We start from the raw sequence: 121,896 nt of genomic DNA on the forward strand, positions 1-121,896 counted from the left end.
AAATTCCCCATTGAGAAATAACATGTCAAAACTAAAAAAAAGGCATCAGTTTTTTTTAAGCTGTTTTTGGTGTAGATTTTTTAAGCTTTTAAAAAATCCACATAAAAAAATCTAGGGAACATAAACTTAGCTTTAGCTCACATATTGTGTAGGTGGAGCAGGTTTTTACGGCGATGGAGTAGTTGGCCTTCTTTTTGAAAATGAATATAATAATAAAATAATAATTATTTAATTATTAATTTAATTAATAATTAAAAATAGCGTGAAGGGTTTTTTTGCATCAAAAAGCTGTGTAAAAAAGAAAGAAATAGAAGAATGATGTTATTACAAATTCAAATTAATTAATAAAATAAAAAAATTGCACCAAAAAGGATTTTTTTTCTATATTCATGCCACAAAAAAAAATGGCTAAAAGTGGAAATGTAAAAATTTAGGCCCCCTCAGGCTTGGTCTTTGAAGTGTTAAAGGTCATATGGAGGGTGATACATCAACTACTCAGCAACATATATCAACATCTGAACACACACACACACACACACACACACACACACACACACACACACACACACAGTCATGCACATACTACCAGTCACAGCACACATAAAATATAGGTCAGACACACCTGCTCATGTGATGAGTTTCCTTGTTATTTTTGGTCTGTGCACATTATAGATTCAGGCTGAAGGCAGCAAAACTACAGACCGGTACTACACAAGTGGTGCCCTCTGCCTGGCCGCCACAGATATTCTTGATACTGTGCCACCCCTGAGGTTTCTGATGTCACGGTGGTGGCTCCAAGTGGCGATGTGGACGTACGGGGTGCGAGTGACAGGCTTCTTGTAATGGGGAGTAAAAATCATATTTAAAAAGGGGAGAAAGAAAATAAAATAAATAAAGAGTTTGTGATGCCAGTTGGGATGTTAGGCTTTGGTGTGGCCGGGCACTGCTGGAGGTCCCCAGGAGTTAGGTGGTGATGCGCAGTTCCAGAGGGTTATCCTCTTGCCCCCCAACTAGGGCTTGGTCCTAGGGGAGGGGTTGAGGAAGGGATGGTGCAGCAGGGAATAAATCAGCCAGACACAGAAAAGGCAGGTTTTACCTATCACTGAAGCTCTGCAGGGTGTTATCACAGCATCCAATGATGGAGGTACTTGTACTTCCTGCCCTGATGAGAGTTGGTTCCTCTGCTGTATGGTGAAGGTGTACTTTTCCTCTGCTACTATTTCCCTACCTGGGAGTAGGTATCTTGGTAAACTGGGATTCCCAAAACAAGAACAATCTGGACTTTTGTTCCCTTCTGGCGAGCAGGTGACTGGAATCCTAAAGAAAGACTTTCTACTTCTTCTAGAAGCTTCCAGACTCACACGTGCCACTGTGCTCCCAGGAATTTCACTGCTCCTTGTAGAAAGGCTGCAGTCTCTCAGTTTTGCCACCGACTTTGAAGGCACTGATGACCCAGGGACTGATACCCTGACAAGTGTAGCTGGCCCCTACAGAGGTTTCCGAAATCACCTCAGGACAGGACCTCTCCTTAGTATACTCCTCACTTCACTTCACACGTTGACTTAAGCCTGCTTTACACCATACGATCCAGCATACGATATCGTATGCAATCGTACCCGACCCCATCGTATGTGCGGCACGTTCAATTTGTTGAACGTGTCGCACAAACGAATAACCCCCCGTCACACGTACTTACCCGTCCATACGACCCCGATGTGGGCGGCAAACATCCACTTCCTGGAGTGGGAGGGACGTTCGGCGTCACACAACATCACGCGGCAGCCGGCCAATAGAAGCGGAGGGGCGGAGATGAGCGGGATGTAAACATCCCGCCCACCTCCTTTCTCCGCATTGCTGGCGGGAGCCGCGGGACGCAGGTAAGATCTGTTCATCGTTCCCGGGGTGTCACACACTGCGATGTGTGCTACCCCGGGTACGATGAACAGCTTGACGTTCAATTTTTAGGAATTGAATGATGTGCATGCGATGAACGTCTTACCGTTCAATCGCAATCGCACGTAGCTGTTACATGCTACAATGTAACTTACGATGCCGGATGTGCGTCACTTACGACGTGACCCTGCCGACACATCGTAAGATATATTGTAGCGTGTAAAGCACCCTTTAGGCTCTGTGCCCACGTAGCGTATTTTCATGCAGTTACGCTGCGTTATGCACCGCAGCGTAACTGCATGTGTGTCGCCCAGGGATAGGGGGTACTCAGATCCGGGCCACGGGGTCACTTCTGTGGGTATCACGGTGGCGTGACTCGGTCTATGATCCCAGGCTCCACAGTAAGAAGGGGATTAGGTAAGGGAGATTGTCCGTGACGCCACCCGTGGTGTGCGGTGAGGTAACGGAGCACCGCCGCTGCCGGTTAATGGATCCCGGGGATGGTGGTGGGCAGCAAGGTGGTGATTTCCCTCCACGGGTAGGGTGTTGGTGTCCCAGAACCCCGGTGAGGTGGTGCAGGGAGGAGATGGAGACCGTCTGAGAGCTGTGCGTTCGGTTGGACCGGGGGATGTTGTTACTCACAGTTCACTTTGCAAGTAAATTCACACAGAGTCAGGAATTAACCAGAAATTGCCGGTGTCTGCAGCCTTCAGTGCGGAGGGTGTTTGGGGTCCCACACACAGTACAGCAGGATCCTGGTCTTGTTTTGCAGCCAGACGCTTCTTTCTCCTTCCTCAGTCAGGAACGGGGAGCCCACTCTCCCTGCAGTGATCCGGGTCACCCCTGGATGCCGGCGGGCCACTACCCTGCCCCGGCCACCTCGGGCCCCTTCCTCACACTTCCCTTCCTTACAGCAGCCAGGAGCTATCCTCCCCTGGTCTGCTCTCTTCACTCTCCTCACTCACTCTCCTCCAGCCCCTCCCCTGCTGCTCAGTTTAGCTCTTACACTGGGGGGGGGTGTCTGTCCTGCTGCACTGGTGTGGGATCAGGTTATCAAGGAGGAGAATGACCTGCTCTTTGCTGGATTTCTGCAGGTCTGTGACACCCTGGTTTTGCCAGGGCGTCACACATGCGTCCTGCGTCCCCAGCACAATCTATGAAGATTATGCCTAATCCATGCTCACGTGGCGTATTAGAATGCAGCGCTTTGGCTACTTCCGGAGCGCTGCGTTCTAAAAAGCAACATGTCATTTCTTTCGTGCACTTTGGATGCAGATCCCGCTCTGTGTATGGGAGAGGCTGCATCCAGAGCGCATGAAATCGGCTTTTCATTGCAGACTGTTTCTGCAGCGATTTGAAGCGCACGTGTGCTGTTCAAATCGCTGCAGAAATTTCTGCAGGGACAGTACACAATGTGGGCACATAGCCTAACTGAAATTTACCTCAGAGCTAAACTCCTCCCCTTTCTCCTTCTAGGGCTCTCCCTCAAGCGCTGGTTTTAGCTCAAGAGAAGAACCCCAGTAAGGGAGTGTATGTAAATATGTGTTTTGTAGTGAGCAGCAAAGATAACCAAATTCTCATTAAGGCTAACAATACATGCCATACAGATGGAAATATACATGTAATTACTATCTGTGGTGACCAGGCACAGGGAGCCACAAACACACTCACATATACACACTGATACAGACATAGTGATGCATAAATACACACACACTTATGTATATGCATATCAATCACAAAAAGACATACACATATTCATTCATTCATTCATTCATACAGACTCTCATACATACTCATGCATATACACATAAAACAGAAACATACACACACATTTATGTACAGTTAGGTCCAGAAATATTTGGACAGTGACACAAGTTTTGTTATTTTAGCTGTTTACAAAAACATGTTCAGAAATACAATTATATATATAATATGGGCTGAAAGTGCACACTCCCAGCTGCAATATGAGAGTTTTCACATCCAAATCGGAGAAAGGGTTTAGGAATCATAGCTCTGTAATGCATAGCCTCCTCTTTTTCAAGGGACCAAAAGTAATTGGACAAGGAACTCTAAGGGCTGCAATTAACTCTGAAGGCGTCTCCCTCGTTAACCTGTAATCAATGAAGTAGTTAAAAGGTCTGGGGTTGATTACAGGTGTGTGGTTTTGCATTTGGAAGTTGTTGCTGTGACCAGACAACATGCGGTCTAAGGAACTCTCAATTGAGGTGAAGCAGAACATCCTGAGGCTGAAGAAAAAGAAAAAATCCATCAGAGAGATAGCAGACATGCTTGTAGTAGCAAAATCAACAGTCGGGTACATTCTGAGAAAAAAGGAATTGACTGGTGAGCTTGGGAACTCAAAAAGGCCTGGGCGTCCACGGATGACAACAGTGGTGGATGATCGCCGCATACTTTCTTTGGTGAAGAAGAACCCGTTCACAACATCAACTGAAGTCCAGAACACTCTCAGTGAAGTAGGTGTATCTGTCTCTAAGTCAACAGTAAAGAGAAGACTCCATGAAAGTAAATACAAAGGGTTCACATCTAGATGCAAACCATTCATCAATTCCAAAAATAGACAGGCCAGAGTTAAATTTGCTGAAAAACACCTCATGAAGCCAGCTCCGTTCTGGAAAAGTATTCTATGGACAGATGAGACAAAGATCAACCTGTACCAGAATGATGGGAAGAAAAAAGTTTGGAGAAGAAAGGGAACGGCACATGATCCAAGGCACACCACATCCTCTGTAAAACATGGTGGAGGCAACGTGATGGCATGGGCATGCATAGCTTTCAATGGCACTGGGTCAGTTGTGTTTATTGATGACATAACAGCAGACAAGAGTAGCCGGATGAATTCTGAAGTGTACCGGGATATACTTTCAGCCCAGATTCAGCCAAATGCCGCAAAGTTGATCGGACGGCGCTTCATAGTACAGATGGACAATGACCCCAAGCATACAGCCAAAGCTACCCAGGAGTTTATGAGTGCAAAAAAAGTGGAACATTCTGCAATGGCCAAGTCAATCACCAGATCTTAACCCAATTGAGCATGCATTTCACTTGCTCAAATCCAGACTTAAGACGGAAAGACCCACAAACAAGCAAGACCTGAAGGCTGCGGCTGTAAAGGCCTGGCAAAGCATTAAGAAGGAGGAAACCCAGCGTTTGGTGATGTCCATGGGTTCCAGACTTAAGGCAGTGATTGCCTCCAAAGGATTCGCAACAAAATATTGAAAATAAAAATATTTTGTTTGGGTTTGGTTTATTTGTCCAATTACTTTTGACCTCCTAAAATGTGGAGTGTTTGTAAAGAAATGTGACAATTCCTACAATTTCTATCAGATATTTTGTTCAAACCTTCAAATTAAACGTTACAATCTGCACTTGAATTCTGTTGTAGAGATTTAATTTCAAATCCAATGTGGTGGCATGCAGAGCCCAACTCGCGAAAACTGTGTCACTGTCCAAATATTTCTGGACCTAACTGTATATGCATGTCAATCACAAATATACATACACATATTCATTCATACATGCAGACTCTCATACATACTCATGCATATACACATAAAACCAGAAACATACACACACATACTCATGCATACATACACGTGCACTTATGTATATGCATATCAATGACTTATTATTATTATTTATTATTATTATAGCGCCATCAATTCCATGGCGCTTTACATGTGAAAGGGGTATACATAATAGGGACAAGTACAATAATCATAAACAATACAAGGCACAGACAGGTACAGGAGGATAGAGGTCCCTGCCCGCGAGGGCTCACAGTCTACAAGGGATAGGTGATGATACAGTAGGTGAGGGTAGAGCTGATACAGCTCCATATATACATACAACCATTCATACAAACATACAAACTCTCATACATACTCATGCATATACACATACAATCACAAATACAAACATATACTGTCTCGCATACGTATGCACACATACATACCCACTCATACATACAAGTATATACACACATACTAATTCATACACACATACACTTGCATATGCACATACAAATACAAACATACTCTCAAACTCATGCATACATACACACACATACACATATACAATTTGCACGTAGACACATACACACTCACACACATCCACAAATACACAAACAGTCATACACCTTCACACACACACAGCCACATACACTGTAAGATGGCCGCCAGACAGGTCCTTGAGAAGAGATATGTATCACTGAGGTTAGTAGCCTTGGTGATCTAAGTCCGAAGTCGGCTCCAACACGTATAGGGTGTAACAGGGTCAGGTTTACTTGCAGTCACAGAGATGGGTGGGACTGGCTGCACAGATATCGCCACACTGGTGCATGGCGCAGCAGGTAAGAAAAAAACACCTGTCTGATTCAGTGTCTGTGTGTGGAGGTGTGCAGACCTCCAGTGCTGTTTGTCCTTGCTAAGGTATGAGAGTTGGACAATAACCTGAGCAAGCGAACCCGCACTATTGTGTGAAATATTTATTTTGTCTTTTTCCTTTGTGCCGGAAAAGGCCTTTATTCATTTGCTATTCTGAGCGGGTGTATGGAGTGTAAATAAACCAGTCCAATCATTTTACTGATACCATTCTCTGTGCCTATCTCAAAAGCAGCAGAGTGAGTAGAAACACTGCAAAACACACACACACACACACACACACACACAACACCACTCATACAAACACATATAAACACATACTAGATCATACACTCATGCATATACACATAAACACAAACATACACACAGTACACATATACAGTCGCACATAGACACATACACACTCTCATATTTACACACACGTTTACATACAAAGTCACATATACACATTCACATACTTATGAACACAAACACATTAACACACACTTACATACCCACTCATGTATAGACATATACACACATACTAATTCATACACATGCACATATACACACAAAACACACACAGACTCATACGTACGCACACAGACAGGCGGCTAGGTCTCTGGAAACATCTTACCAGACATAAAGCTGAATTGTGACGGCAACCTGACACTAGTAACCACATACAATATCTGCCAAGGCCTGAACTTTGAGGTTTTGGATTAGTTTCCGCTCGTCAGCAGAATTCCCTCTTATTTTTGCTCTCCTTTGTTTCTTGGGTATATTAACCCCTACCCGACATTAGACATACACATATGTGCTATTTTGTAGTGCATTCCTGCAAATGGATGTACTGCTATGTCCTGGTGAGAAGCTCCGGTTGTCACAGAAGGGGAGTCTCTGGCTGTTTAACTCCCTAAATGCCACAATCAATAGCGATCACAGCATTTAGGAAGCTGAGAGAGGGCGTGCACTCCCTATCTCCCCCAATTGGGACTTCTGCGACATGATCAAGGGGTCCCAATCATTAAAATTGCAACTCAAGGTCAAATGACTACCTCCTTACCTCGCTATGGTGGTCTGTTAGATCAGGCCAAGAGCATGGTCTAAGAGGCGTCAGTCTGTGTCATACTGACAGGTGTAATGCATTGCCATTACATACTTTATATATATATATACATATATATATATATATATATATATATATATATATATATATATATATATATATATGTATATATATATATATATATATATATATATATATATATATACAGTACAGACCAAAAGTTTGGGCACACCTTCTCATTCAAAGAGTTTTCTTTATTTTCATGACTCTAAAAATTGTAGATTCACATTGAAGGCATCAAAACTATAAATTAAAACATGTAGAATGAAATACTTAACAAATAAGTGTGAAACAACTGAAAATATGTCTTATAGTCTAGGTTCTTCAAAGTAGCCACCTTTTGCTTTGATTACTGCTTTGAACACTCTTGGCATTCTCTTGATGAGCTTCAAGAAGTAGTCACCGGAAATGGTCTTCCAACAGTCTTGAAGGAGTTCCTAGAGATGCTTAGCACTTGTTGGCCCTTTTGCCTTCACTCTGTGGTCCAGCTCACCCCAATCCATCTCGATTGGGTTCAGGTCTGGTGGCTGTGGAGACCAGGTCATCTGGCGTAGCACCCCATCACTCTCCTTCTTAGTCAAATAGCCCTTACACAGCCTGGAGGTGTGTTTGGGGTCATTGTCCTGTTGAAAAATAAATGATGGTCCAACTAAACGCAAACCGGATGGAATAGCATGCTGCTGCCAGATGCTGTAGTAGGCATGCTGGTTTAGTATGCCTTCAATATTGAACAAATCCCCAACAGTGTCACCAGCAAAGCACCCCCAAACCATCACACCTCCTCCTCCATGCTTCACGGTGGGAACCAGCCATGTAGAGTCCATCCGTTCACCTTTTCTACAAAGACACGGTGGTTGGATGCAAAGATCTCAAATTTGGACTCATCAGACCAAAGAACAGATTTCCACTGGTCTAATATCCATTCCTTGTGTTCTTTAGCCCAAACAAGTCTCTTCTGCTTGTTGCCTGTCCTCAGCAGTGGTTTCCTAGCAGCTATTTTACCATGAAGGCTGCTGCACAAAGTCTCCTCTTAATAATTATTCTAGAGATGAGAAGGTGTGTCCAAACTTTTGGTCTGTACTGTATATATGCTAGCTGTAGTACCCGGGTGTTGCCCGGGATAGTAACTGTCTCTCTCTGTCTCTGTCTCTTTCCCCGTCTGTCTCTTTCCCGGTCTGTCTCTTTCCCAGTCTGTCTCTTTGCCCGTCTGTCTCTTTACCCGGCTGTCTCTTTCCTCATCTGTCTCTTTCCTTGTCTGTCTCTTTCCAGGTCTGTCTCTTTCCTGGTCTGTCTCTTTCCAGGTCTGTTTCTTTCCCGGTCTGTCTCTTTCCAGGTCTGTCTCTTTACAGGCCCGTCTCTTTCCAGGCCTGTCTCTTTGCCCTTCTGTCTCTATGCCCGTCTGTCTCTTTGCCCGTCTGTCTCTTTGCCCGTCTGTATCTTTGCCTGTCTGTCTCTTTGCCCGTCTGTCTCTTTCCAGGGTTGTGTCTTTCTAGATCTGTCTCTTTGCCCGTCTGTCTCTTTCCAGGTTTGTTTCTTTCCAGGACTGTCTCTTTCCAGGTCTGTCTCTTTGCCCGTCTGTCTCTTTCCAGGTCTGTCTCTTTCCAGGTCTGTCGCTTTGCCCGTCTGTCTCTTTCCAGGTCTGTCTCTTTCCAGGTCTGTCTCTTTCCAAGTCTGTCTCTTTGTCCGTCTGTCTCTTTGCCTGTCTGTCTCTTTCCAGGACTGTCTCTTTTCAGGGCTGTCTTTTTCCAGGGCTGTCTCTTTCCAGGGCTGTCTCTTTCCAGGGCTGTCTCTTTCCACGTCTGTCTCTTTGCCCCTCTGTCTCTGTCTGTCTCTTTCCACGTCTGTCTGTCTGTCTCTCTCTTCTATAAATGAGAATAAAATGCAATAAGAAAATGTTATGTGCCTGAAAATGGCACCAATAAAAACATCAACTTATCCTGCAAAAAACAAGCCATCACATGACTCTGTTGGTAGAAAAATCAAAAAATTAGAGCTCTCAAAATATGGTGATGCAAAAACTTTTTAAAAGCATTTTTCTAGTGTGTAATAGTAGCCAAATATAAAAAGCCGATATAATCCTGGTGTTGCTCTATTCACACCAACTTAAAGAATAAAACTGTCTTATGAATTATACCGAGTGGTGAATGGCATTAAATTACTAAAATAAATTCTTGACCTCCTGTTGATTTGATTATTCTCTCTTCCAAAGATTGAACTAAGGCTCGGCTCACATTTATTTTGCAGTCTATGCTGAGTGCTTACACCAGGGAATTACGTGTAAATCTCTGAGATACGTGATTCAGATAGAACCCCCAATGGAATATTCACTATATTGAGGCAGATAGAAACACTGCGGCCTGTCTCTGGTCTATAATTCAGAGGTGTCCAGCATTTTAAGCGTTCATGAAAGTGCGGTCAGCCACAGTTTTGTGCACTTCTGAAAAGACGGACACCGTTGAATAGTGTCCAGAGTAGCTCTGTTGCTTCATGCATGTATCCCTCAGGGGTGTCATCTGAATCCCATCATTGAGAGATTTAGTTATAAACCCCAGAGTGCACAGCGAAGAGCACAGGATAAATGGGAACCTATATGTCATGTAAAATGTTCCCAAAAAAGCTTCAACTCCACAAAAAAAAAACATGCCTCCACTCAGGTTGTCATTTGTCAATGGAAAGATATGGGGCTTCCAAGTTATGGGTAACACAAATGTTCTGTAAAAGCACTATGGTTATCTTAAAAAGAAAGCCAGCAAAATATGTGTTCCCAAATCCCTTCTGAGCTCCATAATGTGCCCAAACCTCATCTAGAGTCCACATGTTTCCCATTTTTGTAGTGAAAAGAGTCCCCTTAAAGAGGACCACCCACCAGGATTTTCCCATATAAACTAAATCCAATTCTATACTGGTGCTATCATGCTGATTCTATACATACCTTTAGTTGTGAGATCAGATGTATAGTTCCTGAAATACAGGCAAGTGAAGTTTGTGAAATGCACTGTTATTTGATAGGTGCTACAGGATATGTAATATGTGAGTCGGGTTTTGCTAATTATTCCTGCCCCTGTCTGCTGCCTCGCCTTCCTCCCTCCTTCCTCCCCCTGTAATAACAGAGACAGATACACTGTGAATTTCTGCAAAGATTAGCCTCATTTTCTCCATAAAATAATAGATACACGCTACTTGTTTCTGTTAAAGATTATTTTTGATCACGCACCTTAAAATTCTTGTCAATAAGGAAACCCTATTAGCATGCACAGGAAGCAGATGCTTTCACCTGAGCATTGTGCAGACCACCCTATTGAATAGTTAGGATGGAGCTTCATCAGGGATCCTGCCAACCATTTACAGCTACGTGGGCCAGTTTATCCCTTTTAGGTAATGTGGACATTTTTACACAGGTCCTTTGGTCTAAGGAAGGTGGGTGGAGCTTTAGAATAGATTCTCCTCTTGATAATCCTCCAATCCCGTGGATTGATCCTCCCATCATAAGCTGTGATAGGTCCTTAGGCAACCCGCCTAATTTGAGGTGGTTGGGGGTTGGAACAAAGTGTTGGTATGGGAAGGTTTCTTTGAGTAGTTGCGATAAAAATGTGGCCTTGATGTCAGCCGTCTGAGACTACCGGGACTTGGTACTATACTATATGCTAAGCAAAGTCTTTAATCTACTATAAGGGGGCGGGTCGTGCGGCGTCATAGCGACGTCACACGCCAGGCGGCCAATAGCGGCGGAGGGGCGGAGATGAGCAGGATGTAAACATCTCGCCCACCTCCGTCCTTCCGCATAGCCGCCGGCGGCAGGTAAGGAGATGTTCCTCGCTCCTGCGGCTTCATACACAGCGATGTGTGCTGCCACAGGAACGAGGAACAACATCGTACCTGTCGCGGCACCGGCATTATGGAAATGTCGGTGAATGCAACGATGATATGATAACGACGTTTTTGCGCTCGTTCATCGTATCATCTAGCATTTACAGAGTACGATGTCGAAAGTGACGCCGGATGTGCGTCACTTTCGATTTGACCCCACCGACATCGCACGTGCGATGTTGCAACGTGCAAAGTCGCCCTTACTTTCTTAACAGATTCCAGCCCCCTTAGAATTTTATCATAGATGTTCGGATCGCCCAGAGCCATCTCCCAGGTTTTAAGAATTTTCTCTTTCCAGGGGCCCTGTACTTGATCTCTCAATCGTTGGTATATGATCGAAAGGGATTCATATTCCGCTCCTTGACCAATCAATACATCAAAACTCCCCTTCTTCTCAGCCTTCCGACCTCTTTTACCACTGATGTGTAATGTGTTGTTATTTGTAAATATTGTAGGTAATGGTGATTTTCCATGTTAAATTTTTCCGATACCTCCGCCCAGCTCAGAACTCTCCCCTCCTCTGTTTTCAGTAAATCACCCAACCTCCGTATCCCCCTCTGCTTCCATCCCTGAAATAATTTGTTTTGAGACCCTTGAATAAAATTTGGATCCTCCCACAACGGGGTAAATTTTGAAAGACAATAAGGGAGTCTATACAGTTTTCTCAGTGCTCTCCAGGCCCCCACCGTGTCCTTTATTAAACAGCTCTGTTTCACGTACGTTGGTATTTTATCTAGCTTCATATGTAATACCGCTACCAGGTTAGAAGGGCTTGTTAGCTCCCTCTCCAGCTGAACGTTAGAAAAGAAGGTTGTCCCATTGATCCAGTCTTTTATATGTCTGGCAAGCGCCGCTAAGTTGTACAATCTAATCATGGGCATTTGTACCCCTCCGTCTTTTTTCTGTAGACACAGCTTTGAGTAGGATACTCTTGGTCTCTTTCCCTGCCATAAAAATTTTACAAACGCTTTTTGCAACTTGTTGATATCGGTGTGTTTCAGCAGTAAGGGAATAGTCTGTAGAGGATAGAGCAAGCGGGAGAAGCCGATAATCTTTATCAGATGTGCTCTGCCAAACAGGGACAGGGAAAGATTTTTCCACCTGTCTAGCTCTTTAGTTATTTTTTCAATTAGGTGTGGATAGTTAAGTCTATATAATGACATTGAGTCTCTGCCTATTTTAATTCCTAAATAAGTGATGTACTGCGGGGCTATGGCTACTTCTATTCCCTCACCTTGCCTATTTCCCAGGGGTGTCAAATATAGAATCTGACTTTTACTGATATTTATCCTGTAGCCTGAAAAGGAGCCAAAGTACGTCAGTTTGTCTATTACCTTCTTCAGATGGTTGTCTGGGTCTGACATAAATAAAAGCATATCGTCTGCAAAGCAGGTTAGTTTTATCTCTGTATTCCCAACCTTGATTCCTGAGAAATCTTCTGATTTTATTAAGTATTGGGCTAGTGGTTCAAGGGCCAAGTCAAACAGAAGAGGGGACAGGGGGCACCCCTGCCTAGTCCCCTTCTGTAGCTGAAAAGATTTTGACAGAAAGCCCATTGTGGAAATTCTAGCTTCAGGCGTAGCGTAAAGTGCCTCCATATAGTTCCGAAAAGTAGCCCTAACCAATGCCAATTTACATTGTCAAAGGCCTTTTCCGCGTCTAAGGCCAACAACGCAGGGTTCCTCTTTATCAGGCCCGGTCTTTTTGTTCCATCTAGTACCGCCAACACTGTGCGAATGTTGAATACTGCTGACCTATTTCTAACGAACCCCACTTGATGTGGTCCTACTATCGATGGGAGGATTAATGCTAGCCGGTCTGCCAGGATTTTAGAGATTATTTTAATGTCTTGATTTATCAGCGATATGGGCCTGTATGATGAAGGGTTCGAGGGGTCTTTTCCTTGTTTGTGTATTACCTTTATATACGCCATATGGCCAGACTGTAGTAGAATTTTATTTTGGAGAGTGTAGTTGAAAACTTTTACTAAAGTGGGCATAACATCTTCCTGTAGTATTTATAAAATTCCCCCGTCATTCCATCGGGGCCTGGGGCCTTGTTATTTTTAAGGTTTTTCACAACTGTTCTCACTTCCTCCTCGTTTATTGGGGCATTTAACATTTCCCTGTCCGATTCCGTAATTGTGGGTAATGACAGATTGTTTAGGAAGATGCCTCCTTCTGTGTCATTTGCTGGCCCTTGTTCATATAGTTTTTTGTAGAATTCTCCAAATATGTCATTGACTTTCTTTGGGTCATTGTGGCTAGCCCCAGATGGGTCCCTCAAATGAGTTATCGATGTTAAAGGAGTTATTCCCATTGCCATTCGTGCCAGAAGCGAACCTGCCTTGTTCCCGAATCTAAAATAATGTGATGCAATTCTCTGGCCCCTCATCCTCTCTGCCCTGTCCACCCACAAGTCAACTTCTGCTTTCTCCTTTATCCACTTGTTCCTATTACCAATAGATGGATTATTAATGTAATTTGTGTATGCTTCTCTGGTCCTTCTGCTGGCTTCAGTGTATGCTTTAGTTGTTTTATTTCGCAATGCTTTCACATATCCCATTATTCTTCCCCTTAGTACTGCCTTAGCTGCGTCCCAGTATCAGCCCTCCTCTTTAGGATGTTACTCCATATCTTCCACCACTTGGGGTGGATTTCAATTGATTTATGGTCCAAACTGGAATATAAATTCAAATTGGGAGAGGTGAATGAATATCCTCTAGAGGACAAAATTCCCAACCATCTTCCTAAGGGCACTACTCCATATACAACCCACCAACAGGGGTGGAATTCAATTGCTCTATGGCCCGTATCCATACATATGGTAAATATACTCGAGTAGGGTGAGGCTCTCGAATGTCCTTTTGATGCCACTTATTCCAACTGTCCTTTTTAGGACATTAACCACAGTCTATGTGCCATGTAGTACACAAATTGGAGTGTTACCAAACAAATCCATAGTCTAAATTGGGACATAGAGTAGATAATATGCTAATAGTGTGAGGTGATGAGAAACCTTTGAAGGACTCTTAACTGAACTATTTGCCTTAGGAGCTGTTACGTCTCTGCCCACACACTCAAACGAGTTACATACAAAACAGGAGAAACATAACACCTGTGCTCAACAGGTCCCAGTTCAGACTAGGATAGTCCCTAAGCCGACTCTGATATGTCCCTACCTGATTGTGAGGGTTGGCTCTCTAAGAATATGCAATGGAGCCCCCATTCAACATCGACTGACCCCAAGTGTCCTTAACTGCACCCTAACACTAGTCAATGTGCATCACAAAAACAGGGATAACAGAAAAACTAAAAACATATAACTAGAGGATGAGGGACAGGACTATGAACGTGTTCACATAGTGACCCAGGACAGACAGAAAAAAATAAGAACAACCAAGAAACAAACGGAATCACTCTCAGATTCACTGCAGGGAAAACAACTGAGATATAACATGCAGGGAAAACCTCTAGCTGAAGAGCTGGAACTCCAACCAGTAATCCACCTGAAAATATAGCCGGCAAAGAAGGAAGGTGCAAGGTGAGTATAAGTAGCCCCACCCAAGATGTGATAGGACAGAGCCAAATACAGAATTGAAGACACCTGAAGTAGAAGCATACTCAAGAAAGGAAAGGAAAGACAAAAAAACCCTCAGCTATTGGCTTACCCTTTAGTGGGAACTACTTAACTAAGCATCTACCGCAAGGCGGACACCAGATACCACTCCCAAGGCAGTGACCGGGACTGTGGCAGCTGACCCCCTGGACAAGAGATGGACTCAGGTAAGGACATAAGCATACAAGTAAAGGCGGGATGGCTGAGGCAGAAAAGCAGGCGGATACGGACAGATATGGTGGGCAAGGCAGAGACAAATAGGTATGGGAAGGCAGGTACAGGTGACGGATACAGGGATAACAGGACCTGACAACTAGCTAGCAGACTGGAAGACTAATTAACTAGGAGCGTTGTACAGGCATCCTCCCTAAAGGGAGGGTGCTTTAAATACATAGTGCCTTTTAGCCATAGGCTGAGAGGCATTTCTGAAAAATAGGGCGCCAACCCTTTAAGAGGTGGATCGGTGTGAGAAGAGGGAGACTGATGAGCACATGGGCGGCCACGGAGATGTGGGGGAGGAAGAAACCCATTCAGGGCAGTAAGTTGTCAAGGAACCCGGCGCTACAATAGTGTAAATCAGACAACTTATTCAAGTCTATGGGTGCAAGGAAAAAAAGCAGATTCCACATGGACCATCATTGTGGCAGCTGTTTTTTTGTTGATTCATTACCTTTCTGTAGCATAGGACACTGTAAATGGTCCTGTAAATAATCGTAAGTGAATAATAGCTGCTGAGAAAAAAATTGTTTGCACACAGATGACAAGTGAGAAAAAAATGGTACTACTTTTCTGGATGAAAAGGACTTTTTTTTTATACGCTAGTGTGAATTGACCCTAAAGAATCCTTGCCTGTGATTATGATGAAACATTCTTCCCTCTGGACATAGAGGATGATCTCTGGTCCCCGTTGCAGGCCTAGTTGTAAGAAGATCATTAGAGAGAGCTCTGTACTGTCCCCTCATATACTGTATTTGTACACAGTAATAAAATTGCTCCTAAGCTTTGGGTTTTCCAATCTGCATAACCCCAAGTTTAATAACCGGTCTTAGTATTGCATTCCACCTATTCCTTCAATTACCTTGGTGTTACGAATCGGCGCCGCCGTAGCCGCAAGTAGACTGCTGCAGTTCCAGTTGCGGCCAGGCGCCGGCCGCCGTTTTTGGCCGTGCCCCGGGTTGTCCAGCTGGCTGCTTTCTCCTCCACGTCTAAGGCCCCTTTCACACGTCAGTGATTCTGGTACGTTTGTGCTTTTTTTTAAACGTACAAGAATCACTGACATACGCAGACCCATTATAATGAATGGGTCTGCTCATGTGACGCCCTGGGCAAGCCAGGGGTCACAGGTCACAACACCACACGCACCCCACATTCCCTGCAGGTACACCAGCTAACCTACAAATCCTTGTTGCCTTCCTCCAGGGGCTGGTGTCCACACCAGGGGGTGGAGCCAGGCGGTTGGTGTCCGCCCACCAAGGAGTTCACAGCTCTGGAGGCAGGAAGTACCAGGCAGATTAGCCCAGGCAGGGCTAGAGTGCAGTTCAGTTTAGGAGGAGGAAGTGAAAGGAGTAACAACAGAGTGTAGCTCAGGAGGGAGCTAGAGTGAAGTGAAACATCAGTGGAAGTGACAGAAAGCCTGAAGTTGGTCTGTGGCTGTGTGCCCAGACGGAGTCAGCAAGGTCAGCAGACGGCGGTGAAGGTCTGCAGTGGGACTGTCTGGAGGTTGCTGAAAGGACCACGGAGGCTGTGTGCCCGGGGGTCTGGAGCAGTATACAATGGGCAGTCAGCACCAGGGCAGGGGCCTTTTGGATCCCGGCAAGGCTTGGAGTCGCCGTAAATTGCCAAATCCGTTAGTGAAGGGGACGTAGATCTCCCAACAAGCAAGTCCTGATTGACGGCAAAGGTCCAACCACAACGGGGAAACACCGCCACCGCCAAGGCACCAGTTTCCCAGGGCCGGCGCCTGCGGGCAAAGTGTGGAGCTCCTCCGGCCCAGATTGTAGTCGGGGAGCGGGTAACCGGTGGGAATCCATCGCTACCAAACAGACATTTCAAAGGTGCAGGGAAGAGACCGTCACCGCTAACTGCAGGGAACCGCAGCACCGTGAACCGTCCGAGGGACCCGTCCAACCAGCCGTTTGTTTACCGAGAACTGTGTCGTGTTTACTGGCTGAGTGAGTACCTCAGTGCCGCAAGGCACAGCGCTGCCCCTGCGCCCCTGCACCTCACTGGGCCCCGGGATCACCAACCCCTACCCACGGGGAGACAACACAACAACTGGCTGCTCCGCCTCACCATCCCCGGGATCCCCATATAGAGCAGCGGTGGTGTACACTTAATCACCACAACCGTGGGTGGCGTCACGGACAATAAATCCCCAAAACACCCAAACCACCCCCCTTTTCACTCACGGGCGAGGAGTGCCGCTCGAGAACCCCCGGGATCCGGCCCACCACTCGAGCCACCACTGAGCAGCAGCAGCCGGACCCGAGCAGTGGGGGTGAGCGTAGTGTGCTGACACCCTCCTCCCCGCCCGCGACAACTTGGCGTCACGAACAGGATCTTACCGCTCTGCCGTCTGGTAGAGGTGCGCCTTGTTACCGCCGGAGGTATCCGGCAGGAAAATTTCAGAAGCCGCCATCTTTGGCGCGAAAAGTTCCCGCTCGAGCGTCTTCTCGAGCAGCAGAGGCGCGAAGGCCAGAACTCCGCCCCGATAGGGGAGTGGCCGGAAAGAAGCTAAGGGGGACGCGATGGCGGCTAGCTGCATGTAGCCGCGGCTATAAAAGCAGGGACGCCAGGACCCTGCAGTCACTCCGTTCCTGGAAGAAAAAGTCACCATGTGGATGCCGTCCCGAAACACCGTGGCCCCCGCGCCGGGAACCGCAGCGTGGGTGGAAATCCGGACCGCACAGCTCCATTTAAGGCTGCAGGTCAAAATGCAGCTCCTCTTGGAGGAGTGGGAGACCGACATGGCGGACGTTATAGCCACCGTGCGGAGACGCGAGGAGGAAGCGGAGGAAGGGAGGGTGAGTGACCCACGCCCCTATGTCCCCGAGGGACCGGTCGCTGCGGCTGAGGGACCCGATCCAAGCCCTCTCCCCCCGTTGCCTCCCTCGCCACCCGTCTCGGAGGCCGTGACCCCGCCACTAGGCCCGCTACCACCGCAACCCGTAGCGAAACCCAGCCCGTCCGCCCCAGCGGACCGACCTGTAGCCGGAGCCCGTAGCAAACCGGAGGTGTTGCCATGGAAGGCTCCGAAAGTTGTACCAGAGACAGTCCCCGAGAAGTTTCCCGAGTCGGAGCCGATGACCCGCTCCGAGCCGAAGGCCAAGCCGCGGAAAGCCCCTATGCCCATCCCCCACACCTCGGCTGAGGTAGCGCCGGGTTGTTGCTGCAAGGCAGCGCCCAAGGCCAAGACACCGTGGGACACGCCGCCCAGATTCCTAACAGTGGGCAACGTCCAGGATGTCCCGCGGGGCCCGACCCGTGCGCCGGAGCTCGCTGCAGCGCTGTATTGGGATAGGGAGCCGGTACCGCTGGGCCTGGAGATCGCTGAAAGGGAACGGAAGAAGGCCGAGCTGGTGGCCCGAGCTATCCGAGAGAAGGAGAATCTCCGCCAGGCCACGTTCCGTGTCCGGGGTCCGCTGTACGAGGGGCAGGTGAGGCGGTTTGATGTCCGCCGGGGCTACGGGTTTATCTATGAACCGGGCCTGGAGGCCGAAGTGTTTGTAGCCCGGCGGGATGGGCATGCCCACCTGCCCGAGGAGCATCCCAGCCGCAACCTTATGCCGGGAGACATTGTACGGTACACCCGACACTGCGGAGAGAGGGGGTGGTTTGCCCTGGATGTGAAACTACGGGGCAGCCAGGAGAGCAGAGTGAGCCCTGCACCCCCTCCCTCGGATGAAGCAGAAGGATCGGAGTAGGGCAGCGGAGAACCGTTGTCCAGTCCCCGTTGGGACCACCACAGTTTGTTTGTTTGAAAAATGATGAAAATTGATGATTACCGAACAGTCACCAGATTATCTTTGTGATTTGCAACCGGCCGAAGCCGGCACCGTTGTCCCCGTGGGGACCGTTAAAAAGTTTTTGCATGGGAACTATCCATGGACAAGCCCGTGAACTTGCAGGGCAACCACAAACGTTAAGTGGCTTGTAAATATGTTGTTTGCCGTTACCATTTCCGCAATGCCGCCTCCGGAGAGGCAGGTTGGAGGGAGGGCCCTCAGCAGAGCAGGCTGGGGCCCAGCCACCAAAGGAACCGGTGGCTACCCTCTGGAGGGGAAGGACAGATCCCGCTCGGGTACCGTGTGCTGGACTGTGGGTCAAGGGGTGCTGCCTGGGCTTTAGAGGCAGCATCAGGGCCAGGTTGCTTGGGTGGGAGAGAGCGGAAACCGTAACCGTAAACCGTTATGCAACGTTAAAGAAATGTGCCTCCCGTTTTGGGAAGAGTTATTATTAAAAATGTATTTTACCGTTTACCATGTTATACCCTTTTATGCTTACAGAAAAGAAAAAGGAAAATAAAACCGGTGTTGGACGGGCAGCCCGAGGAAGGTCTGCGTTTTGCTAAGGGGGAATGTGACGCCCTGGGCAAGCCAGGGGTCACAGGTCACAACACCACACGCACCCCACATTTCCTGCAGGTACACCAGCTAACCTACAAATCCTTGTTGCCTTCCTCCAGGGGCTGGTGTCCACACCAGGGGGTGGAGCCAGGCGGTTGGTGTCCGCCCACCAAGGAGTTCACAGCTCTGGAGGCAGGAAGTACCAGGCAGATTAGCCCAGGCAGGGCTAGAGTGCAGTTCAGTTTAGGAGGAGGAAGTGAAAGGAGTAACAACAGAGTGTAGCTCAGGAGGGAGCTAGAGTGAAGTGAAACATCAGTGGAAGTGACAGAAAGCCTGAAGTTGGTCTGTGGCTGTGTGCCCAGACGGAGTCAGCAAGGTCAGCAGACGGCGGTGAAGGTCTGCAGTGGGGCTGTCTGGAGGTTGCTGAAAGGACCACGGAGGCTGTGTGCCCGGGGGTCTGGAGCAGTATACAATGGGCAGTCAGCACCAGGGCAGGGGCCTTTTGGATCCCGGCAAGGCTTGGAGTCGCCGTAAATTGCCAAATCCGTTAGTGAAGGGGACGTAGATCTCCCAACAAGCAAGTCCTGATTGACGGCAAAGGTCCAACCACAACGGGGAAACACCGCCACCGCCAAGGCACCAGTTTCCCAGGGCCGGCGTCTGCGGGCAAAGTGTGGAGCTCCTCCGGCCCAGATTGTAGTCGGGGAGCGGGTAACCGGTGGGAATCCATCGCTACCAAACAGACATTTCAAAGGTGCAGGGAAGAGACCGTCACCACTAACTGCAGGGAACCGCAGCACCGTGAACCGTCCGAGGGACCCGTCCAACCAGCCGTTTGTTTACCGAGAACTGTGTCGTGTTTTTGGCTGAGTGAGTACCTCAGTGCCGCAAGGCACAGCGCTGCCACTGCGCCCCTGCACCTCACTGGGCCCCGGGATCACCAACCCCTACCCACGGAGGGACAACACAACAACTGGCTGCTCCTCCTCACCATCCCCGGGATCCCCATATAGAGCAGCGGTGGTGTACACTCAATCACCACAACCGTGGGTGGCGTCACGGACAATAAATCCCCAAAACACCCAAACCACCCCCCTTTTCACTCACGGGCGAGGAGTGCCGCTCGAGAACCCCCGGGATCCGGCCCACCGCTCGAGCCACCACTGAGCAGCAGCAGCCGGACCCGAGCAGTGGGGGTGAGCGTAGTGTGCTGACACCCTCCTCCCCGCCCGCGACACTCACACGTCAGTGATTTTTCACTGCACGTGTCTCCCGCATGTGCGTGATTGCCGCACGGAGACATGTCCATTTTTTTCTGGCATCACTGATGTTCCACGGACCACGCAGTGGTGTGGTCCGTGAAACACGTGCCAGAAAAAAACGTGCTTTTAAAATAAAAAACATTTTAACTCACCCAGCGTCCAGCGATGTCCTCTGCAGCCCGTTCTCCCTGCTGCTTCTGAGCCGGCTCATTATTGTCGCGCATATTCATTATGTGCGACACAGCCGACCCGGAAGCAGCTGCTGCGGGGTTCACCGCCGGCCGGATGCTGCACCGCGGGAGCGATCAGCACCATGGACAGCGGGAGCGCGCACAGGTGAGTAGTTTTCTAAGTGCAATCACGGGCCACGGAGAACGGAGCCCGGATTGCACTTAGACAACCCACGTGTGCCGTGATTCACGGCACATGCAGGTACATGTGCGTGTTTTACACGCCAGTGAAAACCGTCACTGTTTTTCACTGACGTGTGAAACGGGCCTTAGTGTGGAGAGGCAGCAAGTGCGCATGCATGTGCCGATTTATCCCTGCCAGAGCCTAAGTTCAGTGTTTCGCCTAGTGAGCATGCTCAGCCTGACTGTGCCATTCCTGCGACCAAGTCCTCAGTTCAGGCCACTGAGCATGCTCCTACACTTAGTGCGAAAAGCTTCTTTGCACAAGTACTTGAACATAGTGCCGTGTCTAAGTCCTGTGTTGTGCCTACTGAGCATGCTCAGGGTGATAGTCTGATTTCGGACCTAAAGTCCATTGTTCAGGCTACTGAGCATGCTCAGGCACTTAGTGCATTGGAGGCTAAGTCAGGGAAGGACTTCACTGGGCATGTCCGTGAGGTGGCAGGCCCTGATAGGCCAGAGGGCATCAGGTGTCCTGATGATGTGGAAACTCCGGACTGGCTCGCGGAGGCCCGCCCCTATGACCTGGCACACCACCATTGGTCATCAGACAATGACTGGTGAGGTGTTTGGGACGTGGCTGTCATGAGGTCATCAGTGACTTGGCGGGGCCAGATCGGCCGCTGGTGTTGTCACTGATGATGTGGCACTCTGCTATTGGCCCCTGGAGGTGCCATTGTGGTCCACCCTGGTTTTGGGGTGGACCTAGGTTATAAAAGGGTCTGGAGACAACATGGAGGTGCGTAGTCTTCACCTATGCTCAGACAGAGCACATCTCCAGGTTAGGGCCTCATTGTGACATAAGCCTTAGATTGGAAGCGGTATGCAGGGTTAGGTGTCCGGTGCTTGTCACACCAAGACACCTGTGGCTCAGCACGCTAGGGTCAGGCACTGGGCTTCCACCTCCTACCGTCCAGTCCTCCTACTGCAGCCCAGTGAAGTCTACTGGGCTGCGGCTTCTGCGCCACCTGTCTGGTTGTGCCCCCTACGCGCACGTACAGTGTACCCCAAGACCCCTGTGGCGTTAACAGAGAATTCCTGGGCTGGGTGAGTGGACCTATGACGCTAACAGGGTTCACAGTCTTCTGATCCAAGTGCTATTGAACTTGGATCAGGCCCCTATTATTTCAGAGCCACCCAGCTCTGTATTCTCCGCCTAACCTTCGGGTTGCTAGCAGCTCCTTTGTCACCCGGAGCACGGTAGGCCCCAACTGGCGATTGGGATATATACCACCTTATCCTAATCGGCCTGTCCCCCCATAACACTTGGTCACTTATCTCTGCAATTGCTCAAGTTCAGCTATGTCCTTATACAGTGGACACCAAAATTGTACACAGTATCCTAAGTGTGTCCACACTAGTCACTTGTGTTGATCCAAAACTATGTTCTTCTCTTTTTTAAAGCATTCCATAATTTTATTTGGCTTTGCAGCAGCTGCCTGGCACTGGTCACCAATGTTGAGTTTACTGTCCACCCATACACTCAAGTCTTTTTCATTGACAGTTTTACCCAGTGTTTTACCATTTAGTATGTCTGGACTGCCATTGTGACCCTAACTTCCTTCCGAACCCTGGTCTAACATACCCTCTCCCCCACCCCTGGGAAGGGCCGGGATGGAAGTAACAAACCCCACAAATAACTCAGACAGGAGAGAATCAAAACACATAAACACTGAAATCAGACACAGGGGAGAGACTACACATGTACCGGCAGAAATTAGATACAAGGAGGAAATAAACTGACAACAGGGATATTTCCACACCACACAAGATATCATACACCTGGTCACCATAAACTGGACCACACGCTAAAGACCGGAATCGCTGGAGCTATAAGCGGCGATGAGGAACTGGATCCAGCACCTTATAAAGGTTGGAGGTGGCTGTAAGGCGGGCTTTGCACACTGCGACATCGCAGCCCGATGCTGCGATGCCGAGTGCGATAGTGCCCGCCCCCGTCGCAGCAGCGATATGTGGTGATAGCTGGCGTAGCGAAAATTATCGCTACGCCAGCTTCACACACACACTCACCTGCCGTGCGACGTCCCTGTGGCCGGCGGCCCGCCTCCTTGTTAAGGGGGCGGGTCGTGCGGCGTCACTGTGACGTCACACGGCAGGCGGCCAATCGGAGCGGAGGGGCGGAGATGAGCAGGATGTAAACATCCTGCCCATCTCTTTCCTTCCGCATATCCTACGGAAGCCGCAGTGAGGCCGGTAGGAGATTTTCCTCGCTCCTGCGGCTTCACACACAGCGATGTGTGCTGCCGCAGGAGCGAGGAACAACATCGGACCGTCGCGTCAGCGTAATCATGGATTACGCCGACGCTGCACCGATGATACGATAACGACGCTTTTGCGCTCGTTAATCGTATCATCTAGGCTTTACACACTGCGATGTCGCATGCGATGCCGGAAGTGCGTCATTTTCAATTTGACCCCACCGACATCGCACCTGCGATGTCGCAGTGTGCAAAGCCCGCCTAAGTGTTTTCTAGCAACCTGAGCTTCTAGCAGCAGTTCACAAGCCAGCAGGAACTAACTCATGCTGGACTGATGAGCAGTGAACAAGAAACAGCCGATGTCCGGCTCTGGCTGAACAACTAAGAGACACCAAATTGCCTGTCAGAGTCTTTGAACATAATCTGTTGCCGCCATGACACCAAGTGAGTGCAGAACAGAACACTGCATGACAGGTATCAAACGCAACATTTTTGTACTTGCAATTCTGACAGAGAGAAGGCTCGCTTAGGGAGTTACTTTCTAGGAATACATTTTAGATGAAAGGTATAGCAGTTAATATTTAACATTCTTCAAATATTTTGGACATTTTTTCTAGGAACGATATATTGATACTGATGACTCCTTTGCCTGAAGTCACACATCATAGAGGCTGTCAGTCAAACAGGAAGAGGTGGAGTTGGGTGGGAATAGAGCTGGAGTAACAGAGTCGTCATATCTACAAATAGATCCAGGCTCATTTTCATATCAATTAAAACACTGATTTCTAAGTAATGGAGGAAGGGACTGGCCATGTAAAGGTTTTTGCTGGACTTGTCCTTGAAAGAGCTACATGCGGACATAACTAGTTTGGAAGGTGAAATCATGCTAATAGTGTTGAGGATAAGAATTAAGTAACCAAAAATACTTAATTCAGCCATTTCATAGACTCAGGTATATAGTTTAGTAGATGTAAACTAACACACATATTTATGAATGTTTTTGTTTTCTACTAACACGTGTTTATATGTGTATGAATGTGTGTGTATATATATATATATATATATATACACACTGCATATTCAGTGATTTTCCTTAATATAGTATATACCAGCATATATAACAAAGATGGCTGCTGCATCCTGTTCAACGCCCAAAGAAGTTAAAGAACAAAGAAATTCCTAAAGTTTTGACTGACTAATCCAGTAGAGACTATGCAAATTCCTATACGTCTTGAGTCCAGCCTACGATACTTGATTGGACTATATTTTGTCTACACCCTTCACTTCTCTAAAGCTATAAAAAGTTTCAAACAGTAAAAGAGAATCAGAATCTCACTGGCGTCAGTCATGGAGAGAAGGTTCATATTAACCGATTTAAGTCTGTTATTTCTTTCTCGTGTGCACACATGACAATATAATTTGGACACGGCAGTCAGACCTTAAGAGACAAATTTGTAGTCTCATCTCAGCAGCAGATTCCCTTTAAGAGTAGTCTACAGTGTGATACAAACCATCAAGTTAAAATATGTTGACCCAATCCTGCTGAAAATGGCCAAACGAGGTATCCAAAAAGTACTCTTAGTGCTGCTTATGGTGCCTCCATGAGTTGTAATACCGCTATAATACAACATGTGATGGAATGGCACCCTGGACGTTACCATTAGTTGTGACCAATTACTCTTTTTCATTCCAGGATGAGAATTGTGAAGTTTGGACCAGGGATTATTTAAGAAAATTTTACAATGAGCCTCTATTCAGTCATATGGGTAACCTTGCTGCCAAGCTTCTGCCAACCACAGCTATCCAGCGAATACGTCAACCTGAACAATGGAGGAGGCCAAGGTAAATGCACCTACACATTTGTGGTGCCACAGCAGAAAATAACTGGAGCTGTGTGTATTAGCACAGCTAAGTTCCCCGAAGTTTTTGGAGTCAACAGGAGTGAAGTCGAGGAGTTAAAACAAGAACTTAGTCGTCAACAAACAGAGATCGAGAAGATTAAAAGGTTGGTAGATGTAGACCATGAGGTGGCAAATGAAATGGACCATCTGAGAAGAGAAAGCAGGAATATGGGATCCCGTCTCAGTCACCTACATGTGCAGTTACTCCATGAAGTCCTTCAGAAAAAGAATGACTCAAAAGAACTATTTCAAGGAGAGGATAAAGCAACCAATGCCTCCTCAGAAGTCCTTATTTTAACTTCAAAGTACCGAGATCTCCAGGAAAAGTACAACTTTCTAACGTCATTAGTCAACAACCAAAGTCTGATCATTGCGCGTTTAGAAGAGCAATGTCTACAAATCTTTGGTCGACGTCAAGCAGACCAGGTAAGGTGGCATCAATGATCAGATTTATGCATAATTATACTCGGGGAACATTGCCTGCGATTGACCCATCTTTGTACAGATGGGTATCAAAAACATGACATTGAACAGGTAGGGAAAGCCTGGGTAGTCCATGTCAGAGGCATAGCTACAGGTGCGGATGTAGCATCTTGATCAAGTATTATCAAGTCAGTATTATACACAGAACATGTAGTTGACGTCCTATAAAAAAAGATCCTAAATCTTTGAATTAGGCCTCTGGACGTCTTGGTTCTGAAGATGGTAGGGACCTTTGATCATCTCGAATTCTAGACCCATTGGTATATTCCAACCCTGGAATTTTTTACTTTTTCAAATTTAAATTTTTATTCTATTTTATAGATTGTAAAGCAGGCGAGCGATTCAGGTAGAGGAAGATATATGATTGACAAGGGGTGACCAAGATCCTCAAAAACATAATAGAGCATCGGTAACAATAATCCAAAATGTGAATTTTGTGACTCTAGTGCCATATTGTAAAGTGTGATAAATCATAACGGAAACAAGAAAAGGAGGGAGAGAAGAAAGGAAAGGAAAACAAAGAGAGAAAGGGTAGACCGCATGAGGAAGGGGGCCGAATTAAGGCTGTGTAGGTTTCAAGAGATGCCGCTGGATAAAAAGAATAGGGTTGAGGGCAAAGAAGACAAACCGACTATATGTGTGGGCAAGTCAAAGAGTAGAAACAGCACACAATATTGCTCCTAAATTCCTGAGGGACTGAGATATATCCTAAACCCAAACACATCGACGCGCAGTCGCAATCGTAGAAAATGTTGCATAACCATAGCTTGCTATTTGGCACAGAACCTAGCCTTCTTTCTCCAAGGTCAAGGGTCTACATAAACCCTGCTAAAGTGGAATCATTTTGCAGAACACTACACAGGCATCCTGTCTCTTGATTCTCCAAGCTCGTTTATCATTGTGACTCCGGGTGTGAGAGGACACCCGGCGAGTGACGCAACACAAAGTGAAAACCAGAGCAGAAGTAAAACGGATGCGACTCAATTGTTTTCCAATTCTTTTGTTAAATTGTCCAAGAATGTAAAAATTATTGTGATTTTCTCGTAATAGACATTAATGGCAAATATTTGTTTCGGTAATATTTTGTATATCCGATACCCATTCCACCAGGTGGAGAGTGAATGAAGACGGAATCAGTTCTCCCAACAAACAGTTTTCTAGATGTGTCCCATCAGCTGGACCGATTTTTTTCAAACATTTTTCTTGGTTGTAAATGGATCCATCACAAATGCGTTTCAGTTCCATTCTTTTCTAATGGAATCGCGGCAAGATGCGGTGACATGCGGTTGCGCGCGTCATACGGTTCCGGCTTTGCGGCAAAATACCGCTGATGTGAGCGCCGCCTTAGACAGTGCATTGGGTAGCAAAGAAGAAGGGAAATTACTAATTCTTCATAGTCTCCAAAAGACAATGGAATAACAATATACAGCAGCAAGAAAACGTTTTTGCACCCCTGGTCAAAATTACTGTTATTGTGAACAGTTAGGCAAGCTGAAGATGAAATGATGTCTAAAAGTCAAAGATGACACATTCCCTTTGTATTTTAGGAAAAAAAAATTTACACTTTCATCTTTTACATTTTTTACATAAACAAAAAAGGAAAATGAGCCGATGCAAAAGTTTGGGCAGCCTGCATGGTTAGTACCTAGTAGATCCCTCTTTGGCAAGTATCACAGCTTGTAAACACTTTTTGTAGCAGCCAAGAGTCTTTCAATTCTTGTTTGGGGAATTTTCATACATTCTTCCTTAGAAAAGTCTTCCAGTTCTGTGAGATTCCTGGCTTGTCTTGCATGCACTGCTTTTCAGGAGACATCTTCCAGTTCTGTGAGATTCCTGGCTCATCTTCCAATTCTGTGAGATTCCTGGCCCGTCTTCCAGTTCTGTGAGATTCCTGGCCCGTCTTCCAGTTCTGTGAGATTCCTAGCCCGTCTTCCAGTTCTGTGAGATTCCTGGACCGTCTTCCAGTTCTGTGAGATTCCTGGCCCGTCTTCCAGTTCTGTGAGATTCCTGGCCCGTCTTCCAGTTTTGTGAGATTCCTGGCTTGTCTTCCAGTTCTGTGAGATTCGTGGCTCGTCTTCTAGTTCTGTGAGATTCCTGGCCCGTCTTCCAGTTCTGTGAGATTCCTGGCTTGTCTTCCAGTTCTGTGAGATTCCTGGCCCGCCTTCCAGTTCTGTGAGATTTCTGGCTCGTCTTGCATGCACTGCTCTTCCAGGAGACGTCTTCCAGTTCTGTGAGATTCCCGGCTCGTCTTCAAGTTCTGTGAGATTCCTGGCTCGTCTTGCATGCACTGCTCTTCCAGGAGACATCTTCCAGTTCTGTGAGATTCCTGGATCGTCTTCCAGTTCTGTGAGATTCCTGGCCCATCTTCCAGTTCTGTAAGATTCCTGGCTTGTCTTCCAGTTCTGTGAGATTCCTGGCCCGCCTTCCAGTTCTGTGAGATTCCTGGCTCGTCTTCCAGGTCTGTGAGATTCCTGGCCCGTCTTCCAGTTCTGTGAGATTCCTGGCTCGTCTTCCAGTTCTGTGAGATTCCTGGCCCGTCTTCCAGTTCTGTGAGATTCCTAGCCCGTCTTCCAGTTCTGTGAGATTCCTGGACCGTCTTCCAGCTCTGTGAGATTCCTGGCCCGTCTTCCAGTTCTGTGAGATTCCTGGCCCGTCTTCCAGTTTTGTGAGATTCCTGGCTTGTCTTCCAGTTCTGTGAGATTCCTGGCTCGTCTTCTAGTTCTGTGAGATTCCTGGCCTGTCTTCCAGTTCTGTGAGATTCCTGGCTTGTCTTCCAGTTCTGTGAGATTCCTGGCCCGCCTTCCAGTTCTGTGAGATTTCTGGCTCGTCTTGCATGCACTGCTCTTCCAGGAGACGTCTTCCAGTTCTGTGAGATTCCCGGCTCGTCTTCAAGTTCTGAGATTCCTGGCTCGTCTTGCATGCATTGCTCTTCCAGGAGACATCTTCCAGTTCTGTGAGATTCCTGGCTCGTCTTCCAGTTCTGTGAGATTCCTGGCCCATCTTCCAGTTCTGTGAGATTCCTGGCCCGTCTTCCAGTTCTGTGAGATTCCTGGCCCGCCTTCCAGTTCTGTGAGATTCCTGGCTCGTCTTCCAGGTCTGTGAGATTCCTGGCCCGTCTTCCAGTTCTGTGAGATTCCTGGCTCGTCTTCTAGTTCTGTGAGATTCCTGGCCCATCTTCCAGTTCTGTGAGATTCCTGGCTTGTCTTCCAGTTCTGTGAGATTCATGGCCCGCCATCCAGTTCTGTGAGATTCCTGGCTTGTCTTGCATGCACTGCTCTTCCAAGAGACGTCTTCCAGTTCTGTGAGATTCCCGGCTCATCTTCAAGTTCTGTGAAATTCCTGGCTCGTCCTGCATGCACTGCTCTTCCAGGAGACATCTTCCAGTTCTGTGAGATTCCTGGCTCGTCTTCCAGTTTTGTGAGATTCCTGGCTCGTCTTCCAGTTCTGTGAGATTCCTGCCTCGTCTTGCATGCATTCCTCTTTTCAGGTCTAGTAATAGATTTTCAATGATGTTCAGATCAGGGGACTGTGAGGGTCATTATAAAACATTCAGCTTGCAGCTTCTGAGGTCGTATATTGTGGATTTTGACGTGTGTTTAGGATCATTATCCATTTGTAAAAGCCATCCTCTTTTTCAGCTTCAGCTTTTTTATAGATTGTCTTATGTTCGCATCAAGAATTTGTTGAAATTTCATTGAATCCATCCTTCCTCTACCCATGAAATATTCCCCGGTGACATTGGCTGCAACACAACCCCAAAGGATGATTAATCCACCTCCATGCTTAATGGTTGCGAGATGTTCTTTTCCTGAAATTTTGTGCCCTTTATTCTCCACACATACCTTTGATCATTGTGGCCAAAGAATTCTATTTTAACCTCATCGCTCCACAGGACTTGTTTCCAAAATGCATCAGATGTTCTTTTGCATTCTTCTGATGCTGAATTTTATGGTGAGGACGCAGGAGAACTTTTCTTCTGATGACTCTTCCATGAAGGCCATATTTGTGCAGGTGTCTCTAAACAGTAGAACAATGTACCACAACTCCAGAGTCTGCTAAATTTTCCTGAAGGTCTTTTGCAGTCACACAGGGGGCTCTTATTTGCCTCTAGTAATCCTACGAACAGCTCTCACAGAATGTTTGACCTCCACTGTTCCTGGTAACTGTCATTTCTTAATTACATTTCGAACTGAGGAAAGGGCAACTTGTAAACGCTGTGCTATCTTCTAATAGCCTTCTCCTTACTTTGTGGGGTTCCACCACTCTAATTTTCAGAGTGCTAGGCAGCTGCTTAGAAGAACCCATGGCTACAGTTTTTTGGCACAAGATTAGAGGAAGCTGAGTTTTTATAAAGATGTAAAATTTGCATCACCTGGCCTTTCCTAATGATGACAGTGGCAAGCCATAACCCTAACAGGCTAATTAAGGTCTGAAACCTTGATCAAAGTTAACTGAGCACACAAATCTCCAAGGGTGTCCAAACTTTTGTATAGGCCCATTTTCCGTTTCTGCCATTTTTAAAATGTAGAAGATGAAAAAGAAAATTAAAAAAAAAAAATATATATATGTTTTTTTTACTAAAATACAAAGGAAATGTGCCATCTTTAACTTTATGCCTTTTAGAGATCACTTCATCTTCAACTTGCTTAACTGTTCACAATAACAGTAATTTTGACCAGGAGTGCCAAAAACGTTTGCTTGCCATCGTAGGTGAATGGTTGCATTTTGTAGTTCAGACAAGAGGTAACTAATCAGAATATTACAGGGCTTCACAAATTAGCACAAAACATTGACTTTTTTCTTAGTTCTAGGGTAAAATGGTCATAAATATCTGGTGATTTATTTTTTCAGCCGTCAACTAATGGGGCCTCCAGCAATTCCTCCGAAGGGAAGAAGAAACAAAATAGAGACACTGATGGGGAGGAGATAGAAGGAACGGCGAACAAGAAAGAAACACTCCCGACACAAGCTACCAAGACGACCTCCAAAGCCCCGATTAGCATATCCGAGCCCTCCAAATCAGAAGGTGCCTCAATAATGTTGTCAAAAACTCCCTAATAAGATGAATATCAAATATATAAAATACAACATAATGATATGAAATAAAAAATAGTAATAATTTAATGACATAACATAGTAAAGTTTGGAGATCTTATTGGCCATTATTGATCCATTGTCTTCTTCTCCATCAGGACCATGGGTGGATTGTTATGAAGTCTTTTTAGCCGGTCACCAATCCAGTGGTATCTATCTTCTGAAACCAAATAACAGCAACCAAATCATGCAGGCTTGGTGTGACCAAGAGAACAACGGAGGAGGGTGGACGGTGATCCAGAGGCGGCAGGACGGTTCCACCAACTTCTTTAAAACTTGGCAAAACTACAAAGTGAGAGCAGCTTCACTCTTGGAGATATTTCCTACCTTTTTTGCTGATGTTCTGTCATCCAATATTTTCTCTCGAATTTGCAAACAAAACGTTTGAGTAAGAGCTCAAATAGTCACAATATAGTTATTTGGCGTTGTAATATGGTAGGTGGATGGGTTCTTACTGGTTTTCTAACAGACCATTGTGTCACGCTCAATCAAATTGCTATGGTGTGAAAATATCTCCGTACTTATGATGATTGAAGGAGTTTGTACGCTGGCACATGGAGAATATGGCTCATAAGCTATATTTTAGATGATATTTCACAATAACTATTATATTTATTGTCCTATAAGGCTTGATCCCCACTGGTCTTTATCATTTCAAATAATAATAATAATAATAATAATAGCTCAGTAAAGATGTATAATATCCTGCATGCTGCTGTTTCTTAAAGAGGTGGTCCACTACTCAGCATTAGTGGCCACATCGATGTAAAGCTCATAAAGAAGGCTTTTCTCAAATACCTTGTGTAGTCAATTCTGCCTGTAAGTGGCGCTATTGCGGTCCGCTCATCCGCATCATGTGAACCCGGGCTTCGTGACCTCCGAGATCCGGTGATGTCACGTCAACTGCCAGTTGACGCAACATCACCAAGGCTGGTCTCAATCTTTCTGAGTGACTGAGCTGTGGGTCGAGTTTTACCGCTTGTCACAGCCCAACATCGCTTCGGCTTGTGGCGCTCTGCAGCGAAGGAGAGAGCACACAACATGCTGGGCTGTGACAACCGATGCTGGGCTGTGACAAGCAGTGAAACTCCACACAGCTCAGTCACTCAGGGAGACTGGGGCCGGCCTCGGTTATGTTGGATCAACTGGACGTTGACGTGACATCATCGGATTTTAGAGGTCATGGAGCTCGGGGTTCATGCGATGGGGATGAGCAGACCACAAAAGCGCCACTCAAAGGCACTATTGGCAACATAAGGTATTTGAGAGAATTCTTGTTTCTGAACGTTATATCGGTGTGGCCAGTAATGCTAAGTAGTGAATCATCCCTTTTAAGCTGCTGCATTTGGCTGGTGTTTGGTTGTGTGAAAGTTATCGCTGGTGTTGTAACTTTCCCCTTTCCTTTCTCGGTTACTGTTCATTCTCCATCTGTTTGTTTATGGGTGGTTGAGTGTTGTTGTCACTCCCTGTTGGTTGTTTTTTGTTGGTGGTGGTTCTCTGTCCCAGGCCGTCCCCTTGGGTGGTGGGTGTGGAGGGACATTGTCATCAGGGCCAGGACAGGAAATAGGAAGAGGTTGGGGGCTCAGACATTGCTACCTTCAAGCATAACTCTGGGGTAAGGGTAAGTCTAGGGTACCCCCTTAGCTTGAGGGTAAGCGCAGCCCCCCCCCCCCCGTTGACTCACTTTCCCAATCGGTCATGCTAGGCATGACACCTACAGCTGGATTCACAGCCACATTGGTCAGTAAAGGTGTATAATGTCCTGCATACAGCTGCTTCTGAACATGTGCTACAAAGGCAGAACAGAAATCCTTCATGTCTGTCATAGCAGCCAGTTTCCACTCACTAGCCGAGAACTAAAAATATGAAATGGAACCTGCATTGGGAAAACTAGTGAAAAAACAAAGGCTATAAGTCATGTAATGAGCAGAAATAATGCTTTTTTCTTATGATCCTTTTCGATTTTCTTCTCTACTTTATACAGCATGGATTTGGAAATTTTGACAACGAATATTGGTTGGGGCTCGAGAACATTTATTGGTTGACAAAACAAAGAAGCTACAAACTTCTAATCCTCATGGATGACTGGCAAGGTAGACAAGTCAGCGCGGAGTATGACCAATTTCAATTGGAACCAGAGAGCGACTTCTACCGGTTGCGGCTAGGGCAATACCGTGGCACGGCTGGAGACTCACTCTCCTGGCACAATGATAAGCAGTTTAGTACCTTGGATAAAGATCGAGACTCATACTCAGGTGAGGAACGAGGAAGAGATATGGTTCTATTCAAAACTCTTACAATGGTTGTCATTGGGTTGGGCTTCCCCGCACCCAGGATTGGGTTCCTCTCATGTGTCAAAAAACGTATTCCATACATAATGTTTTTGCCCCCGAAACCTTTTGGAAAATTGTAACCACTTCTTTCCCTTATCCCCTTAAAGGTAACTGTGCCCATTTCCAGAAAGGCGGTTGGTGGTACAACATGTGCGCCCATTCCAACCTGAACGGAGTATGGTACCGTGGTGGTCACTACCGCAGCCGCTACCAGGATGGAGTCTACTGGGCTGAGTTTCGTGGTGGGGCTTACTCTCTAAAGAAGGTCTCCATGCTTATAAAACCCAATATATAGCGACCTCCTTGGAAAATGCAGTCCATCAAGATAACTCTTCATTTTTTTTACCTGGATGATGGCAGAAAAAGCATCTTGACTCATAAATGCCATTAGTCTATCTACTTTACGGATCACTGATGATGGCGGGATCTGTTTTTTTTTTTGTTTTTCGAGAATTGTATCTACAGGTTGTGCCAATACTGTTTTATGTTCAGAATGATTTTTATTTTTTTTTACTGCTCTTACTGTAAAGAATCACTTTAATAAGTAAGAGAGAAATCTATGGTTAGTCCAACAAGTTAAAGTGTTACTACTTTGTGTTGATCCTAGAGGAAGAAAAACCATATAAGAAGACTTTTGTCATGGAATGGGTGGAAACGTCTCCTGACGCAAAATATATATGAAAATACAAGAGGGCTGGAAGCACAGTAATCAGGACATACCTGAAGGCCTAAATATAAGTGGACACAACGTCAGAAAAGTCAAGCAGTCCACTTGGCAGTAAACATAGAAAAATATATCAACAGCGTTCCAAGAATAGGTGAAAAAGTGCAAAAACATTCTTTAATCCACAATGTTTTGACCTTCCAAAGGTCTTTTTCAAGTATGAAGGTTGAAACGTTGCATCTATGGAAGATTAAAGACCTTTTTGCACTTTTTCACCTAATCGTGGAACGCTGTTGAAATCTTCTTCTATGAAATATATCCAGTATATTCTACAGCAATAGTTCATATTAGTAAACCACCTTTTGATGAAGTCACCTTCATTATATCACTTTCCATAGAGTGTTTTATGTTTTTAGTGCTGTTACAGTACAGAAGCCATACCTTTTTTTTAAGCTCTTGAGGCTATGGATGCCCCCAATTTTGGGCCATCAACTTGGGTACACAAATATCTTTTCACAGATCTATTTACTGACAAATGTATTCTTAAAGGGATAAGACAATCTCCAAGATCCAATCGCAATATTTAGTAGGTATAATAACAATATTAGCAAATATAAGGCTAGACACTACAAGCAGTATGAATAGAAGGGTAGTCAGACAAGCCGGTATCATAAGCCAGGAGATAACGTATAAGATTCAGGGAGCAGACAGAGACATGGTCAGGAAGAGGTCCGAGGTCAGAAGCCGGGAGGTAAAGTATAAGGTTCAGGGAGAAGACAGAGACGTGGTCAAGAAGAGGTCCGAATTCAGAAGCAGGGAGGTAACGTATAAGGTTCAGGGAGCAGACAGAGACGTGGTCAGGAAGAGGTCTGAGGTCAGAAGCAGGGAGGCAACATATAAGGTTCAGGGAGCAGACAGAGACGTGGTCAGGAAGAGGTCCGAGGTCAGAAGCAGGGAGGCAACATATAAGGTTCAGGGAGCAGACAGAGACGTGGTCAGGAAGAGGTCCGAGGTCAGAAGCAGGGAGGTAACGTATAAGGTTCAGGGAGCAGACAGAGACGTGGTCAGGAAGAGGTCCGAGGTCAGAAGCAGGGAGGCAACATATAAGGTTCAGGGAGCAGACAGAGACGTGGTCAGAAAGAGGACCGAGGACAGACGCCAAGATAAGAACACTTATACCAGACAGGAGCCAAGAGCACACTGAGCAAATAGGTAGTACGACTGGTGAAGTTCAGACAGAGCAAGCCCAGTAAATAAACAGATAAATCACCAGCAACGAGGCTAATCTGTGAAAGCACCTCCCAAAACCAGCGTGGACCCTAGTATTGAAAGACAACCTGTCAGCAAGTGTGTGCAAGACACATAGCAGAGCATTTTCAAATGCAAAATGCTCCACAGAGCGGAACCGTGACAGCAAAAAGCTCCAATTTGAAATGTAGTATAGTTCTCCTGATATAGCCATGTCTCTTACCTCATGTGCAGGGCATTGCAGCTTAGGTATCCATGGTTGTGTCCACTCATAGAGGACAGTTAGATAGTTACTTGTGGTCTTAACCATAGATATATAAGCTGCAATGCCCTGCACATGAGCTAAGAGACATAGCTAATCAGGAGATCTATACTGCATTTCTAATTGGAGGTATTTGCTAATATTATTATTATTATTATTATTATACCTACTACATATTGGAATAAGATCTTGGAGATAGGAGAACCCTTTAATATTAAGGTCTTCTCTAGTGTAAAGCCTGCTTTACACGTTGCAATTTCGCATACAATATAGTATGCGATTTGCAACGCCCCCATCGTATGTGCGGCACGTTCAATTTGTTGAATGTGCAGCACAAACGATTAATCCCCGTCACACGTACTTACCTTCCATACGACCTCGATGTGGGCGGCGAACGTCCACTTCCTGGAGTGGGAGGGATGTTCGGCGTCACATCGACGTCACGCGGCAACCGGCCAATAGAAGCGGAGGGGCGGAGCTGAGCGGGACGTAAACATCCCGCCCACCTCCTTCCTTCCGCATTGTGGGCCGGGAGCTGCAGGACGTAGGTAAGATCTGTTCATCGTTCCCGGGGTGTCAAACACTGCAATGTGCGCTACACCGGGTACGATGAACAATCTGACGTGCAATTCTAGAGAAATGAACGATATGCGTGCGATGAACGTTTTAACGTTCAATCGCAATTGCACGTACCTGTCACACACTGCAATGTACCTTACAATGCCGGATGTGCGTCACTTACGACGTGACCCCGCCGACACATTGTAAGATACATTGAAGCGTGTAAAGCGGGCTTAAGAGTGTCTCTCACAGGGAATTATCTATGCCGGGTTTCCTGTGTGTATACATCTATTACAAGAGCACTTCTTAGATAAGACATTCATATTAGGACGTGATCTTTTACAGTTCCACCCCCCTCATGGCCACTAGCCCCTAAGATTGGCGTTTGGAGGTAGGAAAGGGTTTTCTCTTTTAAAGGCACATTCAGATTCAATCGTATACACTGAGGAATCAGTTTATTAGTATGTCGGACCTCCGTAAGCCAAAAGTTTTTAACACTAAAGCGAGCTTTACACGCTGCGACATCGCTAGCCGATGCTAGCGATGGCGAGCGTGATAGCACCCGCCCCTATCGTTATGCCGATATTTGGTGATTGCTGCCGCAGCGAACATTATCGCTACGGCAGCGTCACACGCACTTACCTGGTCGGCGGCGTTGCTGTGACTGCCAAACAATCCCTCCCTCAAGGGGGAGGGACGTTCGGCATCACAGCGACGTCACCGCAACGTCACTAAGCGGCCGGCCAATCAAAGCGGAGGGGCGGAGATGAGCTGGACGAACATCCCGCCCACCTCCTTCCTTCCGCATTGCTGGTGTGTGGCAGGTAAGGAGAGGTCCCTCGTTCCTGCGGAGTCACACGTAGCGATGTGTGCTGCCGCAAGGACGAGGATCAACTTCGCCCACGCGACAGCAGCGATATTTGAGAATGGACCCCCATGTCAACGAGGAGCGATTTTGGACGTTTTTGCAACGATCCAAAATCGCTCCTAGGAGTCACACACAACGAGATCGCTACAGCGGCCGGATGTGCGTCACAAAATCTGTGACCCCAACGAGATCGCTGTAGCGATCTCGTAGCGTGTAAAGCCCGCTTAAGAGAGGACATTACATCAAGAGCTAAAAATAAGGTAGGGATTTTCTACTGTAAGAGCACTATAAACATAAAACACTCTATGGAGAGCAATGTAACGATGTTGACTTCATCAAAAGTGGTTTACTAATATCATGAATTATTTGCTGTAGATTTCCAGTGCTAATATTCCTTCAGTCCGCATTATTATGTCTACCGGTGGTTCTGTTTCCAAGTTGAATTTGTACCAATATTTTTTTTTAATATGTAAATTTATAATATCTATAAATCATGTTCCTGAGCTCAGTTGATAAAGGAGGAATTTGTTGGGATGCCTATTAGATGAGATCTGATTTACAGCATGTCCTTTATACAAAGATGTCCCCCTCCCAATAGAAGACTCTCTCTACTGCCCCCTTACTTCATGCGCAGTGCATTGCAACTTAGGTATCCAGAGTTACGACCACTCATATTGGGACAGTTAGTTCCTCATGGTCGTAACCATAGATACCTAAGCTGCAATGCCCTACACATGAGGTAAGAGACATGGCTAATCAGGAGAACTATACTACATTTCTAATTGGAAGTATTTGCTAATGTTATTATTACCCCTACTACATATTGGGATAGGATCCTGGAGTTAGTAATACCCCTTCAAATACATTGTTTAAATATTTTTGACAATGTTTTGTGTTTTTTTTTTTCATATGAAAATCTGTAATTAAAAACATATAAATGGAAATCTTTCAATTTTCACACTGGCCACTGCGACTATTTAAAATTTGTACTTGCTGTTCTTTTTAGAAGATTTTTCAAAAGTCTCATTATCATCACAGACAGGATTACAATGAAAGATAACATCTTTACATATTTATTTACTGATATCACAGCTCACCTCCTCCTCTTCCAGTACAATGACTAATAATACCTCTGTATATAACAGATAACACAGGATCCATCATTCACAATAGGTGATATCACAGCACACATCCTCCCCTCCTGTACAATGACTGATAACACAGGATCCATCATTCATAATATGTGATGTCACAGCACACCTCCTCCCCTCCTGTACAATGACTGATAACACAGGATCCATTATTCACAATAGCTGATGCTACAGCTCACCTCCTCCTCCTGTACAATGACTGATAACACCTCTATATACAATAGGTAACATGGGAACCACCATTCACAATATGTGATGCCACAGCTCACCTACTCCTCCTCCCTTAACAAAGACCTCATTAGACACTTTAGCACAAAATATAGGATGTCCATCAGTCTATTGTTGCTAAGCCACACTGGAAATCAAAATTAGAGAACACCACAATTTCCTAAATGTTGCGGTCATTGTGTCGTCCTATGTGATTTTATCCTAACATGAGGAAACTCGCAGGATTTTCCGCTTATTTCATAAATTGAATTTATTGTAAAGCAAATAATAAAAATGTAAATGAGATAAATGGAAAAAGAACACGGATCAAAATTAGAGAACACTTTCAGATAACTGCAAGTTATTGATGTTAATCTGGCACCTGGTGCTAATTTCCTTAATTATCTGACAAACCATATGTAACTGGAAGCTTAACTTTCCAGTTTACACTGACTTTGCAAATTTTTTTTTCATATAGCAGTAATGCAGTCCCAGAATTCCCTTATACATTGATGGCATTTAGTGAGCGGCTGTATCCATTTTGTATTTTCAAAAAATAGTGACTGAAACCCTCCGGCAGCAGGTTTTCCAGATGAAGGCCAAAGGGGTGACCTTATCAGTCATAGCAAGAGAAGTTGGTCGTTCCATGTCTGTGATTTTGAGAATCTTTACAACATCACAAACTCTTTCAAGTCCCCCAAGAAGGCTGCTCGCCCTCAAAAGACAAATGCAAGAGAGGACAGGATAATGCGGAGAATCTCCATGGGTAATTGTTTCACCACTGCAGCTGGAATTGCTCAACAGTTCAGCACAGAACAGGGTAAGGATTTGTCTCATCATACAGTGTCACAACGTTTAAGAGCATTTGGACTGAAAGCCCACTGTGAAGAGAAGTAATGTCATGTATTGGAAAGAAGTTGAAAAAAATCACAATAATTACTTTCACTTTTGAATGGCGTGATAACTGTGCCTGACGATCCTGCCTCCCTTTACACTGTGTGCAGAATTATTAGGCAAGTTGTATTTTAGAGGATTTTTTTTATTATTGATCAACAACTATGTTCTCAATCAACCCAAAAGACTCAAATATCAAAGCTTAATATTTTTGGAATTTGGAATGTTTTTTTTTTAGATTTGGCTATCTTAGGAGGATATCTGTTTGTGCAGGAAACTATTACTGTGCAGAATTATTAGGCAACGTAATAAAAAACAAATATATTCCCATCTCACTTGTTTATTTTCAACAGGTAAACCAATATAACTTAACAAAATTTAGAAATAAATATTTCTGACATGCAAAAACAAAACCCCAAACAATAAGTAGCCAATATAGCCCCCTTTCTTTATGACACTCAAAAGCCGACCATCCATAGATTCTGTCAGTTGCTTGATCTGTTTACGATCAACATTCCCTGCAGCAGCCACCACAGCCTCCAGACACTGTTCCGAGAGGTGTACTGTTTTCCCTCCCTGTAGATCTCACATTTTATGAGGGACCACAGGTTCTCTATAGGGTTCAGATCAGGTGAACAAAGGGGGCCATGTCATTATTTTTCCATCTTTTAGACCTTTACTGGCCAGCAACGCTGTGGAGTAGTTGAATGCTGTTAGGACCAGGAGGACGGGTAGGCCCAGGAGGTGGATCCACTGGGCTGAACACCTCACCGAGGGCAAGGTGCCCGGTAGCCGGAGCACTACGGGTAGCAGGACAGTCCGTTCAGAGGAGTGGAGTGAAGAAGTCCCTGGGACCACGGAGTCTCTGAAGGCAGTCCGGGTGACGGAGCTCAGGTTCGGAGGCCGAGATGATGTCAGGCAGAATCCGGAACCAATGGAGCGAGGAGGTGGGTCACCACACGGATCCAGGGATCGGAGATGGTAGGGACTGACGAGATGGCGGACCGTCACCGTTCGGGGTTCGGGAATCGTCAGGACCGGTTGGCGAGACAGGAGCGACTCTACAAGAGAGATAGGTAAGTATGGAACAAGGCACAGGGAGACCTGACTCCTAGCTTAGCAAACACGAAGAACAGGCCCCGCCCACTTGGAAAGGATCTCCCTATATACCCTGTACCTGATTCTTCAATATCCTGTTTGGAGGACGCTGGCCCTTTAAGAGAGGGTCAATGACCACGCGCGCGCCCTAATGCGCATGCGCGAGGCCCGGGTGCCAGAAGCCAGAGCAGGGAGTGGTGCACAGGAGGCAGGAGTGCCGGGCTGGCTCAGCAGTGCCGACGGGCGCCGGGAGCGGGGGCCGGGTTGCCTGGAGGACGCAGGTGAGGAAGCATGGAGGCTGTGGAGCAGAGGACCGGGAAGCATGGCACGGGAGACGGGGATCATGGCAGGGGAGCCGGGGAGCATGGCAGGGGAGCCGGGGAGCATTGCAGGGGAGCCGGGGAGCGTGACAGTACCCCCTCCCCCACGCCCCCCTCCCCGCAACCGGGACAGGAAGGCACGTATCAGGGGAGTACCCACATTCTCCCGGGGTTCCCAGGACCTATCCTCAGGACCATACCCAGCCCAGTCCACCAGGAAGAACTGTCGGCCCCGCACGGTCTTCATGGCTACGATATCCCTTACCGCATAGATGTCATCGTCAGCAATAGGAGGAGGGGCAGAACTGGCAGCAGCGGAGAAGGGACCAAGGACAACCGGCTTGAGCAGGGAGACGTGAAAGGAGTTGGGTATCCTCATCGTGGCCGGGAGCCGCAGCTTGTAGGAGACCTCATTGATCTTGCTGACGACTTTAAACGGCCCGATGTAGCGAGGACCCAGCTTGTATGACGGTAGCTTCAAGCGGACATATTTGGAAGCAAGCCAGACCAGATCTCCTGGAGAGAAACACGGAGGATCCAGACGCCTTTTGTCCGCGTGTCTCTTCATCCGCAGGGAAGCACGTCCAAGGGACGTCTTGACAGAGTCCCAAATTGTTGAAAAGTCACGGACTACGGTATCAGCAGCAGGGACATCCGAGGAAGAAGATACAGGCAACGGGACGGAAGGCTGAAGTCCGTAAACGACATGGAAGGGAGAGCTGGAGGAGGACTCACTGATGTGATGGTTATGGGAGAATTCTGCCCAAGGAAGGAGCGTGGACCAGTCGTCGTGGTGAGTGTTAACGTAGTGACGCAAGAAGGAGGTCAGGATCTGATTGACTCGTTCCACTTGGCCATTCGACTGAGGATGGTAGGCTGAAGAAAAGTCCAGAGCCACTCCCAGATGTTTTCAGAAAGCCCTCCAGAAGCGGGAGGTAAACTGAGTTCCTCTGTCGGACACAATGTGTGAAGGAAAACCATGCAAGCGGAAGATGTGCTGTATATAGGCGTCAGCGAGTTCCTGGGCAGAGGGGAGTCCAGCCATAGGGACGAAATGAGCCATTTTGGAGAACCGATCCACCACGACCCATATGACTGTGTGTCCGGCGGACAAGGGCAAGTCTGTAATAAAGTCCATTGCAATGTGTTGCCACGTAACGGAGGGAATTGGCAGCGGCAGAAGGCGACCATATGGCAGGTGTTTGGGCGTCTTGTTCCGGGCACAAGAGGAGCAGGCTGAGACAAAAGACGCGACGTCCGTGCGAAGGGATGGCCACCAGTAGTGACGTACAATTGTACTCCATGTTCTCTTCTGACCAGCATGGCCGGCTATTTTCGAGGCATGGCCCCAATGCAACACTTTTTGTCTGTCAGTTTCAGAGACATAGGTCTTCCCGGGTGGTATCTGGGCCAGAGTGACAGGAGCCACCGGAATAATTTTACTTGGGCAGATGATGGGCTGGGATGTCTCCTCCTCCTGTTCCATGGGCACGAATGACCTGGACAAGGCATCTGCTTGCACATTCTTATCCGCGGGCCGAAAATGGAGCTGAAAATCGAACCTGGCAAAGAACAAGGACCACCTGGCTTGTCGTGGGTTCAGTCGCTGAGCAGACCGCAGGTATTCCAGGTTCTTGTGGTCCGTGTAAATGATCACGGGGTACACTGCTCCCTCCAGAAGGTAGCGCCATTCTTCCAGAGCCAGTTTGACTGCTAATAGCTCTCGGTCACCGATGGTGTAGTTGCGTTCAGGCGCTGAGAAGCTCTTGGAGAAGAAACCGCAAGTAACCATCTTCCCGGAGGAGGACTTCTGCATGAGCACTGCTCCGGCTCCAGAGGAGGAGGCATCCACCTCCAAGGTGAACTGTCGGTTTAACTCAGGACGGTGGAGCACAGGAGAGGAGGCATATGCCCGTTTCAGGGAGCCAAACGCGGCGTCGGCCGCAGGTGACCAGTCCTTTGGATTAGCCCCCTTCTTGGTCAAGGCGGAGAGAGGAGCAGTCAGAGCAGAGAAGTGAGGGATGAACTGACGGTAATAGTTAGCAAAACCAAGAAACCGTTGAATTGCCTTCAGTCCGGAAGGAGGGGGCCAGTTGAGAATGGAAGAGACCTTCTCTGGGTCCATCTGCAAGCCGGTATCGGAGATTACGTAACCCAGGAAGGGAAGAGAAGACTGCTCGAAGACACACTTCTCGTACTTGGTGTACAGACGATTCTCTCTCAGTCTTTGTAGTTCCAGCTGCACGTTCTCTCTGTGGGTCTGGAGGTCCGGAGAGAAGGCCAGGATGTCATCCAGATATACCACCACACAGACGTAGAGAAGGTCCCGGAACACGTCGTTCACTAATTCTTGAAAGACTGCCGGTGCGTTACACAGGCCGAAGAGCATCACACAATACTCGTAGTGCCCATCGCGAGTGTTAAATGCGGTCTTCCATTCGTCCCCAGAGCGGATGCAGACCAGGTTGTAGGCACCCCGAAGATCCAACTTGGTAAACACACGAGCTCCTCTAAGCCGATCAAACAATTCGGGGATGAGCGGCAGGGGGTATTTATTCTTTACGGTGATTTGGTTCAATCCCCGGTAGTCAATGCATAATGCATAGGCGCAGGTCTCCGTCTTTCTACTTAACGAAGAAGAAGCCTGCTCCAGCAGGAGAGGAGGATCTCCGGATGAATCCCCTTGCCAGGTTCTCAGTGATGTAGGCAGACATGGCTCTTGTTTCAGCAGGGGACAAAGGATATATCCGTCCTCGAGGTGGTGTAGTTCCCGGGAGTAGGTCGATGGCACAGTCGTAAGGACGATGTGGCGGCAGTACCTCTGACTCCTTTTTATCAAAGACGTCCGCGAAGGACCAATAGGCCGAAGGCAGTCCTGGTAGGGACTCCGGAACCGGAGGTCGTCGGATGGGCTGTATGGACTTCAGGCAGTTCTCGTGGCAAGAGAAGCTCCATCGGGTAATTTCACCAGTACGCCAGCTGACCGACGGTTCGTGTGTCCGTAACCAGGGGAGTCCCAGCAGGATTTGATGAGACATGTGTGGGAGGACGTAGAGAGTGATGTTCTCGGTGTGCAGGGCACCGATACGTAGTTCTACTGGCTTGGTGATCCACGAGATGGTGTCAGAGAGGGGTCTCCCATCTACAGAGGCAATCACGAGGGGTTTGTCGAGTGGAGTAACCGGCACCTGGTACTTGTCCACCGTGGCCTGCTGGATGAAATTGCCTGCTGCCCCGGAATCGAGGTACGCCTCGGCCGTGAACCGCGTCTCTCCCGTTGTCACTTGAACAGTCCACGTAACCGGGTCTGAGAGAGTCCCAGCACCTAGGGTGGCCTCTCCTACCAACCCTAGGCTTTGGAGTTTCCCGGCCTCTCTGGACAGGAACGTAGCAGGTGTGTGCCCTCTCCGCAGTAGAAACAGAGACCCTTGGCGAGGCGTTCTGCTCGGCGTTGTTCGGACTGCCGCAAACGATCAATCTGCATGGGTTCGTGGACAGAGACGCCAGACGATGCCGACTGAGGTACGTCGGGCTTCTGCGGAGGAGAGGAATGCCGTATCGGACGTCTCTCGCGGGACACCTCTTTGGATCGTTCCTGAAAACGGAGGTCAACGCGGGTGGCTAGTGCAATCAGGGCATCCAGAGAGGAAGGAACACCGCGGCCTGACAGCTCGTCCTTAATACGACTGGAGAGTCCTGACCAGAAGGCGGCGGTGAGGGCCTCATTGTTCCACCCCAATTCTGAGGCCAAGGTGCGAAAGCGGATGGCATATTGGCCCACCGTCAAGGTCCCCTGACGTAGCCTGAGGAGTGATGAGGCGGACGCGGCGGCACGTCCGGGTTCGTCAAAGGTGGTTCTAAATGCCTGCAGGAAGTCCTGGATGTTAGCAGTTACAGGGTCCTCCCTCTCCCACAAGGGGTTCATCCAGGCCAGTGCCTCACCCTCTAGATGGGACATCACAAACGCCACCTTGGCTTGGTCGGAGGCAAACAGGTGCAGAAGCAGCTTAAAGTGGAGGGAGCACTGTTTCAGGAATCCTCTGCAGGTCTTAGGATCTCCGGCATATCGGGGTGGAGAGTCCAAGCGGAGTTTAGAGTCTTCCGAGGAAGCCGCCACGGGAACTGCGGCCGTGGACTGTGCGGTTGAAGCCTGAGATGCCAGGGACGTGGCAGCTGCTTGCAGCGTGTTCAGGCGGGTATCCACCGAGGACATGAAGGCCAGCATGCAGGACTGGGTCTCGCGCTGTCGTCCGAGTTCCTGCTGCAAGTTGCCCAGCTGGGCCGCTAGTGCTTCGGCGGGATCCATGGCCTGTTCTTACTGTTAGGACCAGGAGGACGGGTAGGCCCAGGAGGTGGATCCACTGAGCTGAACACCTCACCGAGGGCAAGGTGCCCGGTAGCCGGAGCACTACGGGTAGCAGGACAGTCCGTTCAGAGGAGTGGAGTGAAGAAGTCCCTGGGACCGCAGAGTCTCTGAAGGTAGTCCGGGTGACGGAGCTCAGGTTCGGAGGCCGAGATGATGTCAGGCAGAATCCGGAACCAACGGAGCGAGGAGGTGGGTCACCACACGGATCCAGGGATCGGAGATGGTAGGGACTGACGAGATGGTGGACCGTTACCGTTCGGGGTTCGGGAATCGTCAGGACCGGTTGGCGAGACAGGAGCGACTCTACAAGAGAGATAGGTAAGTATGGAACAAGGCACAGGGAGACCTGACTCCTAGCTTAGCAAACACGAAGAACAGGCCCCGCCCACTTGGAAAGGATCCCCCTATATACCCTGTACCTGATTCTTCAATATCCTGTTTGGAGGACGCTGGCCCTTTAAGAGCGGGTCAATGACCGCGCGCGCGCCCTAATGCGCATGCGCGAGGCCCGGGTGCCAGAAGCCAGAGCAGGGAGTGGTGCACAGGAGGCAGGAGTGCCGGGATGGCTCAGCAGTGCCGACGGGCGCCGGGAGCGGGGGCCGGGTTGCCTGGAGGACGCAGGTGAGAAAGCATGGAGGCTGTGGAGCGGAGGACCGGGAAGCATGGCACGGGAGCCGGGGAGCATGGCAGGGGAGCCGGGGAGCATGGCAGGGGAGCCGGGGAGCATGACAAATGCATGTGATGGAGCATTGTCCTGCATGAAAATCATGTTTTTCTTGAACGATACCGACTTCTTCCTGTACCACTGCTTGAAGAAATTGTCTTCCAGAAACTGGCAGTAGGTTTGGAAGTTGAGCTTCACTCCATCCTCAACCCGAAAAGGTCCCACAAATTCATCTTTGATGATACCAGCCCATACCAGTACCCCACCTCCACCTTGCTGGCGTCTGAGTCGGAGTGGAGCTTGTGCTTTTTGATACTCCAGTAACGTTGCAGCTCTGAAATATGACCAAACTGGTGGCAAATTCACGCTTGATTTTCCTCAAATCATGGCCAGTTATTTTGCGTCTTTTTTGCCCAACACGTTTCTTGCGACCCTGTTGGCTATTTGCCATGAAACACTTGATTGTTTGGTGATCGCGCTTCAAAAGTTTGGCAATTTCAAGGCTGCTGCATCCCTCTGCAAGACATCTCACAATTTTGTACTTTTCAGAGCCCGTCCAATCTCTCTTCTGACCCATTTTGCTAAAGAAAAGGAAGTTGCCTAATAATTAAGCACACCTTATATAGGGTGTTGATGTCATTACATCGCACCCCTCCTCATTACAGAGATGCACATCACCTGATTTACTTCATTGGTAATTGGCTCTCAGCCTATACAGCTTGGAGTAGGACAACATATATAAAAAGTATCATGTGATCAAAATACTCATTTGCCTAATAATTCTGCACACAGTGTACTGTACAGAAGAATAATGGTCGCCCTGTGTAAGATTTCCTTGGGATTCCAGAAGAACTCATGTTAAGTATAAGCCTTCACATACTGAGGGTTCTACTTGCAACAGAAAGACTGAACTCAAAGTGTGTTAAGAAGACAGTGAAAGATGGTGGAGGAAGTGTCATGGTTTGGGGAATGTTTTCTGCAGCAGGAGTTGGACCTCTCATACAGCTACATGGCAAAGTGAATGCAAGCGTGGATCAGAGCCTTCTCCAACAACACGTGGTTCCTTACTTGCGTTCATCACTCAGCCAGCAATTTTCATGCAGGACAATGGTCCCATGTCACACAGCAAAACGGGGAAAGCAGTTCCTAGAAATAAAGAAATGGCCACAGCCCAGAGTCCTGATCTAAACCCAATAGAAAACCTCTGGAAAATCCTTGGTGAAATGTTATGGCCAAGAAACCTACAACAGTCAAAGAACTGTGCAAGATACTGGAAGAAGAGTGGACCAGAATCCCACCGGAGCAGTGTGAGAGACTAGTGATGTCCTGTGGTCACAGATGTGCTGACGTCATTCACAGCGACGGCCGGTGCACGTCCTCGTGATTGTGACTATTGTTAGCTGCAGAACATTTACTGATCATCTCTCTCCGTGCTGCAGTCATTGCTGTTCTCTAATTATCATCATCACGTTTTGGGCAAAATAAAGGTTTTATGTTGATAAACTTTGGCTCTTTTATAAAACCCTGTTCTAGTGGCATGGGGCACCCATTACAGGAAACCGGAGCATGGTCATCAATGTAGATTACATTATTTCTGAAAAAAGCAAATGATCATACATTTTTCTCTAATTTTGGTCTCCAGTGTACATGTGAATTTCCTAAAAAGTGAGTCTACAATAGCCCCTGTGGCCAGTGTAAAAACTGCAAGATTTCTATTTATTATTTTCTTAGTATAGTTCTATATCATAAATTGAAAATAAATTACAAAAATAATTAAAAACTAAAATTAATAAAAAAAACCACATTCCCACCAAAATAGAAACCAGTTCTACTCCAAGCCTATTTCCCTACGGTAACACTTTTCTTGCCTAATGCTCAGTGTTATCATAGGGATAACAGTAACCAATCAGAAGTTGTCTTTCACAGCTGGAAAGTAATAATTAAAAAAAAAAAAGAATTGTGGGTGTCCCTATGATAACACTGAAAAGCTAAAACACAGGAAACGTTATCATGGGGACAAGTTAATTCCTGATACCTTTTCAGGGAATAGGGTTTCCCCGATGTTTCGCCCAAGTGGTGTCCTCTGGAGCTCGCTCACCGCACCGTAGTAAATCATACACTGGACACATTTGCTGCAAAACTTATATTCTTATTTTGTATTAACAAAAATATTTGCAAAACAGCAAAACAATAAACTTTCCAAAATTGAAATGACAAGTGACACTGGAAGTAACTAGTGTAAAAGAGGAAAAAAAGACATCGCAAAGGAGGAATGGAGGCTGTGAGTGTCCCAGGAGGTAGGCATCGCTCATTCACACAGTCCTGAGCCGCAGGGAATAAGGCACTGACTGAAGACCATGAAGTGGGAGCCTTTACCAATGTGTTTAGAAAACTGCATAAATGGCAATTACATGTATTCTATGTCTATTTTTGGTTGTGTACAACGTTTTATGTCCTTGCTCTTTAAATTGATTGGCGGAATGCAGGCTGCAGTACTTTATAGCAGTCTGTAGTCTACTTTTGGAACCGCATGCGCAGGCCATTGTAAAGCAGCTATGCCGACATCACAAAATTTAAAGGGATATTCCTGCCGTGCTGAGTGACAACGTCATCCCTTAAAGCAGATATCCCCAACTTTTCTAATCTTGAGAGCCACTTTCAGCTCTGAGAGAAGGTCACAAACCACATTCAGTTTGGGAGAGGGTCATGAGCCACATCCAGCGCTGAGAGAGCATCGCGAGCCACCTCCAGCTCTCAGAAAGCGGCTCGAACCACATTCAACTCTGAGCGCATTGCGAGTCATATTCAGCTCTCATAGCATCTGGAGCAACATTCAGCTCGAGTCGTGAGCTACAGTCAGCTACAAGAGAGGATTGTGAGTCATTCAGCTATCAGAGAGCATCTCGAGCCACATTCTGCTCCGAGAGAGGGTTGCAAGCCAAATTCAGCTCTGTGAAAGGGTCAAGAACCACATTCAACTCCGAGAGAGGGTCGCAAGCAACATCCAGCTCTCAGAGCGTCTGGAGCCACATTCAGCTCTCAGAGCATCACAAGCCCCATTCAGCTATGAAAGAGCGTTGGGAGCCACATTCAGTTCTGAGAGCGTTGTGAGCCACATTCAGCTCTCAGAGTGTCTCAAGCCACATTCAGCCATCAGAGCGTCTTGAGCCACATTAAGCTCTGAGAGGGGCGTAAGCCACATTCAGCTCCGAGAGAGGGTCGCGAGCCACATCCAGCTCTCAGAGCGTCTGGAGCCACATCCAACTCTCAGAGCGTCTTGAGCCACATTCAGCTCTCAGAGCGTCTGGAGCCACATTCAGCTCGGAGACAGGATCACGAGCCACATCCAACTCTCAGATCATCTGGAGCCACATCCAACTCTCACAGCGTCTGGAGCCACATTCAGCTCTCAGAGCGTCTGGAGCCACATTCAGCTCTCAGAGCGTCTGGAGCCACATTCAGCTCCAAGAGAGGGTCACGAGCCACATACAGCTCTCAGAACGTCTGGAGCCACATCCAACTCTCAGATCATCTGTAGCCACATCCAACTCTCACAGCGTCTGGAGCCACATTCAGCTCTGAGGGTCGCAAGCCACATTCAGCTCCGAGAGAGGGTTATAAGTCACATTCTGCTCTGAGAGAGCGTCACGAGCCACATTCAGCTCTGATAAAGCGCTGTGAGCCACATTCAGCTCTGAGAGAGGATCGCGAGCCACATTCAGCTCTCCGTGTGTCTCAAGCTACATTCAGCTCTGAGAGAGAGTTGCGAGCCACAATCAGCTCTAAGAGAGAGTCACAAGCCACATCCAGTTCCCCTCACAGTAGTGACACCCAGAGACCCCATTTACCGGTATAAAGCTTTTCCACAGAAATCACACTGAGGCGGTATACAAAGATCCAGGGGCTCCTACCTTACCCCTCATTCAGATCTCCTCTTTAATGTGGGGCTACTCAAAATTATCACCATCTGAAGACCTGCTGTTCATAGTTATTTGCTAGACGTGGTGTTAAGGCACCAAGCTTGCAGAACGCTGCGGGTCATAAATCATGGGCCCGCGAGACACATGTGACTCTCGAGCTACAGGTTGGGGACCTCTGAAGGATCAGTAGGGGTTTGACTGTAAAGGTCTCCATCGATCTTAAGTGGGTCATAAAGGACTGACATCTCCTACTCTCTTGCTATCCCCACTTCTCAATCGGCTTCCATTATCAGAACACTCCTGCCCGTAAAAGGTGCAATTTCCAATAACTAGATAATTGCCATCTACGCGATTCCCTAAACACAGACATGGCCCACAAGAATGATAACTATGGAAATGCATGCTGAACCGATAGCTGACACGTTGCGCTTCTTAGCTGTCGTTGCTGTCGCTCTCGTCTTCGCAAGACTCCTGTATGTCGTCCAGGATGAGATCGTCCACATCGCACTGGGTCAGGCTGCCTTGGCTCAGGCATGTGGCCACGGTGGAGCCAGTGCTGACGTGCAGCATGCTTGGATACAGCACTTTGGGATGGTTGTTTTTGGCCCTGCTCCTGGGATGGACACATTCAAGACCAGGAATGTAAGGATCTGTGTGTAGACATGAAAAACAAAGGTCAATGTCCACACATTTAGGAACAGTTCAAAGCCTTACGTTAAAACTTCTAATGTTAATTAAACTTGGTGTCACGTTTGTCTGTCTTACATTATGAGCCTAGTGACAGATACAGGAGTCATTTCCACTCCTGACTCTCAATATTAAATGTGTTTTCCTTTCCTTTGAAAGTTGTAGGGTTAATGCGGCTAATTACCAGCTAGGTGTTACTGGTTTGGGACCACTCCTAGTCCCTTTATATACCCTCTATTACCAGCAGAGGTTGCCGGTTATTCTTTTATCCATTCTGAAGCTTGGCCTGGAGGTGGAAGGAGCTGCTGAGACCTTTTCTTGAAGTTGCTGTGGTGACTGGAGTCTTGGTGCTGGCTGCAGCAGTTTGTTGTTGTTTTTCCCTTTTCTGCCTTCTTTCCCTGTTGTGTTGTTCTAGTGCAGCAGGGGGGCTAGCATCCCTTACCTGCCCACTCCCTAGCCAGGGACTAGTGTAGGGTGTTTTCAGGGCTTCAGGTTCCTGCTCGGCGACAGGTGAGGAACCTGTATAGTGACTGGCTAGGAGTGCAGGGTACAGCAGCAGGTAAGTGGAAGAGGTGTCCATCCTCCCTTTCACTAGTCCTAGGCCCTCCGCTGTTAAAGTGTCCCCGGTGTACCCCTTGTTTGTCATGACACTTGGCTTTAAAATAAGACCAAGACCACAGCTCTAACATTTGTATTAAGCCACGATGTAACACTCAGAAGCTCAAGACGTAACGCTACGACCTCGGTTGTGAAATATACCGTACGTATTATAATATAAATATAATTTTTATGTTATTTTGTTTTCTTACCTTTATATATTTTTGTGGTTTATATATACTGTATATATATATATATATATATATATATATATATATATATATATATATATATTATTTTTTTTTTATTTTTTTTTTGCATTATTATATATTTATATTATTAGAATAATTACCTCTCCGGTTATAACAATTTTCTCCGAAGCAGCTGTGAGGGTTTCGGGTGCGTTGGCCGTTATTCCGGCGGGGAGGAAGTATTCGACTGGGTAAGACTGGAGTGCCACATATGTAACATGGACATGAAAGCCCCATCTGTGAGAATCCCCTGCAAATGGGAAAAAATAAAATACCGGGAGATTATGCACAAAAAAGGTCAAGTTTGAGCTCAGCAGACCCTCGATCTCCTTATAATTTGTCCTACACCTTTCAGGCATCTATAGCATTTCTTCGGACAATGCCAAAAATCAGAAAACCTCCTCTATGATAAACAGTGTGCGTGCTCTCCAGCACCAAAGATCAGTTCTCGCTCTGGATCCTATCACATTTCTTCTCCGTTCTGACGATGGCCCTGATTTATAAGCAGTCTCAGGGTCTTCTATGTGTTGTATATAAAGCAGTCTCAGTGTCTCTATATACTGTAATGTATTAGAGCAGTTTCAGTGTCTTCTATATGCTGTATATACACACTGACGAGCAAAAGGGTAACAATGTTTTGAACTTTTGATTTTCAGGCTCCATATCTCATCATCCACTACAGGTTTAAGAGTGAGATGACCTTTATCTTATAAAGAACCAACTTGGCTATTTCATATAGAAATTTGACTTGCAACCACTATGCACCAAGATTGGGTGCATGGATAAGAGACCTGGGATCAGATTTCGGTCTAGACATGCTTGAATCTGATCAAGAGCGCAGAAGGATTCAGGCAGTGTGAAAATTAAAGCTGGATTTACAAAATACAAACATAATAATACATTTTTAGGAGCAAAACAGTAACAATGCAGTCAGATGACAAGAATCTCCATAACTAATCATATGCTAAATAATTGAAAGTCAAATTTATGTATGAGATAGCCAAGATGATTGTCCATGAAATCAAGGTCGTCTCACGCTCAAAGCTGTAGAGGATGGTGAAATAAGGATAAAGAAGCTGCTGACAAATATCGGGTTTTGGTGTGTTTTTCACCTATTCTAATAAATGGGCAAAAAGTGCATAAAAAACACATTAAAAAAAATACATCAAAAACACAGCAAGCACACACACACATATTTTATCTTGCGTTTTTCCTGCCAGCTCTTCAATATTTGCAGCAGAAATGTCGCCAGCGAGTACTTAACGTGTGTGCACATAACCTAAGACATCTGAATAAGCAAAATTATTAAGAAGAAAATTGAAAAAAAGACTTAGAAAAGAAGGGAATTTTGTTTACTTACCGTAAATTCCTTTTCTTCTAGCGCCAATTGGGAGACCCAGACAATTGGGGTGTATAGCTACTGCCTCCGGAGGCCACACAAAGTATTACACTTAAAAGTGTAAGGCCCCTCCCCTTCTGGCTATACACCCCCCCCCGTGGGATCACGGGCTCCTCAGTTTTAGTGCAAAAGCAAGAAGGAGGAAAGCCAATAACTGTTTTAAATACAAATTCAACCCGAGAAACAGCCTCGGAGAACTGAACTGTTCAACATGAACAACATGTGCACCCGAAAAAAAAACAAACTTCCTAAGAAAACAGGGCGGGTGCTGGGTCTCCCAATTGGAGCTAGAAGAAAAGGAATTTACGGTAAGTAAACAAAATTCCCTTCTTCTTTGTCGCTCCTAATTGGGAGACCCAGACAATTGGGACGTCCAAAAGCAGTCCCTGGGTGGGTAAAAGAATACCTCGTGATAGGGCCGTCAAACAGCCCTTTCCTACAGGTGAGCCACCGCCGCCTGAAGGACTTGTCTACCTAGGCCGGCATCCGCCGAAGCGTAGGTATGCACCTGATAATGCTTGGTAAAAGTGTGCAGACTCGACCAGGTAGCCGCCTGGCACACCTGCTGAGCCGTAGCCTGGTGCCGTAATGCCCAGGACGCACCCACGGCTCTGGTAGAATGGGCCTTCAGTCCTGATGGAATCGGAAGCCCAGCCGAACGGTAGGTGTGAAGAATTGGTTCCTTGATCCACCGCGCAAGGGTGGATTTGGAAGCTTGCGACCCTTTACGCTGACCAGCGACAAGGACAAAGAGTGCATCCGAGCGGCGCAGAGACGCCGTGCGGGAAATGTAGATCCTGAGTGCTCTCACCAGATCCAATAAATGCAAACCCTTTTCAAATTGGTGAACTGGATGCGGACACAAAGACGGTAAAGTGATATCTTGATTGAGATGAAAGGAAGATACCACCTTGGGAAGAAATTCTGGAATTGGACGCAGAACTACCTTGTCCTGGTGAAACACCAGGAATGGAGATCTGCATGATAACGCCGCCAGCTCGGACACTCTCCGAAGAGACGTGACCGCCACTAGAAAGGCCACTTTCTGTGAAAGACGAGAAAGGGAAACCTCCTTCATAGGCTCGAAAGGCGGCTTCTGGAGAGCAATTAGAACCTTGTTCAGGTCCCAGGACTCCAACGGCCGCTTGTAAGGGGGGACGATATGACAAACCCCTTGCAGGAACGTGCGTACCTGAGGAAGTCGCGCCAGGCGTTTCTGAAAAAATACGGATAGCGCGGAGACTTGACCTTTAAGGGAGCCAAGCGACAAACCTTTTTCCAACCCAGACTGCAGGAAGGAAAGAAAAGTAGGCAATGCAAAAGGCCAGGGAGAAACTCCCTGAGCAGAGCACCAAGATAGGAATATCCTCCACGTCCTGTGGTAGATCTTGGCGGAGGATGGCTTCCTAGCCTGTCTCATGGTGGCAACCACTTCATGAGATAAACCTGAGGCCGCTAGGATCCAGGACTCAATGGCCACACAGTCAGGTTCAGGGCCGCAGAATTCAGATGGAAAAATGGCCCTTGAGACAGCAAGTCTGGACGGTCTGGTAGTGCCCACGGATGGCCTACCGTGAGGTGCCACAGATCCGGGTACCACGACCTCCTTGGCCAGTCTGGAGCGACGAGAATGGCGCGGCGGCAGTCGGACCTGATTTTGCGGAGCACTCTGGGCAACAATGCCAGAGGTGGGAACACATACGGTAGCCGGAACTGCGACCAATCTTGAACTAAGGCGTCTGCCGCCAGAGCTCGGTGATCGTGAGACCGTGCCATGAAAACCGGGACTTTGTTGTTGTGCCGTGACGCCATCAGGTCGACGTCCGGCATCCCCCAGCGGCGACAGATCTCCTGAAACACGTCCGGGTGAAGGGACCATTCCCCTGCGTCCATGCCCTGGCGACTGAGAAAGTCTGCTTCCCAGTTTTCTACGCCTGGGATGTGAACTGCGGATATGGTGGATGCCGTGTCTTCCACCCACGTCAGAATCCGCCGGACTTCCTGGAAGGCTTGCCGACTGCGTGTTCCCCCTTGGTGGTTGATGTATGCCACCGCTGTGGAGTTGTCCGACTGAATTCGGATCTGCTTGCCTTCCAGCCACTGTTGGAAGGCTTGTAGGGCAAGATAGACTGCTCTGATTTCCAGAACATTGATCTGAAGGGTGGACTCTTTCCGAGTCCACGTACCTTGAGCCCTGTGGTGGAGAAACACTGCTCCCCACCCTGCTAGACTCGCATCTGTCGTGACCACCGCCCAGGATGGGGGTAGGAACGACTTTCCTTTTGACAATGAGGTGGGAAGAAACCACCACCGGAGAGATTCCTTGGCTGCCTGAGAGAGGGAGACCTCCCTGTCGAGGGACGTCGACTTCCCGTCCCATTGGCGGAGAATGTCCCATTGTAATGGACGCAGATGAAACTGCGCAAAAGGAACTGCTTCCATTGCTGCTACCATCTTCCCTAGGAAGTGCATGAGGCGCCTCAAGGGGTGCGACTGGCCCTGCAGGAGAGATTGCACCCCTGTCTGTAGCGAGCACTGTTTGTCCAGTGGAAGTTTCACTATCGCTGAGAGAGTATGAAACTCCATGCCAAGATATATTAGTGATTGGGTCGGGGTTAGATTTGACTTTGAAAAGTTGATGATCCACCCGAAACTCTGGAGAGTCTTCAGTGCCACGTTCAGGCTGTGTTGGCATGCCTCTTGAGAGGGTGCCTTGATAAGTAGATCGTCTAAATACGGGATCACAGAGTGACCTTGCGAGTGCAGGACTGCTACTACTGCTGCCATGACCTTGGTGAAGACCCGAGGGGCTGTCGCCAGCCCGAAAGGTAGAGCTACGAACTGCAGGTGTTCGCTTCCTATAACGAAGCGTAGAAAACGCTGATGCTCTGGCGCAATCGGCACGTGGAGATAAGCATCCTTGATGTCTATTGATGCTAGGAAATCTCCTTGAGACATTGAGGCGATAACGGAGCGGAGAGATTCCATCCGGAACCTCCTGGTTTTTACGTGTTTGTTGAGCAGCTTTAGATCCAGGACGGGACGGAACGACCCGTCTTTCTTTGGCACCACAAACAAATTGGAGTAAAAACCGTGGCCTTGTTCCTGAAGAGGAACGGAAGTCACCACTCCTTCCGCCTTTAGAGCGGACACCGCTTGCAGCAGAGCATCGGCTCGGTCGGGCGGTGGAGAAGTTCTGAAGAAACGAGTTGGAGGACGAGAGCTGAACTCTATCCTGTACCCGTGAGACAGAATGTCTCTCACCCAACGGTCTTTGACCTGTGACAGCCAAATGTCGCCAAAGCGGGAGAGCCTGCCACCGACCGAGGATGCGGAGAGAGGAGACTGAAAGTCATGAGGAAGCCGTCTTGGTAACGGTTCTTCCGGCTGGCTTTTTTGGGCGTGATTGAGTCCGCCAAGAATCTGAGCTCCTCTGATCCTTTTGAGTCCTTTTGGACGAGTAGAATTGGGACCTGCCTGAGCCTCGAAAGGACCGAAAACCAGACTGTCCCCTCCTCTGTTGGGGTTTGTTTTGTCTGGGTTGCGGTAAGGATGAATCCTTACCCTTGGAGTGTTTAATGATTTCATCCAAACGCTCACCAAACAATCGGTCACGAGAAAAAGGCAAACTGGTTAAGCACTTCTTGGAAGAAGAATCTGCCTTCCATTCTCTCAACCACAGGGCTCTGCGTAAAACCACGGAGTTGGCTGACGCCACCGCCGTACGGCTCGTAGAGTCTAGGACAGCATTAATCGCGTAAGACGCGAATGCAGACATTTGAGAGGTCAATGGTGCCACCTGCGGAGCAGATGTACGTGTGACCGTGTCGACCTGTGTAAGGCCAGCTGAAATAGCTTGGAGTGCCCATACGGCTGCGAATGCTGGCGCCAACGACGCTCCAATCGCTTCATAGATGGATTTTAACCAGAGCTCCATCTGTCTGTCAGTGGCATCTTTAAGTGCCGCCCCATCTTCCACTGCAACTAGAGATCTGGCTGCAAGCCTGGAGATTGGAGGGTCCACCTTGGGACACTGTGTCCAGCCCTTGACCATGTCAGGGGGAAAAGGATAGCGCGTATCTTTAAGCCGTTTGGAGAAACGCTTATCTGGATAAGCGTGGTGTTTCTGGATTGCGTCTCTAAAGTCAGAGTGGTCCAGAAAAGTGCTTAATTTACGCTTGGGATACCTGAAATGGAATTTCTCCTGCTGTGAAGCTGCCTCCTCCGCAGGAGGAGCTGGTGGAGAAATATCTAACATCTTATTGATGGACGCTATAAGATCATTCACTATGGCGTCACCATCCGGGGTATCTAGATTGAGAGCGGCCCCAGTATCAGAATCCTGATCAGTTACATCCGCCTCATCACACAGAGAGTCGTCCCGCTGGGACCCTGACCAGTGTGATGAAGTTGAGGGTCGCTCATAGCGAGCCCGCTTAGGTTGTCTGGGACTGTCGTCCGAGTCAGAGCCGTCACCCTGGGGTGCATGTGACACCCCCGGAGCTAGGAAGTGTTCCAGCTGAGGGGGACCAGGGGGCAATGAATCAACAGTGCCCATGGTCTGAGTTACTGGTCTAGACTGCAATGTTTCAAGAATTTTAGACATAGTCATAGACAATCTGTCAGCAAAAGCTGCAAACTCCGTCCCTGTCACCTGGACAGCATTCACAGGTGGTTCTCCCTGGGTCACCTCTAGCAGAGGCCCCGGCTGAGCAATTGCCACAGGGGCCGAGCACTGCACACAATGGGGGTCAGTGGAACCTGCCGGTAGAGCAGCCCCACATGCGGTACAGGCAGCATATAAAGTCCGTGCCTTGGCACTTTTGCTTTTTGCGGACGACATGCTGTTGTCTCCTTGAGAAATCTAAGGAGGGTATATAGCAGAAATCACCAGCGACCGTACAGTGTAAAGTATTGCCAGCACAAAATACAAAGTACACTATGGCACAAGTGGGGGAGAGCCCTTGAGGGCTGCTTACCGCCCGCTGAAAAGCGGGTGTGAGGTCGTAGAATCCCTTGTCTGGGTCTCCCAGCCTCCCCTCTGCAGCTCAGCGTGCAGGCAGGAATGGCTGCCGGCGTCCTGTGAAGAGGGGTGGACCGTGGGCGTGCCACAAACAAAAGTGCGGGAAACTGCGTCCCACTGTGCCTAGTGTAAGGGCTGGAGTATGTAAAACAGACTCCAGCTCTTAGCGCTGCTGGTCTGTACAGCGTCCCGCCCTCCTCCTGACTGGCAGGTCTGGGGGCGGGAACGATACGAACTAGGCCGCAAAAGCCGGGGACTGTAGTAATCTAGCGCGGCCGTCATATATGCACGGCCAGCGCGGAAGTCCCCGGCGCACCACAAATCCCAGCCGCGACGCAGTAAACACTGACCCCAGCAGCCGGATCGGCCGATCGTACTAAGTCTCCTCACTCAGCAGAGCTGTAGTGAGTAACGGCACAAGCGCAGCAACGCTGTTTACCCCGGCGCACTAACACACCCAGCAATGCTGCAGTGTGCGTGCGGTAAGCACGGGGACACGGAGTACCTTAATGAAGCAGGGTCCTGTCCCTGAGGAAACTCCGCTCCGTATCCAGCAGGTCCTCCAGGGGCTGTGGATGGAGCACGGTCTCAGTGCCCGGAGACCGGTAAAGTCCCACTTCACCCAGTGCCCTAATGGGGATGGGGAAGGAATCAGCATGTGGGCTCCAGCCTCCGTACCCGCAATGGGTACCTCAACCTTAACAAACACCGCCGACCGCAAGTGGGGTGAGAAGGGAGCATGCTGGGGGCCCCCGTATGGGCCCTCTTTTCTTCCATCCGACATAGTCAGCAGCTGCTGCTGACTAAGCTGTGGCGCTATGCGTGGATGTCTGACCTCCTTCGCACAAAGCATAAAACTGAGGAGCCCGTGATCCCACGGGGGGGTGTATAGCCAGAAGGGGAGGGGCCTTACACTTTTAAGTGTAATACTTTGTGTGGCCTCCGGAGGCAGTAGCTATACACCCCAATTGTCTGGGTCTCCCAATTAGGAGCGACAAAGAAAAGAAAGAAAACTTGAACAGTGTTACAAATTTTATAGAGTATAAAATGAAATAAAAAAAACTCACTAAAAAAAAGTAGCAAATAACTCCAGAAAACTGCAATGAGGAATCAAAGCCTAGGTCTCCAGCATTTTTGGCAGCATTAGCAAGAACATGTAGAGGAGGCCTCTGCTTCTGTATATTTATATTTAGGGTGTGAGAATCTTACTATGCCCTAAACAATAGAGACCACCTTCCGTAACACATTTTTTAGTTAATGTGTTTTATTTTCTGTGCCACCAGAGGGAGCTAAAGAGCTGCCTCTACATTGAAGTCTATGATAGCACAAGGCAACAAGCTCCCTCTAGTGGTGACTGCTGGCATTCACAGTAATACATTTTTATAATAGACTTAACGAGAACCAATCACCAGGATTTTGTAACATGAAGTAAAAGCAGAGCCATACAGGCAGTAGGATTCTGATCATACTTGTTGTACAAAGATCGGATGCTCGGTTGCAGAAATATCCTTATTCAAAGTTGCAGATATGCCCTGCACTCTGATTGACAAGTGCAACGGTGCGGGCCTTTATGGGTCGGGTCCTGACCGTGTATCCCTTCTGGCTAGCTCCCTTTTCTTTATTGGAATATTGTGAAGCCATTGATGTTGTTGGCGGCGCGTGCGCATTGCCACAATAATGATGTCTTCATTAAAATGGTGCATGTGCGTACCGCAACCTCTAGCGCCATTTTATTGAACACACTGTGATGAAGACTACGAGAGGAAGGGGTGCATGCGTAGATTGTTTATCTGTTTTACATCTATGCATGTGCCCCTTCCGTTCATAGTGGATGCGACAATCCAGGGCAGCTGGAGGCTGCTATTTTTAGGCTGGGGGGCCCAATAAGCAGTTGTCAGGATTTATCATGCCTGGGTATCAAAATTGGAGGGGACCACACACTGTTGTTTAAAATGATTTATTTAAATAATAATAAAAAAGAAAATCCGCATGCGGTTCCTCCTATTTTGATACACAGCCAAGATAAGTGCATAGCTGGGGGCTGCAGCCTGTAGCTGTGTGCTTCATCTGTGCTGGGTATCATAATATGGGGAGACCCCACGCCAATTTATTTATTTATACTGTACAATATAGACGTACGTAGTGTCTGTGATTGGAAGCCCTCAGCGTGGGGGTGCATCTGACTGCAGCCAATCACAGACGTCGATGGACAGGGTAAGCAGTGACTACGTATGAGGCTAATGAGCAGCCCCAGATGTGAATGAGCGGCCACGGGAGCAGTGTGACAGATTTACCGAAGCCTCAGTAAGTATAACGCGCTTGCCCCTACCCCCTATGCTTTCTACCACCGTTTTTAATTGACGGATTCTGGTCTCCATAAACTTATATGGGGACCGGCATCCAGCCCGATATTGGATTTTTTTTTTTAAACCCGGTTGGATCCGCTGGTACCGATTATCTGCGAGTCCGCCCATTACTAGTTGTTTTACTTAATTGCATGTATTGGGCGCTAAAAATCATTTCTGCAGTTGGATTCCATTAAACATTTTGCAATTGGTTCTTTGTTTCGCTGCACATTCAGCTCTGATGTGGTCTGTGGTGGTAAATCTGCGGAGAGAAGCTTACAGCAAAAGATAGATAAAAGAGCTCCCTGTCTGACCTTCATTGTGGGCTCACTGACGGATTAACAGTTAACTCATTCTGCAGTCAGCAACAGACAGAGCAACAAACGATGCAACATTTTTAATGAAACCAAATTGCAAAAATAATTTTTAGCCTCAAGTGAGACAATATTAGGGAATTCCTTACTTGAATGTGCGATTGCAGTTAGGGCAGTGGAACTCCGCAAACCCCCACATCTTGTCCAGAGGGACGGGGTCGTATTTTTTGCGACAGCTGTGACACTTTGACACCTAAAGAAATAAATATAGTGAGAATAATTACTTTGTCATCACCCTGTTCTATTAACCCCTTTCCGACAGCGGGTGCATGTGTATATGGCGCAAGCACAGCAGCTGAGCTCAATTTATACACGGATGCCTGCTGTGTTATACAGCCAGCATCTAATAGCAACTACCTTAGTGTGCACTGATTTCTTAAATGTCATAGCAAAGTATTGCAGTATATAGTAGAAGCAGCAGGTCCCAGCTGCCATGTGTAACCCATCTGCTCCCCCACAATCGAGTGGACCATTTAAATGCGGCTGTGTCAGTGATTGACAATGAAACTTAATAGGTTAGACAGCAGCGATCGGAATTAGCTCCGGTTGCTGCTGTTCCGAAGAGAGATGCCGGCTGTGAAGCACCACCGCCATCTGTTCGGAATGGAGCTGGATCACCCCACAAGTGATCTGTGCCGAAAATGTACGTCACAGGTCGGTAAGGGGGTATTGTTGCAAAATAATTTGGAGCAAGGATGAGCAGCTCTCTCTTCCTCTCTTCTAGCAGCAACTCCCAGCATGACCATAACTAGACTATCAACGTAAAGAGGTTGGCCCCTACTTTTACATTGATTAGCCTGTCCATAGGATAGGTCATCACTGTCTGATAGGTCGGTGTCAGACACCCCCGCCAATCAGCTGATCTCGGTGTCAGCGGTGGCGGCAGCCAAAAATCCTCATTTCTGGAGCTGCCCTAACAGCGGCCAGGGCTGAGTACTGCACATCCACCTCCTAATGATCTGAATGGGAGGCAGATGTGTAGTTGTCAAGTCCTGTGGTGTCTGGCTATAGAAGGTCACAGCATTTTGCTGCATAAACTGCCCTGAACTTCTATTATTTCTATTTGGTTTTCATCCCTTTCCCTTTAGGACCCTGCAGATTTCCTCAGCCTGTCAGTTGCTGGTCATCAGTACTTCCCTCGTCTTTATATACCTTCACTTCCTATTACCCGGTGCTGTTGATATTTCATATACCAAGGCTTCAGTGCAAGCAGGTGGCTTGCATACATCAGGGGAATCTTGGTGGTTGTTGCAGCTTCTCTCCCTGAGACAACTGAAGGTAAGTTGTTTGTTGTTTTCCCTTGTTTGTTATCCCTGGGTATCCTTTAGCACCTAGCGGGGTTGACCAAGCGCTCATCCCATCCACTCCCTATCTAGAGCCTATTTCAGGGTCAGTCAGGGTCAGGTATCCTGATCGGCGCATAGGTGCGGAACCTATCTAGGGTGGAGAGGGAACTCCGCGATAGGTTTGGTCAAGGGTTACCATCTCCCCCTTCCCTAGACACAGGGATTCCCTCCCTTTCGCCGTTCACTTGGTACTTCCCCATGCCTAGCGTGACAGCAGTACCCGACATCGGTCACTATCTGTTGACAGAGCAGCTCTGGAACCTCTGGCACCTAAAGCAGCTGATCGGCGGGGGTGCCGGGTGTTGGACCCTGGCCGATCATACACTGATGACCTATCCTAAGGATAGACCATCACTGATGGAAAAGTAGTGGACAACCCCTTTAGTAAACCATCGATTAATAGGTAAACAGTGGAACCTCCCTCACATACGAGTAATAATAACACTCGCCTCCTTCCGCACGGGAACTCGTCTCCACCACATCTTGTCGCAGTCTTTGCAGGCAAACTGTCTGTCGCTGGAAGGAATCCGGTTTTCGGAGGCGTTGTTAAACATCTTCAGATTTTTTTCCGTCAGAGGCAAACACTTCAGTTTTGCAGCCAGGTCCTGGGAATACATTGTTATATCAGTTATTGAGCCCGAGGATCACACGGTCATCCTGTAAGGTGGCAGGTTCAAGAGCGCCAAAGCGAGAGCCGCCCTTTATTAGCGGCACTCACGTCTGATCAAAACACTTCATGATGGACCTCATTTTCTCAGATATAAAAAAGAATTGTATTAATGACTTTTTTTCCACTGAAAGGTTAATTCTTGGCACTTGTAATTAAAAATCCCATTGTAAACTGTTCGTTTTATTGATTACCGGCAACACAGCGCTTACAAGCTCTTTCCAATAAAGCTTGTAATCGCTGCTCTGAAGCTTTACTGACCCTGCGCAACTCCGATGCTGCCTCTGCATGGAGTGTCAGAGAGATCACAACTCAATTAATTGGCTCCACAATAACGGTGGTCTATCAGTGCTGCTGATGTTGGTACCCCCTGTTGTGCCTTAATCTATATTCCCTTATGTAAGTATATGTCCATTACTTTGTTTGCATTACACATTAATAAAACTATTCTTATTGCACCTAAAAACTCCTTTTGTCATTTGTTTCTAACTGAATTTCGGAGAGTGCTGTCTAGTGGTCATTCTTGGGGGCCTGTCTGTGCCCTTTATTAACTAAGACCACCTTGAGACATCAAATTAGACCATGAGGCTTTTTTGATGGATGATTGTAGTTTTTAATGTTGCGAGTGCTCCGGGACCTATGGTGACAGCCAGGTCCTGTACGGTGCGAGAGTCTGCAAGAGCTGAAGAAGAGACAGACGCTGTATTGTGTGTGTGTGTGTGTGTGTGTATATGTATGTGTCCTGTATAAGCAGCATGTATCTGTATCTATGTTCTCTGTGTATACATGTGTCTGTATGTCCTCTGTGTATGCAGCATATTTCTGTATGTATGTCCTCTGTGCATGCATGTCTCTGTATGTATGTGTGTATATACTCTGTGTATGCCTGTCTCTGTATGTGCTCTGTTTATGTATGTGCTCTGTGTATGCATGCTTCTGTATGTATGTATGTATGTCTCTGTATTTCTGTATGTGCTCTATGTATACATGTCTCTGTATGTCTGTGCTCTGTGTATACATGTCTCTGTATGTCTGTGCTCTGTGTATACATGTCTCTGTATGTCTGTGCTCTGTGTATGCAGTATGTATTTGTATGTATGTGCTCTGTGTATGCATGCTTCTGTATGTATGTATGTATGTCTCTGTATTTCTGTATGTGCTCTATGTATACATGTCTCTGTATGTCTGTGCTCTGTGTATGCAGCATGTATTTGTATGTATGTGCTATGTGAATGTAGCATGTCTTTGTATGTATGTGCTCTGTGCATTCATCTGTATGTTTGTGCTCTGTGTACGCATGTCTCTGTATGTATGTGTTCTGTGTACAGATGTCTCTGTATGTGTGTGCACTGTGTACGTATGTGCTCTGTGTATACATGTCTCTGTATCTGTTTATGCAGCATGTCTCTGTATGTATGTGCTCTTTGTATGTATGTGCTCTGTGTATGGATGTCTCTGTATGTGTGTGCACTTTGTACGTATGTGCTCTATGTATGCATGTCTCTGGATCTGTGTATGCAGCATGTCTCTGTATATGTGTGCTGTTTGTATGGATGTATCTGTATGTATGTGCTCTGTGTGTGCATGTGTCTGTATGTATGTGCTCTATGTATACATGTCTCTGTATGTCTGTGCTCTGTGTATACATGTCTCTGTATGTCTGTGCTCTGTGTATGCAGTATGTACAGTTAGGTCCAGAAATATTTGGACAGTGACACAATTTTCGCGAGTTGGGCTCTGCATGCCACCACATTGGATTTGAAATGAAACCTCTACAACAGAATTCAAGTGCAGATTGTAACGTTTAATTTGAAGGTTTGAACAAAAATATCTGATAGAAATTGTAGGAATTGTACACATTTCTTTACAAACACTCCACATTTTAGGAGGTCAAAAGTAATTGGACAAATAAACCAAACCCAAACAAAATATTTTTATTTTCAATATTTTGTTGCGAATCCTTTGGAGGCAATCACTGCCTTAAGTCTGGAACCCATGGACATCACCAAACGCTGGGTTTCCTCCTTCTTAATGCTTTGCCAGGCCTTTACAGCCGCAGCCTTCAGGTCTTGCTTGTTTGTGGGTCTTTCCGTCTTAAGTCTGGATTTGAGCAAGTGAAATGCATGCTCAATTGGGTTAAGATCTGGTGATTGACTTGGCCATTGCAGAATGTTCCACTTTTTTGCACTCATGAACTCCTGGGTAGCTTTGGCTGTATGCTTGGGGTCATTGTCCATCTGTACTATGAAGCGCCGTCTGATCAACTTTGCGGCATTTGGCTGAATCTGGGCTGAAAGTATATCCCGGTACACTTCAGAATTCATCCGGCTACTCTTGTCTGCTGTTATGTCATCAATAAACACAAGTGACCCAGTGCCATTGAAAGCCATGCATGCCCATGCCATCACGTTGCCTCCACCATGTTTTACAGAGGATGTGGTGTGCCTTGGATCATGTGCCGTTCCCTGTCTTCTCCAAACTTTTTTCTTCCCATCATTCTGGTACAGGTTGATCTTTGTCTCATCTGTCCATAGAATACTTTTCCAGAACTGAGCTGGCTTCATGAAGTGTTTTTCAGCAAATTTAACTCTGGCCTGTCTATTTTTGGAATTGATGAATGGTTTGCATCTAGATGTGAACCCTTTGTATTTACTTTCATGGAGTCTTCTCTTTACTGTTGACTTAGAGACAGATACACCTACTTCACTGAGAGTGTTCTGGACTTCAGTTGATGTTGTGAACGGGTTCTTCTTCACCAAAGAAAGTATGCGGCGATCATCCACCACTGTTGTCATCCGTGGACGCCCAGGCCTTTTTGAGTTCCTAAGCTCACCAGTCAATTCCTTTTTTCTCAGAATGTACCCGACTGTTGATTTTGCTACTCCAAGCATGTCTGCTATCTCTCTGATGGATTTTTTCTTTTTTTTCACCCTCAGGATGTTCTGCTTCACCTCAATTGAGAGTTCCTTAGACCGCATGTTGTCTGGTCACAGCAACAGCTTCCAAATGCAAAACCACACACCTGTAATCAACCCCAGACCTTTCAACTACTTCATTGATTACAGGTTAACGAGGGAGACGCCTTCAGAGTTAATTGCAGCCCTTAGAGTCCCTTGTCCAATTACTTTTGGTCCCTTGAAAAAGAGGAGGCTATGCATTACAGAGCTATGATTCCTAAACCCTTTCTCCGATTTGGATGTGAAAACTCTCATATTGCAGCTGGGAGTGTGCACTTTCAGCCCATATTATATATATAATTGTATTTCCGAACATGTTTTTGTAAACAGCTAAAATAACAAAACTTGTGTCACTGTCCAAATATTTCTGGCCCTGACTGTATTTGTATGTATGTGCTCTGTGTATGCATGCTTCTGTATGTATGTCTCTGTATTTCTGTATGTGCTCTATGTATACATGTCTCTGTATGTCTGTGCTCTGTGTATGCAGCATGTATTTGTATGTATGTGCTATGTGAATGTAGCATGTCTTTGTATGTATGTGCTCTGTGCATTCATCTGTATGTTTGTGCTCTGTGTACGCATGTCTCTGTATGTATGTGTTCTGTGTACAGATGTCTCTGTATGTGTGTGCACTGTGTACGTATGTGCTCTGTGTATACATGTCTCTGTATCTGTTTATGCAGCATGTCTCTGTATGTATGTGCTCTTTGTATGTATGTGCTCTGTGTATGGATGTCTCTGTATGTGTGTGCACTGTGTACGTATGTGCTCTATGTATGCATGTCTTTGGATCTGTGTATGCAGCATGTCTCTGTATATGTGTGCTGTTTGTATGGATGTATCTGTATGTATGTGCTCTATGTGTGCATGTGTCTGTATGTATGTGCATGTCTCTGTATTCTCGTATGTGCTCTGTGTATACATGTCTCTGTATCTGTGTGCTCTGTGTATGCAGCATGTCTATGTACATATGTTTGTATATACTCTACGTACACATATGTGCTCTGTATATACATATGTGTGTGTAGCATCCACATTTATAAATGCTGGCAGCGTAGATGAGAGTTCATTGATGTAAACATGTCGACAATCGCCCAACGAATGAGCCAAACAATGTTCATTCATCAGGTGACTGGATTGTTGATGCCAGAACTAAAATCATTGTTCTCAGCAACAACTTGGATATTGTCCAGAGCGCTGATGTATCGGCCAGAGCTGAGCGCATGTAAGTGTTCCCTAAGTGTTTGCTTGTGATGGTGCAATATGGGCGCATACAGGGCCCCACTTTACACTTGATATACTGGATCGGCGCTCGTTAACTGGATGAAATAAGACCGTCTAATTGGAATTTACTGCAGTGTAATTCTGTGAACGTTTCCGCTGCTCCTTTAAGGCTAAGCGTGATATTAGGAAGCGATTATCCGAATTGATGAAGTGTCAGAAGCGTCAGGAACGTTACCTTTATATCCTTGTCCGACCCCAAATCTCCCTGAAAATTAAAACACAGATCATGTTACAAAATGTGCCAATAACGATAAACAAGAAATAACACGTGATGTCGCCGCTGTAGAGCTGGTCTGGTTCAGAAAACCCATTTTCAAATGTTCATTTTAGGATTTTACAAGGGGCCCCACTAGTTTATTACCCAAGGTCTCCTTGTGCCAGCAGGAGGCGGTATACCCGTGCACTGCACAACAGTCAGTACACGTGCAATACTTCTCTTTTCCTGTGGGGGCACTGCAGGAAAGTAAAACACTTGCTGCTAGATCCCACTGGAGGCGTGGCTTAAGTTCCTCTGGGGCGTGTCTTTGCGCCACATTATTAACCAGTGAGCCACGTCCCTGTCACATGGTGTTTGGCTCTAAATTCGCCAAGTGTCATGGCGGCATAAGACACTGTTCAGACTACACTCTGATACTCCACACTGTGGTTTCTCTGGTGCTTCTGAGTTAAACAGACAGGCTCGGGTGTCGATCAGCTGTGTGCTCATTAGTAATCGGACTGGTAGGAGTTCATTTCTGCTGTCCTGCTGGTTACCTCTTGAATTACATGTTGTGGCAGACCTATCACAGTTTCTCCCTGCCTTTTTAAGATGGTGGAGCCTGTCTTCCCATGCCGACTATAGCTTTTGCTAAACCGGTCCGTGTGCTCCTGTTACTGGTGATTTAGTGTGTGCTGCTTGGTGTGCTGTAGAAACTTTTTCGTTGTCTGTTGTCTGGATATTTCCTCCCTGCTCTTTATTTCCTCCTTATCACATATTGTCTTATATCTTCGTATGTGGTATCTGTGTGATAAGAGTTTTTGGTTTCCCCGTTTGTTTTTATCTGTGGATTCAATCGCTCCTTTCTCGGTCCTCCCCTGGGATGGGGGGAGAGGGGTATTAAATCAGGGCAAGGGAGGCGGCCCAGACATCTTCACCATTAGAAGTATCTCTGGGTAGAGGGACAGCTAGGACCCCCCTAGCCTCAGGGGCAGTCGAGGAGCCCCGGTCCCCTGTTAACCCCTCACATACCGTGACAGTCCCCTTGTAAAAGCCACAAAAACTTGCACAGAACAAAAAAGACACATATCTCTGAAACCATATGGCGGATTTTTTAAAAAACAAATACTCAGGGGAGCAGGGGGAAAAGAATAGGAGACAAAACTGTCCACTTTTGACTTGGTAACAAGTACTCTTTAATCAAAGATTATTCTTTATCTGCAGTCTGAGCTCCCACAATGCACTACTCTCTATTTTAACACAAAACTGACTGATCCTTCATAATGCTGATTTACATAGCACCAACATATTCCACTGCTTTTTACAGTGGCAGAACTAACAAACGAGACACAAAAAAACGTATGTTCTAGTTTTGGCAGTATAAAGCTACTTGACCTAATCACACATCCACTTAGACAAAATGCATAGTGATGCATTAAGGGTGGCTAGTGGAGGACCAGGAGTACTGGAGACCACAGTGACCCAATCAGGTTTGGTAAGAACCATGGAAATAGCTTTCAAGGAACAGCTATAAACTGGGACTGTTAGAGGTAAGTGTGATGGTCTGGGCAGAGCGTTTCAGAGAACAGGTGCAGCACAAGAGAAGACTTAGGTCTGAATTGAGCTTTGGTCCAGACTAGTAAAAAAAAAATCCCTCAAGTTGCCAATAAGGGACAAAATCCAGGCTGGTATAAGCTTTACCTTTGGTACCTCACCGTCCTTCTTCATTTTATTGATCACATTCTGAAACAGCAAAAAAGTATCATCACTATAATGTTATCAGCGCACAAAATAAAAAATCAGAATAAAGGCGAATGTCCTCCTGAAGGCACACCACAGAGGTGGAGGGCCCGAAATTGTTGGATGTGCTGAGCCCTTCGGTATCTTCTCTACCTCTTGTATGTTTTACTTTTCTACTTCAAACTTCGTCTTTACACATCAGGCAACTTTTTGGATTAAAAGCCTGAAGAATTAATGTATTAGAGGCAACCAAGTCGGAAAACACTTGGGAGGAGCCATAGATGACCCCAAAATCACCAGGATAGGATCTAAAGGCTACTTTACACACTGCGATATCGGTCACGATATCGCTAGTGTGGGTACCCGCCCCCATCTGTTGCGCGACACGGGCAAATCGCTGCCCGTGCCGCACAACAGCCGTCACACATACATACCTGTCCGGCGACGTCGCTGTGACGGGTGAACCGCCTCCTTTCTAAGGGGGCGGTCCGTGCGGCGTCACAGCGACGTCACTGAACCGCCGCCCAATAGCAGCGGAGGGGCGGAGCTGAGTGGGACGTAACATCCCGCCCACCTCCTTCCTTCCTCATAGCGGCTGGGAGGCAGGTAAGGGGAGCTTCCTCGTTCCTGCGGCGTCACACGCAGCGATGTGTGCTGCCGCAGGAACGAGGAACAACCTCGTTACTGCTGCAGTAACGAGATTTGAGAATGGACCCCCATGTCGCCGATTAGCGATTTTGCACGTTTTTGCAACGATGCAAAATCGCTTATCGGTGTCACACGCAACGGCATCGCTAATGCGGCCGGATGTGCGTCACCAATTCCGTGACCCCAACGACTCCGCATTAGCGATGTCGCAGCGTGTAAAGCCCGCTTTAGATCACGATTGTTGTCACGAATACTCCGCTCAGTGATCAGGGTGTGCGGTGCTGTCGGTCCTGTGAGTGACAGCTCAGTCATCCAACCTGGAGCCAGGGCGTGCTGAGCTGTCAGTGTTTTGAGTGACAGTGCAGTCGTCCAATCTCATAGTAGGAGGTTCTGGGTTTTCCAGGTGTGCCCTGTTCGGTTTGATTGCCCGGCTATTTAGCTGAGCAGTTTATTCCAGAACACTGGCAGTCTTAGGCTACTTTTACACATCCGGTTTGAGCAGTGCGGCTCAATCCGGCTGTGAAACCTATGCAACGGATGCGGCGAAAACACCGCACCGTTTGCATAAGTTTTTACATGCGGCCCGTCCGTTTTTTCCGGTTGCGGCACGCTACTGAGCATGCGCAGTGGAAGAAACCGCATGCGGCGGCCGGATACGTTTTTTGCCGCATCGCGCGGCATCCGGCATGCATTGAAAAATGCGCCGCAGCGGCTAGATGCGGCGTGATGCGTTTTTTTTGCCGGAGCAAAAAACGTGCCAGGGAACGTTCCATCCGGCCGCATCATCGGCTAAATCTGCCGCTTGCGGCAAAAACCGGACAGAACATGCGGCACAATGCGGCGCCAATGCAAGTCAATGCTGGAAAAAACGAAACCGGCAGCAACAAAACGGTTTTGTTTTTTCAGCAGAGCGCCGGATTGTGCCGCACTGCTACAACCGGATGTGTGAAAGTAGCTTTAGGCTATGTGCCCACGCTGCGGAAAATGCGCGGATTTTGCCGCGGATTTCTCGCGGAAAAGCCGCGGATTTTCCAGAAATCTGCAGCACAGCTACTCCCCAGCCATTTCTATGGCATTTGGGAAATGCTGTGCCCACGCTGCGGATTTTTCCGCAGCGGAAATCGTGCGGATTTTCATGCAGAAAAATCTGCAGCATGTCAATTATTGTTGTGGATTTCTCCGCAGGGTCCCATATACTTACCTGCCTTGATAGAGACCCGAGTCACTTTCTCCGTCCGGTGTAGCGGCAGCAGCGCGGTGGATCCAGCCAGGTACAGGAAGGAAGAGGTGGGCGGGGCCTGCACGAGCTCCGGTCATGTGACAGCCGGAGCTAGTTCAGGCCCGCCCACCTCCAGCACAGTGAACCAGACGCTGCCTGACAGTGACCCGGCCGCCGGAAAGCGAGGTGCTGCATGATGGAGGCAAGTATGAGCACCCCGATCACTGCAGCACTTGTTCTGCATTGAGGATGCAATGCCGAAGCCATGGTACTGTATCCTCAATGCAGAATGTCCGCACCATATCCGCACGACATTCCGCTGTATATCCGCAGCATTGAAACAGAGAAAGTTCTGTTGCGGATTTCTGGGAGCACCTGCGGAATGTCTTGCGGATATATCCGCAGAACAATGTCCCCGTCGGCACATAGCCTTAGGGGTACTTTGCACACTACGATATCGCAGGTGCGATGTCAGTGGGGTCAAATCGAAAGGGACGCACTTCCGGCGTCGCTGTCGACATCGGAGTATGTGAATCCTTTTTACTACGATTAACGAGCGCAAAAGCGTCGAAATCATATGATCGGTGTAGTGTCGGTCATTTCCATAATTTCGGAAGGACCGATGTTACGATGTTGTTCCTCGTTCCAGCAGGCAGCACACATCGCTGTGTATGCAGCCGCAGGAGCGAGGAACATCAATGAGGAAGGAAGGAGGTGGGCAGGATGTTTACGTCCCGCTCATCTCCGTCCCTCCGCTTCTATTGGCCGCCTGCCGTGTGACCTCGCTGTGACGCCACATGAACCACCCCCTTAGGAAGGAGGCGGGTCGCCGGCCAGAGCGACGGTCGCAGGGCAGGTAAGTGCGTGTGAAGCTGCTGTAGCGATAATGTTCGCTACGGCAGCTATCACAAGATATCGCAGCTGCGACGGGGACTATCGCGCTCGGCATCGCTACCATCGGCTTGCGATGTCGTAGTGTGCAAAGTACCCCTTAGTCTTTGGTTTGGTGGTGCCAGTTGGTCTCTTGTATCTGTGCTCTGGAAATTGATATTTTGCTGCTTGACCATTGACTTTGTTTGACCATTCTTTTCACTTGTCCCTCTGCTCTGATCCCTTCTAATATTCTGACTCAGGACCGTGACCTGCCTATCCCCTCAATTTTGACGTGATCTTCTGATACCTGACCCTGGAACAATTGACTATCATGCCTCACAACTTGTCTGTCTAGTGGCTAGCATCACAATGGTATCTGGGTTACTCTATTCACTAGCCCACCAGGACTATAGCATACTGATAAAATAGAAGGACAGATAAGGTCTTTTTATGACCACTCTAACCAGAGACCCTTAGGGTACCGTCTCACTGAACGACGTACCAGCGATTCCGACCATGATACGACCTGGTCAGGATCGCTGGTGCGTCGCTACATGGTCGCTGGTGAGCTGTCAATCAGGCAGATCTCACCAGCGACAAGCCACCAGCGACTCGTGTAAAGATGCTGCGCTTGGTAACCAGGGTAAATATCGGGTAACTAAGCAAAGCGCTTTGCTTGGTTACCCAATATTTACCCTGGTTACCAGCGTACACCGCTTAGCGCTGGCTCCCTGCACACGTAGCCAGGGTACACATCGGGTTACTAAGCAAAGCGCTTTGCTTAGTTACCCGATATTTACCCTGGCTATGTGTGCAGGGATCCAGCGCTAAGCGGCGTACGCTGGTAACGAGAGTAAATATCGTGTTACTAAGCAAAGTGCTTTGCTTAGTTACCCGATATTTACCCTAGTTACGTGTGCAGGGAGCCAGCGCTTAGCAGTGTAAGCTGGTAACCAGAGTAAATATCGGGTAACTAAGCAAAGCGCTTTGCTTAGTTACCCGATCTTTACCCTGGTTACCAGCGTACGCTGCTTACAGAGAGTCGGTGCTCGTTGGTCTCCCGCCGTCAAACACGCCGATGTGTGCTGCACAGCGGGAGACCGACGAGCAAAAAATTAACCAGAACATGGTGTAACGATCAGCAATTTCACAGCAGGGGCCAGGTCGCTGCTTAGTGTCACACACAGCGAGATCGCTGATGAGGTCACTTGTACATCACAAAACCTGGGACTCAGCAGTGATCTCGCTATGTGAGAAGTACCCCTTAGCCCTCATTTTGTTTTCTCAATGAACCTTTATTTTTCCATTGTGTTGGATCTCTTTAAGGTTGAGTATCAGTTTTTACAATCCTTCTATCAACATCTCAGCAAAAAACAGACAGTGCTCTGACGACATCTAAATATAGAGGAACTGAATTGCTTCAGAACTGTTTTAAATTGTTGCCTTTTCCAAATATTTCAGATTCAGGAGTATCCAAAATTTTGTGAATCTGATTCACAAAAATACATCAAACTCGTGCCATTTTTACAGTCTTCATTTGCGGTTCGGGAAGGGGATCAATTAATAAATATATTATACTCATCTGTCCTATGGCCTGACCTCTCCTTAAGCCACCTCCACTGCAAGTTCCTGGTCCTCCAAATCAGTTTTCAGCTTTGCCAGTGTTCCGGTGACATCAATATGTGTGAAGACCGACACAGAGAACTGGGGAGCAGCAGCAGAGGCAGCGTAAGGGCAGGGGAGGACATAGGACAGGTTGTGTTTGAACCCCCTGCTTACGCCCTTTTATTAAAGGGGTTGTCCAGTCTAGAATGAAAAGTCACTCTTTGTATCACTGTGTGTGATGCAGACTTGTGACTTTTCCCTGCGCGCACACTGTGCACTGTGTGGATTCGCCGGTGTCTGCACAGGGAACAGTAGTCAAGTATTGTGAATGTCGTCTGTGTGGGTCCTGTTCTGGAGCTCCCTCTGGTGGTCAGGAATGGTAGTGGAGCTGAGTCTGAACCTGTGACTCAGACAGGTGTCGGCGTTAATTGGGAATTAAGGAAGTCCTATTGCAGACAAGCCTGGTGTATATAGGAGAGCACTTTTTGACTTGCTGGTGCCGGTTATAATTGAATTTCCCTCAGTCTCTGGACCTGGATTAGAGTTCTGTCATTCCCTGTCTCCCTGTGCAAGACTTCTGCAGATACGTTTGTTAGGTTCTTCCTTATTTCCACCTTAGGGTGTTTGTTTTTCTTTGTTTTGTATCTGTTTTCTTGCAGGTGAGTTTTGGTTTCTCTAGTGTGGTGAGCATGGGGGTTCCCCCTTTGCTAGCTCCTCTGCAAGAAAAGGGAGTTTCCCCCTGTCTAACTTGATTATTTACACTATTATATTTTTGTCCCATTATTTACAAGAGTACCTGATATAGTGGGGATGAGGATGTTCGACCTCAAGGGCCATTTTACTATCAGGAGATTGGTATTTTTTCTGCAGGATTTTTGTACTGACCACAATCAGTTTCCTATTCTTTGCTAGTTAGTTGGGCCTCGCCTTTGCTAAATCTATTTTTCCTATCTGTGTATCGTGTTTTCCTACATCACCGTAATCTTTATATGACGGGGGCTATCTACTCCTTTGGGGACTTCTATGAGGCAAGGTAGATTTCCTCATTTCTATCTGTGAGGTGTAGCCAGTTTCTCAGGCTGTGACGAGGCATCTAGGTGTTTAGGAACGCTCCACGGCTACTTCTAGTGTGGTCTGATAGGAGATTGAGGTAAGCCCAGGTTCCATCTACTCTTGTTTTCTTGGTGTTTTTACACCAATGGGAGTTTTTTGTAATCTTCCACGGTTAGTGGATCATAACAGTCAAGTATGCGATATGCATACACCTGTCCAGAACCCGACTAGTGGGCGCAGCCTCGCTTAATGCGGTTGTATGTTTTTTTTTCCTGGACCAATTCACTTCTGTTTGATCAGCACAAGGGATCAAAAGAGAACAGGTCTCCGTTTTTACTTTTGAGACAATTGGTATGCAACAAAATGGGACACGTAACCGTATACTATAATATTCAGACAATTATATGGTGGTGCCAAATAACCAGGAAATCCAGGGTGGCCACGCAGCCGGTCACAGAGAAGTGGGTTCCAACAATAAGATATCTTGTTCGTGGGTATTACCCTCTACCTTTACTCAGATTTTGGACCACTATCTGAACGGGGTGACTGACTCCTCTGTACCATGTCACGGCTGCTGCCCTTTACATCCATGGGTTTGGGCAAGCTTTGACCTTGCTCAATGTATGTGCTATTTTGCTTCTATTCTGCCCTGGCATTAATTTTTATTAAAGGGGTTGTCTGGTAAAAACAAGGATATATGATAAATCATTGATCATGGAGGTTCGACTGCTAGGACCCACACTAACTATAAAAAGATGGTACTCCTATTCCCATTAGAAAGGAGCGGGTGTGCGCAAGCTCGTCTACCTAGCCATTTATTCCCTATGAAACTACGGAGTGTTTTTTCGGACAGCCCGGAAGAGAATAAACGGCCATTTATCAATAGGGAAAAAAATCCCCCGATCTACCAATCAGTGCTTATCCCAGCATTGGACCTCCCCTGCGGAGCGATGAAAACTAGATTTCAGTGGACAACCCCTTTAACCAAATCCACTGACTTCGGAGGGTCTGGCCGACCACCTGATGTGTGCAGGGGGCTCCTGGCCGTATATGAAAGGTTCTGCCAGATGTTTTTCGCTTTCTCTTATTTTCCCACTGAAAATATATCCGAATGCTCGGCCAAACCGAATGTTCAGGTGTATCGAGAACTCAGGATATAGAGCACCTCTCCTCCGACATCATCTGCAAGGGAGGGTCCGAAGACCTCTCCTAATAAGACCCACATATTAGACAGACAGCTGATGCCACCGAGTCTGCCGACTTTATATCTCTTTATGTGATTTCTTGAGGGTATATACAGAATGTGTAACACGTCTCACCATCGCCACCTTGTCTTTCTTTAAATTGCTTCTCTCCTCTTGATCAATATCTATAATAGAAATACAGAATGAGAAAGACTGATAGACGTGTCTGTACTCAACAGTATTAACTATGTAACTATGTATGGAGAGAAGGAACATCAACAATAGGGAGGATGATAAAGGGGGAAAGGTCAAAGCCCCCAACGCATATATGGAACTATATGGGACAGTAGGTGAATAGAGGGTAGCGGGCTGTGTTAGAGGATAGAGGGCAGTGGACTATGTTGGGGATAAGGGGCAGTGGGCTGTGTTGGGGAATAGGGGGAAGTGGGCTGTGTTGGGGGATAGGTTCAGTGGGCTATGTAGGGGGATAGAGGGCAGTGGGCTGTATTGGGGGATAGGGGGCAGTGGGCTGTGTTGGGGGATAGGGGGCAGTGGGCTGTGTTGGGGGATAGATGGCAACGGGCTGTATTGGGGATGTTGGGTAGCGGCCTATCGGGGTATAGAGGGCAGCAGGCTGTGTTGGGGATATAGGGCAGCGGCCTATCAGGGTATAGAGGGCAGTGGGCTGTGTTGGGGGTAGGGGCAGCAGCCTTTCGGGGTATAGAGGGCAGTGGGCTGTGTTGGTAGGGTAGGGGGCAGCGGGCTGTATTGGGGAATAGAGGGCAGCGGGCTGTATTGAGGATAGAGGGCAGCAAGTTGTCGGGGGATAGAGGGCAGCGAGCTGTATTGGGGAATAGAGGGCAGCGGGCTGTATTGGGGATAGAGGGCAGCAAGTTGTCGGGGGATAGAGGGCAGCGAGCTGTATTGGGAATAGAGGGCAGCGGGCTGTATTGGGGATAGAGGGCAGCAAGTTGTCGGAGGATAGAGGGCAGCGGGCTGTATTGGGGATAGAGGGCAGCGGGTTGTATTGGGGATAGAGGGCAGCGGGCTGTATTGGGGATAGAGGGCAGCGGGCTGTATTAGGGATAGAGGGCAGCGGGCTGTATTGGGGATAGAGGGCAGCGGGTTGTATTGGGGATAGAGGGCAGCGGGCTGTATTGGGGATAGAGGGCAGCAAGCTGTCGGGGGATAGAGGGCAGCGGGCTGTATTGGGGATAGAGGGCAGCGGGTTGTATTGGGGATAGAGGGCAGCGGGCTGTGTTGGGGGATAGGGGGCAGTGGGCTGTGTTGGGGGATAGGGGGCAGCGGGCTGTGTTGGGGGATAGGGGGCAGTGGGCTGTGTTGGGGGAGAGAGGCAGCAGGCTGTGTTGGAGGATAGGGGGCAGTGGGCTGTGTTGGGGGAGAGAGGCAGCAGGCTGTGTTGGGGGATAGGGGGCAGTGAGCTGTGTTGGGGGAGAGAGGCAGCAGGCTGTGTTGGGGGATAGGGGGTAGTGGGCTGTGTTGGGGATAGGGGGTAGTGGGCTGTGTTGGGGATAGGGGGCAGTGGGCTGTGTTGGAGGATAGGTGGCAGCGGGCTGTGTTGGGGGATAGGGGGCAGTGGGCTGTGTTGGTGGAGAGAGGCAGCAGGCTGTCGGGGGATAGGAGGCAGCTGGCTGTGTATTATCAAGATCACAAAATGACAGACATGGTTATAAATCAACTACAAACATCTGGAAGAAAACAATAAATGAGCCCGCACTCGATAAACCTCTCACCTTTGAGTTCATCCTTGCACAGAATGATACACTGGCACACCTGAGCATGATTGTTTGTAAATTTTCTCATCAGTAACACCGCCGTCTCTATCGGGACATTGCCGTGAAATTTCTCTCGGAGGCGGCGGACACTCTTCTCCAGCTGTGGGGACAATATAAGATTACTACCACCATGGTGTAAGATCATTTGTCTCTTTTTTGTCTGTGGGCGCCATTATAATGTGCGAAGCGAGATTTACCAGCAGTCCTATGTAAAAAAAAAAAACAATAGCACATGATGGAACCAAATGACAACCGCCACCAGTGGACTAACTCAAGTCTGCTGTGCTGACTAATGCAGAACTGTTATGATGGTACACGCATGTGATGATCGTTCAAACTCACTTGTGGCAAGTAACAGCTGTGGGCAATATGAAAATCACACCTGAAACCAGATAAAAAGGGGAGAAGTTCACTCAATCTCTGTTTTGTGGGTGCCACACTTTGCACGGAGAACAGAAAGAGAAGAAAAGCACTGTCTGAGGACTTGAGAACCAAAACATTGTTGAAAAATATCAACAATCTCAAGGTTAAAGTCAGTCTCCAGAGATCTTGATGTTCCTTTGTCCACAGAATCAAGAAGTTTACAATCCACGGCACTGTAGCTAATCTCCCTGGTGTAATACTTATTCTATATTCTGAGGATTTCGATAGCGTAGGGCAATGACAATCAGAGACGAGTTCCGGGTACAAGATGTTTTATAGTATGTCACCACGGTAGAAACAGAACAAACCCAACAATACAATAACACATACAATACTTTCCGGAATAGACGCGCAGGGGATTCCCGGGACCACGCACCGGACTCCCCCAGGGAGACCACCGGAGCGAACCCCTATACAGGGACTGTCCGGCAATCTACCCCGGAAGGCCTAAATGCGCAGCGGCCGGGATAAGGAGCAAGCGGTAAAGTCAATGAGTGTCCGTACGGAAATGTTTATCCAGGATGGTTACGAACCAAAAGAGAACCAGGCGGAGTGCTGACCGAAGATGGTAAACGGAATCCGGGCACAGCCTTAAGAGCCGGGTACAGTCCTGAGACAATCGGTAGGTAGTCCTTTAGGGGAATCCCGAGGCAATCCGGAATAAGCAGCAAACACAGCAGGAGCACACAGCAGGCAGTATACTCAGGCACTGGACTGGGCTGGGAGGCGGCCTTTTAAGCTGCTGGACAGGAAGTAGGGCAACAGAACGGTAACCTCCATGTTAACCGAGGGCAAGGGCAGTCAAAAGAGAACTGGAAATCCTGGAAACCTGACATTACTCCCCCCCCCAGAGACGGCCTCAGGACGGATCAGGGCCAGGTTTGTCCGGGTACCGGCGATGAAACTGAGCAATCTTCCGGGGTGCCCGAATGTTACCCACCGGTTCCCAGGAATCGTCCTCGGGGGCGTACCCCTGCCAACGTACCAGATACTGAAGCCGACGACGATGGAGCCGGGAGTCAATAATGTCCTCAACCACGAACTGCTCCTCGCCGTCGACCATCACAGGCGGAGGAGGAGGCACAATACGACCATGAAAAGTATTAGGGGAAACGGGTTTGAGGAGAGACACATGAAAGACCGGGTGTACCTTTAGATGGTGCGGTAACCGTAGCCGACAGGCCACAGGGCTCACGATCCCGGTGATTTTGAACGGACCGATGAATTTTTGTCCCAGTTTCTGCGAAGGAACACCCAATCTCAGGTTTTTGGTGGATAACCATACAGAGTCCCCTACCTTGTACATGGGTGCCGGTTTCCGGTGAGTGTCCGCCGACCTCTTGTAACGCTCCTGGGCCGTAGCTACGGTGTTCCTTAGAACCTCCAGATTTTGTCGTAGTTCTGTCACTCTGTCCTCCACCGCTGGTACCGAAACCGCAACCGGTGACCTAGGCAAAATAGTCGGATGGTAACCCAGGTTAGCGAAAAAGGGCGTTACCTTAGTGGAGCTGCTCTGAGTGTTGTTGTAGGAGAACTCCGCCAACGGAAGCATCTTCAACCAATCGTCTTGGAGATGGCTGACATAACAGCGAAGATATTGTTCCAGGGTTTGATTCGTCCGTTCGGTTTGTCCATTTGTCTGAGGATGGTATGCAGAAGACAAACAGACATCAATCTGGAGTGCCGTACAAAACCCCTTCCAGAATCTCGACGTGAACTGCACGCCCCGATCGGAGATGATCTCATCCGGTACCCCATGCAATCGGAATACGTTCTGGACAACCAAATCCACTGTCTCTGCGGCTGAGGGAAGACCGGTACACGGAATGAAGTGAGCAGCTTTAGTCAATCGATCCACCACCACTAAAATGGTATTATGCCCGCCTGAGACCGGCAACTCCACAATAAAATCCATGGAGATAGACCCCCAAGGGCGAGATGGCACGGGTAACGGTTGGAGGAGTCCCGTAGGAGCCACACGAGGGACCTTGCACCGGGCACAAACCACACATGAGTGGACATAGTCCTTCACGTCCTTTAAACAGGTAGGCCACCAGAAAAACCGGCTCAGAAATTCCTGCGTCTTCTGTACCCCCCTATGACCGGCCAACACGGAGTCATGAACCAACTTGAGAACCCGAAGTCTTACGGCCTCCGGGACATAAATGCGTCGTTCTCTTAACCACACACCATTCCGAAGAACAAGAGTTACATCATTCGGGGGGGCAGCAAGAAATACATCACCATCATAGGCCAGCTTGATGTCCTTCCACAAGTCCTGGTCCTGGATTACTCCAACGAAATTGGCATCTGTTAACACGGTCTGCGACGGGGTTCCAGGCACGGAGTCCACGGCAGGGATTCGGGACAAGGCATCGGCTTTCCCATTACGTGAACCTGGACGGTATGTAACAACAAAATTGAATTGGTTAAGAAATAGGCTCCAACGGGCTTGTCGTGGAGACAGGCACCTGGCAGACTTGAGAAATTCCAGATTACGGTGATCTGTGAGTACTATCACTTGCTGCGCGGCTCCCTGTAAGTGGTGTCTCCATTCCTTGAAGGCGGCAATAATCGCCAATAATTCCTTATCCGCAATGTCGTAGTTCCTTTCCGCAGGGGACAACCTGCGGGAGAAGAAGGCACACGGATGCAGGAGACTCTTGTCCCCGGTCCTTTGAGAAAGAATGGCCCCTAATGCGTAGTCGGAAGCGTCGACCTCCACGATGAAGGGAAGTGCGGGATTCGGATGCACTAGTATGGGTGCTGAGGTAAAACATCCCTTGAGACGATGGAACGCTTCCTGAGCCTGGGCGGACCATACAAACTTCTGTCCTTTCTTAGTCAACAGGGTGATGGGACGAACAATCTCTGAAAAGTTACGGATAAAGCGTCGGTAAAAGTTGGCAAAACCGACAAAGCGTTGTACCTCTTTGATGTTTCCCGGTTCCGGCCAGTCGAGAATGGCTTGTATCTTGCTAGATTCCATGTTCAGTCCCTGAGGAGAGATGACATAACCTAAGAATTGTATTTGTGAGCAGTGGAACTCACATTTCTCCAGTTTAATGTACAGGTGGTTGTCCCTCAGCCGGGTAAGTACGGTCTTGACGTGCTCCTGGTGTTCCTGGAGAGAATCAGAAAAGATTAGAATATCATCCAGATAGATCACCATGAATTGGTCCATGATATCCCTGAAAATATCATTAACTAGATGTTGAAATGCCGCAGGAGCGTTACAAAGTCCAAAAGGCATCACTAAATACTCAAAATGTCCGTACCGACATCGGAACGCGGTCTTCCACTCGTCTCCGGGACGTATACGAAGCAGATTATATGCCCCACGGAGGTCCAATTTGGTGAATATCTTTGCCTGTTGGACTCTCTCCAATAGCTCCGGAATCAACGGTAACGGATACCGGTTCCGGATGGTTATTTTATTCAGTTCCCGGTAGTCAATACAGGGTCTCAGAGTCCCCTCCTTCTTTTTCACAAAAAAGATGGGTGCCCCTGCGGGCGAGGTAGACGGGCGAATAAATCCCTTGGCCAGGCTTTCATCAATATACTCCTTTAGGGCTTCTAGCTCAGGTGCCGCCAACGGGTAAACATGACCAAACGGGATTTCTGCCCCTGGGAGTAAGTCTATGGGGCAATCATACGGTCTATGCGGAGGAAGCCGATCGGCCTTTCTTTTGTCGCATATGTCAGCGAAGTCACGATAAACCGAGGGTAAAACGGGTACCTGTACCGTGCCTTCTGCATGTGGTGTTACCGGAACCGGAACAGTTGGACAAATGGCCGGATCACTCTGCGGTGGGAAGGATATCTCCTTAGTTTCCCAATTGATGACCGGATTTGTAGACCGTAGCCACGGAATACCTAGAATAATCGGAAAATGTGGAGAAGAGATCATCATGAAAACAAGAGTCTCCTGCTGACCTGGTTTCATCACGCATTCTAGCGGTACTGTTTCCCGATCCACTGGTCCAGATGTTAACGGAGATCCGTCTACCGTCTCCATGGTAACCGGTAAGGATCTTTGCTGAGTCCGGATACCGTGTTTACTAGCAAAAGAAAAGTCCATGAAATTTCCCCCTGCCCCAGAGTCTATCATTGCAGAGGTAGGAATTAGCTGTCCCTCCCACCGGATCTGAATGGGGAGTGAGCAATGGGTATATTTCCCTTCTGAGTCCTTCGGTGAGGTAGACATTACCGTCAAGGGAAATACCGCATCCAAGTGTCCACTTGCCTCAGAGATATCAGACTCTGCGTCCGTGTTATCACACTCTGCCATGGCTGCCAATACCTTATTTGGGCGATTCGGACGTTTCGGGCAGTCGATTAAAAAATGGTCCGATTGACCGCAGTAGAAACACAAACGCTCACGGAGCCGGTGTTCACGACGTTCGTTGGTCTCTCGCTTTTGTAGAGAGTCCACTTGCATAGGAACGTCCTCAGCCTCCCGTGGCGTCCTGAAAGCCGGTTCTCTGGAAGGAAATGTATTATTATTTATACGGTTTATAGCTGCCCATTTTTCCTGTCTACGTTCCGTTAAACGGGTATCTATGCGCACACAGTGCTGGAGAAACAGGTCAAAATCCCCTGGGGATTCGGAACGGGCTAACTCGTCCTTGATGGTACCGGACAAACCCTTTCTGAAAACGGACAATAATGCATTGTTTCCCCAGTCGGTGTCTACCACTAACCTCCTGAACTCAGTGGCGTATTCAATGACAGAGCGCTTTCCCTGACGTAAGGAAAGGAGAGCAGATTCAGCGGTAGCACGGCGATTCGGATCATCAAACATCTGCGCCATTGCGTTCAGAAAGTCATCTAGGTGATTTAAACGGATGTCCCGGTTTTCTATCATCGGATTAGCCCAAGCCAGTGCTCGTGAGGTTAATAACATGATGATACATAACACCTTTGACCGGTCAGAACGGTAATATTCAGCATGTACATCGAAAAACAGTATACATTGGTTAATAAATCCACGGAACTGACTACGATCACCATTAAAACGGAATGGGGGTAACCTAGGCATACCGGCAGCTGGTACGGACGTAGTGGGGACGGCTTCCTGAGCCTCCACTCTGACTTGCAAATCCTGTATAGCCGGACCCAGTACCTGGTGATCATGGCCCAGCTGCGTTTCCACATCTCTAAGCTTAGTCTGCACCACCTCCATCTCCTGCTGCAGGGAGTTAATCATGGAGAACAGCTGATCTACTCGTGTCTCAGTCATTGCCCCAGCGAAATCCTCCAAGGGCCTGAGTATAATGTAATACTTATTCTATATTCTGAGGATTTCGATAGCGTAGGGCAATGACAATCAGAGACGAGTTCCGGGTACAAGATGTTTTATAGTATGTCACCACGGTAGAAACAGAACAAACCCAACAATACAATAACACATACAATACTTTCCGGAATAGACGCGCAGGGGATTCCCGGGACCACGCACCGGACTCCCCCAGGGAGACCACCGGAGCGAACCCCTATACAGGGACTGTCCGGCAATCTACCCCGGAAGGCCTAAATGCGCAGCGGCCGGGATAAGGAGCAAGCGGTAAAGTCAATGAGTGTCCGTACGGAAATGTTTATCCAGGATGGTTACGAACCAAAAGAGAACCAGGCGGAGTGCTGACCGAAGATGGTAAACGGAATCCGGGCACAGCCTTAAGAGCCGGGTACAGTCCTGAGACAATCGGTAGGTAGTCCTTTAGGGGAATCCCGAGGCAATCCGGAATAAGCAGCAAACACAGCAGGAGCACACAGCAGGCAGTATACTCAGGCACTGGACTGGGCTGGGAGGCGGCCTTTTAAGCTGCTGGACAGGAAGTAGGGCAACAGAACGGTAACCTCCATGTTAACCGAGGGCAAGGGCAGTCAAAAGAGAACTGGAAATCCTGGAAACCTGACACCTGGATGTTGACGGGAGAAAAAATTTGATGAAAAGTTGTAACGCAGAATAGTCCGGATGGTTGATAAGCCCCAGTCAAGATCCAAAGAAATTCAGGCTCAGGGTGCATAAGTGTCACCACGAACTATCCGTCCACATCTGAAAGACATGAAATGCTATGGAGGGGACCCAGGAGGAGGTGGCACTGTTTCCCAAGTGATTCTATCATTTTGTATGTGAAAGGGTTAACCCCATTATATCTATCCAGTATTTAAAAGGAAAATAGAGGGGAGGAGATGAGCCCATAGTAATCGTTTATTCTTGGCGGAGGTCAGGCTACTCTTTGTAGTGTGCCAGAATCCCAGCTGTTTACACATAGACAAGGACACTGCCAAGGAGGAACCACAACAGTCTCAGTCTACAAAAGGCACAAAACAGTCTGCACCCGCTGATCATCTGAACGACTGGTGGTGCCGAGAGTAATGCCGAGTATCTGAGTATCTCCATTCACAGGGTATACACATTTATCAGGCACTACTGTATAGAACACCTGGACCCAGGGGTGTATATAGAAAACATAGGGCCCAATAGTAAAAGCTCTAATTGCCCCCCCACTCTCCACCCCCAAAAATTAATTTTCAGCTGGGTCACAGAAGAACATATGTCACAACTTTGCACCCCTAACAAAATAATTGTGCTCCTACTGAAGCCCCTAGAAGTAATTTTGCTCCTACTGAAGCCCCTAGAACCCCCTTCATGGAACCCAACAAAAGTGCCCCACAAACACTGCACAAACACTGCACAGTACCCCCACAGTGAATTACTCCACAGTACAATCCACACACACACAGTATTATGACCCTACTGTACCCCAGCAATCTATGGTGACCCCCCCAATACAGTATGATCCCCCAACTGTTACCCCCACATAGCCCTCCATGCAGTATAATGGGATTACATACAGTATAATGGCCCCCACACCTCTTCACAATGTATAAAGGCCCACAATAGTCATGCAAACAATATAAGTGCCCCCACACAGCCCTCTGCAGAGTATAATGGCCCCCACACAGCCCTCCACACAGTATAATGGCCCCCACACAGCCCTCTGCAGAGTATAATGGCCCCCACACAGCCCTCCGGACAGTATAATGGCCCCCATACAGCCCTCTGCACAGTATAATGGCCCCCATACAGCCCTCCGCACAGTATGAAAGACCCCACACAAACCTTTACACTGTATAGTTGCTTGCATACAGTACAATGGCCCTCAAATAGCCCTCCATAATGTATAAAGGCTCCCTAATAGCCCTCCAAAGAGTATAATGGCCCCCACATAGCCTTCCATATAATATAACGGGCCTCCCTTAGACTCCCATATAAAATAATGTACATCCTATAGTCTTTGGGGTGCATCTTATAAACCGAATGTAGCTTACCGGGAAGGGATTGGGTGTGGAGAATGGTCACAGGAGGCAGGGACAAGGCTGCGGGCTGAGTATTGTGCTGCGGGCGGTGCATTGTGCTCGCGGCACGAGTTCCAGTAGTTTGGTGACACCACAACAAATTGTTCTTGGACATGAAGCCATCTTCGGTAAGTATGCCACAGATTTAGCACAAACTGTTGACTTCCTAAGGTTCGTTGTTGACTGTGAAGCTTTGATGACCAATGTCATGGCCAACCAGACAACCAGTCCGGTCAAAAAAACCTAAAGTTTTCCACAAAATGTGGATGTCACTATCAAACCATACGGAGAATATGCAGATTCCACTCAAAGGAACCAACAACACATCGTGATTGAAGCCAATGTCCCGAAGCTACGAGACAAATTAAAAGGTAATTGTGTGTAAGCAGGTGGCATCCTGGCACACTGTACGCAAAGAATTGGCATGCAAGTTGTAAAAACACACATATATGATGCCACACAGTGCACACATTGCATCAGCCGGAAATATCCATTCACCAATAATATTATATGCAACCTGTGCAGAGCTGAATTTTGAAGAAATGGGTGACCAAAGACTGGTGCCCAACATGTCAGATCATGCAACTCCTTAAGGCATTGGATTATGGACAATACTCTAGTTATGGAGACCAATCACCTGAAGCTACGTTAGGACTATACGCCTCGTTGTTCTAATGCATGATGTTCTACCATCTATCATCCTGATTCCACCGCCTTATGTACATGATTAGATCTGAGTCTCTGGGCAATCAACTATCCACCAACTACTGAGCGCTTAATAACATAAAAAGTATGGAGAAGATCACGGGGTTCTTCGTTCCTTCTTCCAAGCAGCCCGGCATTATGATCTCATCAACTTCCTTAAAATCAGAGCTTCGCTTCAAAAATTTATGAGAAGCTAAGTATGTGATTCATTCAAATCAGCAGACAGAAAACAAGTATAGTAAGCACTCTTCATAAAAACCTCTCTTTGAAAAGACCGACTTCTACGAGACGATCACTTTTTTTTTAGCAATCTTGGATTGTCATCTAAAAGGGTGACTACACACGATGAATCTAAATTTTGTGAGGACCGTTGAAGTATTAAATGTGTATGGGCTGTCAGATGTCAGGAGAAAGAAGTGTCATGCTGATCCTCCAGTCTTTCAGGCAATAAGTCACTGCCGAAGTTTGGAAGGAACAACTTTTGGCCAAACTATCTAAAGTGTGTAGGCATCTAAAGAGGTTTTATTAAACAAGGGCTCAGGCATCGTGAAATAAGCGTGGTCTAAGTCCAAGATAGTGGTATTCAGGGGAAAGAAGTATCATGTCAATCCTCCAGTCTTTCAGGCAATAAGTCACTGCCGAAGTTTGGAAGGAACAACTTTTGGCCAAACTATCTAAAGTGTATAGGCAACTAAAGAAGTTTTATTAAACAAGGGCTCAGGCATTCTGAAATAAAAGTGGTCTAAGTCCAAGATAGTGGTATTCAGGAAAAAGAAGTATCATGTCAATCCTCCAGTCTTTCAGATAATTAGTCACTGCCAAAGTTTGGAAGGAACAACTTTTGGCCAAACGATCTAAAGTTTGTAGGCATCTAAAGAGGTTTTTTAAGAGGTTTCATTAAACAAGGGCTCAGGCAACATGAAAAAAGAGTGGCCCAAGTCTAACATAGTGGTATAGTGTACGGAAATTACTACCTAAGGTGGTCCGGGCGCTGGTGACTCTGAAGCTACATATGACATCAAAATGGCAGCTGTGTGTAAGTATTTGGCACCATGTCCATCACTTCCAAACTGGACTTTGAGCAGAGCAATACTAGTACCATTTGGCACCAGAATTGTTTCAAATTTGTCTCCATCTGATGCCACTTTCAAACTATAAAGTTGAAGGTCTCTTGGCTAGACCAAAGCCCAACATTCATATATACTCAGTTGCCACCTTACGATTATCTCATGCCACCTCTGAGCTAAGTGTTTGTTCCCTACTTAGTTGGATTTGAATGGGTCCTCTCAAAGGAAGCAGTATGAGCCGATCACGTGGGTAAGAGAAATAACGACAGAAGTCAATGCCACGACTGTGCTCTCCTGCCCTGCAGGAACATTAGATGTGCGTAGGTGTCTTTGTATTTCCACTTGAAGCATCAGACTGACACAGGTTATGGTTAAATACCAAGATCATGTAAGGAGAACTTGAATGATACTCTGGAAGAGATGACAATAGCTCTTATATCAGATGATTAGATACGATTTCACTGTCCTTGGCTTCTCCTTATACTACATCACTTCATCTCTTCAATTACCTAGTAGGGCATTATTCTATTGCTCAGTCCTAGTAAGCTTTACCGATCTAGAAAGCTTCCAACACCAAACCAGGGGTGGGCTGCAGAAAGAAAATCAATAATGCAAGCCTCCTAATTCAGAGAATTCTGTAACCAACATTACTTTTGAGTGTGTCTAAACACAACAACCCAAGCAGGAAAGCTGTTTACCCATGTTCAATGTTTCTCAAGGTTCTGAGGGCTGGACGGCCACCACTGAAGCATATAATACCATCTAATTCGATGGCTCTACCGAATCTGCCCTCTGGTCTTGGGGGTGCTATGATTTTTTCTGCAATCTGTATTTATTTAGGGTGTGATATTGGGTACGTATTTATGTGGGATATGGTCTAGGGGTCTATTTTTATGTGGGGCATGGTCTGGGAGGGTCTATGTTTATCTGGTATCTGGGTTTATCTGGGATCTGCTCTACGGTTTGCATTTATCTGGGATCTGATCTGAAGTCTGTATTTATTTGGTATCTGGTGTGATGTTTGTATTTATCTGGGATCTCCAGTAATTCGGAGTCTTTATTTTTTTGGTATCTGGTGTGGGGTTTCCATTTATTTGGGATTTGGTCTTTATTTACCTGGGATCTGGTCTGGGGTTTGCATTTATAAGGAATCTGGTCTGGGGGTCTGTATTTATCTAGGAACTGGTCTGACATCTGCATTTATCAGGGATCTGGTCTGGAGTTTGTATTTATCATCTGGTCTGAGGATTTCATTTATGTAGAATCTGATTGTCAGGTATGAGGAAGTACCAGGCGAAAGGGAAGCGAAAGCCTGTGTCTAGGGAAGGGGGAGATGGTGACCCCTGACCAAAGCTACCACTGGCCCCTGGCTTCCCGCAACACCCTAGATAGGTTCTTCACCTATGCTCCGAGCAGGATACATGACCCTAGCAGACCCTAAAGTGGGCCCTAGCTAGGGAACGGAAGGAATGTGCACTTAGTCAACCCCACTAAGAGCTAAAGAACACACAGAGAATACACACAGGGGAAAGTAAACTAATAGCTGTTAGATCTGCGAGCCTGCGGCCCGACGCGTGCTTTGTTGTAATCTGACTTCCTCTTGGGGGGTTTGATGTGTGAATGAGTGTGGGTTGTCAGAATCCGTGGTTTTAAACGCGATTGTATAAAGCCCTGGTGCGCAGGGATTTCAAATTTCCCACTGAGTGATTGCTGTATATGGCGGCGCACAGATCATGTGACCAAACCTCATGACTTCCGGCTGCACCAGGCCCCGGCTATGCACCAGGACCCAAGTATGCACCAGGCCCCGACTACACATCAGGCTACGAATACTCACCAGGCTACGACTCACACCAGACCTAGACTACACATAAGGCCCTGATTATGCACCAGGCCACGACTACACATCAGGCCCTGAATACTCACCCGGCTATGACTATACACCAGACCCCGACTACACATCAGGCCCTGAATACTCACCAGGCTACGACTACACACCAGACCCCGACTAAACATCAGGCCCTGAATACTAACCAGGCTACGACTACACACCAGACCCCGACTACACATCAGGCCCTGAATACTCACCAGGCTACGACTACACACCAGACCCCGACTACACATCAGGCCCTGAATACTCACCAGGCTACGACTACAAACCAGACCCCGACTACACATCAGGCCCTGAATACTCACCAGGCTACGACTACAAACCAGACCCCGACTACACATCAGGCCCTGAATACTCACCAGGCTACGACTACAAACCAGACCCCGACTACACATCAGGCCCTGAATACTCACCAGGCTACGACTACACACCAGACCCCGACTACACATCAGGCCCTGAATACTCACCAGGCTACGACTACACACCAGACCCCGACTACACATCAGGCCCTGAATACTCACCAGGCTACGACTACACACCAGACCCCGACTACACATCAGGCCCTGAATACTCACCAGGCTACGACTACACACCAGACCCCAGCTACACATCAGGCCCTGAATACTCACCAGGCTACGGCTACAAACCAGACCCCGACTACACATCAGGCTCTGAATACTCACCAGACCCCGACTACACATCAGGCCCTGAATACTCACCAGGCTACGACTACAAACCAGACCCCGACTACACATCAGGCCCTGAATACTCACCAGGCTACGACTACACACCAGACCCCAGCTACACATCAGGCCCTGAATACTCACCAGGCTACGGCTACAAACCAGACCCCGACTACACATCAGGCTCTGAATACTCACCAGGCCACGACTACACACCAGACCCCGACTACACATCTAAGGCCCTGATTATGCACCAGGCCCTGACTACATACCAGACCCCGACTACACATCAGGCCCTGAATACTCACCAGGTTACAACGCTACGACTACACACCAGACCCCGACTATACACCAGACCCCGACTACACATCAGGCCCTGAATACTCACCAGGCTACAATGCTACGACTACATACCAGACCCCGACTACATACCAGACCCCGACTACACACCAGACCCCGACTACACATCAGGCCCTGATTATGCACCAGGCCCTAACTACACACCAGACATCAACTACACGCCAGACTTCGACTACGCACCATGCCCTGACTACGCACCAGGCCCTGACTACGCACCAGGCCCCGACTACGCACCAGGCCCCGACTACGCACCAGGCCCTGACTACGCACCAGGCCCCGACTACGCACCAGAACCCAACTACACACCAGACCCCGACTACACACCAGAGCTCGACTACGCACCAGGCCCTGACTACGCACCAGGCCAAGACTACACACCAGAACCCAACTACACACCAGAACCCAACTACACACCAGACCCTAACTACACACCAGACCCTAACTACACACCAGGCCCTAACGACACACCAGGCCCTAACGACACACCAGGCAGGCCCTGATTACGCACCAGTCCCTGTCTACACACCACTCCCTGTCTACACACCAGGCCCTGACTACGCACCAGGCCCTGACTACGCACCAGGCCAAGACTACACACCAGAACCCAACTACACACCAGAACCCAACTACACACCAGACCCTAACTACACACCAGACCCTAACTACACACCAGACCCTAACTACACACCAGACCCTAACTACACACCAGGCCCTAACGACACACCAGGCAGGCCCTGATTACTCACCAGGCCCTGATTACGCACCAGTCCCTGTCTACACACCAGTATGGCAGACTGCCTGCACTTACCCATGGACTAATAGTGATGGTAGCACCAAATCCTGCTGCAGCCTAAGGAGATAAATAAACCACTAGGCACCTGACACATAAGCTAACCCTTCCATTTTACCCTTAGAAACAGAGCAAGCTGAGGCCAAAAGAATTTGTACTTTAGGCCATTCATTTTATTCTACAACACTTAAATACAATTTATGTAAAACAAATTCACTCGTGTTGGCTTCTGACATAGAAATGTCCCCCGAGGTGTAAACACAGGGAAGAAGGGCGCAGCTATCCACTTATCACCTCATACAGCAAAAGAGTACGGTAGGTGCCTCCTGTTAGCACCACAAAAACTGACAAACCAAAAGAAATACCACGTTATAGGAGAGTCCGGTGCTGAAGGTAAACCTATTTCCTTTCCGAACAAACCTTATTGTGTCACACTGTATGGAATATTAGATCTCAATCACTGGGACCCGAACCAACCCTCGAACACATTAATGGGATACCCGTTTTGTCAGAAATGCAGAATACATCACAATTTTCTATGAATGGCCACAATATATTCTGGGCAGCTCCTGCATGGACGGTGTATGGGCTCAATAATATGTATATGGGTCTGTGCTCTGAGTTTAGTGTACTGACCCTTAGGGGCACTTTGCACACTACTACATTGCAGGTGCGATGTCGGTGGGGTCAAATTGAAAGTGACGCACATCCGGCGTCGCAGGCGATATCGTTGTGTGTAAAGCCTTTTTGATACGATTAACGAGCGCAATATCATCATAATCGTATCATCGGTGTAGGGTCGGACATTTCCATTAATTGGGAAATACCGATGTTACGATGTTGTTCCTCGTTCCTGCGGCAGCACACATCGCTGTGTGTGAAGCCGCAGGAGCGAGGAACATCTCCTACCTACGTCCTGCGGCTCACGCCGGCGATGCGGAAGTGATGTGTCAGTCGCGAACGATCTGACACAAAGATCCGGCTCCCTGCTGTGACCGACAGGAGCCGGATCACCAGTGTGAGCTGCTAAAATCTCTAAATGGCTCTTTTTTCTGTTGAAGCCCCGCCCACCCGTGGCGTAACTCCACCTACTCAACAATCTAATTGGTCACATGTAATTGGGCGGGGCTTAGCCGCGGGTGGGCGGGGTTTTGGCAGCATTACTATAATCTTAAATATGTGTTCACCTGGGGTGAACACATATTTAATAATGAGTCGAGAACGATCCGAAAGATCCGGCTCTTTTTGGTGAGCGGAGCCATGGGAACCGGATCACCAAAAAGAGCCGGACTGGCCATCACTACTATGCGGAAGGAAGAAAGTCGGCGGGATGTTTACGTCCCGCTCATCTCCGCCCCTCCGCTTCTATTGGCCGCCTGCCGTGTGACGTCGCTATGACGCTGCACGCTGCACGACCCGCCCCCTTAGGAAGGAGGCGGGTCGCTGGCCAGATCGACGTCGCAGGGCAGGTGAGTACATGTGAAGCTGCCGTAGCGATAATGTTCGCTACGGCAGCTATCACAAGATATCGCTGCTGCGACGGGGGCGGGGACTATCGCGCTCGGCATCGCAAGCATCGGCTTGCGATGTCGTAGTGTGCAAAGTGCCCCTTAAGGTTTCTATGGAGCCCGTACACCGCTTGCTACATGCTTCCCTACAAATTGCTGAATAATTGGTGGGTTCTCAGGATCCCCACCGATCAGTGACACGTTGTAGCCTTTTAAATATACATTTTGTCAAATGATACCGTAGTTACCCTACAAAAGGGATTCTCCGAAAATAAGATAAAATGGAAACCCTGTTATTTTTTCAAAGTGCAGTCCGTCCTATTCATGTGTCAGAACGGGCTGCAGGCTGAAACGATATAGCTCCCAAGACCTGTGGGTGAACTGACAAGAGCTGTATCACACATACCTCAGTCAACGCTCACCTATCAGCAACATGTTGTGGCCTTTTAAATGCATTTTGTCAAATGATACCGTAGTTACCCTTTAAAAGCATTCTCCAAAAATAAGATACAATGACATCTGTTATTTTTTCAAACTGCAGCCCGTGCTATTCATGTGTCAGTACAGGCTGCAGACTGAATAGATATAGCTCCCAAGACCTGTGTGTCAATGACAAGAGCTATATCACACATACCTCAGTCAACGCCTGAGAGGTCAGAATGTCATATGTGAAGAAATACAGCTCTGGTAAAAATTAAGAGACCACTTCCAAATTGTCAGTTTTTCTGATTTTTCTCTTTATAGGTATATTTTTGAGTAAAATGTAAATTGTTCTTTTATTCTATAAACTACTGATAACATGTCTCTGAGCATGCCAAGACGCATGAAAGCTGGGATTAAAAATCATGGTTATTCCACAAAATATTGATTTCTGAATCTTCCTGAGATAAAACATTATTAGTATTGTTGTTTCTAAATGATTATGAATTTGTTTTCTTTGCATTATGTGAGGTGTGAAAGTACTGTGCATTCTGTGCATTCTGTGCGTTCTGTGCATTCTGTGCATTGTTCTGTTATTTTGACCATTTCTCATTTTCAGTAAATACAAAATTTATTGCTTGGAAATTCGGAGACGTTGTCAGTAGTTTATAGAATAAAAGAACATTTTTACATTTTACTCACAAATAAAGAGAAAAATCAGAAAAACTGAAATTTGAACGTGGTCTGTTAACGTTTGCCAGAGCTGTATATATATATATTTCTTTGATGAACACAATGGGGGCTATCTCCAAGTTAATTGTCCTACTACTATAAAGATGTCAAATTTAGGGAGGAGAGTGAAGCTAGAGACCTCCTTGTCAAGCACAGCATGGGTTAGAATAGTTTTTCACACATCACAGCTGGCCATTGACTGAGGTATGTGTGATACAGCTTTTGTGAGTTGAAACACATGTCTTGGGAGCTGTATATATTCACTCTGCAGCCCGTACTGACACGTGACTAGGGCAGGCTGCAATTTCAATTACATCAGGGAAGCAATTATATCTCAATGCACAGAACACAGAATGCAGTGCACAGAACTCACTGTACAGAACACAGGACTCAATGCACAGAACACAGAATGCAGTGCACAGACCTCACTGCACAGAACACAGGACTCAATGCACAGAACACAGAATGCAGTACACAGACCTCACTGCACAGAACACAGGACTCAATGCACAGAACACAGAATGCAGTGCACAGACCTCACTGTACAGAACACAGAACTCAATGCACAGAACACAGAATGCAGTACACAGACCTCACTGCACAGAACACAGGACTCAATGCACAGAACACAGAATGCAGTGCACAGACCTCACTGTACAGAACACAGGACTCAATGCACAGAACACAGAATGCAGTGCACAGACCTCACTGCACAGAACACAGGACTCAATGCACAGAACACAGAATGCAGTGCACAGACCTCACTGTACAGAACACAGGACTCAATGCACAGAACACAGAATGCAGTGCACAGACCTCACTGTACAGAACACAGGACTCAATGCACAGAACACAGAATGCAGTGCACAGACCTCACTGCACAGAACACAGGACTCAATGCACAGAACACAGAATGCAGTGCACAGACCTCACTGTACAGAACACAGGACTCAATGCACAGAACACAGAATGCAGTGCACAGACCTCACTGCACAGAACACAGGACTCAATGCACAGAACACAGAATGCAGTGCACAGACCTCACTGTACAGAACACAGGACTCAATGCACAGAACACAGAATGCAGTGCACAGACCTCACTGTACAGAACACAGGACTCAATGCACAGAACACAGAATGCAGTGCACAGACCTCACTGCACAGAACACAGGACTCAATGCACAGACCTCACTGCACAGAACACAGGACTCAATGCACAGAACACAGAATGCAGTGCACAGACCTCACTGCACAGAACACAGGACTCAATGCACAGACCTCACTGCACAGAACACAGGACTCAATGCACAGAACACAGAATGCAGTACACAGACCTCACTGCACAGAACACAGGACTCAATGCACAGAACACAGAATGCAGTGCACAGACCTCACTGTACAGAACACAGGACTCAATGCACAGAACACAGAATGCAGTGCACAGACCTCACTGCACAGAACACAGGACTCAATGCACAGAACACAGAATGCAGTGCACAGACCTCACTGTACAGAACACAGGACTCAATGCACAGAACACAGAATGCAGTGCACAGACCTCACTGCACAGAACACAGGACTCAATGCACAGAACACAGAATGCAGTGCACAGACCTCACTGTACAGAACACAGGACTCAATGCACAGACCTCACTGCACAGAACACAGGACTCAATGCACAGAACACAGAATGCAGTGCACAGACCTCACTGCACAGAACACAGGACTCAATGCACAGACCTCACTGCACAGAACACAGGACTCAATGCACAGAACACAGAATGCAGTGCACAGACCTCACTGCACAGAACACAGGACTCAATGCACAGACCTCACTGCACAGAACACAGGACTCAATGCACAGAACACAGAATGCAGTGCACAGACCTCACTGTACAGAACACAGGACTCAATGCACAGAACACAGAATGCAGTGCACAGACCTCACTGCACAGAACACAGGACTCAATGCACAGAACACAGAATGCAGTGCACAGACCTCACTGTACAGAACACAGGACTCAATGCACAGAACACAGAATGCAGTGCACAGACCTCACTGTACAGAACACAGGACTCAATGCACAGACCTCACTGCACAGAACACAGGACTCAATGCACAGAACACAGAATGCAGTGCACAGACCTCACTGCACAGAACACAGGACTCAATGCACAGAATACAGAATGCAATGCACAGACCTCACTGTACAGAACCTAAAGTGCAGTGCATATATCTCACTGAATGCAGGGCACAGAACATATTGTACTGGACAGTGCACAGCAAACAGTATACAGCAGAATAAATACAACGCAGTATACAGCACACACTGTATGCAGCACACAGTATACAGCAGAGTATACATCACACAGTATACAGCAGAGTATACAGCACACAGTGTATGCAGCACACAGTATGCAGCACACAGTATACAGCACACAGTATACAGCAGAGTATACAGCACACAGTATACAGCACACAGTATACAGCACACAGTATACAGCACACAGTGTATGCAGCACACAGTATATACAGTATATACAGCACACAGTATACAGCAGAGTATACAGCACAGTATACAGCAGAGTATACAGCACACAGTATATGCAGCACACAGTATATACAGTATATACAGCACACAGTATACAGCACACAGTATATTCAGTATATACAGCACACAGTGTAAGCAGCACACAGTATATACAGTATATACAGCACACAGTATACAGCACACAGTATATTCAGTATATACAGCACACAGTATACAGCACACAGTGTATGCAGCACACAGTATACAGCACACAGTATATACAGTATATACAGCACACAGTATATACAGTATATAGAGAACACAGTATACAGCACACAGTATATACAGCACACAGTATACAGCACACAGTATATACAGTATATAGAGCACACAGTATATACAGTATATACAGCACACAGTATACAGCACACAGTGTATGCAGCACACAGTATACAGCACACAGTATATACAGTATATACAGCACACAGTATACAGCAGAGTATACAGCACACAGTATACAGCAGAGTATACAGCACACAGTGTATGCAGCACACAGTATGCAGCACACAGTATACAGCACACAGTATACAGCAGAGTATACAGCACACATTATACAGCACACAGTATACAGCACACAGTGTATGCAGCACACAGTATATACAGTATATACAGCACACAGTATACAGCAGAGTATACAGCACACAGTATACAGCAGAGTATACAGCACACAGTATACAGCACACAGTATACAGCACACAGTGTATGCAGCACACAGTATATACAGTATATACAGCACACAGTATACAGCACACAGTATATTCAGTATATACAGCACACAGTGTAAGCAGCACACAGTATATACAGTATATACAGCACACAGTATACAGCACACAGTATATTCAGTATATACAGCACACAGTATACAGCACACAGTGTATGCAGCACACAGTATACAGCACACAGTATATACAGTATATACAGCACACAGTATATACAGTATATAGAGAACACAGTATACAGCACACAGTATATACAGCACACAGTATACAGCACACAGTATATACAGTATATAGAGCACACAGTATATACAGTATATACAGCACACAGTATACAGCACACAGTGTATGCAGCACACAGTATACAGCACACAGTATATACAGTATATACAGCACACAGTATACAGCAGAGTATACAGCACACAGTATACAGCAGAGTATACAGCACACAGTATACAGCAGAGTATGCAGCACACAGTATACAGCAGAGTATACAGCACACAGTATACAGCACACAGTATACAGCAGAGTATACAGCAGTGTATGCAGCACACAGTATACAGCAGAGTATACAGCACACAGTATACAGCACACAGTATACAGCACACAGTATACAGCACACAGTATATAGCACACGGTATATACAGTATACAGCACACAGTATATACAGTATACAGCAGAGTATACAGCACACAGTATGCAGAACACAGTATATACAGTATACAGCACACAGTATACACATTATACAGCACACGGTGTATACAGTATACAGCACACGGTATATACAGTATACAGCAGAGTATACAGCACACAGTATGCAGAACACAGTATATACAGTATACAGCACACAGTATACACATTATACAGCACACGGTGTACACAGTATACAGCACACAGTATACAGCACACGGTATATACAGTATACAGCACACAGTATATACAGTATACAGCACACGGGGTGGGTACTCGCCTCCAGCTCCTCCGCGCTGTTCGCCTGCATCCTCCCGGCTCCGCCGTTCCTCTGCCCGGGCCGCCGCTGCTCTCCGTTGCTTTCCGTTGCTCTCCGCTCGGCTGTTCCGGGTCCGCCCGTAGAGGAGGAGACTGCGGGGATCACTGTATGATTACTGTACACAGCCTGGTCATGTGACTGCAGGACCAGCTGCACTACAGCTCCCAGCAGGCAGGAGGGGGATGTACAGCAGTGGAGAGGTAGCTATTGCTGGTGCCTGTAGTTCTTCCTCAGAACATTCATAGCATTATGCAGTGGGAGGCCATGCTGGGATTTGCAGCTCCTAGTTCTTCATAAAGTACAAATCCCCAAAAGCACAATGGACGTAGGTGCTGCTGGATCCTGTAGTTCTTCTCATGCAGCCTGGCCCGGGCAGGGAGGAGTACAGGATGCTGGGCCTTGTAGTTCTTCTCCTGCAGCCTGGCCCGGGCAGGGAGGAGTACAGGATGCTGGGCCTTGTAGTTCTTCTCCTGCAGCCTGGCCCGGGCAGGGAGGAGTACAGGATGCTGGGCCTTGTAGTTCTTCTCCTGCAGCCTGGCCCGGGCAGGGAGGAGTACAGGATGCTGGGCCTTGTAGTTCTTCTCCTGCAGCCTGGCCCGGGCAGGGAGGAGTACAGGATGCTGGGCCTTGGAAAATGAGGTCCAGGGTGCAAGAGAAGACCCCTCACTCCTCTACGTTCCCTGCTAATACTGCCATACACAGCCTGTATAGAACTGCCATATAGTGCCATGATAATACTGCCATACACAGCCTGTATAGAACTGCCATATAGTGCCATGATAATACTGCCATACACAGCCTGTATAGAACTGCCATATAGTGCCATGATAATACTGCCATACACAGCCTGTATAGAACTGCCATATAGTGCTATGATAATACTGCCATACACAGCCTGTATAGAACTACCATATAGTGCCATGATAATACTGCCATATAGTGTGTATAGAATGGCCATATAGTGCCACAATAATACTGCCATATACAGCCTGTATAGAACTGCCATATAGTGCCACAATAATACTGCCATATAATGTGTATAGAATGGCCATATAGTGCCACAATAATACTGCCATATACAGCCTGTATACTGCCATATAGTGCCATGATAATACTGCCATATACAGCCTGTATACTGCCATATAGTGTATATAGAATGGCCATATAGTACCACAATAATACTGCCATATAATGTGTATAGAATGGCCATATAGTGCCACAATAATACTGCCATATAGTCTACAGAACTGCCATATAGTGCCACGATAATACTGCCATATACAGCCTGCTTAGAACTGCCATATATTTCCACGATAATACTGCCATATAATGTGTATAGAATGGCCATATAGTGCCACAATAATAATAGTAGTGCCATACATACAACTGCTATAATTCACCATGAGAATACTGTCATATATAGTCTGTATAGAAGGACCATATAGTGCCCAATCATATGAAATAAGTTGCTATGTAGTGCCATACATACAACTGCTATAATTCACCATGAGAATACTGCTATATACTCTCCATAATACTGTCGTGTGCTGATGAGATAATAATGTCCACTTAATACCGTCATATAGTGGAATATATTCTTACCATGTATAGCCTAACATAATACCATTATATAGAGCCCAAATGATATGAACTATTCAGTGAATACTGCCATATAGTTAACATTTCCTAAAAATTACCGCCATATAGTGAACAGTAGACCACACTGTAGCCTGTTCTACAATGCCTATAGAGTGGCAGTTGTATTATGTGGGCATTGTATTGCGGTATTATTTTAGCACTGTATGTTCTCTGCATCGTGGGCACTTTGCGGGGGTGTTTTTTATTTCTGATATGGCAGTATTATTTCGGTTGGTTATGGAAGGATCATTTTTGGTGGGAGGGGGCCCGTGTTTTGCAGGGGGTCTCCTATGAACCACTATTTGGTAACATGCCAGCTCGGTGTCACCTTTGATTCTGCAAATATGAGGCTCCACGTATCTGTGTCCCAAACCTGGGAAGGGTCAAAGTCTAGAAAAGGGGGATCGAGAGCAAACAGTGGAGGAGCGGCCGCTGGAGTATATACACTGACGGCCTGTGCATACATTCAACCTAGGGGAAGAAGCAAAGGTGCAGTGTAAAGCATGGGGGACAGGGGGAAAAAAAGTTAAAACAGTTTGCACATCTGGGATAAATATTTGTGGCTCTTGTAGACTCAGAAAGAAAAATACAAAGTTTGGGTCACTGATCATGTCTTAGTTGTACCCTATTGAAGCAGAGATTCTGTGTAAAGCATGGAGGACAGGGCAGAAAAGGCGTAGCCTCAATGAGCCTATGATGTATCAGTGAGGTTATAACGTCTTCAAGATGTGTTTGTGGCTCATATAGATCTATACATTATATATTGACCATAGCTGATGATAAGCTGAAATCAGCTGCAGTGTAAAGCATGGAGGACAGGGCAGAAAAGGAGTGGCCTCAATGAGCCTATGATACATCAGTGAGGTTACAACGTCTTCAAGATGTGTTTGTGGCTCATATAGATCTATACATTATATATTGACCATAGCTGATGATAAGCTGAAATCAGCTGCAGTGTAAAGCATGGAGGACAGGGCAGAAAAGGCGTAGCCTCAATGAGCCTATGATGTATCAGTGAGGTTGCAACGTCTTCAAGATGTGTTTGTGGCTCATATAGATCTATACATTATACATTAACCATAGCTAGTGACGATCTGAAAACAGCTGCAGTGTAAAGCATGGAGGACAGAGCAGAAAAGGAGTGGCCTCAATGAGCCTATGATGTATCAGTGAGGTTACAACGTCTTCAAGATGTGTTTGTGGCTCATATAGATCTATACATTATATATTGACCATAGCTGATGATAAGCTGAAAACAGCTGCAGTGTAAAGCATGGAGGACAGGGCAGAAAAGGAGTAGCCTCAATGAGCCTATGAGGTTACAATGTCTTCAAGATGTGTTTGTGGCTCGTATAGATCTATACCTTATACATTGGCCATAGCTAATGATGAGTTGGAAACAGTTGTAGTGTAAAGCATGGAGGACAGTGAAGCAGAGAGTAACAGCTTCAGCCACTGACATCAAAATAAAGGCTGAACTCCAATAAATAACACAAGCTGGAGTCGCTGTTCATAGATATAGTAAAAAGCAAAGGTGGAGTGTAAAGCATGGTGGACAAAGACTAGAGCAGCACCCTGAGCTCCTAATGTCTTCAAAAATCCAAGAGTCTACAGAATACAGCCCAGAACACAAGAACAGTAACTGATCATAGCTGAATATTGATAAAAATAAAAGCAGAGGTGCAGTGTAAAGCATGGTGGACAGAACACAGAGGGAGCAACTGTTTGAGCCCTCGACTTCTTCAGAACAAATAATAAGCGGCTCCTATAGGCTTCACCTAACGGAGTGTCTGACAATGCAAGAAAAGCAAACATGCAGTGTAAAGCACGGTGGACAAGACTGACATCAGCTTTGGGTTCATCTGTAAATCATGTGCATTTATGTGTAGTGATATCTGGATAACAACAGGCTGAATAGCCCTCTGGGATGGGTGAAGGTCACTGGGTAACCTGCAGCGCGGTGTTGTTTGGTCAGAGCTGTGCTGTGCAGTGCTGGGGTCATTTTGTAATGTTAGACTATCAAGGTCAGTTTTTAATATCCTACATAGTTTGGTGTCATCAGCAAAGACTGACACTGTACTATCAATCCCATCCACAAGGTCATCGGTCCTAGCACAGATCCCTGCGGTCCCCACTGCTCCCAGTACAGATCCCTGTGGTCCCCACTGCTCCAAGTACAGATCCCTGCGGTCCCCACTTCTCCCAGTACAGATCCCTGCGGTCCCCACTGCTCCCAGTACAGATCCCTGCGGTCCTCACTGCTTCCAGTACAGATCCCTGCGGTCCTCACTGCGCCCAGTACAGATCCCTGCAGTCCCCACTGCTCCCAGTACAGATCCCTGTGGTACCCCACTGCTCCCAGTACAGATCCCTGCAGTCCCCACTGCTCCCAGTACAGATCCCTGCGGTCCCCACTGCTCCCAGTACAGATCCCTGCAGTCCCCACTGCTCCCAGTACAGATCCCTGCAGTCCCCACTGCTCCCAGTACAGATCCCTGCGGCCCCCACTGCTCCCAGTACAGATCCCTGCGGTCCCCACTGCTCCAAGTACAGATCCCTGCGGTCCCCACTGCTCCCAGTACAGATCCCTGCAGTCCCCACTACTCCCAGTACAGATCCCTGCGGTCCCCACTGCTCCCAGTACAGATCCCTGCGGTCCCCACTGCTCCCAGTACAGATCCCTGCGGTCGCCACTGCTCCCAGTACAGATCCCTGCGGCCCCCACTGCTCCCAGTACAGATCCCTGCGGCCCCCACTGCTCCCAGTACAGATCCCTGCGGCCCCCACTGCTCCCAGTACAGATCCCTGCGGCTCCCAGTACAGATCCCTGCGGCTCCCACTGCTCCCAGTACAGATCCCTGCAGTCCCCACTGCTCCCAGTACAGATCCCTGCGGTCCCCACTGCTCCCAGTACAGATCCCTGCGGTCCCCACTGCTCCCAGTACAGATCCCTGCGGTCCCCACTGCTCCCAGTACAGATCCCTGCGGTCCCCACTGCTCCCAGTACAGATCCCTGCGGTCCCCACTGCTCCCAGTACAGATCCCTGCAGTCCTCACTGCTCCCAGTACAGATCCCTGCAGTCCCCACTGCTCCCAGTACAGATCCCTGCGGTCCCCACTGCTCCCAGTACAGATCCCTGCGGTCCCCACTGCTCCCAGTACAGATCCCTGCGGTCCCCACTGCTCCCAGTACAGATCCCTGCAGTCCCCACTGCTCCCAGTACAGATCCCTGCAGTCCCCACTGCTCCCAGTACAGATCCCTGCAGTCCCCACTGCTCCCAGTACAGATCCCTGCAGTCCCCACTTCTCCCAGTACAGATCCCTGCGGTGCCCACTGCTCCCAATACAGATCCCTGCGGTCCCCACTGCTCCCAGTACAGATCCCTGCGGTCCCCACTGCTCCCAGTACAGATCCCTGCGGTCCCCACTTCTCCTAGTACAGATCCCTGCGGTCCCCACTGCTCCCAGTACTGATCCCTGCGGTCCCCACTTCTCCCAGTACAGATCCCTGCGGTCCCCACTGCTCCCAGTACAGATCCCTGCAGTCCCCACTGCTCCCAGTACAGATCCCTGCGGTCCCCACTGCTCCCAGTACAGATCCCTGCGGCCCCCACTGCTCCCAGTACAGATCTCTGCGGTCCCCACTGCTCCCAGTACAGATCCCTGCGGTCCCCACTGCTCCCAGTACAGATCTCTGCGGCCCCCACTGCTCCCAGTACAGATCCCTGCAGTCCCCACTGCTCCCAGTACAGATCCCTGCGGTCCCCACTGCTCCCAGTACAGATCGCTGCGGCCCCCACTGCTCCCAGTACAGATCTCTGCGGTCCCCACTGCTCCCAGTACAGATCCCTGCGGTCCCCACTGCTCCCAGTACAGATCTCTGCGGTCCCCACTGCTCCCAGTACAGATCCCTGCGGTCCCCACTGCTCCCAGTACAGATCTCTGCGGCCCCCACTGCTCCCAGTACAGATCCCTGCGGTCCCCACTGCTCCCAGTACAGATCCCTGCGGTCCCCACTGCTCCAAGTACAGATCCCTGCGGTCCCCACTGCTCCCAGTACAGATCCCTGCGGTCCCCACTACTCCCAGTACAGATCCCTGCGGTCCCCACTGCTCCCAGTACAGATCCCTGCGGTCCTCACTGCTCCCAGTACAGATCCGTGCGGTCCCCAGTGCTCCCAGTACAGATCCCTGCAGTCCCCACTGATCCCCAGTACAGATCCCTGCAGTCCCCACTGCTCCCAGTACAGATCCCTGCAGTCCCCACTTCTCCCAGTACAGATCCCTGCGGTCCCCACTGCTCCCAGTACAGATCCCTGCGGTCCCCACTGCTCCCAGTACAGATCCCTGTGGTCCCCACTGCTCCCAGTACAGATCCTTGCGGTCCCCACTGCTCCCAGTACAGATCCCTGCGGTCCCCACTGCTCCCAGTACAGATCCCTGCGGTCCCCACTACTCCCAGTACAGATCCCTGCGGTCCCCACTGCTCCCAGTACAGATCCGTGCGGTCCCCACTGCTCCCAGTACAGATCCCTGCGGTCCCCACTGCTCCCAGTACAGATCCGTGCGGTCCCCACTGCTCCCAGTACAGATCCGTGCGGTCCCCACTGCTCCCAGTACAGATCCCTGCAGTCCTCACTGCTCCCAGTACAGATCCCTATCCCTGTGGTCCCCACTGCTCCCAGTACAAATCCCTGTGGTCCCTACTGCTCCCAGTACAGATCCCTGTGGTCCCCACTGCTCCCAGTACAGATCCCTGCGGTCCCCACTGCTCCCAGTACAGATCCCTGTGGTCCCCACTGCTCCCAGTACAGATCCCTGCGGTCCCCACTGCTCCCAGTACAGATCCCTGCGGTCCCCACTGCTCCCAGTACAGATCCCTGCGGTCCCCACTGCTCCCAGTACAGATCCCTGTGGTGCCCCACTGCTCCCAGTACAGATCCCTGCGGTCCCCACTGCTCCCAGTACAGATCCCTGCGTTCCCCACTGCTCCCAGTACAGATCCCTGTGGTGCCCCACTGCTCCCAGTACAGATCCCTGCGTTCCCCACTGCTCCCAGTACAGATCCCTGTGCTCCCCACTGCTCCTAGTACAGATCCCTGCGCTCCCCACTGCTCCTAGTACAGATCCCTGCAGTCCCCACTGCTCCCAGTACAGATCCCTGTGGTCCCCACTGCTCCCAGTACAGATCCCTGCTGTCCGCACTGCTCCCAGTACAGATCCCTGCAGTTCCCACTGCTCCCCGTACAGATCCCTGCGGTCCCCACTGCTCCCAGTACAGACCCCTGCAGTCCCCACTGCTCCCAGTACAGATCCCTGCGGTCCCCACTGCTCCCAGTACAGATCCCTGCTGTTCCCACTTCTCCCAGTACAGATCCCTGCGGTCCCCACTGCTCCCAGTACAGATCCCTGCGGTCCCCACTGCTGACTATAGCCCATTTAGAGAATGTACCATTTATGACGACTCTTTGTTTCCTATCTTTTAGCCAATTCCTTACCCAGTTGCATATAGTTTCCCCTAGGTCTTTCTTCTGGAGCTTCAGTATAAAGTCCAATTAAATCCCATCAGCTGCATTACCAATATCCAGATTTGCACTTACCCCCTCATAGAACCCCAACTGTTGTGAATACATTTGAATTAGAATCCAGTTTGGGGCGCCCTCTTGTGGTCAGTGCTGGTAATGCAGTTGACTTGCTGAGTGGGAACCAGACAGCTGAGTAGGATTTGCAATCAGGCCATTTGGTTTGGGCCTATATAACTATATAGCTTCCTTTTGTTCCTTGCCGCTGCTCAATTGTATTTCCTGTGTGCTAAAGACTTCCTGACACCAGCCCTGTTCTCTGTGTCTACCAGAACTCCTCTCAGATACGTTGGTCTTGTACCTTTGCTTATGGTTTTTCACTTTGTGATTTTGCCTGTTTGGAGTTCCTGGTGGAATTGGATTATTCCCTGCTGGAGTTTCTGTGTACCTTGCTCCATGTTCTGTTATGTATTGTGTGTTGTCATGCTTGGTACAATATTCAGTCCCCTCTCTATATCAATGTTTTTCTTGGATCCCAGTAACACCAGAGTACTGATATAGTGGGGGAGAGCCTGTTTAGGCTCAGTATTTTTCCATGTCAGGCATGCTGGTATTTATTAGGGTTTTTACGGCTGCAGTCATTGCTCTTTCCTATTCTTTTCTATGCAGATAGTTTTGGGCTTCATCTTTGCTGAGTCTGTTCTCTAGCTACGTATTGTGTTTTCCTATATCACCGTAATTTTTACATGTGGGGGGCTATCTATATCTTTGGGGACTACTCCGAGGCAGATTAGGTTTTCTACATTTCTCTCTGTTAGAGTATTTAGTTCTCCAGCTGTGTCGAGGCGTCTAGGTTATCGTAGACTAGACCCACGGCTACTTCTAGTTGTGTGTCAGTATTAGGTCTGCAGTTCGTTAAGTTTCCACCCACTCTGGTTATTTTCTGGGTTTCCGAGTTATTGCTCTTTTTCTGATCCTCCTCAGTTACTGGATCACAACACCCAACATGTTGGTCAGACACGACTTATCTTTCACGAATCCATGCTGTCTGTCAGTATTATGTTATTTTCTTAAATATATCATTGTCATCTCTTAAAATGCCCTCAAACACCTTGCACACCACTGATGTCAGACTTACCAGACAATTGTTGCCTGGATCCACCCTGTTACAAGCGAGTCTAAGAAGATAAAATACAGCGGTCTGTCAAATTCTAAGCTCAGTTCCCTCAATATTCGTGGATGAATGCCATCTGACCTGGAGAATTTGTCAATTTTTAATTTACTCAGACGCAGGCATACTTCTTCTTGTGTTAAATTAGTTATAATCGGGAGGGGGGGGGGGCTTTTATTTTTGCCTTGTTGAATGATCCCTAGAACAGTCTGTTCCTTGGTGAGCACCGATGAAAAAAAATGTGCCTGTTTAATATCTCAGCCTTTCCTTTGTCCTCTATAATTATCCTATTATAATCTTTTATGGGGCCGATACTTCCCTTTTTTATTATAGTATAGTGTAATGTAATATAGTATATTGTAGCGCAGACCTGGGAAGGGTCAAAGTCTTGAAAAGGGAGATCGAGAGCAAACACCGGAGGAGCGGCCGCTGGAGTATATACACTGACGGCCTGTGCATACATTCAACCTAGGGAAGAAGCAAAGGTGCAGTGTAAAGCATGGGGGACAGGGGGAAGAAAGGTTAAAACAGTTTGCACATCTGGGATAAATATTTGTGGCTCTTGTAGACTCCGAAAGAAAAATACAAAGTTTGGGTCACTGATCATGTCTTAGTTGTACCCTATTGAAGCAGAGATTCTGTGTAAAGCATGGAGGACAGGGCAGAAAAGGCGTAGCCTCAATGAGCCTATGATATATCAGTGAGGTTGCAACGTCTTCAAGATGTGTTTGTGGCTCATATAGATCTATACATTATACATTAACCATAGCTAGTGACGATCTGAAAACAGCTGCAGTGTAAAGCATGGAGGACAGTGCAGAAAAGGAGTGGCCTCAATGAGCCTATGATGTATCAGTGAGGTTACAAAGTCTTCAAGATGTGTTTGTGGCTCATATAGATCTATACATTATATATTGACCATAGCTGATGATAAGCTGAAAACAGCTGCAGTGTAAAGCATTGAGGACAGGGCAGAAAAGGAGTAGCCTGGATCCACCCTGTTACAAGCGAGTCTAAGAAGATAAGATACAGCGGTCTGTCAAATTCTAAGCTCAGTTCCCTCAATATTCGTGGATGAATGCCATCTGACCTGGGGAATTTGTCAATTTTTAATTAACACAAGAAGTATGCCTGCGTCTGAGTAAAATTAGTTACAGTTAGGTCCAGAAATATTTGGACAGTGACACAATTTTCGCGAGTTGGGCTCTGCATGCCACCACATTGGATATGAAATGAAACCTCTACAACAGAATTCAAGTGCAGATTGTAACGTTTAATTTGAAGGTTTGAACAAAAATATCTGATAGAAATTGTAGGAATTGTCACATTTCTTTACAAACACTCCACATTTTAGGAGGTCAAAAGTAATTGGACAAATAAACCAAACCCAAACAAAATATTTTTATTTTCAATATTTTGTTGCGAATCCTTTGGAGGCAATCACTGCCTTAAGTCTGGAACCCATGGACATCACCAAACGCTGGGTTTCCTCCTTCTTAATGCTTTGCCAGGCCTTTACAGCCGCAGCCTTCAGGTCTTGCTTGTTTGTGGGTCTTTCCGTCTTAAGTCTGGATTTGAGCAAGTGAAATGCATGCTCAATTGGGTTAAGATCTGGTGATTGACTTGGCCATTGCAGAATGTTCCACTTTTTTGCACTCATGAACTCCTGGGTAGCTTTGGCTGTATGCTTGGGGTCATTGTCCATCTGTACTATGAAGCGACGTCCGATCAACTTTGCGGCATTTGGCTGAATCTGGGCTGAAAGTATATCCCGGTACACTTCAGAATTCATCCGGCTACTCTTGTCTGCTGTTATGTCATCAATAAACACAAGTGACCCAGTGCCATTGAAAGCCATGCATGCCCATGCCTTCACGTTGCCTCCACCATGTTTTACAGAGGATGTGGTGTGCCTTGGATCATGTGCCGTTCCCTTTCTTCTCCAAACTTTTTTCTTCCCATCATTCTGGTACAGGTTGATCTTTGTCTCATCTGTCCATAGAATACTTTTCCAGAACTGAGCTGGCTTCATGAGGTGTTTTTCAGCAAATGTAACTCTGGCCTGTCTATTTTTGGAATTGATGAATGGTTTGCATCTAGATGTGAACCCTTTGTATTTACTTTCATGGAGTCTTCTCTTTACTGTTGACTTAGAGACAGATACACCTACTTCACTGAGAGTGTTCTGGACTTCAGTTGATGTTGTGAACGGGTTCTTCTTCACCAAAGAAAGTATGCGGCGATCATCCACCACTGTTGTCATCCGTGGACGCCCAGGCCTTTTTGAGTTCCCAAGCTCACCAGTCAATTCCTTTTTTCTCAGAATGTACCCGACTGTTGATTTTGCTACTCCAAGCATGTCTGCTATCTCTCTGATGGATTTTTTCTTTTTTTTCAGCCTCAGGATGTTCTGCTTCACCTCAATTGAGAGTTCCTTAGACCGCATGTTGTCTGGTCACAGCAACAGCTTCCAAATGCAAAACCACACACCTGTAATCAACCCCAGACCTTTTAACTACTTCATTGATTACAGGTTAACGAGGGAGATGCCTTCAGAGTTAATTGCAGCCCTTAGAGTCCCTTGTCCAATTACTTTTGGTCCCTTGAAAAAGAGGAGGCTATGCATTACAGAGCTATGATTCCTAAACCCTTTCTCCGATTTGGATGTGAAAACTCTCATTTTGCAGCTGGGAGTGTGCACTTTCACCCCATATTATATATATATAATTGTATTTCTGAACATGTTTTTGTAAACAGCTAAAATAACAAAACTTGTGTCACTGTCCAAATATTTCTGGCCCTGACTGTATATCGGGGGGGGGGGGCTTTTATTTTTGCCTTGTTGAATGTTGAATGATCCCTAGAACAGTCTGTTCCTTGGTGAGCACCAATGAAAAGTGCCTGTTTAATATCTCAGCCTTTCCTTTGTCCTCTATAATTATCCTATTATAATCTTTTATGGGGCCGATACTTCCCTTTTTTATTATAGTATAGTGTAATGTAATATACTGTAGCGCAGTATAGTACAATATAGTGTAGTGTAATATAGTGTAGTAGTTTAGTATAGTACAGTATATTATAGTGTAGTATATTATAGTGTAGTATAGTATAGTGTAATATAGTGTAGTGTAGTATAGTATAGTACAGTATAGTATAGTGTAATATAGTGTAGTATAGTAAAGTGTAGTGTGGCAATGGCAGACATGGCTTTGGGTTCATCTGTAAATCATTTGTATTTATGTGTGGTGATATTTGGATAACGATGGGCTGAATAGTCCTCTGGGATGGGTGAAGGTTACTGAGTAAACTCCACTGGTGGTTTTATAGAAATGCAATAGAGATGTTTAATATCTCAGCCTTTGCTTTGTCCTCTATAATTATCCTGTTATAATCTTTTATGGGGCCAATACCTTCCTTTTTTATTATAGTATAGTGTAATGTAATATAGTATAGTATAGCGCAGTATAGTACATTATAGTGTAGTACAGTGTAGTAGTTTAGTATAGTACAGTATAGTATAGTGTAATATATTATAGTGTAGTATAGTATAGTGTAATATAGTGTATTATAGTATATTGTAGTATAGTGTTATATAGTGTAGTATAGTATAGTACAGTATAGTATAGTGTAATATAGTGTAGTATAGTAAAGTGTAGTGTGGACAAGGCAGACATGGCTTTGGGTTCATCTGTAAATCATTTGCATTTATGTGTGGTGATATTTGGATAACAATGGGCTGAATAGTCCTCTGGGTTGGGTGAAGGTCACTGAGTAAACTCCACTGGTGTTTTTATAGAAATGCAAAAGAGATGTTTAATATCTCAGCCTTTTCTTTATCCTCTATAATTATCCTGTTATATTCTTTTATGGGGCCGATACCTCCCTTTTTTATTATAGTATAGTGTAATGTAATATAGTATAGTATAGTGCAGTATAGTACATTATAGTGTAGTGTAGTACAGTGTAGTAGTTTAGTATAGTACAGTATAGTATAGTGTAATATAGTGTAGTATAGTATAGTGTAATATAGTGTAGTATAGTATAGTACAGTATAGTATGGTGTAATATAGAGTAGTATAGTACAGAATAGTATAGTGTAATATAGTGTAGTATAGTAAAGTGTAGTGTGGACAAGGCAGACATGGCTTTGGGTTCACCTGTAAATCATTTGCATTTATGTGTGGTGATATTTGGATAACAATGGGCTGAATAGTCCTCTGGGATGGGTGAAGGTCACTGAGTAAACTCCACTGGTGTTTTTATAGAAATGCAAAAGAGATGGTGGTAGTAGTATAGTATAGCATAGTGTAGTGTAGTGTAGTAAAGTACTACATGTCAGGCTATGGGTTCAACTCCATGTACTTAAAGGGGTATTCCCTTCTTCAAGATCCTATTCTATGTAGAAGGCATAATAATAATAATAATAATAATAATAATAATAATAATAATAATAATAATAATAATAATACCAAATACCTCCAATTACAAATGTAGTAGAGTTCTCCTGATATAGCCATGTCTCTTACCTCATGCCAGGGCCCACCAGAACATATAGCTCAACGGGACACACAGTCGCATAGGACCATGAATATATACAGATGGGAAAATAAGTATTTGATACTTTGCCGATTTTACAAAGAATGGAGAGGTCTGTAATTTTTATCATAGGTAACTACAACTGTGACAGAGTAAAGAAAATAATCCAGAAATCACATTGTATGATTATTAAATAATTAATTTGCATTTTATTGCATGAAATAAGTATTTTATCACTGACCAACTAGCAAGAATTCTGCTCTCACAGACCAGTTATTTTTTCTCCTACTTTGCACTCATTATCTGTATTAATTTCCACTGTTTGAACTCGTTACCTGTATAAAAGACACCTGTGTTATGATCCGGAACCATGGAAGACCACCACAAATCATTGGCAAAAAGGTGACAAGAGCATTGGCAACTAATCTGGCCGCCATCCCCTTACTAACCAACACAACTAGAAGTAGCCGAGGGGTGAACTAACATCCTGTGCACCGCGAACCCAGCCGGAGAACTAACTATCCTAAAGGTAGGAAAGATGAATAACTCTCTGCCTCAGAAAATAGACAAGAATAGCTAGCCCCCCACATTCAAAGACTGCAGTGATATAGGAAAAACACAATACACAGGTAGATGACAGGATTAGCAAAAGGTGAGGCCCCCGCTGACTAAAATAGGAAAGGACAGGAAAGGGACTGATGGTGGCCAGAGAAAAACCCTGCAAAATACCAACTTCCTGATAGTACAAAAAGGCCCTCAGATCGCACGATCTGAACTCCGTCCTATACCAGGTGCCCTTGTCATACCAATGAACAGAAAACAAGAATCATAACAAAGTCAACAAGCCACAAACACATGGACCCAAAGGAGCTATACTCCACACAGAACTGCAGGGAGTTCCTCAACAATCCACTAAGGGGGAAAATCCCTGCAAGCAAATAAACTGAAAATAACCACAGCAAAATGACAAACCCAGATAAACAAAGAACCAGACAATAAATAAAGAGCAAGCACTTATCTGGGGAAGATGTGGTGTAAAGCAGGATGAAGCAGGCTAAAGATACAAAGAACAACTGACATCCGGCAACAGCCAATCAGACCAGGACTTAAATAAGCAGAGAGTTAGGAAAGGAAACACCCACTGCACAACCCACCTGGTCTCTGTCCAAACCCTTCCTGGCCACCAGAGGGAGCCCCCCAGCAGCCAAGACATAACTAACATTCACAACAGTACCCCCCCCTTGAGGAGGGGTCACCGAACCCTCACCCACGCCACCGGGTCGCTCGGGATGAGCATGATGGAAGGCGCGGACCAACCTGTCCGCATGAATGTCAGAAGCCACAACCCAAGAGTTATCCTCCTGCCCATAACCCTTCCATTTCACAAGGTACTGAAGCTGACGCCTACTGCGACGGGAATCCAGAATTTTTTCAACCTCATACTCCAGATCCCCTTGTACCAAAACAGGGTCAGGAGGCGCTGCTGCAGGAACTGTTGGCTCCACATGCTTCTTCAACAAGGATTTATGGAAGACATTGTGAATCTTAAATGACGCAGGCAGAGTCAAACGGAAAGATACAGGATTAATAATCTCCGAAATCTTATAAGGTCCAATAAATCTGGGCTTAAATTTAGGAGACGGAACTCTCATGCGAATATTTTTAGAGGACAACCACACCATGTCCCCTACTTTAAACCGGGGACCAACAGTCCGACGCCGGTTGGCAAACTTTTGGGCAGTTTCTTGGGACTGAAACAATTTATCCACTACCTGCCCCCAAATCTGCTGCATTCTGTCGACCACCGAATCCACCCCTGGACAGTCAGACGCCTCAAGCTGCCCTGAGAGGAACCTAGGGTGATACCCAAAATTGCAGAAAAAGGGGGACACCAACGTGGTAGAGCTAGCTCTATTGTTAAGGGCAAATTCAGCTAAAGGCAAAAACGAAACCCAGTCATCCTGATCCGCAGAAACAAAACACCGTAAATAGGTTTCGAGGGTCTGGTTAGCCCTTTCAGTCTGACCGTTGGTCTGAGGATGAAACGCCGAGGAGAAAGACAGCTGAACACCCAATTTGGAGCAAAAAATCCTCCAAAACCTGGATACAAACTGCACCCCTCTGTCAGAAACAATGTTTTCGGGAATAGCATGCAAACGGACAACATGTTGCAAAAACAAAGGCACCAACTCCGATGAAGACGGCAACTTAGATAGGGGAACCAAGTGGACCATCTTGGAGAATCTGTCACAGATCACCCTAATCACAGTCATTTTCTGAGAGACGGGAAGCTCTGAAATAAAATCCATAGAGATGTGCGTCCAAGGTTTCTTAGGTACAGGCAAAGGCAATAATAGCCCACTAGAACGTGAACAACAGGGCTTGGACCTAGAACAAACTCCACACGACTGCACAAAACGACGGACATCTCGGGACAGGGAAGGCCACCAAAAAGAGCATCTCACAAGATCCCGAGTACCAAAAATGCCAGGATGACCTGCCAAAACAGAGCAATGAACCTCAGAGACAACTCTGTCTCTCCATTGGTCTGGGACAAACAGTTTCCCTGTAGGACATCTCTCAGGTTTATCCCCCTGAAATTCCGCCAGTGCCAACCGCAGATCAGGCGAAATAGCCGAGAAAACGACACCATCATTCAGGATAGTAGACGGTTCGACAACCTCCAAAGAGTCAGCGCAGAAACTCCTGGAAAGGGCATCGGCCTTAACATTCTTGGTGCCCGGCAAAAAAGAGACCACAAAATTAAACCGGGTAAAAAACAAAGCCCACCTGGCCTGCCGAGGATTCAACCTCTTGGCCGATTCCAGATAGATGAGATTCTTGTGGTCCGTAAGCACCACAACTCGATGTCTAGCCCCCTCCAACCAATGCCTCCACTCTTCAAATGCCCACTTCATAGCCAATAATTCCCGGTTCCCCACATCATAATTCCATTCAGAAGGAGCAAACTTCCGAGAGAAAAAGGCACAGGGCTTAAGTTTACCCGAAGTAGCGTCTCGTTGAGACAGAACAGCACCTGCTCCGATCTCTGAGGCATCGATCTCAACACATCAGGTTGCTGCAGAACTGGGGCAGAAGTGAATCGCCTTTTAAGCTCCTGGAAGGCCACAATCACCTCAGGGGTCCAATGCTCAGCATCAGCTCCCTTCTTTGTCAAATCTGTCAGAGGTTTGACAATAGCAGAAAAATTGGCTATAAATTTACGGTAAAAATTAGCAAACCCCAAAAATTGCTGCAGGGATTTTAGAGAAGTCGGTTGCACTCAGTCGTAAATAGCCTGAACCTTAACCGGGTCCATTTCAATAGCGGAGGGAGACAGGATGAAGCCCAAAAAGGAAATCCTTTGCACCCCAAAGAGGCACTTTGACCCCTTAACGTACAGTGCATTATCCTTAAGTATCTGAAAACATCTCGTACTTGCCCAACATGAGAGTCCCAATCATCAGAAAAAATCAAGATGTCATCCAAATACACAGTCAAAAATTTACCAATAAAGTCCCGAAAAATATCATTCATGAAGGCCTGGAAGACGGAGGGTGCATTAGTGAGCCCAAAAGGCATCACTAGGTACTCAAAATGCCCCTCAGGAGTATTAAAAGCCGTCTTCCATTCATCACCCTCCTTAATACGGATGAGATTATACGCACCCTTGAGATCCAGTTTCGTAAACCATTTGGCACTCTTCACTCTAGAAAACAGATCAGACATCAGAGGCAAAGGGTACTGATATTTGACTGTAATTTTATTAAGAAGACGGTAATCAATACAAGGCCTCAACGAACCATCTTTCTTAGCAACAAAGAAGAAGCCGGCACCCAAAGGAGAAGATGAGGGCCGAATGTGCCCCTTCTCCAATGATTCTCTGATGTATGACCGCATGGCATCATGTTCGGGCACAGACAAGTTGAAAATCCGCCCCTTGGGAAATTTACAACCGGGCACCAACTCAATGGCACAGTCACAGTCCCGGTGTGGGGGCAGAGAATCAGATTCCTGGTCATTAAATACATCACGGAAATCAGACAAGAAAGAACATCAACTGCCTGAGCAGACGTGGACGACACGGAAAGGTCCTGATGCACACCTTGACAACCCCAACTAACTACCGACAAGGATCTCCAGTCAAGAACCGGATTATGGGTCTGCAACCACGGAAATCCCAGTACCAAGGTATCCTGTAGATTATGCAATTCTAAAAATGTACAAGTTTCCTGATGCGCTGGTGCAACTCTCATAGGCACCTGGGTCCAAAATTGGGGTTTATGTTCTGCCAAAGGGGTAGCATCAATGCCCCTTAAAGGAATAGGAGTTTGCAAAGGAACCATGGGAAAACCACAATCCCTAGCAAACCCAAAATCCATCAAATTGAGCGCTGCCCCTGAGTCCACAAAGGCAAATGCAGAAAAGGAAGACAATGAGCAAATCGATGTGACAGACAAAAGAAACTTTGGTTGCAAAGAACCCACAGTAACAGAAGTAGCCAATCTCCTTTCATGTTTAGGGCAGACAGAGATGTTATGAGAAGCGTCTCCACAATAGAAGCACAGTCTATTCTTCCGTCTGAACCCCTGCCGACTAGCATTAGAAAGGACCCTATCACACTCCATAGGCTCCAAAGGCTGTTCCACAGGCACAAAACCAGCAGGTATCTTCCTGCGCTCACGTAAACGCCTATCAATCTGAATGGCCAAGGTCATAGAGGCATCAAGACCAGAAGGGATGGGACATCCTACCATTACATCCTTCACAGCATCAGCAATACCGTTGCGAAAAAGAGCCGCAAGCGCATCATCATTCCATTTGGTAAGGACCGCCCACTTACGAAATTTCTGACAAAACGTTTCTGCAGAATCCAAACACTGAGTTAAGGACAACAAGACCTTTTCTGCTTGGTCCACAATTTTGGGTTCGTCATATAATAATTCCAAGGCCTGAAAATAGGAGTCCACATCATTGAGAATCGGATCATCAGACGCTAAAGAGAAGGCCCAGTCCTGAGGGTCACCACGCAGCAAGGAGATGACAATCTTAACCTGCTGTACGGGATTCCCTGAGGACTTAGGGCGCAGTTTAAAAAATAATTTACAATTATTTTTGAAGCTCAAAAATCTCGACCTATCTCCCGAAAAAAAATCAGGAACAGGAATCTTAGGCTCTGCAAGGGGAGTCTGTGCAAGATAAGACTCTATACGACGAACCTTAGCATCAAGATGAGCAACACGCTCATCTAATTCATCCATGCTAGACAAAAGAAATCTTCCACAGAACCCAAAGAAGAAGAGGAAAAACACCAAAAAAAAAAAAAAAAATTCTCAGCAGTTTTTTTTTTTCCTTCTTAAGAGTACCCTTTAAATTTGGTTGGCCGGATGTACTGTTATGATCCGGAACCATGGAAGACCACCACAAATCATTGGCAAAAAGGTGACAAGAGCATTGGCAACTAATCTGGCCGCCATCCCCTTACTAACCAACACAACTAGAAGTAGCCGAGGGGTGAACTAACATCCTGTGCACCGCGAACCCAGCCGGAGAACTAACTATCCTAAAGGCAGGAAAGATGAATAACTCTCTGCCTCAGAAAATAGACAAGAATAGCAAGCCCCCCACATTCAAAGACTGCGGTGATATAGGAAAAGCACAATACAAAAGTAGATGACAGGATTAGCAAAAGGTGAGGCCCCCGCTGACTAAAATAGGAAAAGACAGGAAAGGGACTGATGGTTGCCAGAGAAAAACCCTGCAAAATACCAACTTCCTGATAGTACAAAAAGGCCCTCAGATCGCTCGATCTGAACTCCGTCCTATACCAGGTGCTTTTGTCATACCAATGAACAGAAAACAAGAATCATAACAAAGTCAACAAGCCACAAACACATGGACCCAAAGGAGCTATACTCCACACAGAACTGCAGGGAGTTCCTCAACAATCCACTAAGGGGGAAAATCCCTGCAAGCAAATAAACTGAAAATAACCACAGCAAAATGACAAACCCAGATAAACAAAGAACCAGACAATAAATAAAGAGCAAGCACTTATCTGGGGAAGATGTGGTGTAAAGCAGGATCAAGCAGGCTAAAGATACAAAGAACAACTGACATCCAGCAACAGCCTGCAATCAGACCAGGACTTAAATAAGCAGAGAGTTAGGAAAGGAAACACCCACTGCACAACCCACCTGGTCTCTGTCCAAACCCTTCCTGGCCACCAGAGGGAGCCTCCCAGCAGCCAAGACATAACTAACATTCACAACACACCTGTCCACACACTCTATCACACTCCAACCTCTCCACCATGGCCAAGACCAAACAGCTGTCTAAGAAAACCAGGAATAAAATTGTAGACTTGTAAAAGCTAGGATGGGCTACAGGACAATAGGCAAGCAGCTTGGTGAGAAGGCAACAACTGTTGCCACAATTATTAGAAAATGGAAGAAACACAAGATGACTGTCAATCTTAATCTGGGATTCCGTGCAAGATCTAACCTCGTGGGGTAAGAATGATTCTGAGAAAGGTCAGGAATCAGTCAAGAACTATAATGGAGGACCTGGTCAATGACCTGAAGAGAGCTGGGACCACAGTCTCAAAGATCATCGTTAGTAACCCACTACTGTCATGGATTAAAATCCTGCAGGGCAAGCAAGGTCCTCCTGCTCACACAACCACATGTCCAGGTCCAAATTCAACAGTGACCATCTGGATGATCCAGAGGAGGCATGAGAGAAGGTCAAGTAGTCAGATGAGACCAAAATAGAAGGTTTTGGTATCAACTCCACTTGCTGTTTTTGGAGGATGAAGAAGGATGAGTACAATCCCAGGAACACCATCCCAACCGTGAAACATGGGGGTGGAGACATCATACTTTGAGGGTGCTTTTCTGCAGAGGGGACAGGATAACTGCACTGTATTGAAAGGAGGATGGATGGGGTCATGTATCTCAAGAGTTTGGCCAACAACCTCCCTCCCTCAGTTAGAGTGTTGTGGATTCATCCATGGCTGGATCTTTCAGCATGACAATGACCAGAAACACCCCGCCAGGGCAACTAAAGAGCAGCTCCGTAAAAAGCATTTGAAGGTCCTGGAGTGGCCTAGCCAATCTCCAGACCTGAACCCAATAGAAAATCTTTGGAGGAGCTGAAACTCAATGTTGCCCAGCAACAGCCCCGGAACTTGAAGGATCTGGGGAAGATCTGTATGGAGGAGTCGTCAAGATCCCTGCTGCAGTGTGTGCAAACCTGGTCAATATCTACAGGAAACATCTGATCTCTGTAACTGCAAACAAAGGTTTCTACCAAATATTAAGTTCTGTTTTTCTATTGTATCAAATGCTTATTTCATGCAATAAAATGCTAATTAATTATTTAGAAATCATACAATGGGATTTTCTGGATTTTTTTAAAGTTGAAGTTACCTACGATAAAAAATAAAGACTTCTTCATTCTTTGTAGGAGAGAAAACTTGGATGAAATACAGTATTTTTTGGATTATAAAACGCGCATTTCCTCCTAAAAACTTGGGAGGAAAATGAGGGATGCTTCTTAAAATCTGAATGTAGCTTACCGGGGGGGTAGTGGAGAGGGGTCACACAACACCGGGGCAATGCTGTGCGCTGTGCTGCGGGTGCTGCTCTATGCTGGGGCTGAAGGCACTGCTCTGTGCCGGAGCTGTGAGGCACGAGCCATTCTGAAGATGTTGACAGTGCGGGATTCAAATAATGGTTGGCGCATGCGCAGATGGAGTTCTTGGCTCAAGATCTCATCTGCGCATTCACCGCTTCCAGCCCATTGATGTAGCATTGATTGAAGCAGTGGACTTAAGGAAAATGGTGCGTGCGCAGATGAGATCTCAGCTTGTCATTGTGCCAATAACTCAATCTGCGCACACTCTAACTTTGGGCGCCATTTCTTTGAAGCCTGCACCGCCGACATCTTCAGAATGGCCCATGCCTCACAGCCTGCAGTGAACACCAGCACAGAGCAGCACCCTCAGCCGTAGCACAGAGCAGCACCCTCAGCCGTAGCACAGAGCAGCACCCTCAGCCCCAGCACAGAGCAGCACCCTCAGCCCCAGCACAGAGCAGCGCCCGCAGCCCCAGCACAGAGCAGCGCCCGCAGCCCCAGCACAGAGCAACGCCCGCAGCCCCAGCACAGAGCAGCACCCGCAGCCCCAGCACAGAGCAGCGCCCGCAGCCCCAGCACAGAGCAGCACCCTCAGCCCCAGCACAGAGCAGCGACCACAGCCCCAGCACAGAGCAGCACCATCAGCCGTAGAACAGAGCAGCACCCTCAGCCCCAGCACAGAGCAGCGCCCGCAGCCCCAGCACAGAGCAGCGCCCGCAGCCCCAGCACAGAGCAGCGCCCGCAGCCCCAGCACAGAGCAGCGCCCGCAGCCCCAGCACAGAGCAGTGCCTGCAGCCCCAGCACAGAGCAGCGCCTGCAGCCCCAGCACAGAGCAGCGCCTGCAGCCCCAGCACAGAGCAGCAACTGCAGCCCCAGCACAGAGCAGCGCCCACAGCCCTAGCACAGCGCCGCTGCCCACCGCAAGCATTTTTCAGTTTCACCGCCCCAATTTTCAGTTTATTCTTTTTTACAAAAGTTTACAATAAGCAATAAGTTTCGTTCACATTTACAATTGTGTCCCACTTGTTGTTGATTCTTCCCCGTAACATTAACATTTTTATCTTTAAGTTTGAAGCCTGAAATGTGGGAAAAGGTTGAAAAATTCAAGGGAGCCAAATACTTTCTCAAGGCACTGTAGTATCTTCCTTCCCCCCCTTATAATATTGTTGTTAATGGATTTACCCATATTCTGTTTTTCTTCTGGTCAAAAAAGTGGGCAGAAAACTTCAAAATGATTGGTTGTAGTTTAGGCGGGAAATTCATCTTTTATAAAGGAAGCGTCTTGTTGCCAGCATTTACTGAAGGATGGAGATGAAGCAGCAGCCTCCCCGCCCTCCCAAGGCCCTTAAAACAAAGATGGCTGGACATGGCCTGGGACCGATCGCAAACCCCACCCAACATGGATGGTACAGAGGGAAAAGAGCACATAACTGTACCCTGTATGCTTGGAAGCTGGGGATCAAGAAATGCCCTGTGTTCAGTTGTGTCTGACTCCGGCGGGTGCACCCAGGAGAAAGATCCCGCCCATCCCAAGAAGCTGAATGGGAATGGGCGGCAGCTTTGAAGAAACGGGCGGAGAAACCAAAAGAGTCTCCCCAATGGAGGTTGCGGTCCACAAAATGGAGACTTTCCCAACACTGCAGGTCGGGAAAGGATGGATAGTGACAAGACCTTCGAGCCTTTTCTTGCTGGAGATAATCGCTGGTACAGGTTATGCACCCGTAGAAGCCGCGGCAGTCGTAGCTGTCAGGACTGGGTCGCCCAACTGTCTGTGGAAGCCAAAGAGGGGTGACCATGGGGTTTGCAAGTGTGGAAGAGGTCCTCCAAAGGTGAGAACCATGTTGTTAGCTGGCAGCCGCAGCGGATCTGACCTCACCAGCCAAAGCAATGGCTGCGCCGGCAACTCTCAAACAGCCTCTCAGCTGACGACAAAAAATAGTATCCTGAGAGAAAGCACCAGCCTCAGAGCTACCCCCGGAAGCACAGTCAACACTGGCCACGGCAACTGTGAGTAAATCAACGGCCAAGAAACCCCAGCCCCAATACTTCCCGGCTGTGGAGCCACCAGCCCTGCATCACGCTAAAGTGAGGTAGATGGCCCAGGTGATCACGGGCACAAAGATGCAGGAGGACTGTGTGCAGGCTCACCTGGCGCTCCCTGTTGGCGGCACAGTCGGCATCCTCGTGACCTAAAGGATAATCTGCCAGTTAGACCGTAAGCGAGGCTACGGTTTTACCCAGGAACAAAGGAAGAGTGCCAAGTTATACATGAATGCTGGCTTAGTGTGTGAGGGTCCTGCTCTTACTTGGGGAGACCGTCTCCACTTCGTGAAGGGGGATGGACCCTAGGGATGGTATGCGGTGGCCGTTGCAGTTGTCGATGCGCTGGGTGAGGGGTTCTTCCGGGAGGTGCTGCAGTCTGAAGGTACCCCACCTAACAATTAGCTGGCATTGCTGATTCTGCACACCCGCCACCCTAGTGGGGAGACTGAGGACAGTTTTCCTGTAGCGGGACCAGAACCCCTGGCCTGAGACAGCTGACGAGGCAGGTCCATTGAGATCCCAGGGGTTCATTCGACCTTCTACATAAATAAAAGACCACCTAGGTCTGGGAATGGCTGTGATTCTCATAGTGTAACTAATTGCTGGATCTAAGCACCCCCTCAGTTGTGCTGGTTGCATGAAACATGCACGAGACTGTTTCGCATTCCGTGAGGGGCGGGTCAGAAGGCCCGGCCACTTGAGTTGGCCCAGAGCATCCGAGGTTTGAGTTTATTTTTTCCCCCTCCCAAGTTTCCTTGTGCACATTGTGCTCCACTCTACTGGAATGTAGAACTTCTGGGCACGTGAAAAACCCGCTCACACCTGCACCATGGACACCATCCTGGCCCCATGGACTTTGTCCTTGCCCTTAGGAGTTTGTCCCAAAGACTTTGCCCTCGCCCTCAAGGACTGAAGTCATGGAACTCTACCCTCATCCCATGCTATGATACAGTGTTGTACATCAGTGGCTTGCATCCTCAAAGAGGGGAGGAGGAGGAAGGAGCCAGTGGAACCCCAGGAATAGGTCCAGGACTGTCGTGCACGCTGCTAAGAACAGGCAGGCACATGCATGATACTGCTAATGGCAGGGAAAAGGACTGTTGCCTATGGGCGGCTTATTTTAAAAGTTTTATCCTTGTCCAGTACCTGGATGAGTGAAGTGGATTCTGGTTTCCGGTCATTATTGATATGAACTTACTTAATACATATTTATAAATTTGTGGTCAGGGACGACCAGATTTAAGTGGGGAGGCATGTAGGAGGTGGTTGCACCCCCCCGCCCCACACTGTTTTTATGCTACTTGTCTGTGTTGTGAAGATGTGTTTCAGATACTAAGTATATTGTAAATGTAATTGGTAAAATTACTGCTGCTAGTGAAGTATGGGTCCCGATTTAGCAGAGTCGGGACCGTGTAGCGGCTGGCGCCACCTGACGGTCGAGCGAGAGCAGCAGTAGATTAGATGTTAAATAAGATAGGGGAGGAGTGACAGTGGGTCAATGGGTTGGTTAGAGAGATGGGCCTTTTGAGAGGAATTCTGCACAAGGGGTCAAGAAGTAAAGACGTGACATGGTTTCAAGAGCCAGTCAATGTACCCTGAGGTAGCCTCTGAAGGTCCAGAGCCTACGGCTCACCCTGGTGAGCTCAGGGAAGTCATGCGCCTAGACATCCATCTGGTCCTAGAAGCATACAGCGGTGAGAAGTGTGAGGGAACGGAGAAACGGGTGTTCGACATGTTGGAAGACAAGATCAAAAATAGGGGTGAGAGGTCAAGTGAGAGTACCCTAACCATTAGAAGTAAGGCCATGTCTGTCATAGCGGTGGAAAGAATGAACTGTTCCAAGTTTGCTTTGCCAAAAAAACTCCGGTGTCTGGTGTTTGATTATTGGGTCTACGACGAGGACTGGCTGCAGCCTGAAGAAAATAGTAAGTGTGGCACACCCCACCCAAAGTAATGAACACACACACACACACACTGAGTCGCTCTGCTAGAGGACTGTGGAGTCTCCATGGCCTGGCGTCCGTATCATCCTTCAGTAGTGTAGTTAAGTGTATAGTAGTATAGTATAGTGTAGTATCGTGTAGTGTAGTATAGCAGCTCAGCTCATTTTCTCTGGGGGCGGGTTTCATACAAGTTGAACTTTTGCAGACTTTTATAGTACAGTGAGCCATAAGTAATGTCGGGGGCGGGGGCCAGCTTTCCCGTTGCGGGGGCTGCTCGGGGAGATCGCACTCGGATCCGGTGCCTTCTCCTCGGTGGCTCGAGCGGGCAGGACCCGGGGCTCGAGCAGCGCTCCTCGCCCACGAGTGACAAGGGAAATTTGATAGTTTTGGGATATATATATATAGTTCGTAACGCCACCCACGGGTTGTGGTGATGGTGGGCACCACCGCTGCTGGTGACGGGCTTCCCGGGAGCAATGGCGGGGAGTAGCTAGGTGTTGACCCCTCCTTGGGTAGGGG

General features: G+C 47.4%; 2 protein-coding genes across 3 annotated transcripts in view; one reads left to right on the plus strand and one right to left on the minus strand.

The window, feature by feature from the left end:
- The window catches only part of ANGPTL6 (angiopoietin like 6), a 52,861-nt gene extending 17,547 nt beyond the window's left edge, over positions 1 to 35,314 (plus strand). The window contains exons 2-6 of the mRNA XM_075343088.1: positions 25,039 to 25,672; positions 30,581 to 30,755; positions 30,922 to 31,115; positions 32,808 to 33,078; positions 33,264 to 35,314. Of these exons, the coding sequence (XP_075199203.1) occupies positions 25,088 to 25,672; positions 30,581 to 30,755; positions 30,922 to 31,115; positions 32,808 to 33,078; positions 33,264 to 33,451 (1,413 nt within the window). The 5' untranslated portion in view covers positions 25,039 to 25,087 and the 3' untranslated portion in view covers positions 33,452 to 35,314. The remainder of the gene's footprint in view (positions 1 to 25,038; positions 25,673 to 30,580; positions 30,756 to 30,921; positions 31,116 to 32,807; positions 33,079 to 33,263) is intronic.
- A 12,198-nt stretch (positions 35,315 to 47,512) lies between these two features.
- On the minus strand, positions 47,513 to 96,986 carry SHFL (shiftless antiviral inhibitor of ribosomal frameshifting). Of its 2 annotated transcripts, XM_075346484.1 has the most exons (9): positions 96,848 to 96,986; positions 76,585 to 76,726; positions 74,966 to 75,015; positions 68,210 to 68,251; positions 66,488 to 66,517; positions 61,851 to 62,006; positions 60,145 to 60,248; positions 51,016 to 51,164; positions 47,515 to 50,029 (listed from the first exon to the last, which is right to left on the minus strand). In XM_075346484.1, the coding sequence occupies exons 1-9, from the start codon at positions 96,875 to 96,877 to the stop codon at positions 49,812 to 49,814; spliced, it is 921 nt and encodes a 306-aa protein (XP_075202599.1). In that variant the 5' UTR covers positions 96,878 to 96,986; the 3' UTR covers positions 47,515 to 49,811. The 2 variants fall into 2 exon arrangements, with proteins under 2 accessions (XP_075202598.1, XP_075202599.1); XM_075346483.1 differs by lacking the exon at positions 96,848 to 96,986 and having other exon boundaries at positions 47,513 to 50,029; positions 76,585 to 76,771.
- Between the last annotated feature and the right edge of the window lie 24,910 nt (positions 96,987 to 121,896).

Source organism: Anomaloglossus baeobatrachus, chromosome 4 (assembly GCF_048569485.1).
Source record: "Anomaloglossus baeobatrachus isolate aAnoBae1 chromosome 4, aAnoBae1.hap1, whole genome shotgun sequence".
Lineage (NCBI taxonomy): Eukaryota > Metazoa > Chordata > Amphibia > Anura > Aromobatidae > Anomaloglossus > Anomaloglossus baeobatrachus.

What these genes read in the sequence shown, in the direction of transcription:
- SHFL (XM_075346483.1), bottom strand. Translation starts at nt 76,771, where the DNA reads ATGATCTTACACCATGGTGGTAGTAATCTTATATTGTCCCCACAGCTG. An exon ending in AGAAAGACAAGGTGGCGATG is followed by an intron (nt 68,252 to 74,965) that starts GTGAGACGTGTT and finishes TTGCTGTTTCAG; the next exon opens with AATGTGATCAATAAAATGAA. An exon ending in AAATTGTTATAACCGGAGAG is followed by an intron (nt 50,030 to 51,015) that starts GTAATTATTCTA and finishes GTCTACACACAG; the next exon opens with ATCCTTACATTCCTGGTCTT.